At 39.4% G+C, this 107,265-nt stretch overlaps 3 protein-coding genes across 4 annotated transcripts; 2 read left to right on the top strand and 1 right to left on the bottom strand.

Annotated features, from left to right (window-relative positions):
• The first annotated feature begins 13,659 nt into the window (after window positions 1-13,659).
• opn7b (opsin 7, group member b) lies at window positions 13,660-68,141 on the top strand. Its single transcript, XM_028410996.1, has 6 exons — window positions 13,660-13,957; window positions 54,658-54,745; window positions 54,831-54,993; window positions 55,768-55,895; window positions 62,366-62,700; window positions 62,778-68,141. The coding sequence occupies exons 2-6, from the start codon at window positions 54,658-54,660 to the stop codon at window positions 63,276-63,278; spliced, it is 1,215 nt and encodes a 404-aa protein (XP_028266797.1). The 5' UTR covers window positions 13,660-13,957; the 3' UTR covers window positions 63,279-68,141.
• A 19,604-nt stretch (window positions 68,142-87,745) lies between these two features.
• On the bottom strand, window positions 87,746-93,235 carry spata2 (spermatogenesis associated 2). 2 transcript variants are annotated; one of them, XM_028410343.1, is made up of 3 exons: window positions 93,150-93,235; window positions 91,417-92,252; window positions 87,746-90,777 (listed from the first exon to the last, which is right to left on the bottom strand). In XM_028410343.1, exons 2-3 carry the CDS (start codon window positions 91,762-91,764, stop codon window positions 89,422-89,424), a joined length of 1,704 nt encoding a protein of 567 aa, XP_028266144.1. In that variant the 5' UTR covers window positions 91,765-92,252; window positions 93,150-93,235; the 3' UTR covers window positions 87,746-89,421. The 2 variants fall into 2 exon arrangements, with proteins under 2 accessions (XP_028266144.1, XP_028266145.1); XM_028410344.1 differs by having other exon boundaries at window positions 93,049-93,156.
• Window positions 93,236-93,729: 494 nt separating this feature from the next.
• Window positions 93,730-97,696, top strand: rnf114 (ring finger protein 114). Its single transcript, XM_028410684.1, has 6 exons — window positions 93,730-93,922; window positions 94,388-94,538; window positions 94,743-94,849; window positions 94,987-95,101; window positions 95,294-95,401; window positions 95,482-97,696. The coding sequence occupies exons 1-6, from the start codon at window positions 93,789-93,791 to the stop codon at window positions 95,545-95,547; spliced, it is 681 nt and encodes a 226-aa protein (XP_028266485.1). The 5' UTR covers window positions 93,730-93,788; the 3' UTR covers window positions 95,548-97,696.
• The last annotated feature ends 9,569 nt before the right edge of the window (window positions 97,697-107,265 follow it).

Raw genomic sequence — 107,265 nt, 5'->3', positions numbered from 1 at the left:
TCATATTCCAGGTCCACTTGTGCATCTATCTTTCATGAATACAAATGAATTTAAACCTAAAAAAATGCTCATGGCATCACTTGATCACTTGATGGTTGCATGTGAGGACGTGAGCAATACATTTCAGTCTTGGTGTGTAATAAGACTCCGTCTGAGGTTTGTGTGCTGGTGTGATTGTTGACCTGCCAACGAGAATGCAATAGCTCTGGCTATTTATGTTACTGGCGTGGACAGTTTTTATTAACTGCTAAATGAAAGGTCTTTTGTTAACGATAGCTGGAACCGAAGCAACCCCTCCTTCACACTTGCAGACGTTTACACACTCAAGTGTGTCAACCTGAAGAGGTTTGTATGATTTTTTTTTTTTCTTCAGCAATAGTAGAACCAATTTACAAGCTGACAAAAGTTATTTGAATATATCATTCAGTGAATGCAGCCATCAGTTGTGGTTATTTCATATTTATCCCACAGGCAGTTACAAAACCTGACCTAATCCAGGCACTGTGTAATACACTAATACACCAATTACACTACGGTGAATCACAACAAAATGCAGGTGCACACAAATACTACATGCACAACCACCTGAGTCATATAGTTGTTTAGCAGTATAACACCAGCTTGTTGTTATCAAAAAGGTACATGATTATGGTAGCTTAAATAGGGTTTATATCGCCTTATTTTCAAGGGCAGTTTAAACCTCTTACATGTCGGTTAAAGTCCCTCTATCCATCTGTGGGTTATAGTATGGCTGCTGTATTGGAATTAAAGGTCATCGCATTCTCCAAGTGGCCCGGTCACAGAATCCTCAGAGCCTCAATCAGCCATAAAAATAATGATGATCCAGAACATATACATAACTAATTTACAGTATGGAGAATGCCTAGGCATAGGCTAGGCAAGGCATCTACAGTGTAGCCTATAGGCAGGCTGTACTGTAGATGGCTTGATTATGATAGAAAATGCTCCATAGTTAAATTCTACATTAAATCTGAGCAGCTATTTTGTTGTAGTGCAATTTTGAGAATTCTATAACATACATTTTGCTTTTAACAGCTGCTGCCTTACTGCAATTAGCCTCCTGACCGCCTTTGCCCACAATTCATCTGTGGCTGCATGTTATAAATATCAGTTCTGTATCTGTGTGCATGTATTAGGGGAAGCGAAATAAGGGAAATTACCTTGTACACTGGCTGAGCTTCTCTTCTCAGGAAAGACTTTCAAAAGAGCGTCACACTTTTTAGTCCAATTCTAGCACAATGACACAGAGGTTGTTTCACCTAATTTTACCTCTGAAATTAAATCTGCACCTCATTATACTCAGGGAATACAGAGTAGAAGTGAATGACCTCAGGTTATGTTTTGAGTTACGGTTAAAAGTAATATGGTTGTGTTGGCTTTAATCAAATTATCCTATTTCATTAGCTGACCACTGCCAGACCCCGGGGCTAAATCATACACATATTTGTAATCGCACTGTAGTGAACAGCTCATTCAGCTGACGTTCAGTTTATCCTTTCCTCTACCTCACTTATATTCTCCACCCCAACGGAATAAAAATGGGTTCATCAGGAGTCTCACAGATTGTAAAATGGTTTTTGTCTTAATATTGAACTGTATTAATTCAAGTCACATTACACTCCACCCTGAGGCTGAGAGTAAAATGTAGGAGATTAGATAGTTATGATCCAAAGCTCATTTATATGTATAGATTTAACAGTAACAAAGATTTATGAATGTCATGAGACACAATCTACAGAACAGAAACTGAGAAGGGTGATAACAATGTTTACTTTTATTTTGTAAATCACACACACATCACCAAATGGTATCTGAATTTTTTTGATGAATTGTTAAATAAAACTTCAAAGGAGTGAACAACAAGCGTGTCCCAGCCGCGTTCCTCACTTTTTGGTATCCCCTGGAAAAAAGTCCCTTGTTGTGTGGCCCACTTGCTGTGTTTGTCTGTTTTAAATATTTTTTCTATTTGGTATCATCCATCCATCAATTTTTTTAACCTGCTTTCCTGCAGTGCATGGTCACTGAGGGCTGGAGCCTATCCCAGCTATCTACAGTGCTAACCCATCAACATGTTTATCAACACCACCATGTGTTAAGATCTCTAAACCATGAATATTCTTCTTCCAAATCACCCATATGACCTACTGTCATGCTCTACATGACTTGCAAACAAAGTGCGTGAAATTAATTTTAAGTGCGTGTATGTAAATGTGGACCATAACTGCTCATAGACACGAATTTTTCCTTGCACACTGCTTGCATGTACATGGGCCTATTGGACCGTGCAAACTACTAATACAGACATCTGTGCAGAGTCCTCCCCCTCTGATGATAAATTTACACATTATAACCTACATACTGATCCCCCACTTCATCTATTTTGCTATTTATTCATTTAAAGTCTATAAGTATTAAGACCTAAAATACTGATAGTAAATGCCAAGGTTAATCACAGTCGCACACTGTAATGTGATCAGATGTATGTTAAGTTCTTGTCAGTGTGGTTGTCATGTGGCATTGTATTATAAAATCTCTACGATTAACCTACTTTCATCTTAGTCATGCCACAAGCCTTCTCTCACCAATAAGCTGTAATAGTGAAAAATATATAATGTTATTTAAAGAACAGGGGGATGCATCTGTGCATGATACCTTCAATCTTAGCACTAGTTAGTATATTGATATTATACATCATTGTTTATCATACAGTCAGCACAGGCTCTGACTGCACACGCCCTGTGCAGTTTAGAAGTGGCAGGCTCAGATTAGGTGATAGAATATGTGCCACTGCCACAAGAGTCATGTTAATGACAGCATTAAACACAAGATTACAAACAGAATGAGGCAGGAATTAGGGGTGGTCTTTTCAAGTGTATGTGTGACTGACAAATAACATAATTAAAGTGATGGCAGATAATTAGGACTCTGCCTGCTGATTATTTCTCACACTGAAAGCTGTTAGCTCATTCGTTCACAGACTGCTGACATGACCAAGGAACAGGCGGCGCATAAAAAAAAAAATCACAGCTGATGTCAATAGGGGCTTTACATTTTATTTTGGCAAGCATCTTGGAGCAATATGACCATGAAGTGGACTCATGTGCTGGGTGCAGTTTCTGCAGTGATGCAGGCGTTGTATAGTGCTGTAGTGGTCTATCCCACCTATGGTCATGGGCAAATGCGTGTAATGACTGACAGAACAAAATTGGGATGGAGAGGGTCAGAGATGTGCCACTGATTAAGACTTTCTGGTGGATTGGGTACCTAATGATGATATCCCCTGGACATGAGGCCAGATGTGTAGTACCTAACATGTGCTGTATTACACGCAACATTACTTGACTGCTAGTCTTTGCAATTCAAAGGACTGACAACTTACTGGAAACCTGTGTGTCTAATTTGCCTTCAAGTCAACCAACAAATGTGGTGTCAGTCACAAGGGTAAGCAGAAGAAGAAAATGTCCCTTTGTCTGATACTTCTTGGAACAGCATGGCTGACATTGAGTCACACATTTTACCTGAAAGCAGTACAGTAAGTGGTCCTTTCCGATCGATAGGTGATTCTTGTAACCGCTGTGCGAGAGCAGTACAGTGCTGCTATGCAGCCAGCATTCTACAGAGGAGGTCAGACTTTTTTATTGAATGAACTGGCCAGAAAGTTTGAGGAACACATTCACCATCGCTCAGTGCATTGTTCATTTCTTCACATGCACTATATTAATTATTAATGTTAGGGTAACAGTGATGCAGGAGTAGAGAAAAAGGGCCTATGTATATTTTTAAAAAAACAAGAAAGTTAAATAAACGGCAGTTTAAAGTAGAAGATTTTATTTTCAAGAGCAAAAGTTGTGGGTGTAGGATCAACAGTGAGTTCACTTCTCCAGTGTCTGTGGTGTCATTTTGATTTCCCAGCACAGCAAATGTTTCTTTTTCTGACATAAGAAATTTCATGCCTGCCTGTTCCCATCCACGTCTGGATCCGGATCAGTGGTAAGGTGGAAACAGTATTTTTTACATTTATTTTTCTTTACAGTAATACCTCGTACCGTTCCTGTGCTAACTGCACAGGACGTCAGTATGTATCTGATTTTGTAATCCCAGATAATCTCCTTTTTTTTTTTTTTACACATTAAGCATGGGATCCAATTTCTACCCCCTGTGGAACTGAAGGGGCTTACACAACCTTTGCACTGCAGGGGTGGCAGTCAGATGTTTACTATATGCTGTATATCCATAGCAGAAAACAAACTGTCCTTAAACATCAGCTGGCGTATTCTAAAGAAACCAGCATCTAGAAAAATAAAATTATCACTTTGAAACTACTAACTGCTGAAAGCACACTGTAAGTGTGTCAGCGATGTCAGAAATGTATTTTCCTTCCAGTTAGTTGTTCAACAAGCACCCAAGAATGTAGGACAATGCAGTGTTCACACTGCAGATAAATGAAAACAGCAGGAGGCAGCTCAGTGGATGTCAGACGTACAGAGAGCATGTTTTTTTCACACCAAAGACTGGAATTTGTACCCTAAGTGGTGAAAGACAACAAAAACCCTCGGGTTAAAGTAAATGTGTGAAACTTTACGTGAGGAAAATTACATACAAGACAACAGTAATGGCTGTATTGTGTTGTGGATTGGAGAGTTGCTAATATTTTCTTATATTCTCTATCAGTTATTTCATTATGTATACTCTTCTCTTATTATGATGATAGAAAATGTGATCTGGATACCCTTCAAAATGCAGCCTGTCTTCTGATGTACATTGGTTTTATGTTGTGTACATCATTTATTTGAAACAGTGTGTCTACATTAGACATGTGTAAGGTACCCATAGCCAAGATAATGTAATTCCTTTTTATAATGTTCTCTCGTGTGTCTCCCAAAGTCACCACATATGTAATTTATATATTTAGCATGCAGTAGAGCCCGCTCTGTAGGACTGTGCGTGTCTTCCTGGGAATATGGATGTATAAAAAGATCAGAGGGATGACAAATACTGCTAAAAGAGGATTATTATTGCTCTTTTTCCCTCCTTCCTGGCCTTTCGCTTCACTTACTCTTGAATCTTGAACTTCACCAGTGTTATTCATTCCTCGTGTACTGCAGGGCAAAACAATATTTATCCCTGTCCTTGTTCATTTTCCCTTAATATTTAGGTTCAGAGTGAGAAACATGAGGTTGCAGGTAGAGAGAGAAAGGGTGAAAGCTTGAGTGGAAAGTTCACACCGTGCAACCAAAGTGATTTGAAAAATTGGTAACACAAAAGAAGCTGAGGAGCCAAAAAACAAGTCTCAGAGATGGGCAACTAACCATAACTGATGACATGAACCCTCAGTGTCCATTTCCTTTTCACTATGCTGTTATGGATGGAAACGGCAGGCTGTCACACTGAGTAATCACACGAGGATACGTCTTCAAAAAATGTTATGTTCTTTTCATCCACAGCCCACAGTAAATGTTGAACTACTGTCATCGGCTTTAGCTCATTCCTGTTAGAATAATGGTATCTCCAAACATGGTAATGGCAGGACTGACACTAGGGTTGGGCGATATTGGCAAAAAAATTAATCACGATTAATCCTGGCATTTAGCCGATAACGATTAATTTGACGATTATAATTGATGACAATTGCACTTACATGTTTTTGACTCTAAATTGCCACATTGTTCTAAAATGATACTGTCAAATCATCAGTCAAGTTAACTACTTCATTCTAACAGGTTAAGCTGGTAAGTAGTGATTAGGCACCAACCAGCCATGTTTGAAATATGTGTTGATAACAGATGCACAATGCACAACTGCTTCAAAATAATAATGAAGCAAACATTTAAAATAACTTTGTCCTTCAGATGTTCTTATCTTAAGGTCACAGAGCAGTGCATATCAACATTAAAATTAAACAGGACAAATAAGTTCAGAAAAGTCACATCAGTGATTATTTCAAGTTAAAAAAATGTGTCTGTGCAAATTAACCTGTGACTGGAATATGTCACACACTAGTGCATGTTTTCACTCATACTGTGGAACAGCAGCAGAAAAAAAATATCACAAACAAACCGGACAATTCCGCATTTAAATGTATGTGTGTGCAAATTAACCTGTTACGTTCTGTCCTATCTTGCTGTGGAGTCAATTAATAAAGATCAGGAGGCAGCTTCTCCAGCCGCTACAGCGGCAGCTACAGCTGTAGCCGGCGTTGTGGCCTCGTCGCGCTTTCTTCGGCTTTCTACTTACTCGTACTTATTTACTTATGGTGACAGATGTTGAACCTCTGTTAGGAACGTGCTGCTCCGCATCATTTAACTGAATACCACTGCCTTCCGCTATTATTGTTATTGTGGGCCCACATGTGATGCGACGCGTACGTCGCACACAAAATTGCGTCATCATGACGAGGCACTAATCGATAAGTGACAAGTATTAATCTGTGACATTTTTTCTGACGATTAATTGCACACGATACGATTTTGCACAAGCCTAACTGACTCTAAGGATCATCAATCATGTCAGACAAGTTATTTATCTAATTGTGCATAAAAATAGTTTATACAATAGTATTTAATAGATGCCCCTCCTGATATTTTATTATTTTGACTGACTAACATGATGTTAAGCACATGGTCAGCTTTATTTATGACACAGTGGACACTGACTTCACTCTCTTAGGAAGCTGCTGAGCTGAGATGACTCTGCAGGCTTTGCTGTACAAACTGTCAGCAGCAGCTTCTTAGACATTTAAGCCTGCTTACTGTCAAGGCTGGGAGCAGAGAGTCTGATTGGAAGCTGAGGAAAAATTCAATCCAATAAGACCAATAGCTGATCAACAGAGATGAATTATTAATTAGGACATGAAGTGTGCTGCGATGATTTGTGTATGTGGGCTTCATGTAAAGCTTGTTACATCCACGAGAACAGAGCAATTTGTTCTTATTCCCGGGCTCCGAGAAAATGACCTCATTGTCTTCTCGGAATTCTGGTTTAGGACTCGCAGCTTGTTCTCAACGCTTCCTCTGGGCAGAAGGTTTGTTCTTGGAGACTATTTCTAAATAGTCTCCAATGGGTTTTTGCCACTCCCAGAGTACCCAGAACTGTTTGTTTAGAAAGTGACAAGAATCAGGCAGGTGGACCAAAATACTGCAGGTGAGCAAGGGGATGAAAAATATCAGAAATAGTCAGACAGCTAGAGCAGACAGCTTTGGAGGAGTTGGCTGATTGGTGGCATGGTGAGAAATAGAAAAGCGAGGGAGAGGCCGGATGGGACACTGAGAGCTGACTGAGGTGCAGAACAAGGTTAGATAAGAAGAAAGCCATGTGAAATAAACAACACTGCTTTGTGGACTTCCAAGGCCTGTGCTGGATGACTGAATATGTGAGTGGATACTTGTGACTGTATTTTGGTAATATAACTGACAATAATTCATATCCAACAGGATTGATATTAAATTGTCAACAGTAAAGAAAATCCTCTTTGGTACAACTGCAATACAAACGTTGACTGGAAAAACATTAAAGATTGAGTGGTGCCTCTTCCTCTGCAGTGATTTAGTGGCTTTCTCCTCAGCAAGTAGCACCACAAATGATCTTCTACTATTTTTCACATACAATCAGGAGTCATTCTTTGGAAAATGGTTAAAGTGTGTGTTGTATTTAAATGGTGAGTCACTCATGATGATACACTACAATCCCCTCTACTTCTCTTTACTGTTCACTGTTAAGACTGTTCTGGTTCTGAGTGCCATTTCAAAGGAGGATCTACATGCAGACTCACAATACACGAAACATAAACAACACAACTGAAGGGGTAGTGAAAAATAAAACAGTCTATACAACGTGGGAGAAAATGAAAAATTAAAGGTGACCAACTACAAAACTGTGGCTGGTGGTTATAGTTCAACATAGGTGCCATGTAATAAAATTTGCAATACTGAACCATGCGAGTCTGTTTGTGGCCTAACTTCTCATGCTCGGCTCTTTTTACCCAAGCAGCAATCTCTAGGACCGAAGAATGAACTTAATGCCACAGTTTGTTTTCGTGAGGACGTTGCCTTCATGACAGCTACACTTGTTGGGTGTGGCCACTTTAGATGGCTTGTGGATGCTTTCAGTTCAGTTCAATTTTATTTGTAGGGCATTATTTCTGGGTACCTTAAGGAATCTGTCTCAGAGCCTCCAACCTCCAACATGTATGAATTACAGTGAACTAAGACAGGTTATAGTTATTGGCAGATGTTTGCTACAAAAATCACCCTCTCTATTCTTTGTTTTGGGGGATAAAATAGAAGTTTGCTAGTATCTTGCATCTTCATGTTTTTACACTTTTGCTCGAAGGTGATGGAAAAAGCAGTTATACTGAAACATTTCAAGTATGCAGATACTCTACACAAATGTTCACATACCTATAAAATTGTTTTCTTACTAAATACAAAGGCATCTGAGCTGTAAAATCAAAACTGGAGCTGGATTTGAGGAGCAGCTGTGTGAAGAAATCCATTGTACAATTTGTGTTTAAGCCAAACAATGAGGGAATCAAAGAACAAAAGAATGTGTAAGGTGTAAGTGTGGTGTAATAATTTCTCCATGCAGACTGCAGACAGACTTAAAAGAAATACTCTTCCATTTCTCCACTTTCTGTATGGCAATAATGAAGTGTAATTGGAAGAGTTATAATAATTCAAAGCACATAATTTGAAAAAAAAGTGATGCTGAGGTACCAGAATGCAACCTAATCACTTTCGACTGTTGAAAGCCAGTCGACAGTACAGGGAATATACTTAATGTGAACAAACTCAGAAAGGACCTGGGGCTTGGATGGATGGTGAAATTAATGGGTAAAAAGACAGCACATATTTGACGACTATACATCATAATAACGCGGTGTCCTGCCAAGTTATGGAAAAGGATTACAAGTTCATGAGTGTCCACGTGTGCATGCATTTGTACGTATTAGCTCTTAGTGAGTTGTTGAACCCAACAAGGGCCAAACTCACTGTACTGCTTGTTTACTCCAGCCCAAGGTCACTGTCATCGCTTTGTCAAGTTGTAGAACTCAATTAATCATTAATCAGTTTGTTTCAGTCGGCTGAGCAGATAAGCCGCTTCTGTGGGATTTGACTCAAACTGACACTCAAATTCATCACAGGCCATGAATACAATATGCGGCTCATAGAATGAATCCTGTCAATGTCAAAACAAGAAAAGTGCAAGAGAGAGTGATGCTTGTCTGTTATGTCAGTTAATTATATCTTTTCCTTTTGAAGAAGTCTGCCTTTTGCCTTTGTGCAATCTTTTAGATCTTAGAATTGAACTGTTACTGTCCACAGGGGCCTTTTTTGACATAAGAGAAGCAGCAAGTTGCAGTGAAGGGAGATTTTTTGCAAGTAGCTGACCCTTCAACTCTATGCAAATGAGCAGTGGCCAGCTTGATCCCCTGCCTGCCAACACTACAAAAATTGATCTGCATACATTAGATGACGAATGTGAAGTGTTAAAAGGATCCAGTGGACACCTTTTATTAATCTAATATAGCCTGTACCATCACACCTAATCCATATCGAACACTGCTGGTTATTACAAACACCTGCAAGATAAATGCAATATGTTAGCTTGTTATCACTGTCTCTGTGTATTCTAAGCATTGCTGTGCTTATCCTCACAGAGATAAATGTAACAGAGGACTCTTATCCATGTTTGCTGTAGCTAAACCTCCTGTTAAAGCCATCTCTTCACGATTTCACCTTATTACTTTGTGTTGTGGGAGAAATCTGTTTGCTTTCTTTTCTTTCATCTTACTGCCTACCGGTTTTCCCTGTCTCAGGCTTTTGGATTCGCTGCTCTGTCTGTTATCAGCTGTTCCTATTTTTGTGACAGTTGTTACAAGGGAACTGCCTTGTAGCCTTCATGCTGAGACCTGAGTCTGTATTGTAAGCTCAGACTCCTGCTGGGCAGTGACAGTTGCTGCTGTCTGTTTGATAAAAGTAAAGGAAAATCAAAACGGATCACAAGTGGATCAAAACGTACTTCAGCCACTCCTACTGTACAGCATTAACAAGAGCAAGAAGCAGCCCTAAAAAACTTTGTTCAACACAAACAAATATATTAAAGAAATACTTTGCAGAACACAATCAAAGATATGAACACTGGCATTGTCATCAATTAAGTTTGGCCACAGTGCAGGATCATCACAAAGAACTGGACAACTTGGAGTACCTCCCTTTGTTGTCAGATCAGGTGCTGGAGAAGTAGAGGTGGAGGGAATAAGTGGAGTGCTCTCATTTGTTTGACTGCTGGCTGGGACATCTTCTTGAGTTTCCTCACAGGGCTCCCCATGTGAGGCTTCCGATGTGATAAGACCATAATAATCAGCCTAATAATTACAAATTTAAATAATCCAGATTAGACATGATACATATAACTTCATCTCTGGAGGTTGTGGCATCTTCTGAGGAGACAGTGAGCAGACTGAGGCATCGCTGCAGTGTTCATATCTGCGCTCTGTCACAACTTAGTTTACAACAGGTCTGTTGTATGGTCTCAGTTGTATGTTTTTACACCCTCAATTCCTGATCCTGTGCATATTTATATTGTGTATGTGCTCTCGTGATTATGAGAGCTAAATGTGTTGTTCCATAGAAATGCAGTTATTAACACTTCCACGTGGGCTTCATTCTCAGCCCAGGGAGGTTGCCACTTGGTATAGATTACTTATATAAGATTTAAAGTACCAGAACACGCAGATGTGCTTTCAGTTCTCATAATGTCCCGAATATCAATGTAACAACCATCTGAAGTCACACGGGTCACTCACTAACTGCCTCCTGACATCACAGGAAGAGCAGGTGCGTGTCCTATTGAATTCCTGCTGGAGTGGCCATGAAAGAAATGGCAATTATTATTGATTAGTTACAGTCCAATGTGTACCGACATGCAACTGCACTCTCTCTTTTCCACCAGCAAAACCCTCTACTCTATTCCTGAAAGTTATTTCTTTATTTCGCTGGCTTTCATAAAGTAAAACACAGAGAGGGCTGACCCACATATTAAAAGTGTGGCTTGTGCTACTGAGGAAAGACAAAGAAAAAGAGAGAGAGAGGGATTGTCAGAGAGACAAAGTCAGAGACAGAGAACGCCAAAGATAACACAATGCACTCAACTTTTAGGCTGCCATTCCTGAAGTGGAACCTAATTCTAAAAATATAGCGACAGATGTGAGAAGTTTAACAGTAACAACCAGGCATATTTATATGCATAATTATGGCAGGATTCTCAGGATGACGCATTATAGCACCCTTGATGATGATAAATACACCTGGGAATTAAAAACAACGAAAAGATTAAATATATACATGGCAGAGTACACTGCTCTCCTAATATGTTCATAATAGTGGAGAAATTATGTTAATGTAATTATCTAAAATCAAACTGGATACAAATGTGAGTAGACTTTCAATGACAACAAATGAACCTGCACCCCGTTCGTGTACTTTCCCATGATGTCAAAGTCAAAACACATGATAGCTTGCTGTAATGGGTGGTGTAACCACAAGCCTACCCCCCCGAGGGGGGGGTTTCCTCTTATAATTTATGGTTTCGCTCAGGGCAGGTTGACCTGATGGTTGATGTGATGGTCTCATCTTCCATTCATTTTAGAGCAGCTCAATAGCAGCTTTGATATTCACTTCCTGCAGTATGTATAATGGAATCTCTTTATATCTTTATATCATCTCTATAATCTGATGATTTAAAAGACTGTCTAGTGTGTGTCTGTGTGTGTCACAGAGTACAGTTGCCTTTAGGAGTTGCTCTATTTTTTTTAAACATATGCATGCGTGCCTTTGTGTCTTCATCATCTGTGCAGTTGGTCTGTGTGAGCTCACATGTTCAAACTGACCATTGTATAAATCAGTGGCGTCATTACTGGCATGGTCACATGGGGCTGCAAGACACAGCAGAGCTGTCCAGAGGGGAATGAGAGGAGGGTCAGTTTAGGCTGAATTCCTCGTCACTGCGCTATAAGGGACATGACATTATCAGAAGCACTGTCAAAGAAGCTCCTCCTCCTCCTTTTTGAGATGTTCAGTGAAAAAAATGTGGCTGAGCACATTAAAATAAACATTCCTCTCCACACATTATGTAAGGCAAAATATTTTGGCCACACTGAAGACCACAATGTAGTGGAGATGCTGTGCAGTTTATTCTCAGCTTGTTTCATGTTCTCACACATAAATTATCCATTTCTAATGACTTATATGTAAGAATGTTTTTTTTTGATGTTGGACTTCGAGAAGACAGAGCTGTGTCGGAATCTGCCCACACAGGGAGTCTTTTCACTGTGAGTGAATTACAATAGACTAAATCAATAGATTCTACAAAATGCTTGGCTAAAGTTCAACAGCATCTATCTTGCCACTCATTACTTTATACAGTACATACAATCTGTTGCCAAGACGATGCCTCAATGTGTCACCTAACTTCTTCGAGTCAGTACAATTTAATGTTTTGTTGTTTTGTACCTGTTTGTGCTTTGTGCCTACCGTTTTATGAGAAGCCTAAACCAGGTGCTTGGCAGCCGTCTTTCTGTTCAGCAGGTGTGCTGTTACCGCCGTCCATGTTCACTGCTGATTCACATAAGCATCAAGGTATCGTGTCCAAGTCTAAACAGATGGTTCACAAAGGCAGTGCAATCTGACTGCAGAAAACAGGATGGTTGAAACTGTCAACAAACAAAAACACTCCTCCACAAATGTGACACAATATGAGAACATCCACAGTGCCAATGTGCTAAAGCATTAAAAATGTATATGCTACAGTTTTTATACAGTTACCAGTATAGATATATTGGGATTATGTAAATACTGATAGACTGCTGTTTTGCTCCCACCCCTGTTTTGTGTTTTTATTCCCCTCACACAGCTCTGCTATGAATGAAAGCACATCTCTACATTTACATGCTTTCATGAATGGGTGCTGATTACCATTTTCATTATACCACATTTATTGAACTGCATTCTTTAAGGTCACACACATACATTCATCCATTTCAATAATGTGTCACAAATCAATAAAGACTGATGTTTGGACTTTTGTTTCTGTTTTCTTCATGAACAATGGTCCCAGTGCATCCTCCAGTGCATTGTGAAATTGCATTGCAGACAAGCTAGGGAAGCAAGGGTATGCACACCACAGTGCCTTTGCTGGTGGCAACAAACTGCACCAGCTACAGTGGCAAAGATTAACCATGACGTTTTGCTTTCACTTGCACTTCAAAGCCAAAACATTGTGCCCCCATCTCAACACACCCTGCAGAGCTCTCCACATCCAGATATCCATTTTGTATCACGCTGTTTTGCCTTTGACTCTTCACTGTTATCTTTTTGTCTTTTATCCTTCTCTTATCTGTGCATCGATCTTCTTCATCCAAAATTAATGTGCAGGAGTATAGCGTGTGCTAATAAAATATGACAAATATTCTCCCTGCGCATGGGAACTACATAGAGAGCGTGGTGTGTGAAGAAAAAGAAGTGTGTGTATGTGTGAAAGAGACTTGCAGTGTGGAAAATGCATGTGTGTACAAGAAGGAGATTTAAGTGGAGAGGGAGAGCAGAGCAACAGAGAAGGGGGGAGGAGAGACCAGCAGCTCAAACCAGCCATACGTCTGTCTCTATCCTTCGCCTATCTTGGATCTCCCTGAGCACAGCTGCCGGGCTGCTGCCGAGTTGTTAGTGGATCCTCACGCGCTCTGTGACTGTGTGAAGGAGAGCCTGAGTAGAGAGAGCGTAGTACGCACCAGAGTTTCCTGCAGGCTATGCAAAGCAAAAGCCTGTGTTCAACTGTTCTTGTCACTGTGCTGCCACACATGAGTGAAGGTTTGCCAGCTTCGCTCTGGACTTGACTCAACACCCATGATCCCCAGCCAACTCTGGTATACCCTCTGCCAAAGGTAAGCTGATAGAATGTTGCTCTTTGAGTTAGTATGCATGTATTTTTGTTAAATTTAATTTAAAGAAAAAAACAAGTGTGAAACTGAACGTAGCACAGAAGATCACGTTGCTGTTGTCCCGGGCTCTAGTTTCACTGTTTATTGTGTCTGGTTTGACCTGCTTTATGTGTACAAACCTCTTGTACTTGCCTGTATCAAATGGTGACATATCTTACTGTATCTAGCTGTTGTGCTTGTGCAGTTTATTTTACATGACATTGTTTCATATTCTCTCTGCTTTAAAACGCTGAAAGACTGTTGGTGGATTGTTTTAGTAGCATCTGTTTGCCACAGATGTTTTACAGGTTAACTGAGTTTCTGTATGTTCAGCATAGCTGAGTTAGTTACTTAAAATCTGTCATGTGGATTGTGTTATCTACAGCATAATGCTTTACAAATGCTGTTTGGAAAGTGGTATTTCAAGCTATAGAAAGTTTGAAACTACAGGCAACATTCTGCTCTACCTACATCCGACTCCCGCCTAGAGGGTGGGCTGGGGTGGGGGGTGCTGTCTGTATAAAATATAAACCGCTTTCCTAAATATATACGTCTGCTTCTGTAATGCGAGCTGTCAGAAACCCCTCTCTGCTACTGCTTACCGCTGCTATGTCTCTGCACCTCATTATGTCTCCTAACTAAATTTGCTTTTACGGGTTCCTGTTTACAGCGATGCTTCACCAAAGAATAGAGCTACTTCATGAGCATTAATGTGCTAAGGATGATTATTTTATCCTAGAAATACACTCTAATTGATCAGATAAGTGAATTGCACTTAATTCGATTCATCTAATTGATTCTGGTGTTTCGATGCTGCTTTTTAAAAATGTTTAGTGAAAAAAGAAAGAAGCATAGACAAATTGGTAAATCAAATATGATTGCCTGAGCCTTTCTTATTCTTTAATTTGATCACAGCTGGAAGAAATCATAACAAAAAATATTGTGTGAGCTAACAAACCACTGTGTGATTGTGTTTTTGCCTGTCACAGCATGAGCGCCAGAAATGCCCGTCCTTTCTATGGCAACAGCCATTTTTTACAACTGAACCATTTAGGGAAGATGTACATATATATATATTATTTCCTGTTGAAACTGATGACTGCACATCCAATCTGTGCTGCTTGCCCTGCAAGCCTCGATAACAATTAAGCAGCCCACTATCCTATAGCTACCATTAGACAGCAGGATTTGTTCTGCCCTGATGCCAACATTGCTGGAGGAAATCGGTAATGCCCGCTGTTCTCTGCCAAATTTATTCTTGATTCACATGATGTTCAGGACCACAAAGGAGGTCTGTAATAAAATATCAGTGGGAGCAAAGGCTGCACTGAGTAGCAATATATCAAATCAAAGTTGTGCCTGTAACATCATACCGAACATGCTATGAATGAATGTGAATGTGTGTGTTAAACAAAATTTTGTTGAAAAATCAAAAAACAAGAAACCCCTCTTTGATTCTTACACAAGATGCTCTTCATCACTGCATAGTTTTAGTAGAAAAAACAGGAGTCAGGTGATAGGTAGATTTTTTATGTTTATCAGGGAAAAAACAAATACTGTTGTGTACTGCACATTAATCTGAATAATTAAACATGAATATGAGCTGGAATTGTTAATTCACAAATCAGTTGGCCAACAGAAAATTAGATTGCAGCTATATGATAAGCAAATTTAACAAGGAGTCATGTTAAATATCTGATGATGCAAACAGATGTTTGTGGACTCCTTATCAGGACAAAAGCCAAAGTGTCAAATTTGAGAGTAATATCCAAGTTAGAGTTTAGTGGCAGGTTATCTCTTTCTGTCTTTTGGCCCTATGTGTGACATGTTTGGTGTGTGTGTATATGAATGTATGCCCTTGAGTTTGTGTGCCATTTAACTTCTACAAAGAAGCATACGTAACACATGATGTACCCCAGCCAGGCAGTGTGAGAATACGGAGGTGTCAGTGCGAGCAGCGGTGTGGGAGGAAAGGTGTTTTGCTGTGACGTGCCAGTGTGGGTGAAAGTCTAATTAATCATTGTTTGTGAAGCAGATGAAGGAAAACTCCCATGTAGCTTTGAATTAGGTGGGAGATATTTTATTGACCACTGTCCACCTGTGTTCGTGCTCCACGGTTCATGCATCATGTTTGTATCCTGATGGTCCACATAAGAATGCTCCAGGCTATTGTTGTTTGTTGTTGTATTAACTTTAAAATGGGTAGTAATGTATGTGTGTACACACACACTACTACATGCTTAAAAAACATGCCTTATTATCTTTGCACCCAAACGTGAGTGGAAGAGGTCACTGACATTGTGTAGGAGAAGATAATAAATGAACATTCATTATAGTTCCAGTGTGGGTAGACGCTGCACGGAGATGGTCATCTATCTATTGACTTATGAATCCAGCCATCCCAGGAGTGTGGATGTGGGTCAATTTACTCCGTTTCATTCACTTTAACTGACACGCTGCCCATCATCTAAACTCCCGCTCCCTCACACTCATAACTGTGGCTAAAAATTTAGAAGAACGTTTCAGATTTTCCACTGTCAGCAGCACCATCATGCTGTGATAATGGGACCAGACTGTGTGGCAGTGAGTTAGCACATTTACAAAGTATGAAGACAGACTATAGCAATAAACAGTAGCATATTTCCATTGCTGCTGACGGATACATCCCCTAAAATAGGTTTACACAACATGGCTCTATAGATTACGACGATCATGTGTTGACATAAAAAATACCACAGTGGGAAAAGCACAATGTCACACAGTGGGTTTGTTTTAGGTATTTTCTTGAGAAACATAATACTATTGACAATACAAAACTAAACCGCAGCAGTCTAATATAACAATTCTACAATAAATCCTAATAGTATTAGGGCAATAACAGCCAAAAATGTTTAACTTATAAATGAAGCTCTGATTGACATTTCACAGGAATGCAAACACATTAACAGAATGCATATATTGTTAAGAGTTACGGTTACAGAATTCAGCCAAAGGGGTTAAAGAGCCACATACTTTTCTAAAAAAGGGCTTTTTATCAGTGGGATTGTGATCTTAGCAATGAATGAGAACCAGTGAGTTCTCTCACATTTAGTACAAACATTATTATTTCTTTTTTGTCAGATACTTTATTTATTTGTGAGGTTGTTGAGCAGGAGTCAGAAGACAGGCCTCAAGGATGAAGTACTGTGTATAGCAAGCATAAGCCAATTTTACCTTGATGTAGTCCTTTTGTCATGTGACATGTTTGATTGTTACTACTGCATAAAAAAACAGCCATTCTCTGCGAATGCTCTATTTGAATATGTTTGCAATAGAAAACATATTTGGTTTGAAGATGAAAATGAGTCGTTCTGTTCTGAAGGGTTGCAGGGCTTTCACTACCTATTCTGTCACTGCTCTGTAGTGTTAGTTAACCCTGTCCTGATTCATTTTGTGCAGCATGGGAAAACTCTGTTTGGTTCTTGCTGGAGGGGATGCGGGTGGGGGGTAGGGGTGAGGGGTGCTTTAGCCGCAAGGGAAGAACAACAAATAACACAATAAAGTAATATCAATTGTACTTAAGCATGCAGCGAATATTAATGACTTCAGCAGGAGGCGAGCACACTGGTGCAGCTTGTTGCAACAGGCTCTTGTCAATTTCAGTTGACTTCATTCAAGTTCAGTTTAATTTAATTAAGTTTTATTTAATTAATTGAAAGGGGCTTTGCTGCATAAGCATCATAGTTGCACTACCACAATAATACATTAAGCTGTGCAATATGTATGGAATCAGCTTCCCTAAGGGTTTATTGGTTTACCCATATACACACTAATTTCAGTGTAACAGGGGTATCAGTGATTAGCTCTTCCACTGTTGGATGCTATGCTTTTTATGACCTCACCTGTCAATCAGAGCCCATGTTCTGTTTTTTTTTGGTTGCCCTGGTTTTGTGGTCACTGAGCCTGTACACTTGGTTTATGATCTCTGTAAGGAAATGTTCTGCTGATTCATAGTCTCTCTTTTATAGTCAGGCATTTGAATCTGCTGAGTTTTTGTTTCTTCCTTTTGATGTTCTGAATAGGTTTCATTACATTTTTTTGTGATTAAGTTTTAAACTAGATGATGCTGTTGGTTTAAGTCTCTCTGAGAGGAGGCGATTGCTGTCAAAAGCTCTTGGATTTGGATAATTTTAGATTTGAATGTTATCTGGACATCTTGGGGCAATTACACATTTAAAAAATTGTGTCATTTGTCCCTTTCAAACTTGTGGATACATATTTAAACAAATGATTTTTTTGTAGAGAGACATGAGACAAACGCTGTGTGAGTTAAACAGGGACGCTTGCTAGCTGTGTTCTGAAAACAATGGAAAGCATGTTATTGTGATTAGGCTTGCTGATTTGGCCCGCCTACAAACCCTGTCAGCGCTTGGAGCTGCAGCTCTCGCTGCGACAAATGCATGGAGACAGCAATGGTTCAATTAGATCACGCTCATTTTCTGAGTCATAACTCAAGCATGCAGACATCATATACACATCTTCATTGAACTTGTGCTATGAGGATCAATCAATAGCTCTGATGTCCAGAATGAAATAAAGATATGAGGGGACACCGTGTGCATGATGTTGTGATTTATAATAGATCCTTCTGGAGACATTGGTTATGTATGATTAATAGCCAACAGATCTGGAACATTAATGTGTAATGTCAACAAGAACCAAACAAAGTAGAGCAGGATTCTTGAGATCTCACGCTACAGCTAATGCAGCGTTGATTAAAAGTTCATGACCAAATTTCACAGTACAACCGAGGGTGCAGTTTAAGGCATAGTAGAAAGAACTTTTTTTACATGTGGATTCCAAGTCCTCATTATTAAACCACAAAATGAAAATTCAACATAGTCAGCTTTTGCATTTACACATTTAGTCCAACAGTTGTGGTGCATACAGTACATATGCCTGTAGCCACAGAGTGTATCAAACCAGACCCCTCTATTACCAATGCGTGTTTCATTTTTTATTTATAAAGCTAAAAATAATGGTCGTTGTGATGCTATCAGAAACTGCTTGTTACCTTCCCTAAAGGTGACCTGTGATTCAGGGTTAATTTCTGTCCAACTGTCAGAGAGTGCAGTCACACTGTCAACAGCTTGAGGCCAAAACCAGAGCTCATAATAAATGGTGTATGAAAAAAAAAATACAAAAAAGGGACATCACATTAATTATACAGTCAACTTGTTTCTATGCTGCAACTTTGGGAGTTTCTGTTGAATTAACCACATTTAGCATACATTATGCTTTCATTAATTTCATGGTTTGGGCACACACAGCTTTAATTTGCATGTTTCTTCATTTTCCCACTCATCAAACAGGCACAGTGCATATGCCACAGGCATGGGTTTCACTAAGACCAAGGGATACTGGGGGTTATTCCAATTATGCCAATAATTAATAACTGTAATCACTCTCTGCTTCATAGGCCTCAATTACAGGCTTTTGACTCCCAGCCTAAATTCACAGCTGGCCCCAACTTTGTCTTAATTCTTAGGCTTCACCAGTTCAAGTTTCATTTCATTTTTGCGTTTGTGCCCAGTAAATAAATTTGTTCAACTGTATCGACAAACAATGAGTTTGTGAGAGTTCAGTCATACAAAAGCAAAGTGTGCTAGCAACAGAGACAATGTGCAAAAAGTGATCGTCTTTGCTGGAATCACTAATAGTCAATATATTCTCATATTCCACACTAATGTGTATTTATGTTTTATTTGTATAGAATGACTTAGGTGGGCTACCATGTTAGTTTGTTTAAAGTAACAGCAAAGGCTCTCAGTGGTATACCACTAATTTGAAGGCAACACATTCTTTAGGAAACCTCAAGAAATGATACATTTGGTAGATAATTACATCTACCAGATATAAAACATGGTTACTGTTATGCTTGATGGCCAGAATAGAACATTTGAGGTTTGAGGGTGGTTGGTGACACTAATCCTGCAGCTGACTTTCAACTGTAAAAATCACTGTTTACAGTTAGGTGCTAAAAAACACTGTTAAAGTTATGAGGTAAACCCTTCCCCTGCCCTTTTCAGCTACCATGGTGATCCCACCCCCCAAAAAAACACATATGACATGCGGGCAGCAGATATGTACACAGTGGTCAATTCCCAGGTCTGTAAATATTCAGCTCATATTACATTTTCCTGGTGAGGCGATAATATTCCAAATATAACACAGACTTAAATAAAGTTCTGCTGCTGACTCACAGGAGATCTATGACTGTGCACCTGTCTGCTTCATCTCAATCTAATGCAGGTAATAAACAAACTATAAATAAGTACCCATAAAACCCCATTCAAAAGAGATTAAACTATCGTTTTGGGCCCAGTTACATTTGTCAATAACTCACGTTTCTGTATAGTAGATGATAATTATAATTAAATACAGCAAACTATGTTATATTTGTTATTTAACATAGTTCAGAGAAATCCACTATCCTCACACACATACACACACAGTTGTCTCCGCTGTCAGCTTTTCCAGAACTAGAAAAGCAGCTTATGACAGCGTCATAGTTTCACAGATTCATAAGCAAAATGAATACAAATGAAGTGTTGAAGTCTGGGGTGTGCAGCACTGTTGGCACTGAGAATATTGGCATAATATTCACATACACTGTGAACATGGTTATAATTAGACAGAACGTATATCAGAGTTTGACGTCAATATGACATAAGAGGGCTAAGTTAGTCCCAGGCTCATTAAATATGCATTTATAAACTCAGGTTGAAGTAAGGTTGCAACAGGATCACAGTCTTTGCCAGAACAGATTTCACCCAGGAAAAATCTCCTCTTCTCTCTCCACTTTCAAAGCAAAAGTACACACACACATACTGAGTGCTGTAAAGTACTAAAAACAGAGGGTTAGAAGACTAAGCAAGAATGACACGAAGAAAATCCACAAGAGTTAAAAACACACACACACACACACACACACACACACAAAACAAACAAACTTTGTTCTCTTTAAATGTTTTGTTTTGACAAGTTCCCTTCATTTGGTCCGCTCTCACTGAACTGACACAAACAGCCAGTTTAAAAATAAAAGCGTGACTGCAGTAACAGTAAGCCTTGGCTGAGCAGCTGCATTCTCCATTTCTCCATGACTCTGTCAGAGTGTGTGTGTTTATGCTGCGATGTATGTATTTCAGTACACAACATGAGTCTGCACAACAGGCCTGGTTGTTTGTGCAGATCTGGCACAAACAAGTGTGAGTTAAGGATGTTTGTCTGTGAGTTAAAATTTAACTATGGGCCCATGCATACTGTATGTAGTAGAGGGAATTGTGTAACACATCAGAAGCTGAACTGCAGGCTTAATGAGGTTACACAGAAATGGACTGATTTGCAGTTGTAGCTGAATAGAGCCTTTGACTCTAACAGGGACATCTGCCATGTGCTCCCCGAAGAGAAATACGCTTTGCCTTTGGTACAGTGTGTTTGTGTGTGTATAATTACCCATGAGTGATTATCTGCTAGCATGGACATTCCCTTAGGAAGATATATCCTGAATGATCGGCTACCAAATGTCAGCTATCCTTATCCTCTTTTGACTGTAGGAGCAGCATGAAAATGATTTTACGCACAACAACAACAATTTGACACCAACACTATAACGAATGCACAGAAAAAAAACAAGTCATTTTTTCTGTTTTGTGCATCAAAACCCCTTACCCCTCAGGCAAACTTTTCCAAAAAGACTGTCAAAAACACACAACACTCTGAAGTTTTTACTTCAGCAGTCTGATTTACTGTGACTGTAACTGGTACATAAATAGAGAAGTTTAAACACACAAAAATCTTTTTTATTTTTTTTTTATCTATTAGTTGCATAAGTAGTCAAGGACTAAATAACATTATGAATCAAAAGTACAACATATATTCTACTTCCAGTTCAAATATTTGAACTGTTCTATAGCTAAAATGTTTTACAGACATTTTCTGGGTTTTATCCAGGCACACAGTGTAAAATAACTACATTTTATAACTGCAATTATGTCAATACAACACATGTAAGCATTTCAACAATTTTGTTGCGATGTCATGTATGAACTGCCATGATGACTAGAAATAATAATAAAAATACCTAGTGTAGACAATCCCAGGGTTTTGCCTTTCTGTGTGGTTGTGTCCTGAAAAGGTTAATATCAACAAAAAGATAAGAATATAAGCTTTCTAATGATGCCTTGGATGTGATCAGCAGAGTGTCTTCGGGGTTGAAATGGAAACTGGGGGGTCTGATAGAGCCAGAGAGCCTGTATACGGGCCGGGTATGTAACATCTTGTTACTGTGTGCGTGTATTCTCACGTACACATACTGTACATGTATATGTGCACCAGATGCGTTGTCATCATGCAATAACTCAAATCAATTTGCAATCATGAAGGATGACAAATTTGCTCCAACATTGCATCCATGGCAACAAGTGTTAAATATGCATGTTTCCTTTCCCCTGATTCATAAAAATAAAACATCACAGCGCTACCTTTACTCCCAACACATTTTAAAGATCAAGCACACAAAATTAAGAATTCCTTAAGAAATTCGCACACATTTAAATAAGCAGTACGCACTACAAACCCCCAAGTGTATATGCATGCAAGCCGTCTGATCTCATTAACTTCTAAATGACTCATTTAATCATCTCTGTGGATCTCAGTTTGAGGTTTGCAGAAAAGGCCACATCTCCTGCCGTCTCCTCTCACCATCTCCTACATGACTTTCTTTGTCTGCTAAAATATTACATCACATCTCAGTGCTACTCTCCCTCTGGCCCTCTGCCTCTCACGTCTGACACAGAACCTAAACTACAGTTACACTCTCTCCTTCTTTCAGCTTTTGTCATTGTATGTGGTCTGAAGATGACACAATCTGAAGTCATTAGGGAGGTGCAGTAAAATGCTCAGCACTTCCATTACATTCCATCCATTAGTACAAGACATTGGGCCTCATGCAAGAAACCATCCGTCCACCCATTATCTATTAACCCGCTTCATCCTGCAGTGCAGGGTCACGGGAGGGCTGGAGCCTATCCCAGCTAACTACAGATGAGAGGCAACATACACAGATAAACAACCATTCACACTCACATGCACACCTACAGGCAAACTAGAGTGACTAATGTGGGGGGAGGAAAGCCAGAGCACCCAGAGAAAACCCACACAGGCACAGGGAGAACGTGCAAGAAAGGCCCCAATCCAAGGGGGCAGATTTGCTTTTGACATTGGTGGGGACCTAAGTTTCGGAATGGAATTTAACCCTTCCTGCACCCAATGAGAATCTGTTTTTTAAGGAGGGGGTCAAATTTTTGGTGGGAACACATCCCCTCTGTCCATGCTAAAACTACTCCCTTGCCCCAATAAGAATCGAACCGGGAGAAACCGGTAAGCACAAATTTTCTCTTATTTTGTTCGTACCCATATAGAGTTGTGGGATTAAGAGAGAAAAAAATTGCGGCCCAGGAAGTATTTGTAAAATCATGGAAACACATGTTTTAAATACATAATACAATCTAATTCCATTCCAAACAAGAGATCAGCAGTCCCTAACATAACAACAAAATATTACAGCCATTGTGATCTTGTCGCTAGAACAATAAATTAAGAGGAATTTCACACCAAAGCCAGTTGCAGTGATTATTTAATTATGAGCTTTTGAGCAATACGCAATAAGAAACATCATGATGTATAGGCGTATTACTTTCCTTTAATAACACTTGCAGCTTATTTTTTTAAAACTTCCACACTATTGATATTTTTTGCCGTCTACTTTAGCATCTAGGTTTGGATTTCTTTTTGACAACATATTCATCCATACAATGTGTCTAGTCAATCTAGTCTCCCTCTCCTCTGTCACTGCTCCAGACCAAAAGTTGGCTGCTTGCACACAGTACAACACCTGCCCTTTAATGGTGTTTAGTGGGTGCTAATTACACTATACACGTCCTGTTAACGATCAAGGGAGATTCAACAATTAGCACCCCTGGATAAGAGCAGATTTGGACGGTGAGAACAGTTGATGCATCCAGCATTCCTCTTATTGGAAATAATATAGCCAGTGATCAGGAAAATACCACTGTGAGCACTGCTTCCACTGACTGATCCAACATTTAACCATCTCAACTAATAGCTAGCTCCCTGGGTGTGTCCATCTGGTGAACCATAGGTGGTGTGGAGTAATCAGCAGTGTAAGGAAGAGCCTGTCTTAGGCTCACACTGGGGAAAGTTAATCCAGCTAGAGTGGGATCGAATCCACTTTTTAAGCCGGATACATTCAGACCTATTTTCAAACCTGGCTATTGCACACACGCCTCCATGCTCCAAAAATGCCACAAACCGACTCCTGGCAAAGCTATTGTAGTTTGACGGATGTTTACACATGGCTTTTGTACGCGACCCGGATACTGTCCCTGTGAACAATTAAGACGTAGCTAGCTTGTTTCGCTAGTGTTCAGACCTTTGCCAGATTCCAACGAATCCGGCTCAACCCACCTTCAAGAGGTGGAACTAATCTGGCTTTAACTGAATTTGTGCTGCTCAGATTGAGAAAAAAACAATCCTGCTATAGTGGGATATGGCCCAAATCCCACTCTAGCTGGATAGATCTGGATAGAAGAAGTCTGAAAGGGGTCAATAGTGTGAAGATCTGACTGCTAAAAGTCATGGATAAGTGCCTCTTTTTACTATGCATTTCCGAATTGCTGATCTGATCTTAGTTTGAGATAGACAGAGACTTATGTTTCATTAAGATCACATCATTTTTAACAAGGTTACAATTTCCCTTGCACATTTTAGTTATATTCCTTTTAAGTCAAATTATCCAGATATGCGCAGCAACAGCTGAGTCAGAGTATTCCCACGCATGTGCTGCCGAAGTCTTCGCAGTGATGGATTTGTGGACAACAACAAACTGGTGAGCACGTTGACATCGGTGGAGCGGCTCATGTTCATCTTCAGATGAGGAAACATACATCACACTGGCCCTTGCAGACTTAGAGGCATGTACATTATAACACAAGTCTTGGTTTAAGCAATTACGCTGAGGTTTTCCTATGAGATATTCAAGACAGTGAACAGTGGAAATGAACAATAAAAGTCCTCAAGGCATTCTGTTGCATTAAGACATGCTAGTGTGACCAGTGCCTGCAGTAGGAAGTCATACATGCATCATCAACTGGGTTTTATGGTGAATTACTGACAGGTCTGGCAAAAATAAATTATTACTCTCTCAAAAATGTAATAAATGTAAGAGCTTACTGGAAACTATAAACTGTAGGTCGCACAACAAGTAGTAAAACATACTGTGAATCTGTCTGAGGTTCCAGGTTTATCAGTGGAAATCAATAGGGTGTAAATGTGTTTTATGATAAATAATCACAGTACAATACAGGCCAGAAACTGGCTGTTTGTGCAGTCTTCACATCTGACCCCACTTGTGATTATTTGGAAAGGTCTTAGTAGACGGATGACTCGCTCACTACTACTGTTTGTTTATGAGATCTCAAAATATCATATTGCCTGGGCCCCCTTCATTTCCGCTCTTAAACTTGATGTTGATAATGAAGCATATTGTATAGGAACAGTTAGGTCTGAAGCAGAGAAATGGGATACATATTTTTTTAACAACGTTGGCATAGATGTCAATCTGTTGATTAAAGATGTGAATTAGGCAGTTTAGAGAATTAATGGACGAATTGCTAGAACAAAGCATTAGCTGTAATCAACCAGAAGATTTTTTGGACAATGACAAGAGGTCCAGTTCATATCTAAGACTGTAAAGTTTGTGACAGACTTCAGGCAAGTAGTGGTGCCTGTTGGCTCATGGAGCTACAAAAGCATGGGCATGCATGAACTTAGAGCTGACTGCAACAAGAAGGATACTAGCATCCTATATCTTCTTAGCAAGTGTTTTAGCAATCCCACTGATTTTCAACACTGGTCCATAGGAGCCTAGCATAGGAGGGTCCAAGAAAAAGACAATCGATAATCCAAACTCAAACTATCTAAACAAAACAAGCTGTTTCAAATAGTAAATATTAAATAATTAGAAATAAGTAAGAGTATTAAAGTGCAATTTGCTGGAATGAGACTGATCTATGGCTGTGACTCTGGACTTCAAGACATGATGATCGTATTGCTATTAAAACACCATTAAAATGAATTAAGGATATTGATAATTGGCTGTCTAAGTAAATGGTGGCAAAATGGAAATTTTAGTAACAGAGGAAGTCTCTTAAATTGCCACAGCTGTCTTTGGAATCCATTAGACAGGCTACAAATAATGGTGTGATCATCTCTTTTCACATTAAAGGCATAAATAAAATAGATTTTATCATTTAACAAGCATTTAAAAGCAAAAAGGATGTATTCGCGATTACTCCAACAAGCAGTTCAATGAATATCCTTCTGTGCTGAGGTCGTTCTTCAAGTAAATAAAAAAAAAAATGAATGCTTGTTTTCAAGGCGCTTACATAATCTGACACCCTAACATCTGACATGCTTTGCAGCAGCTAAACCCCTCAGGTCATCTGCAACAGGCTGGTGAGTTATTCTCCAGGTCTCCATGAAAACTAATGAAATTGCCTTTAGCTTTTATGCTCCAAGAGGCTGGAACATGCTAACCATATCATATCAGGTGGCCTCCACTGCTATTAGAACCAAACTGACAACATTTCTTTTCCTATGCACCCCCAAGCGTTCTGGCTCACTTTTCTATTTTATTTGATTTTTACTCCTTACACCTTTGCATAATTGTATTTTTTGGTCTTAATAGTATTAATATTTTGACTTTAAACTGTCCACTGTTTATGTGGCTGCAACCTCCATCTAGCTTGTGCAGCACATTGTGCTTTGACCAATGAAACGAACAGTTCTGCTCCCCTATTAACCAAATAAAAAACATACAGACATGCAGCTCAAGGAGCAAAGATTATAATGACTGTGCAAATGATTTCTCAAGATGACAATGTGGCAATTACTGACAAAAGGTGGAGGTGAAAGCTGCCGGAAATGATGTAGGAGGAATCCGCTGATTAGATGCAGATGATGAATGGAGCGCTGACAAGGTGCAGAGGGCTTTGACAGCACAATAAGCAAACAGACAACGAACAGAGTGCCCTTCAGAAAATTGCCTTCTGAGTGAAGTGCAGCAACCTCACTGTGATAAAAAAATGCAGTCATAGTTACAAAACATAATTGCATTAATTGCATAACATTGAAACAGTGTAGAATTATCATGTGGTGTAGGACGTAGGTGTTTAAATGGAATTATGTCATTTCCTTTAGTAAATGGGCATAAATTGTTCAGGGAGGAGGCTGAAAACAGTTTTTATAAAAGAGAAGGGAGGGGAGACAGGCTGAGAGATTACTGAATGAAAAATACACTGCACTGAAATATGCTACTAGTTGTTATTGTTTACACTGGTGGAGTCCTTCTTCAGTAATCCACTCAAATGCAATAAAAAGTAGTTGTTTTTTTAACTGCATTTCAATCATGAGAGACTCACTGCACTGAATGAGAAAGAATTTATTAATACAATAATTGTAAATGTGCATTGGCATCCTAGATCCCATCATTAAACTATAGTTTTTGCAATGGGAGGGGGAATGAAGCATAATTTTAGAACTCCCACACTTCTCCTGTAGTGTAAATGCCTTGAAGCTGACTCAACAAACCAGTCAGGCATTGTTTTTGTCCAACACTGACGTTAATGGGCAATCTAATCATGTAGCTTTGATCCGGTGGCTGCGAGCTGGTATGTGGGCTGCATATTGCTGGCTGAATGGAAAGACTGTCTGCTAATGCAATTACTCCTCAAAGGCTGAAGCAACAATAAACAGGCTGCGTGAAATCTGGACTAAGTACATTTAGGAAGGATGCAAGTGTGATGTCTTCATTCAAGGTTAGGAAGGCCTGAGGATGCGGTTGTGTCACCAGTCCTTTGAGGTACTGTTGCGTTGTAAAGGCACCGTTGTTGCAATGATACCTTTAGAGTCTGATAAACAGTGACTTACAGTACCTGCGGAACAGTGGCTCACCTATTGAAACCTATTGAATCAGATGTAAAATTGAGTTTGCCATTCCGTTTCCAAGTAAAAAACTTTTCTTCTTCCATTTGCCTTTAGACAGTTACTGCATTAAAGAATATATTCAGGATACAGCTTTCAGCCAGAAACAACTCTTTTTATGTAGAACTGTGAAACTAATACCTTTAATGCAGCTTGACTTAATAATCTACACCTTGTTAAGAGAGACCCTTAAGAAAGCTAGTAAAGGCTGCAAATTGGGGCTGAAACATGCTGTTAAACATGTCCGACCTTCACTTTTGGTCAGATGCAGATTAAATTGTGTGTGATATATGAGTGACTCTACACTGGCATTGGCATTCTTAACAATGCTTTCTGGAATCCCTCTGTGAGTTTTTTTTTTAGCAGGCACATGTTTTTTTTCTGTGTATAATCCATCACACTGTAGCCCATCCAGCAGGCATTGCAAATAAATGAGGTGTAGCCCCTTGTGAAAATGGAGGGAAAAAAACAATCAGCACAATGTAATCCTTTGTCTTTTATCTCTCTTGGTGTGCACATCTGATTAACCAACATTAGATTTAGATTCTTCAGTGTAAGCCTTCCCCTGAGTCACTGAATAACATCACAAATGATTGTTTCACTCTGCAACACAAGAATGATGTAGCTGTTCCATTTCATTATACTACAGGTTCACTCATGCTGGAACTGCATGTACATAATGCTACATAAGGCTGTGGAAAAACCCAACATTTATACTGGATAAACCCCTGCCAATGGGTTTATTTTATTTATTTATTGCCTGCAATATTCACATTCACTGGATCAGGTAAAATTGAGCCTGTTTAAGTAACTTGGTTTATGGTCATATGTTATGGTTATGGTCAAATTCTGGCATATTTCAGTACTGTATGTATGTTTTCCTGTAGGCTTGAATTCTTTGGACATTTCTATGTAAGGTAACGTCAGGCCATGTATTGTTCTAGCACTAAAAACTGAACCGAGAGCTATGACTTCATAAATATGACTGATAGTGGGCTCTGGCATAGAGCATCAGTCATGTCTTGCAAATTACCCATCCACTTTATAAGGTCACTATCCGTCCCTGTTCCGTTCTCCTTCTGACAAAGAAATTGCATTTGGTTTTGTGACCACAGGCTCGGCCATCTGTTTAGAAAAATTCAACATGTGTCTTGACCTACACAATAAAACGTATTAGCTGGAGACAAAAATTTAACACATGTATTTTTATCCACACGTCAGATGCTTACCTTGCATGCTGGACACTCGTGACATCACACACTGTGTAGGTTTAAATCTTTGCAATTGTTGTGCAGACCAATCGGTGAGGAACTACTGTCAGCTGCCAATAGGTGCATGTGATGTGTGACGGTGACTTCTGGTAATGGCAGTGAGAAGCAATCATATTGACTTACACGGTTATATACAGATGATTCATCAAGTTATTTGCCAAGTGAAACTGCTGGCCCTCTTCCAGTTCCTGAGGATGTTTCAGTTGGCCCTGTGTAACAAACCAGCTATCACTGCCAGTGGCCTGACTAAAGCAAATGCTACCCTCTTGAACCATCAATTTGATAAATAATTTAAGTTGAACACATTGGATCTGATAGTGCTGCTCGTTTAACACAGTTCAGTGCTGCTGCCACATCTTCCTCTCACGAAGACGTCAAGAATTAATGCGGATTAAGATAATTAAGGGGTTTTGTGCAAATTTCAGTGTTCATACTTTAACACCATGTGACTCAATGCGAAGTTCAACAGACTTAGTAGTGCAGGCCTGAAATTAGTTGTAATATAAAGTCACAGAGGTTAGATCTGAGTAATTGGCAGTTTAGCACCAAACCAGTTCTTCACCACATGCCCACTTCAATAGCTGTGACATTCATTAAAAGACCCCGCCAACACAAACATAATGGAGTTATTTTTCCTCTGAAATGAATAGGAAATGTTTTTGACTAAAGCTAGAGCTCATTATTTTGCCCAAAACAAAAGGCACTGAGCATCTGAATATCAACAACAAAAAGCATGCTTGTGCAGTTTTAGATTATTCATTATTTTCTTCCGTTTGTACTGTTGTACAGTTGGTGCTTCAAAGGCACCCATTCAGGACAGAAATCTGAGGATAGCTCTCATAAAATTTAACTCAGTAAAAGTGAAGCTGACAATTACAGTTTAGATTTTTTTTATAGACTTTCAGAGACAATTCAACACAGCTCTGAAATACAGTTTTTTTCTGGACTCCCTTGTTGCAGTTTAAAGTGTGCAGTTTCAGCTTGGATTCGGAAACATGGCTAAAACAGAGTGAGAAAAACATCCACAGAATCATCTTGTATTATACCTGCAATATAATGTGCCCCTTGGCTGTCCTAAATGACCAACTTATACCACTTCTCATTATTCATAAAAAAAACTATTTAAAAACTCTGCATTGAGTTGAAATTACCTTCCTCAAAAGTTTGTTTTAATGTATTTTAAAAGGGATTACATCTCATGTGGTTTTAGGCCACTAGTAGCTGTAGGGATTGCAGATTGTTCTGAGAGTTGGTCAAGGCTGAAGTATTCTCGTCATTTATTTAGTAGATTATATGAGGAATGAGATGAGATCACTGACGGACTTTGGTGATCCTGTCACTCTTTCATTGGTGCCATGGCAGAGACGACCATTTTCATGGAACTGTGCCATGACTAATCAAGCCCCCTTAAGAATGAATAACCTCAATGATCCGTTCACCTCAGTCTGGAATCATCAAAAATCAACAGCGTGTGATGTCATGCTGGAATCATTACTGCACATTTTGTGGTTTTGGTGCATTATTATGCTGTACAGCACCACTAAAGAACTGCCTACCACTGTCCTTACCTCTAATAGTGTGTCTTGAAGCGGTAAAATGACACACAGACCTTAAAATGTGTATAAATGGGTACAAAGACCTTAATAGTGTATAAAACTTTCATTTATACCCAATTGCCTGCATAACTATTCACTCCATCAGCTTCAGCTTTTTGTGATAATTTGCAGGTATAGCATGCATAAAGATGCCTGCTAAAGTGTGCATATTTACACTGTATGTTGATAGTGCAAAAAAAAATCACATCAATGTCCCCACTCTGTCATGAGCTAAATAAATGACCCAGCAGGTGCTTTCTTTAGCTGTGCCACATTGCAGTCTATTGTTTGGTTCCCTCAGGTAAGTTAAAGAATAGGCCTTCAGCTTGTATTTTCCACTGTGGCTCTCCAGAGAGCACCTGAGGGTTTGTCTGACAGTCCCTCTAGGATTTCATGGGCCTTTTTTGAGATTGTTGCGGACTAAAATGTCTGATTTTGCATTAGTGTTTTCAAAAAGTTGAGATGAAAGTTGTGACAAGAGAATGTTGCAAGAAATAGTTGTGATTTTTTTACCTTCCAATTTATGAATTCTAAGGAATTTCATTTGCCGACTTGGGGCTGAATGACTTTTGGGAATTGACAGCGATTGGTCAAATTTGCAGAAAAGTTGCGGTGATTGGTTAAAATAGTAAAGCCGTGCGGAATTCATGGGCAAAATTGCAATGAAATTGCATTATTATTTGCACTATCAACATCACAAAATCCTGGAGGATCAGGTCTGTAACAGGTTCGCTCCTCTGTCTTGTTATTCAAGTTAATAATACTGAGCACTTTTGAGGTTTTTTTAGGCCTGATTTAATTTTCAAACAGAAATTTCAGCTTATGATGTCTTCCCTTTTTCCTAACCTCCTCTCGCTCCCATTTATATCCTTTGAAATCATCACAAAATTGTTGCATAATCAGGATCTGTGTTATTTTGAAAAGAAATCATTAACATTATCATGTAAGTTGGGGAGTTTTGTTCTCTGAGAAGCAGACTGTTATATGCTCAGGGGAGAGTTAGTCAAATATAATTTGCCAGATCAAATATTAAGCCTTTTGTCCTCATGTAAAGTTAAAAAATACAGCTCCAGTACTTACGGTAACACAAAATCTCAACTTTGAGGCTCTTGTCCAAGTCTGGAAGTGGCTTCTTATTGCCCCTTTGTGTGCTGGATTTGAGCCAGACTACAAGCAAATAATTGAACAAAAACACTTCCTCAACATGTTGAGAGTTGATTAGTTGTAACCAGTCCTGTTTAATAAATGTGATACTCAAACCGCAAGCTGGTTAGTTTATTATTAGGCTCATATGACTTTTCCAGTCAGTGACATCCCTGGTTGGAATCATCAAAGACTCTTGTATGAAAGCATTAACAGTATGGATTGATTTTTCCCCCCACTGGCCAGTTCAGCAGTTCATAGTTATTCAAGGAACAAAAACCTCCATTGTATGTATTGTTTTTATTCTCTCTCGATGATACCCTCGTGCAGAGCAGCAGGCCAAATGGTGAATTTGTTGTCCCTGCTATTGTTTGATGTTGTCATCCGACCAGATGACTCCTGGCCCTGCCGTGGGTTGTAATGTTTGTGTTCTTTGTAAGAAAATATGTGGTGGTGGGGGTTTTTGAGTTTTTTAATTTTTTGTTTATTTTTTTGTTCATTCCATTTAAACCACAATGGTCAAATTTGATTTTACTATTCCACTGAGATATAGTAATGAGAGTAATGTGAATAAACAATGATGTATAATTTCTGAACTCTAAAGGAAAATATTTTTTTTTCATTTGTAATTGTTGTCAATGATGAGGAAATGGTTTATCACAGGTAAATGTATGATTAGACACACGATGTGAAAAATAATATCTGGATGAATTGCAGTAGGTCCTTGACCACTGGTGGAATCTGGCTGTCTTCACGTGCCACCGAATGAGAGTAATGGTCAGTGTCCCTCCTGAGAATCGTGTGTCCTCCGAAAAGCCCACTTTAGGTGCAGAGTGACTGACAGTTTACTGAGAATTTATCAAATGGATGAACTGGAGCAGAGTCATTTGACTCTGCCTTGTTGCATTTGTTGGAAAACAGCTCTGTATCCTGCTGTATGTGTGACACACAGTGTTTGTCTTTATTTTAGGCCAGTCAAAAATAATTCTATGTAATATGGTGACAAGTAATTCTGCACTTCTCTCCTCACTGACATGACTCACAGGCATATGAGCATACAGTAGCAAGCTCCTCCCATGCAGATGTGTTAAAATAGATTTACCTCTTCTAGTCTCATAAGTGGCTTTTTTTCCCATGGTTTTTTTATTGAAATTTTTGAGAAGTACAAAACAGAACCCTTTCACAATTATCACACAGTCAAACATAGGATTTCAATAAGTGATTCTTACATTCTCACACCTTACCCATCCCATCCCATCCCACCCGGCCCAAGCTGTGTTAACTAACAGATTTATTTTTCACAAAACAACACAAAATAAATAAATAAATAAATAAATGAATAGTACTTAAAAAAAGGGGGGGGGGTGTCCCTCTCAAATCCCATACACAATCAGTGTGAGGAGGAATGTGTAATATTTTAGGTTAGTTTAATGATGGTTGTAAGATTAGTGAGTCAACATGCAAAAGAAAGGGCTGCCAAAGTGCATCAAATTTGGACACTGCACCCCGCTTGAGGTGTCTTATCCTTTCAAGCTTCGAGAACATTAGAACATCCCTAATCCAGAGAGTATAAGAAGGTGGGTGCTGAGATTTCCAGTGTCTTAAGATTAAATGCCGGGCAATAAGAAAAAGAAATGCAGCAAAGTCTGACTTAGAGTTAGAAAGTTTAATAGTGTCAGGTAGGACCCCAAATAAGGCGGCAACAGGGCATGGGTCTAGGTCTATCTGTAGCACATCTGAAATAGAAGAAAATATAAAATTCCAGTAGGTATGTAAAGAGGGACATGTCCAGAACATATGTAAGAGTGTACCACGGTAACGGCGACACCTGTCACAAAGTGGGTCAGTGTTGGGGTACACACGGGATAGCTTAGATTTTGTCCAATATATACGGTGTAGTAGCTTACACTGAATGACTCCGTGTCTAGCACATATTGACGATGAATGGACCCGACCGAGAATAGTCCCCCAGATAGGCGTCAGGTCTTTACCTAAATCCTGGGACCAAAGAGCTAAAAGAGTCTCATTAGAGGGGGAGCAAAGAGATAGTAAAACATTATAAAGTGTAGATACAACACCACTCATCATCAGGGGTAACTTAAAAATTCTATCAGTAGGAATATCTGCTGGGATATGTGGAAAATCTTTAAATGTCTTTCTATAAAAATGTCTCACTTGCAAATACCTGAAAAAGTGAGATTGGGGGAGGTCAAACTTGTCAGATAGCTGTTCAAAGGTAGCAAAGACACCCTCTACAAATAAGTCCCTGACAGTACATATGCCCCTCTCGCACCACAGCATAAAAGCACCATCTTGCAATGAAGGAGGAAACAAAGGATTATAACTACTTGGCACACAAAGCGATGGCGTCTTGACCCCTAAATGCTTGCAGAGTTGCTTTCAAATACGTAAAGTGGATGTTACAAGTGTGTTTTTCCCAAATTTAAAGTTAGTTAGAATAGGGGAGCATGTAACTAAGGCACATAAAGTGGTGGGTGCGCATGACAGGGCTTCCATCCGGCACCAGGCAGGTGACGTATCCGGATTTGCTCGCATCCAGTACATAACTATCTGCAAGTTGGCTGCCCAGTAATAGTAAGTAAAGTAAAGTAAAATTAGGCAAGGCCATCCCCCCCATCTCCCTTAGGCTTTTGCAAGACTGTCTTCCGTAGTCGTGGGACCTTTTTGTTCCAGATAAACTGTAAAATTACCGAGTCTAAGCTATGAAAGAAAGATTTTGGAATAAAAACTGAAATACACTGGAAAAAATAGAGGAATTTAGGGAGAACATTCATTTTGACTGAATTTATTCTACCTGCTAACGATAGAGGGAGGATCGACCATCGATTAAGATCTGTGCAAGTAGTGTATTAAAGTTCACATCAAAAAGATCTTTATACTTTGGAGTAACTGCGGCGCCAAGGTATCTAAAACCATCCTTTGCCACTCTGAATGGAAGCTGTGAAAGTAGATTCATACTGGCAGATTTGTTAACAGGAAAGATTTCACTCTTTTCTAAATTGAGTTTATATCCTGATATTGCACCAAAACAATCTAATGTCTTAAGGATGTTTGACATAGACTCAAGTGGCTTAGAGACAAATAGAAGAAGATCATCGGCGTACAGAGACACTTTTTGTTGTATACCATGGCGTGAGATTCCCTTGAAAGTCGGCAAAGCACGGAGCGCAATGGCCAGCGGTTCTATTGCCACTGCAAAAAGAAGAGGGGACAGGGGACAGCCCTGTCTGGTGCCCCTATGGAGAGAGAAGTAGTCAGAGAAATTGCCATTAGTGCGTACTGAGGACAGCGGAGAGGAGTAAAGGAGCCATATCCAGGCTATAAAGCCCTCACCTATACCAAATTCAGAAAGGCAATGATAGGGCCATTCGACTCTATCAAAAGCCTTCTCAGCATCCATGGACACAACCACCTCAGGACATTCAGATGAGCTATTATCATAAATAACATTGAAAAGACGCCGTATATTAAAAAAAGAGTGCCTGTTTTTTGGTCTGGGTGTATGATGAAGGGGAGGACAGAGTCCAATCTGAGAGAAAGAGCTTTAGCGAGAATCTTGATATCTGCATTAAGTAATGATATGGGGAGGTATGAGGAGCATAGATTTGGATCTTTGTTTTTCTTAAGTATCAATGAGATAGAAGCTTGCCGTAAAGAAGGGGGCAGAATACCAGATAGTAAAGATTCACGGAACATATTTAACAGCAGAGGCACAATTTTTGAAGAAAATTTCTTATAGAATTCTATAGGGAGTCCGTCGGGGCCTGGAGATTTCCCAGATTGCATGGCGCAAATAGCCTTTGTGAGTTCCTCTCCAGTGAGCGCTTGGTCAAGAGTCTCTTTTTGGCTGGGCAAGATGGTAGGCATATCTATTTGACTAAAAAAAGATACTAATGTCTGGGGATCTGCATTTTGTTCAGATTTATAGAGAGAGCTATAAAAATCTTTAAAGAGACTATTTATCTCTAAAGGATCAATTGTAAAGCCTGCAGGGGTAGACAATTTAGATATTAGATTAGAAGTTGTGGCCTGTCTCAGCTGATAGGCTAACAGCTTGGAGGGCTTTTCACCATATTCATAGACAGAGTGTCTAAGCTTTAGCAGTTTAGATTCTACTTGTTCTGTGGCTAAAATATCAAACTCAAAATGTGATTATTTTTTTATATCGCTCCTGGGTGGGGGAGGAGGCATACTCATCGTCAAGCCTAGCTATTTCAGTAAGAAGCTGACCTTGCCACTCCCTGCTTCTCGCTGCTTCTCTTGGGATCCAGAAAAACTTATAATTTGACCCGATGTAGGCTTTAAATGTCTCCCAAATCAATGAATGGGATACTCCTAGAGAAACATTGGTGCAAACAAAGAAATCAGTTTGGTCTGATATAAAATTAACAAATTTTTCATCTGAAAGCAAGAGCGAGTTAAAACGCCAGGGAGAACGCAAATTAGGCCTCTCTGGGAAAGAAAGCACAAGGGACACAGGGGCATGGTCAGAGATGACTATAGGATTATATGAGACCGAGCGTATATTGGAAAGCAATTTATCATCTAACAGAAAAAAATCAATACGTGAGAAAGAGTGATGTACTGGGGAGAAGAATGAAAATGTTTTGGTTTGAGGATATAGAAACCGCCATGGATCACTGACACCATATTCCTCCATCAAAGATCTGATCACATGAGCTGATTTAGAGCTGTGGCCGGGTCTAGTGGAGGATCGGTCTAAATCAGGGTTTAAACAACAATTAAAATCACCACCTAAAATGAGGTGATGGGATTGAAGGTCTGGGATTTCTGAAAAAAGTTTCTGAAAAAAGGAGTCATTATCCCAGTTTGGCGCATACACACTGCCCAAAACCACAGGCATATTGTATAACCTGCCTGACACAAAAATATAGCGCCCATTGGGGTCTGCTACAGTGTGGACTGCCTTGAATGAAACTGCCTTATGAATTATAATGGCTGCCCCCCTTGACCTGCCAGAAAAGTTAGAATGATATAGTTGCCCAACCCATTTTCGTCTAAGTTTTGCATGTTCCAAAACTCCCAAATGAGTTTCTTGTAAGAAAGCAATCATGGCATGTAGGCTATGTAAGTGGTTAAGCACCTTATTGCATTTGACAGGTGAGTTCAAGCCCTTAACATTCCAACTCACAAAAGGGAGGCTACCTCCTTGAGTCGAAGAGCCTGTGTCTATAGCCATAGAGAGTCTAACCTAATATAAGTAGTACCGCTTAATACAAACAGAGTTAAGGACTGGAAAGAACCCTAAAGCTGGATCCATACTCCGCGAGACAAAGAGCGGAGAACGCGCTCCACGGGTGGTAAGAGATAAAAAAAAAGGTCTTTTCCGCACTGAGGTACCATACTCCGCGAGACGCGTGTGTGCAGAACTCCTCATACGGCCCGCCCACTAAACTATAAGGAAAGACTTTACTGAGTTTTTAACACACCACAAGGACTTGTGCCATGGCAAGAGGGCATTATACAGAGAGGGTGCCTGCAACAGCGTGAGATGTCCGGCGATGAGTTGTGAAAATGCGACATTAAAAGTAACAATAGCAAAGATTCAGTGTTTGTGCCTTTATGACCACATTTGCACATCTACTGTGTTCCAATGTGCCTGCGATACTTCAAACTGTCCGGTGATGAGCTGTGAAGATGCGACATTAAAAGTAACAATAGCAAAGATATACAGACATTGTTAACGAGCCTATTATGCCCGGGTATGTAGGAGTATATAGAATGGTAATAACAGTCACCATCTGGTATGTGTGAACGGCTGTCTGGAGTTATTGGTGACAAATCACCCTGACTTGCCTTTCTTTCTTTCTTTTATTGCTCATCATGCAAACCAGTATAGTCTTATCTAAATCTGTTGAATCAGCGCTGTTTAAACACCTACCTATATACCTGGAGAGGCTCTTGCGCTTCTCCACTTTCATCACGCCCACAATAAATTCCGACCAATCACAGCATGGTTGCCGCACAGCCTTGAAAGACAAAGTTCGGCCCGGACCCTGTGCACAGGAGTGCGGATCAGCGGGCGGTCAGAGACAAAAAATGACGTCATTTTGTGGGCGTAACGTCTGCACGGGGGAAAAATGTCTTTGTCTCGCGGAGTATGGATCCAGCTTAAACCTGGTGATGAGACATGAGGGACCACACAGAGAGGGAGGAGAGGGGAGGGGGAGAGGAAATAAATACATAAATGAGTAAACAGAAAACAAAAACAAAAAATGCACAATAGTTATACAAAAAAAAAATGTTTTGAAAACGCAACAACCACAAGCCTGGTACTCCCCCCAAACAGTTCCCCAAACGAACTGCAGTTAAGAACATTGTGTTACCTTCCAGAACTTCAAGAAGCATCCAATGCTTCAACAAGAAAATGTGATATACATCTTCAATGAGACTACTAAAACACAAATAAAATTTAAGTATTGGCAGGACAACAGCTATAACCCACAGATAGCATAGTTTGTCAACGATAAAAAAAAATGCTAAAGGGAAAATATAAGAAAAATAAATAAAAAAGGGAAAACAACGGCCAATATCACCTGCATTTATGTCATTTACATACAGTAGTTAACTAACTAGAGGGTGATCCATCAAATTTCCGTAATAGCCTACTAGGCCCGTTACCTTACATCAGTCATGGCACTGAGTCCACATGAGCACTATCAGAAGCGCCGTCATTCATCTCTTCAGATGAGTTGAGGTGTGCCGGCGAACAAAGCGCTCCGCCGCAGCTGGGTCCTCGAATCTGTGCCGATCCCCGTTCTGTAAGGTAATTCTCAGATGGCCTGGGTGAAAGTATCCATAGTCCGCAAATGCAGAGTTCCCACGCAGCAGACGCTTCACACCAGCAAACCCCTCGCGCTTCTTAGACTGGGCAACCGTAAGGTCAGGAAAGATATGCACTCGTTTTCCATCATGTTTCAAAGCATCCCCAATTGCCCTGGCTTTGCGAAGAATAGCAATCCTGTCCCTCTGATATAGCAGTCTTATAATCACTGGGCGCGGTGCATCGCCACCCTTTGGCCTGGGACGTAGCGCTCTATAAGCGTGGTCGACCGCTGGCTCGTGGTCAAGTTCCAAAACATCACATAGCCATTTAGCCAGCCAGTTGCATGCATATGAGCCTTCCATACCTTCCGCTAAGTCAACCACCCTGATGTTGTGGCATCTAGATCTGTTGTCAAGCTCCTCACATTTGACTTTCAGTGACGATACCTCGCTGGTCAGAGTGGTAACAGTGGTCTGCAGGTCTTTCACAGAATCCCCGCAGAAAATAGCAGTGTTCTCGAGCTCGACCAGTCGGTTAGCATGAAAATCCAACATAGCTCGTAGAGTGCTAGTAGATGAGGCTAGCTCGTCTCTCACTGATGTTATTTCAGATCTAAGCGACTCCACCACAGAGTCAATCTTCCCAAATATATCCGTCTTCAAACCATTCATCAGGTCCGAGAAAGTTGTCACATTTAGAGAATCATTCGTCTGGCTACCGGCTTGGCCATGAGCAGGTTGTTCACCCTCCTTAGCATTGGCAGCCTGTCGTTGCTTCCGCATCATTGTAGCCAAAGAAAAATGTAATAGAACGTCACAAAGAAACAGTAGAAAGGGAACCCGATGTAAAGGAAATAACGTCCGTGCGTATATATCCAAAATGTGTTTTAGTAACCGTAGTAGTATAACAATAATTATCACATGCTTGCGGAGCTCACTTAGCCACGTCTGCCTTGCTCCATAACCCGGAAGTCGCCCCCGTCTCATAAGTGGCTTTTGTTGTCTGTTTTCTTGAAAGTAATTAGTTGGGACGATGATTAAGGTCAAATCCAGCACTTAGTTTGTTAATAGCAATCTGGATCTTTTCAAACCCCTTAATGAATTTTGTTATGGTTACTTTTTAGTATTTGCATGAAACATAACACTATAAGTCTATGCCATCTTAGCTGTTATCTACTTTTATTTTAAAATAAAGCATAAATAAAAATCAGGAAGTCACTGGCTTAAACACCTCTGTTTGCTGTGCAGCAGGTGAGACACACGCACAATAAAAACCAGACCATCACTCATGGTTAGAATCACACCTTAAACCCCTTTGTCATCCCCACTTTTTGTGCATGTGTGTGTGAGTGTTTGTGTGTGCTTTGATGTCCTCTCTTTCTTCACACACTCTCTTCCATCGCTCTGAATAAAACATCACCTGAGACCTACTCTTGTCTTGGCTCCAAATGCCACCACTTGTTTTCTTTCAATGCAACAGCTTCACTGCAGAAATCTGAAACCCTAAATCCCAAAACAGGAATGAAACATAGCACTAGAACCCTGATACATGCAGCGTAGCAGGCACGATAGACAGACAGACAGACATAAGGACGGATGGACGGATAGACAGAGACAGATTTCACTGATGCAGAAATATTTTAATTTCAATAGGTGCCCCCGACATGTCTCATTAATTTCAGTTGATTAATTAAACAGTTTTATTTGTAACTTTAAAATGAAATGCACTGTTGCATAGAAAGGTGCAATGGACAGTTAATAATTTGGGGAATCTATATTTTATTAACTACTTTCATTACTTAGGACTTTATATCTTTTTAAAATTACTCTGCATGGAAAGGAACACATTTAGAACAATTGTTGTTCAAAATGTATTATTGTGTAGTAGAAGCAAACTGCTGTTCTTCCTGCCTTCTTAACCTCAGTATCTGTGCAGCTGCCTTATGATTGTTTTGTGTTCTACAACACAGACTGAAGACATATCTTCGGGGTCATGCAAGGACTACGACTCCATTCACACTGGGGGAAATCAATCCAGCTAACAAACTGGTGTTAAATAACATGGTTCTTGGAATTTGTCCTTGCATTTAACAACCTCTGTTGAATATAACATTAAGTCTTGTGCACATGATAAGCTATATATACCACATGATAGTCTAGACAGTATTTCCACTGATGGCCATACATTTACTGCTGGAACTGAATGTTTCAAGGGCTGTAATTGCAGTGAATCCCCTGTAGCTATCATTTCAACACACAAGCAGGGGAAAAACTGAAAGCTGCTTCATAATTCATCTACTGTGTTTGTGTTGACAAGGCATCAGTTTGATATGAGCAGACAGTTGCCTAGAAGGAAAAGACTGAATAGAGCTGAATCCCACACTCTTCAGTTAACTTGGCTTTGGAAAATCTGTAATGTTATTGTAGCAAAATTACATTGAAGCTGTATTAGTCACAGATAATATCAAAGTTCGTTAGGACTAAAAACCTGTAGATGTAATCTTTATTTGCTAAAGAAAAGTTTTTTTCATTCCTATCTTTGCAATTTTTCAAAATGAATACTGTCACCAGGAAACAGGCATTATGCTCACAATTTCATCCAACACTGGTTAGAGACTTTATTTACTGGAATTAATGCAGATGTGTATGCTTTACCAAGAGTGGGCGTAATTAGAAAATCTTAACAGCTCCAGGCGGTAGAAAACAGAATTAACACTGTTATGTTGTATCCTGTGAGATACACATTAAAATCAAATTATATCAGGAGTTTGAAGCTAGTGTTCTGCTTCACCTTTTTCATTGCATTCTTAATTTTAACACTGTTTCTAAATGACATAAAAACTTTGGATGCATAAATTAATCCATGATCAGTTATCATATAATTAACATTTTTCACATTGTTTTATACTATGAATCATGTGGGGTCCAATACAGCTCCAGAAGAGAGTCTTGAAATGAACTGAAATTTAGATGATAATGCATGCGTTCTTATTTAGATTATTAAATTAGAACTGAATCTATCTGAATAATTTCCAACTCTGCTCAAGTATAGCTGTTTAGATTTTAGGAAAAAAAAAACAATAACCTAAAGATTTAAAAGGGGCAAACACTTCAGTGTATGGCTGACCTCCTCCTCTTTTATGCAGCCAGTCCCTGCTGTCCCTGGAACTCGCCATAAATCCAGAGGTAACCATGCCTTTGATGCTTTGGCACTTCATTTATGGATTGCCCTCACCTTATCAATGTGACCTAATGACTCCTGTGACACCTTTATGAAGCAACTTAAGATGTTTTTATTCGGGCAGCTTGTGCTTTTATTCGTTTGCTGTTATTTATTTCTGCCTTGATTTTTGTTTTTTTTGTTTTTTCAGATTCCTACAAGGTTATTTGCAACTTGAAATCTTTCAATGGTGCAATTCCAGTAAGCTTTAGTTACTGACCACTAGCACACTTCAGTCATGACTTGAAATTACAATGAAAGAGTTATAAATATAAATGTATAACACGAGATGCACCAAAGGCTGGAGAAGGATATTATTATATTATAACATGTATTAAATTTGGTAATCTACCTGAGTCTTGGTAGATCTGAGGAGGAAATGATCCCTTATTTACAGAATATTTTGATGAAGTCCTCAAATATAAATAAATAAATTAAAACTTCACATGCCAGGTTACAAGTACAGGTGGGATATTGGTCTGCAGGATTATCAGTGACATTTCTACTCTTATACTAAATACTTATAAATTGATCAATATGCTTCTCCTCCAGCTATATTAGTATTTGAATAAGAGACCTCTGACAGCAATTCATTTCTTCTTCTTCCTGCCAGCCTACAGACATATTTCACCAGGGAGTCTGTGTAAAGGTCTCAGCTATGATGACCTGCAGACATCTTTCTCTTGTCAAAGATGGTGCAGCATTATTTGTAGCAAGGCATTCATTTTTCTAGGATATCACTATCATAATCACGATAAGCCTCTTTAGAAGACATTTGATATCTTTATGCTTTCAGTGTGTATTGCATTAGTAATTCTGCCATGTCTTAAGCTAACAGCTAGTTTCCCCACTAAGGCTACAAGAAAGAACAAAGTAAAACAAAACAAAAAAGGAACAAACATGACTCATAGTAAAAATACATAACTAACAAAATACCAAGCTGGAGCATGACACGTGGTGAAGAGTCATGTTCGTATATCTGATTAGTGATGAGTCACGCTCTTGATTAGTAATAATTCGTTCTTTTCATGATTCTCAAAAGAGAGTGACAAAGTCTCTTATTATAAATCTCCTGACTGACTGTGTGTCTGCTCATGCCTTTGTCTGTTTTCCCTCACCTGGTCTTGCACATGTCTCTTGACTTGGCTGAAGCTTATTGAACTGTTGAACTAGCCAGGGGAATCTTGCCCGGGCAGGCTGTTATGTCAGTAATGTTTGTATTCTGTCAGCAGTGGAATGGCAGTTTTTTTTCTCACCAAAATCTCAGCACTCCATCTTAGAGGATAAACACCATGGCTGGCCTACTATTAGCCAAGAAACTGGTGCACAGACAGGCTGTCTTAGCTGCGTTGTCCCTCCTTTTTTTCTTATTTCCTGTATTTCATGTTGGCAACAGGCAGGCCTCATTTTCATTCTCTACACCCACCTTGTGAAGGGATTAAGCTACTGCTGACAGGTACTTTCTTTTACTGTACATGTGCTTGTATTTGTAATAACTACTCAGGTTTTGTATAAAAGCCCACAGACCTCCATTTTACAGGTACAGTGCCAGAGAAGTGGGTGCACAATTTATGTGAGATTTGATGTCCATGTTACTGCTGTATGATCTGAGGCCAGGAACAACATCAAAAACAAAGTCAAGGGGAAAAGAGCCAATTAAAATGAAATACTGGAGGCTTCTTTGCTTAAGCACCAGCTCACCTCACTCCAGAGGTTGCTGTAAGGATACTGATTGGTTTGACTCCAGTACCACCTGTAAGGCTAGATACATTTGTGATCCAATTAGCAAGAGTACAGCTGATCCTCCAAAATATTTGTGATGTTGGTTCTGCACAGATTTAAGATTTCAGCAAATTTAAAATGAGTCGTTCATTTCAAAATATTCATGAGTCAGACTCAGATTCATTCAGACAGTGATGTATAGCTGTTCAGTGAGTGACAGTTTCACTACATAATTAACTTCAGTTCTGTCATTGCACCATACTGATAGAGGATATAAAATAAGGCTTGTTGTGGGCCAGTGTATATTGATGTGCTTATTTGTCTCTGCCAGATATATTGCTCTCTGCAGTAGGTGGGTCCTGTAAAGATAAAGGTCTGTGTTAGCCAGTGGATCTCTCTCTTTTCCCACATCAAATCCTTGGTAAATCGCAGCTTTCAGGAAGTGTCCCAGGTGGGCTGTGCACACAGCTCAGAACTTAAATAATGACCTTAACGTTATTTACCAAGAGAAATCCACACAAAAGAGACAAACCAGGATCAACCACCAGCAGAAAGACAAGGAATATGTACACTCTAGTCTACATATTTGAACCTGTGAATGTTCATAAACCCAAGCATTACATTTCTATTAACTGTTTCACATGAAATGGATTTTTATGCAAATTTAAAATGTGCAGTTTTAATGTTTGGTGCCTATATAACTTCAGAGCCTACCAGCGTGCACTGAGGAAGTGGGCCTTTTTTAAAGTCTGACAACAGTGGCAGCAAGCATGAGCAGAGATTTCAGGTGAACAGGCATAGAGCACTGATGGTTTTAAGAATGCCACTATGATTAAAGAGGTGTGCTGGATCTGCGTTGCATTGACAGTGACGTGTGTCATGTTAATGTAGCCACGACCTTCAGGTGCTGAAACATGTTTGTGGAGTTAGTTTCATTTCAAGTAAGTACACTTACAGCATGTAACTATTATCAGAGTAAGTAAAGCTAAATTCATAGCTTTCTTGTTGGAGATTTTAGGACAAGCAACAAACTTAATTTACTAACATTAGTAGCATCATTAGTGTAAACATATTTGGAGGTATGAACAGGTTTCTCTTGAATTTCTTCCTCCTGTGCGAGACTACGTTCTCATCTGTATTCCCTGTGTGTTTGTAGCATGTAATAAAATTTAGATTTGAGGTTCTCTATACACAAACACCCGCTTGTTGTTTGTGACATTCTGTGATAGCTGGAGAATCGTCTATCAAAGTGATATTAATTCCCTTCACTCTTTGCAATTACCATATTCAGATTACTGTATATAAATGTAAATACAAGACATTATTCAAAGTATATCCCTTATCCTAGGCACCTTTCAAACCCCCCTATTAAAAGATATCCTGAAAAGAAGGGAGCCAGAGTAAAAGAGCAAATAGGAAGGATGAGTCTGTGGCATTAGCAATGGAGATGATAATATATGGAAGAGGGTTTGTCGTCTTTGCCCCACACTCTTTAGCACGTACATGCCGGAACCTGAATGGTGTTGCTTGAACCCTAGCTTTCTGGAAGCTTTTCAAAGTAAACAAATCAGAAAACTTCTTCCTGATTTGCATGAATCTAGATCTACATCAGTCAGTTTGTCATAAAGACAAAAATTCTGTAGCAGCAAGAGCAGCTTGACTTGAGGTGACCAGATGGGAGAGTAAAGGATGAATGACTGGAGTCACTTGTGACATGAAAGACAAACAAAGTGTGCCATGAAATAATATCAGTGTTTGAGTATTGTGCTGTTTGGGAAGCATTTGTCAGAGGCAGAGAGGTGAACAGATGGGTGCATAAATGATTGAGGGACAGGGCGCACGGGAAAAGACACAACGGAGACACATTCAATTCACATGAACTTGGATAAACTTGGATAAATGTTTGGAGATGTTGGCCGGAAGATGGATAGGAGCATTTGCCTGAGATATAAAGAGAGAAGACAACCTTCCATCTGGCTGTAAGGAAGTTAAGTCACAAAGAATCACATGGGGTGATGCACAACTGTACTGTGCACTGCAAATTGGTGGCATGCAATGCACAAATGCACTAAATGCCACTACATGTAATATGATTCTCATACCACAAAATATAAAACATCAGTTTGTAACAAATGTTATGTAGCATATTAGATTACGAAATGTAATGCACTACAGGAGCCAGCTACCACCCAGGCACACAGCTTTTAGCACATTGATCACCATCATTTCCACCTTTTTTTTAACGTCGTCTGTAAAGGAACCCCAGCGACACTCTGCTCCTGCCTTCAATAATTTAAGACCCATTTTGTCTTGTTATTTTGCTATGTTTAAAACCTCCATGACAAGTCTTGATATCCTTCACTGCATTGATTTTCATGAGATTGACAGGCAAAATAGTTACCCTCTTTTCTCTAGGTGAATTACAGAAGGTGTCAGTCACAGTGATTGTTCACTCTTGCAGGGAACAGCTGATTGTCAGGTCATCTTCCTGAAGTCGCCTCTGCCTTTTGATTCCAGAAACATGTGAATAGAAAGTCAGGCTACACGACCCTGGAAAATGTGATTTTGTTCTGAACAAACTTCAGCAAACAGAAATACAAAATAAATAAACATGTGCCTTTATGTTTATATACAGATATGGACACAATAGATAGACATTTGTAAAAGACTGTTTCAGATGGTGTGTCATGCCCTCTTTAAACTGCTACAATTCAATGAAGTAGCTCTTCACCAGGTCTATTAAAAAGCACTACTAATGTAGATAAATGCAGAATGATTTACCGATGTCCTTGCTCAAAAGGTTTGTTTAATCTAGTTTTTTCTTGCTGATAAAATCGCCAAAGTGGCAGAGAAGATTGGTCTTTGAGGGGAAAAAAAGCTGCAGAAAAGAGAAACCAGATTAAAATGGGCGGCTGGACGGATGAATACCCTTAGGGGGAGAGCATGCGGATGAAAGTTAAAGACATGATGGTACAAGGGAAGAGGAGAAGCACCATATAGCAAGAAGTAACAACAGGAAGTTGAATTGAGAAATGGAGGGAGAGAGCTGTAATGGAGCCTGTTTGGGTCAGTTTATACAGCACTTTAAATCAAAAATGGACACATTATTGATGAAATGACCCTGCCAGAGGTGATTTAGCTCAAGCCTGAAATTTAAATTGCAGCCAATGCTGAAAATACAACTGCTGATGTAAACTGGAAATGTTGCAAAGTTAGAAACAACACTGTGAGTTATGACATTCGTTACAGTGACAGTTTTGTGTTCCATAGCTCTTCTGTCATGTTTTTTAAGTTCTACCAGTAAAGTGTCTAGTGAGCTAAGGTCACCTTTTAAATGAAGAGTGCTATTGCAAAGGAGTCATCAGGATCAGGCTTGTATATATGGAACAGTAAAGCAGCAAGCACCCCTTTTTACATGTGAGTTATGGAGTAAGGAATGATTGATGAGCTTGGAGAAGGGTAAGAGACAAAACACTGAGGAAGAAAAATAGGAAAGCTGTGCTAAAAAAACAGGGAAAAGAGTCTTAGTCCTCTGTATCTTTCTCATCAGTTATATCTGGGGGGAAAAGATAATAACTCATGTCCTGTTTACATAACGATGCTTATTTGTTATAATTGGCTTCAAGTGATTCTGTGAGTCTTCAGTTCTTGGAGATGCACCCCTCTCTGGTTGTTCCTGTCCTCTTTTATTGTGTCTTTCTTGTGCTGTAAAAAAGAATCTGCATCGTAGTTCATGCACGGTTTAGGTCACTGTAGAAAGATTTGGATGGACTTGTTAGTCATGAGTCTAACGTGGTTTGAATACCTCAATAAGATCACAGCTGCTTCATTCAGACTGTAAGCAGATCAGATTTGTTTCTCTAAACTTCTGTGACGGACTGTCCACATGCAGAGCTGTTTGCAATTGATCAGGTCAGACTTGTGTGTCCTGCTATCAGAAAACCATTGGGTGCAGTAGCAATGGTAAGCATCAGTAACTACACACTGGTGACACAGCTGCCTTGTTTTCCTTCCAGCGTTGTATGTACAGAAGCCTTAGTCTTGGAGTAAGTAATAATTTGAGGTCACACTGCAAAGTTAGGGGTTGCAAAAATACTGTCATAGGAACTGTTGCTGAGGACATACACAGCCAACAAAAGTTCAGTCAAATAGAGAGACAAAGAGATTATTTTCTGAAAAGGGATGCAGTTTATCAGTGTTTAAAGGGAATAGCCTTACAATAAAAAGTATATATTGTTTTGTTCCTTTGTAAGAACTGAGAACCATCTACATCAGCATAATAGAATGTGAAGTCTATGATGATTTAATTAGTTTTTCTTTAATCTATCTAGAGTACAAAGGTTTATGTAGCCTCACAAAGGGGGAAACAGTTTTTCTGTGTGATTATGCTTTGTATACAAGTTTGCACTCGCTTAAAAGGGGCACCGCCAAGGGTTCAGCCTGGGGAATACTTCAAATTAATGAAATATTATTAAAAGAATCAGTTAAATCAACCTCCCATCAGAGGCTGTAAATCCTCAGCTTTAGTGATCTCAGTGCTCATATTTCAAAAGAACTGGGTAAAGAATAATATATTTATTAACTACAGAATAAAATATGAGATTAAATGCAGAGTAAATATGAACATATGCATAGAAAGAGGAAATAAGAATTAAGAAAATAAAAGAATAAGTGAAATGGAAGGTGTTGGAGTGATGGTAATAAAGTGAATGCAGTTCAGTTTTTAGAAAGCAGATAAACTAATCCTAAATTTGTGGTGTTCGAATGTAATAATTAGAATTTTGATATCAACTCTTATCAAGGTGCAGGTTGTGGAGCTGGATGCTCAAAGATCCGAACTTCGGTGCTGGTGCCATCCTCTCATGAAGGCTCGTGTGTTGCTAGGCAGCAGATGTCACCGGGCTCGGAGCCATGCAGCAGCATGAAGTGGAGCGGACATTATTTCATTATAACACCGGTTGGTGTGCTCAGGTCGCAGGCTGCTGGATCCTCAGTTGTGGGTTGATGTGAAAAACTAAGCTTCTCTAAAAGTCCAAAAACTATTTCTGATTCTGGTGATGTTAGGCTTGTAAAATAGTCAAAAAAAAAAGTGCAAGTGACATTAATAATGCATAAAATATAAAAAGATAAAAACATGGCTCGGTTTGTTAGGGTTTTCTGTAAAATTATGAGGAGTAAGAACAAAGTTACAACAATATGACTTAAATACATTCAAATAATATAAAACAAAAAAGCACATTAGAGTGTGAAGTGTCCCTATGGAATGCACCAGAAGGTTTTGTGAGGGGTCTGGCCCGTCTTTATCTTTATCAAGGCTGTGAGGATGGGGAGTTGTAATTCTGTAGTCTTTGTTTCCTGGTTGGTTCATTCAGAGGTAACTTGAGGCAAATCAATGATAGCTAGCTGTCCAAATTTATTGTGTGGAAGACTAAGTGTTTTCTTTAGCAGATTAGTCTTTCAAGTCTCAAATTCCAGAGCTCACCAATGTAAATCTTATTGTCAGTTAGATGATGGTCTCTTCCTTGAGGAATGCTCATTTCTAACACAGTGGAGCATCAGAATTGACAGCTTTTTAAAATTTCTCAAAACACAGTTGTCTCTTTAGAAGAAGCTGTGCAGCCATGGCGATATCGCTACTTCTACATCCTTATTATTATTATTATTATTATAAAGCACATTAATGCAGTTTTAGGCACTTCTATTCTAAAACGCAGATACTGCAAATGTCAACAGAGACTTTAAGCAGAAGATGGAATGTCTTGTATTTACTTTGTTTATTAATATTTAACCAAATAACCAGTAAGTGCTTCTGTGGCCTAAACCCAGTTCTATGCTGGTTGTGAAAAATGCTTACATGGGCTTCATCAATCAGTAGTTTTCAATAGGGCTTCTCTCTAATGTAAGAAAATAAGCTGTGTTGCAGGCATTAGCCTAATATGTATTTATTGTTGGTAAAGATTTTAAACACTTTGCTGCCTTGCTGAACTTAACAAAAATGTATTTTTGTGAGTCTGCAACTACTGAATTCCTAACTGTAAATTAAAATGCAGATGCTCATTCTATTGCTGCTGTCTGTAATATCAGGTTTCATAACCCTGGATAGGAAAAACAGGCGCAAACTGCTTTTGGTGTGATTGAAGAAGCTGGAATCTTTAGTGGAAACATTTGCTCTATATAGTGTGGAGACTCAGTTTATGAGAAATATAATAATGCCAAATTTATTCAGCTGAAATTAGCTGTGTTGTATCTCTGGCATTCCACAAGGGTATTCAATGGTATGTGCTGTGCTGTGAACGTTTTCAGTGTTACTAAGTCGTCCCTTTGTCCCATTTTTTATGGGTAATCGTCCTCATTCTGCTTTCAATCCCATGCTTCTTACAACTCTCCTCCTTCCTCACTCTCCTTGACAATTTCTTTTTGCACCACCATTGTGTGTCTGTATATGTGTGTGTGTGTGTTTGCAGACTGTAAATTCCACTTGTGTGACAGCAGGGCTTAAGTTGTCACTGACGTCCTCTACAATGATTAGCCCCATTTTCCACCATTCATTCTACAGACTGACAGTCACTTTATGACTTCCTGTCACTTTTTCTCACACTTTTTTTCTCCTCTCAAACTAATTGGGGTGAGCGTCGGTTCCTCACTTCTTATTTCAAGTGTCTCCCTCTTGATTTCATCCTCTCAGGCTATTAACCTTGTACCTCTGACATGCGTGGATTTAGACGAAAGCATTATCACTAGACCTTTATAACCTGCACTTCATCTCTGCCTAAGACCAGAGTCTCGATTAGCTGCAAGCATTCAAATGTCTGACTGAACTATTGGAAAGAAGCATGGAATGAACATAGAAGCAGTTTCCATGCAACTTCTCTCAGGCTAGAATTTCATATACGACCACCATTTATCATCTGTCATCATCATCATCAGTATGTACTCACTGCTCAGATGAGTCTTCTGTGTTAGTCTTTCTCCAACTCTGACTAGATTAAAAGTTAAATTACAGGAAAACAACATAAAAAAGACCAGACACTATTTTCACAGTGCTGTTTAAGCACAGATATTATTTTAGGAATCTTGATATCACTTAAAACGTAGCTGTGTCCCTATCCTAAATCCATGATAAACTGATCATATACTGTTTAAAATTAACACCATGGTTTAGCATGAATGCAACATGTAATGTTTTATATAGAGTATAATGTATCATCAAGTAGCCTCAGTAACAGACAAAGATAAAAACTCCATGTTACATGTGCATCATCAGCTCCCTCAATAGCAGAATCTAAAGCTCAGCACTACATCATCATGTAGTGTCTGTGCAGGCTGAGCTTTCCTTAGGTGTACTGAAAAAAAAAATATTTTTTAACAAGACCACTGCTTGTCTGACCATGGTGTGAAGTTTGAACAAAAACATTCAGATACTAAATATTCAGCATTTATTCATCAAGACATATAAATCTCTAATGGAAATTCTGCTTGGCTCTCAACTGCACTTCACTCTCTCTGCAAAGAAAGTGGAATCTAAAAGTTTTAGTGCACTTCTAAGAATTAATGTCTTTCATCATGTATGGAAAAATACTACATTTTTATATTTGGCATATTTTAGATTTACGTTAGGCCACCAAAAGGCAAAAATGTGCAGTGGGAAGCAGCTTAAGAACAACAAACTCGAGATTTATGCAAGCTGAGGAACAGAAGAAGATTTCAGCATCCTGTTATCATAGTGAACATGAAATTGAAGGTCAAGAAGCTGGATGAACTTACAACCTAAACAAGACATCGGGATTATATTTTCATCTCAGGAATATGTCAGAATGCTGTATGAGTGGGTAAAGGGTGTAGACTTAGAGCAGATAGATCAGTGTTGACATTTATAAAACATATCTAATACAGCTGTTCTGTATGTGTTGATGTGATACTCAGCAGAAGGATTTAAAAATCAGATATAGATGTATGCTAGGTTTAAGAAGAGGTTAGTTTGTTAGTTAACTAAAAAGATACTTTTGTTTATGCTGTTTCTAGTTTGGAAGACTCAGTGGCAACATTAGGTGAGAGGCTTTGTCTTACACCATGAGCAAGAAGAGGGCTAATAGAGCTTGAGTTATGACTCTTGTCATGTGACAGTTTCAGTCCCAATCACTGGTCAGGAGACATTTGATAAAATTCATTACATGATCATGACAGATTACCTGATAACAGAATGACACTTGGAATTTCAGATGAATGTGTTCATGCATTTATTCACAACAAACTCCAAAGGACCAAGATGCCAGCTCACTGCTCCATGAAACAACACGACAGGCAGATTTTGCACAATATGTAAAAGAGATGGTCTCCCATTGTTAGCTAACAATGATACTTCTACAACTTCTGTACAGAGGCCAAAAAAAGATCAGCAATCAAAAGCCAAGAAAGTTAATTAGCGAGTCTGCAGGCAAGATCTCTGCTTTTCAGGCTGTGAAGTGAGTTTTGTTCATAGGTCAGGGTCCCACTGTGCTGAACTGTGACAGAAAGTCAACAGATTTGATATGTGAAGCAGACAAGAGGAATATTCATCAAAAAAAAAAAGACATCTCATCCCAAGTCTACAACAGTGATGGCTGCCATCCCATGATGTGGATTTATATCCAGATCTATTCACCTGATTTGTCACCCTCAGACAAAGCCCTCCTCCCCAAGATTAAGAAAGTGCTCAGAGGTCATAATTTGTCCACATAATTTGTCAGTAACTGTCCAAAAACCCCTTTGCTTCCTCCATGAAGTATAGTTAAGATATATGGTGTGACAGATTAATACTTTTATGGCCAAAAGATTAATACCTTTGGTCCCAAATGTATTAATCTCCTCTTAAAGTTACAGCTTACTTACACTTTAGCAATACTACATAACATGTGTTCTGTATAATGGGTATTTATAACTTACATTGAGCTAACATTACTTGTTTTTTAATGTGTGTAAATATTGTGAATCTGTATTCCTTCAGTGGGACCAGTGAGTGGACATATTAACATGCCCACTCTCATAGTATCACTGAGGATTGTTGTGTCAGTCTCCTTTCATCTAAATTAGCATATGCAAGAAAATGGCTTTTGAATAGCCGTCCACTGTAGTGACCTCTGTGTATGAAAGGGTTAAGTTATTATAGATAATACACAGCAAGGGCAAAGAGAAACTTTTAATGCCAAAGCTCAGGTAAATTCTGTAACCCTGCTCAATGCTTCTGTGCTGTTTCATTAACTGATCAACCATTTGTGCATATGATGTCTCCTTTCTTCATAAAGGTTTGTTATTACAACACTGGCTATTTTATATAAAACAAGTAGATCCTTCATCCAATTCCAGAACATATCTCTGACATCTTAAGCTTCCTTGAGGGCTTAATAAAGCACCGTCACCCCTCCGTTCTCTGAAGTCACCAGACCCCAGCCCTTCAATAATATTGACAGGAACAAAGAAGAGAAATCATGGTATAGGGACACAAGACAAGACCATTTTGGAGATGATGCTCATTCTCAAGCTACTCACTGATGCAGCACAACCTATAAAATGATACAAGGGGGTATTTATAAGAATATTTTATTCATGTACTACTGCAACAGTGAAATACTGACTGGTGCTGTTTGAGTTAAAAAAATGTTGGTTCTGATAAATGATGCAACAAAGTACTTCTTTGTAGGTTATGAAACCCATCAAAAGCAGCACACACACATCTAAATATACATTATCTTTCAGTACTTTAACTTACACAAACCTTGTGACTGGTCACATGAATGCTAAAAGAAAGTCACCACTAAATAACCTAAAAAATCCCCACCTCTTTGAAGATGATTTCCCCTTGTGTGTAATGGGAATGTATCCATGTGCAGCTCCGCTCTTAACCTCGGGTGATTTAGCTTGTCTCTTCCCTTTACAGGTAGAGTCAATGAGTAAATAGAAAAGGCTATGAATATATTTTCATGTTATCTCCACCTATAAATTTCTTCAGAAAGATTGCCTCAGCAATTTGACTTGGCCGGAATGAATAGTATATTGGCAGCAAGCCATGCTGTGTATGCAAATGGCTGCCTGCTCTACAAGATGAGACTGGTTTTGAAGTGAATTTCTACGCCTTCTTCTCTTTGGTGTGATTCTGTGTAGGCTCCAAGTGATTAAAAAAGAAAGAGGGTGAAAATGTAAGAGCTCTTCTATTGTTATGTCACCACTTTCAGAAAGCCCATTCATGTCTTTCTGCATTTTCTGTAGATTTAATTAGATATATTTCCATTATGATATGTGAAACTGACAGATTTTATATGGAAAGAAATTAGTATCAAAAGGTCACGTGTATTAGGTGCAAAATAAGATTTACACATGACTGCAGCAATTTCTACACAATGTTAGGGTAGTCACAAAGGCAGAATCTAACCAAAAATACTAAGCAGTCTGAACATGTGCAAAATAATTGTACTGTAATAACAGATATAATAGCAGATAGGATAAATTCACCTGCACAAATCTGATTGAGTTGCTTGTGTGTGCATGAGTGTTTATGCCGCTTTATGTTGTTAAAAATTTGACTGTGTTGTTCTGATAAGAATAATTGATGAAAGAATTTAGAAATCTAGTTTGGCTGTTTATTGAAACAACACAGAGAAGACCGAAGTGTTTTGTTGCTGTACATTGTCCTGATATGGTAGATTGGTTCCTTTGTGAGGAATCTTGCTTTTTAAATTGCCTGAAGGTGCAAACACATTTAAAGATGTTTCTTCTTCTCTCTTTTCTCTCATCTGTCTTTTCTCTTTTCTCTTTTTTATTTTGCTTCAGATGGGAAATGCCTCCGAAACATTTCTGCTCGTGTCCAGAATATCGAAAGACAATGACTTCCTCATGGGAACTATCTACACCATTTTTGGTAGGTGATCTATTTCCCCCTCTTAGTTTTTTTTGGACTCCAGTCCTACAGCTGTTACTCTATGATCCACCTCTGTGTCTGCCAGGTGTGCTGTCAGTGCTGGGGAATGGGATCCTGCTGTTGGTGGTCTATAGAAAGAAGTCCTCCCTGAAACCAGCAGAGTTCTTTGTTGTCAACCTGGCCATCAGTGACCTGGGCATGACCATTACCCTGTTTCCACTCGCAATTCCTTCAGCCTACACTCACATGTAAGTGAGCACTTCTACCTTTCAACTTTCATCCCCACATCTACCAAATCCATATAAAAGAATTCCTTGTTGACAAAAATGTAGTAATCTCTATCAGATGCCTTTGATGGTATCTTGGTTCTTGGAGCGTTAAGGTTATCCAGCAGCAGTGAGTGAATTTGGTCTGGGGTTTGCCTCTGAGGCTTCATAAGCTGTGCCCCACCTTTTGTAGGAAGAAGGTTTTTGCCAGTCTGCAGCCTATGACTCAGGGCTGAAAAAGAGTTATATGTATATATCTAAATATATCCATACATCTTTTCAGTAAGTTGTTCTGCTAATAATACAGGTGCATGGCAACAATTCTCTATTCGGGTGTTTTAAAATGAAATATAAAATCTACAAAGAAGTAAGGATAAAGAATATACTAAGGTCTGGACTGAACAATTAGATAGGAAATAAGACAAGTAATAAGGCATTAAATTAACTATAAAGTGATATCCTTTACTGCCTTTTTGTCTCTTACACGCTTCCTACATCATCCCCTGACCTTCACTGGTTGCTTGTCAGATCCCCTGAGCCGAGTGTAGCTGAATGCTGTCATATTCTTGGTAAAGGATCAAAGTACATCAGTGTTCACCATGGTAATGTGTCCCAGGGGAGACCAGGAAATGTATTACTTGCTCCAGATCATGTGTATTGTCTAATTCAGCAGAAGGACTTTACAAGGAAATGCTCTGTTGATATCAGGATGTCAATCGATAGTAATGTCCATGTTTTCCTTCTCTCTCCATTCAGGTGGTTGTTTAATCACACAGCCTGTATTGTCTATGCCTTTTGTGGTGTTTTGTTTGGACTGTGCAGCCTAACCAACCTCACGGTGCTCTCCTGTGTCTGCTGGCTCAAGGTCTGCTGGCCAAATTACGGTAACACAATCAGTTTTATTCTTTTATTATTCATAGTAACACAATAATCTACAAACTACCATACACCTCCTGTTAGTCCTCTTCTGTTAGGTCAGACAAATTTACTGATAACATTGATACAGTTCACAATCAGTCTTTTGTCTTTTTTAAAATAACACTATACAAAGCAAACAAGCTATATAAAGCAAAAGCAATGGACCAGTCTTGACAGTGGTCCAACATGGAACACAATACACATACTTTGTTGGTCTAGCTTGGTCAAACGATTGTGAGCATGTATCTCATAAAGTGGGTGAAAATGACTTGTGAGTCACAAACCTGGGAGTTCATAGTTCAGTGAGGACAACTTCACAATTTGCCATTAAAGTGTTGCATTTTATAGGCTTTTGAAAAAATTATTGAAAAAAATATTTACACTTTTTTTATTTAGTGATTAGCTAAGATGCTTGTCTTTTTAATATTGATCTACATTTCTGATGCCCTCCGCCTGAAGGCAAAATCCTTGAATCCAAAAAGTAACACAATAAAATTGTGAGACCAACAACTCAAGGACTCATTACAAAGAAAAAAAAGGCCACGCTGCAGTTATGTTAATGTTCAAGGGTACACTTTAACCTCTTAAACAAGCAGCATATGTAAATAAGGAAATGTTTACACGGACTGTGAGCTCCCGACCCATTTTGATGTATTCCTGACAAGGTCTTAAATTTATTTCTAATTATTGAAACTGCATGATTTTTGCATGCTGTACTAAAGCAACATTCATGCTTTTAAAGTTTACTCATGAATTTTGATGTGTGTTTCTGTTGAGAACTACTACAAACACCTTTGTAAGTGTAGACAAATTCAGAAGCAGTAAACCCATATAAGATAAAACTTTATTATCTTCTTGCAGGATTTACAATATAAACAATGTAGGCTATAACACTGGAGGCTATGCAGGTAAAGTGCCTTGCCCAAGGACACGCAGTGACTAGGGAGGAGCTGGGATCAAAACACCAACTTTCTGGTTATTGGACAGCCCTGCTATACCACTGAGCCACTGCTGCCCAAATGTATGTAGTTTAGATTGCAGTATATGAGTCATGTCAATACCATAAAACTAGGAGAATGTCTCCACTCTGGGTTAAAAACTGATGCCACATTTTTCTCTTGTCGGTGTTTTCTCAAAGACAGTGAGTAGTGCTCTCAGTGGGATTTTTTTCTGTGTGATTTAGCCCTGAGTGAACCTTATATGTCCTCACACAAATGTCCTCACACACTACATTGATAATGGGGTGAGTTCATTCGAGGTCTGTGATTGTCCTTTAAACGTCAAGTGCCCTTACACTAAAGGAACCAATCAAAATGTTTCAATGCATATAGTAAAGTGTTTGCCCACACAGATACATTGTATTTTGCCTCTTTTAAGGTTCAGTAGAGATGGCTTTTAGTTAACAAAGAAAACAGAGAAGTTTGAAAGGCAAGGCTGTCCTGTACACTTATTGTTTGAAGCATTTAGCATAAAATCCAAAAATCTAATTTACACTTAAACATATCGATTTATTCTTTTGATGAGATGGCAAATCAGATTTCAGGTCTCACTACTCAAGTCCATGTCATAATATTTTCTAATAATGCCATAAGAGCAGAAGATGAAAACCTTTGTGTTCCTTCTGTATGGCTAAGGAAAGAACACTGAGAAGAAACGTTTCCATAGAGGCGACCTCCACAGACTACCTAGTCCTTCAGATACACTTTCTATACAGCTTGACAGACAGGTGCATTTAAACCCTTTTAACATCTGGCTGTAATAATTGAGACAATTTCAATCTATGTCGAATGTTTCTCAGATCCATTTGCGCCCAGAAATGCATGTAAATTATGTCTCTGTGACCCGCCATGTCCAAATAAAACGCCCAAAAAAAGCCCAATTATTAGTTTCAGCTGTGTATGGTCCTCCATGGACATATGTTGGCATGAAACCCCAAATTGATCATGTATAATCACATCACATCAAAGACGTCTATGTAATTGTGTTGCACAGATTGTCCCTAATATTAGTATGCTAACCAGATACGCACTGCGCTGTAAAATCAAAAGTCTTTCCTCAGCAGAAAAAAACACACAGGGGGTTGATTTTTTTCACCCTTCAAAATGGAAACTTGAATGCAATTATTCACTTTTTTAATCATTCACAAAATGACGAAAGTTCTAATTGTCATTTAAAGGAACAGGTGGAAAGACCTTTGTCTGAACCCAGGTCTGAAAGGGTTTCCATGTCCTTTCTGTTTGCGTGGGATTGTCCTGGATGTTCCAAAGATCTGCAAGTTAGGTGGCTTTGATGAAATTCCCACTGAGGAAACAGAAAATAAGACAATCAAATCCTCTTAGTCACAGTTAAAACCAAAGCTCGACAACTGCAGTTGAAATCAGTTGATTTTGCTAATTAGCAGCAGTAAATAGGCCTGGCAGCAAGGGCTGTGATTTTGTTGAAGCAACACAAGACAACTAACAAATGAAAATGAACACATTCAAACATATAAAGAGGAACAGTCCAATAAACTGAATCTACACAGAAAACCATCTAAAACCAACCATCTAGATTAAAGAGTTCATTGAAATTAGCTGTCACAGCCTGTTATTTTTGGTATGCAAATGTTACTCAGGGGGATTCATTAAAGATAGTCAGCTAACTGTTGACTAACTGTTTTTTATTTCAGATAAATATTTTGTGATGTTCACTTTCATGCTGATATTCAGCTCTCTTTTTTCTTCTTTTTTTTAAAAATTAGATGGCACTCTTGCTTTTTGAAACACAGTAACCAGGGTTTTTAGGGCACTACAAGAAGCTATGATGTAGCTCTTTGTAATGAAGATCAGAGACATGCACACAAGTGAAATACTGCTCCTGCACTGACCTAAAATGCACTCGCTGAGAAGAGCTCAAAATGTCAAACGTTATAAAAAACCTGATGTTTGTGTGTATTGGACACATGTAGCATTTACACCGACTTACTATGCAGTGATTAAGCAGGCTTAGGGTTTTGCTCATGGACACTTAGGACCACAGAGTTCCAGTCCAGCACAACTTTAAAGCAGTTTCACTCAACATTAACAACCCAGTTTCACAGTGTTTGTGCAGATGACTGCTAACTGTTGAAGCAGCACATATTTAAAGAGCATAATTCATGTTTTGGCCGCTGTCAGCTATTCAGGATTTACTTACATGGTTGTGCCTGTGCTAAATCTCAGCAGCACATTAATGTATGTTTCTGCATCAATGTTTGCAGTAGCTTAATTAAATTTCAGCTTCTTTTTTCCCCACAGAACTCATCATTCACCTCTAATTTGTTCATTAAGCCCTCAAGTTTCAGTTTTGTCTCACTGCAAGAGTGTGATAATTACTGCCTAGCCATAATTCATAAATCATAATTAATTTAGATCATTGACTATGTATTATGTAAAATTGGTATCATTTGAAAGAAAGTGTATCTAATTTAATTTAATTCAGAAAATGTCATCATCACACCCTATTATGTGAATGAGTGTACAGTTGTACCGTGCAGTATGGATTCCTCACTCCCTCATCCTGGAAGGCAGAATCCAGGGATGTTCCCATTTATATGCCCCGCACACTCACACACAGCAGGGGTACACAGAACAGCAGCAGTCTGGCACACACTGTATTAATCAGACTTCTAGGCTTTGATACACAAGGTACAATAAAATATGCCCTAACCGAGTGTATTTTAACACAGTAAAGCAAAGAAAAAGTACATGTTAAACACAGCTGGAGATCTGATGAACACCCCTCATACGTCACAACTGAACTATACCAAGCTTTGTCTATATTTAAATACACAGGGCTAGAATATAATTTAGTTGTTTTCCACACTCTAGTAGGTTTAACGATTGCATGCATATTAGCCACACTCTAATTGAAGGCTGTGTTTTGGAAAGAGCTTTTCTTGCCTTTTTTTCGAAGTAACCCAGTCTGCAATGCAGTGTGTAAAACCCAAGAGACTACAAGGTTAACAAATAATAGTGTTTGAAATGCTAATGAACGCAAATAATTACACTTTTATGAGACTTCCCTACAAGGATCCCTGTACAAATATGGCATCCTCTCGCCTAAACTAGTTTATACATTGTAACAGACAGCCCCCCTAGTCAAACAAGCACACAGCTCAGGGGTGCAGCATCATTTATATGACAACTGAAAAAATCATTGCAGACGTGCAGCAACAGCAGTTTCACTCTATGAGCAATAAGGACCATATTAAAAAAAACAAATATTTTATACTTTACTTTAGTCATTTCAGATGGTAAGCTTACAGTTGAGTAATTGAAGAATATGAGCATTAAAAAGCTTTTTTAAAAAGGTAAGATCACCACACATTACCTACACATTTCAACCTAGATTGACAATATGTCTTCAGTTTTTTCTTATAAAATACTAAATCTAAGCAAGAAAGACAGCAACAACATGGACATTTCACAAGGTGACATCTCATTCATTGGATTAAATAGGAGAAGGACAGATAAAGCCAAATAGCACCTTGGAAGTGTGTTGCTGCTGCACTAAGTGCAGAGAGGCACAAAGACAGAACTGATTTAAAATCAAAGAACCTGACCTTACAGGGACAAACAAAATAGCCAGAAGGCGCCTTGACGTTCAAGGCCCAGCTGTTGATCCTTTATTGCACCTTGCTGTTGTCACTGTTGTTGAGTGCTGAGAGACACTTACATATGTAATGCTGCACATATGAAGACTGAATTTGAAGACAGAATGCCAACATGATTTGAAAATGGGTGGGATTTTACCATCTATGTGTGGTCTTTAAAAGTTAGCACTAAGGAGGGCCTGTGATGCATATAAAAGGCTGAAATACCACCACATATCCAGGAGGGCTAGGCTAAGCATAGCTAATTTTGCTGTTTCCAGAAGCAAATCACCAAAAGACCCAAAAATGATGCTTTAAGTAAGGTTAAGAAAAAGTATTTTGGAATTTTGGAACAATAAGAAATGTCTGAATTAATCTGCTCCAGGGTGTTTTTTTCTATTCCACCAATGAGCCAACCACCATGTAGTTTAAATGTATGGTTATCAGATCTGTTGTGGGTGTAGGCAGACAGTCACACTCATTTGATAAACACTTAGATCAATATCAGGATAAAGAAAGAGTTCGATTCATCCATATTTAAAGAGTACCACTGGAGGGCTTTTCTCAGAAATTGAGTTCAGCTCTCTGGATAAAAAGAGCTCAGGTTCAGGAGCCCCACATCAGATAGAAGCCATCTGTAATGGCTAACGAGGATTCTTGCCTTAGCACCATCACAGTTCAGCAAGTGCCACAGGGTGTAATCACTTCCCTCCACCCTCAGCTTAAACAGTAAGAAGGGCTGACATCCTGCTGGAGAGGCTGTGTGCTGCCATAGATAAGGCTGCTCGTGGTCTCCTCCTCACTGATTGCACACTGAAGAAGCCATTGCCTACATCAATTATCGTAGACTGTGGCTGTTGCAGAGTTTCCCTCTCTTCACACACTGGCATGAGTGCCATAACAAGCGGATGCTGCCTGAAACATGTAACAACACATTTTTGTTGTTTACAAAGCTTTACATGGCAAAGAGAGTAAAAATACAGCAAAAAAGAAAATGTTCTTAATGTTTTAGTTCAGTTGTTCACATCAATTGTCTTTTTGTACAAATACGCATTTATATGCCAAATTAGACTTTATTGTGTTTAATAAATATAAATTAAAATCAGCTGAAGCTGGTTATTGTTTTATGTGTACTGCTTTTTTTCAAATCTTTTATTTAATACTTTTCAATGAAAATAAACCATTAAGAAAGCTAAATTATCAAAAGGAAAAAATGATAATTACCTCTGATTCATCCATTGAATTAAATTACTTTTGACCTTTTGACGCTGCAGATCAGCAGTGCAGAAAAAAAGAACAGATTGTGTTTGCTAAGTTTCTTCGGATCTCACGATAAAATGTAATTTTCACTTGCACTTGGGATTAGCATTAAAAACTACTGGTTAAGATTAAGCATTAAAAACAGGTTTAACAAGTGGTTAGGCAAAAATCATGTCCCAGAGTCTAAATCGAGGCAACTGTACTCAGGGAGTGGCAAAACGTCGTCCAAAAAATCCAGTCCAATCCAATCCAGAGTCCAGTTGCCTCGATTTAAACTCTTGGACATGACAATGACCTGGATGAATGAGAGCATCCACAGACATATAGGCAAAAATCATGCATATATAACAAACATATTTTAGAAAAAATAAATACAATTTCACCACACAATCACCATTTTTCGGCTATCATGCATTCCTCCATGTGATTTTTTTTAAATCAGAAATACCTGAGGTAAAATGTTAGATAACAGAGTAATTTATCTTGATTCCTATTTATGCAGTGTTTTATTCTCCTTATTAAATCTACGTGTCTATTAAAGTCTCTCCCTTCATTCTCTCTCAGGCAACAAGTTCTCGTACTGCCATGCTGGCCTGCTAGTTGCTGGCGTCTGGTGCTATGCCGGAGTGTTTGCCGTGGGTCCCCTGTCTGGCTGGGGAGAGTACGGGCCCGAGCCTTATGGCACAGCGTGCTGCATCAAATGGGATACACCCAGCCAAAGCTCTGCCGCCATGAGCTACATCATCTGCCTCTTCTTCTTCTGCTACATCATACCCTGCACTGTCATCTTTATGTCCTACACATTTATCCTGCTGACTGTTCGGGGCTCTCGCCAAGCTGTCCAGCAGCATATGTCCCCACAGAACAAAATCACCAATGCACATGCACTGATTGTTAAGGTAAATGTCCATGCTTATCCTTTAGGATAACACACATTCTACATTGCTTACATGACCAATATTTTTATTTTTTCCAGCTTTCCGTGGCAGTTTGCATCGGTTTCCTGACAGCATGGAGTCCATATGCTATTGTGGCCATGTGGGCAGCTTTTGGTGATTCAGCAACTGTACCACCCATGGCTTTTGCCCTGGCAGCTGTTTTTGCCAAGTCCTCCACCCTTTACAATCCTATCATCTATCTGTTCTTCAAGCCCAATTTCCGCAAGTCCCTGTGTCGGGATGTGGCCCAGTGCAGGAGGACACTCTGCGGATGCCTGTGTCAGCACAGCCCGACACAGAAAGGAACTTGCGGGCAATCTCATGAAAAGGAGGAATGCAACTCTACAAGGTTGTCTAATGGGCTGCCGGAGAACCACAGGACCTGCAGACACTGTCCTTGCCCTGAAGGAGTAGCTGGCACCAGAGAAAACGTTACAGGCTACAGTCCCAGGCAGACTGCCAGGATACTTCAAGGATCTCAACACAGCGAGGTGGCTGTCAGTCAGCTCTCCAACGAGCTGCAGAGCGACTTCCTCTAGTAAAGCCAGACAATGTGAAGGTGAACAAAAGCTGGAGAACAGGGATGAGGTGGCAAGAAGGAATGTTGAGAAAATTGCAAGTTAAGGAAAAGTGAAAATGTAATTCAAAACAAAGACTGATATAAGAAAAAATATAACTTGTCTTATGCCTCAAATATGTGATACTGCCAAAAAAAAGGAATACAACCAATACAGGAGGAAAAGCGAGCCAAACAGTCCACAGATGTGTACATCAATATTCCGTCAGGTCAAAACTTAACAAGCGTCAACAACTATCTGTTCATTTTGAGTGATCAACATCACGCAAACAAGACTGAGCGGGGTCACGATGCAACTCAATTAACGCTGGAGGGAGGAACTGATGCCAAACTGTTGTACTCCCTAAACTATCCTCTGTTTGTTTTAAAATTTGCTGTATTTGTATTTAGATGTTTATTATGCATGCCTCAAAATCAAGGACCACAGGGTTGATGTTAATATCTCAAAGGTATTTAGAGATGTCTCAACATTGCTGAGGCTAAATATAGGTGTAACTATAGCATGTCAACATCCACATTCATCCATTTAAACCAGGCCCCGTGAAGAAATAAGAGGAGGTGTCATGTTTCTCAATGTCTATTTTGTCAAATCACTTCTGTCCATGACAAAATTCAAACGTGAAGGCAGGACTGCATATAGCTCTCTGCAGCTACACTTTTTACATTTACACTCGAAAAGCTCTACCTATCAGTCCATGGAGACTTTCTGATTGGATATTTTGTGTGGAATAAGCTACAAAATTTAAATACTACATATCATTCATTAATTAGTTTTTCAAAAATTATTTAATTTACTCTTCTGGTATAAAATCCAAACAAAAATACACAATATTTTAATTACTTACAGAATTTCAATTAAATTTTATTTATATAGCACCTTTTACAATCATCATTGTCTCTAGGGGCTTTACATAAACCCAGAGCCTGAACAGAGCATTACCCGGCTCACAGGGAAGAACCTTCCTGCTGACAGGAGTACATGCTTCAGCAGTAACTCCTTATTGTTAGTTTTGCCAATGTATTACTTCCTACCTTGATGGCACCATAATTTTTAACCACAAAAGCAAACTACAGACGAGTCATTTTAAAATGGGGGTGGACACATCAGATATGATGGTAGTGACGCCTGTGTGTAGCACATGTCAATGTGTGTTCAGGGAGGGACTCATCACCATGGCACCCCAACAAAAAAATAGAAAATATTTTCAATATAGTGAAAGTGAATGATTTTTATAACAAAAACATTATCAAGCAATGTCTAATTGGAACCATGAGAAAAAAAAAGTTGCATGAAGCATTAGAGTGCACATGGAGCCATAACAGCCCCACAAGGAACAAGATTTACAAGCCTCCTGCAAGAAAGTCTAGAGGCTCATTATAGTCACCATCCACCCCTCCACATTTGCAGACATTTAGCAGGAGGAGAGCCCCATGGATGGATTTTGTCAGGACAGAGTGGTTGCTTTGACAATCTGGCCGAACATGACCATATGTCATTGTTGGACTAGGTAAAAAAAAAAATCAAACCATTATGGCATTCATGTGTGGGGATGTGTTGGACACTTTAGCTAGGTTGAAAAATGTTAATTTGCTTTGAATAAATCGCCTGCCCTGAGGCTTTGTAATAGGGTAAAACCTTTATCTTTCATTACACTCTCTTTAGGAAATGTTGCCACATTTCCAGGTATCAGCTATTAACTTGGTTAGCACCTTATTATTTTTAACAGCTAGACTATAAATATAAGACCCCAAATTGTAAGAAACCCGAGTGATCTTCAGATAAGCCTGTTTGCTTGTGTATGAGAAAGGAGCGAAGTGACACAGTGTGGTTTATTTATACTGTATGTGAGTGTGTTTTTCTACCGTGCCTCTGTGAGGGTGCTTTCATGAGCAGAAGCACAAGTGTGCAGGTTCTAATAGAAGCAAATGGTGAACCAGCAAATTCTTTTGGCTGTGGTGCACAAAGAGGTAAAGAGAAACTAAAATGGGCACATTTACCATGTTCCTCAAGCCATTACAACAAACTAAGAGAGATTCACTTTATGTCTATGCATGACTATAGACCACATGCCTTTAGTGCTCCTCTAGCCTGCTGTTCAATAAAAGAGTTTGTAACATGAGACACAAAAGATTTCGCCTCAGCACCCTTCCAACATTATTCCAATAAAAAGTGCCCAGCAAGCACAGTTGAGCTTAACCACTGTGTTTGTTAAACAAGCAGTTTTGTATTTTTCTCCTGGCAGCATAGGTCATCAAATGAAGATACAAAAAAGACCTGTCATGGACAAGATTAATTAGATGTGCTTGAGTGCGTGTTGCGGCTGACTTGCATGTCATGATTCCTTTCTTTACTATGCTGAGAGAGAAGATTGCAGTTCTGTGCAGTTTTCACAAAATACCTGACTATATAGCCGTTCCCATTTTGTGTTCTCACTTTCAGTTTGTCATAAAATAATTTGCCTGAAGTCATGCAAAACAACCAGGTCAGCATATGTGTTGCATTCTGCTGCTTGTTACGCTCTTCTTATTACTGCTCCAGCCTTGGTAGTGCCTGCTTCTTCAGGAAATTGATACTAAGTCAGCATCACCACCTGAACTAATACCCCACTTGGGCTTTTCACACGACACTTAGCCCCTGGGGTTAGAAGCTTCTTAGCTCATGGCTTACTCTATGTTAGCTATGGGCTTAAGCTGTGTTCAGACTGACGGTTTGACTACATGAAAAAACAAAGTCCTTTTTAGTTTTAGTACATTACTGGCAACCCTGAAGGGGTAATTCATAGTACCTCCTTAATTTTAAGACAGAGGATAAAAACTATTCAACTACTCAACAACTTTCCACAGTCATCAAGGCAGTAATAAAATCTAAAGCCAAGGTTTTATTATAATTGTCAAGAATAAAGTCAGTCTAACTTTTGGAGGCTTAGTGGGGTGCTAACTGTGAGACGTGGTGAAGGTTTCTGAATTGTGAGATGATTCCAGAAATACAGTAAATTATTCTTATCTCACTCAAAGATGGAAACTGATGAGCAGCCTACCAGCTGTGTAATGTGGCGATCTCCCAGGAAAAACAAAATGATTGTACTGACTGCTCTGTGGGGTTTATGTTAACTGAAGAGAAAGTAAGGAAGGTCTGAAGATCTGTGAAATCTGCTCGTCATGTTACAACCAAAGTTTTCCAGTCACCTTTATTCCTGCTGTCGAAGTCAAAATGCTGTTTTGGACACACATATTTTTCTACCAATATGCAGGTTAGCGTGAAAACAAATATACATATCAAAAGACTTGGCTTCATGTCCTGTGCTGGACCGACGGACATACAAACCAGGCAACACAACTGTGAAAATCTGATTCTGATGTCTCATTTTTCTATTCTGTTCTGCTTTGAGAACAAATACTGCAAGTACCGAGGTGTGTATTCTGTATCTCTAGCCATTCCCACCTGGGTCACCTACTTTTATATATATATATATATATAGCATGTGTGTAGATAATATATGTCTGTACAGATACCAACTTAATTAATATATTGTAACAAATATCAGCCAAAATGTGTAAATAGGGGATGGAGAAGCCCCTTACAGTGTCTTGAAATGGGGATGCTGGGTTGTAGTTTTATGTTGTTTTAGCTTGTGGCGGCTTTTAAAAGTGTTTCCATAAATGTTTATTATTATAAGATAAAATAGCTGCCAGGTCTATGGCTTCCCTCACTCCAGCTGGGATCCATTTTCCTTCAGCTTTTCTAAAAGCTGTGTGAGAGAAGGTTACGCTGAACTTATAACATACTAATTTTAGTATCACCTTTATTACATAGCCATAATATAAAAAAAAAATACCTTTTTTTCCACCACAATGTTGTTGGCTTACAACAATCCAAGTGGGAAATTGAATCTATTGCAATGTATAATTTAGCTTCTATGAAGGTGACTGTCTCTACCTCCCAGTTAATCACAGAATGTACTTGTTGCTGAATTTGAATTAGAAGATTTAAACATTTAATATGAAGAAATCCAAGTAGTAGAAGTGTTTGATGACACCCGCATGGATGTATAGATGTCTTTATTGTGGTGAAATTAAAGCTCTCATAGGTCAGAAGTCACTTGCCCTTGCATTGACACATCCTCACCTGGATCGCATTCAGGCATCGTATTTACACTTTTGTGAAAATATACTTATTAACTTTACTTCTGGATTTTGCCTGTCAAGATGCAGCCTGGGAATACTTTGTTAATCCCATTTCAGACATAGGAATCAGCAAGAAACTTCTTATGCCTCCTGGATGCATTGAGCCTATACAAGGTCTGAATAATGTGATAAATCCTAAACGCACAGCTGTCTATATATATATATATATACACACACATATATACATATATGGTCTAATCCACTGTAAAGAAAGTTAAATGTGATCAGGACAATGCAAAACCCTTGAATCTGAATTGTCTGACAACAGCAGCAAAGTCATTGTAGGAGTCCCTATATTTTCCAGTTTTATACTGTGTTAACACACACATACACACACTCACAAGATTTTTTCCCATCCCCTCCCAGTTTCATAGACACAAACAAGGCTGAATGTGATGTGTTGTAAATATATGTGTTTGTACATGAAAAAAATCTATAAAACATTTGAAATATAATTTAAATAATTTAGAATTACTGAAATTATTATAGTGTTGTCAGTGAAGTTTCAGATGCACTGTGAAATGTTTACATTTACTTAATATTGAGGATTGTATGAAAAGTGTTAAGAACATCTATCTAAGGGCATATCATTTGTTCTGAAGTAAAATGGAATGATTAATAAATATCATTTAGGACTAAATCAATGAGTATTTAAATGCTTTTTTGATAATACAGCCTGGTAACCCATCTTCATTCTAGGACCAATGAGGAGTTTGAACATGTACAGTTCAGCATGTGGTTCCACTAACACTATATTTTAGTGTCACCATTCAAATTGAACAAAGAAAATCAGACAGGACTTCCATCTGATGTTTCTGAATATTTAACATTGTGCTGTTTAGCTCCAGGATGCTGTGTGTAATCAGCATTGTGTAAATGAATATTCCTGTGGTATGCTAAGTGCTAAGTGCTATGCAATAGCCTCTGGTAGGAGTGGGTTGCCTTTCCATCCCTGTCTTTCCTGCGTGGACATTGTTGAGCAGATGACAATATTTACATCGCCTCAGTGGTCACATGCACCTTGGGCTTTGAAAGGATAAAGTCGGAGGATCAACAAAATGAAGACAGATTATAGTCAGTGGGAGCCCAGCTGTACTGACTGCATGGGCATTGATTTATATTTCAGCTTTGGATTCCATCCACTGATTCACAGAATTAGTCACATCCCCTGCAGTAACTATATGTGCAGTGTTTCACTGATAGAAATGGATTTACAATTAGGTAACTTTTGTTGCTGTATATTATAATAATATGGTGCAGACAAGTTGGCAGGGGCGAGATGTGTCTATAAACCCTGGTATAAACCATGTACTTTTTTTTCTTGCCTTTGACTACCGTATTTTCACGACTATAAAAGTCTAAAATTTTGTCAAAAGTCGGCCCTGCGCCTTGTAATGCGGTGCGCCTTGTGTGTACACTGTGGTTACCACAGCATTCACCCTACCCCTAGCCCTGTGGTTTGTAAAGTGATACTCAATAATGGTTCCCTACAGCTCTTTGTAGCTTGAATGTTAATTTGATTAATTGCTTTAAGATAAATGCATCTGCTAAATTAGAATAAATGTATATTTTATAAATGTGTTGCAGCTGAGTCCCTGAGAAAAGGGACAGTACAACATTTAATGTGAAACTTTGTGCTTGTAAAATACAAATTATCAAACTTTTTTTATATTTGTTTGCACATATGTTGCTTGGGCTGAACTGTTCTTTTTCAGGATCATTTTTCACAAAGAGTGGATTAGTATTGAGAGCCCGATATACAGAACATCTTGAGCAACCCCCATGCCTGTGTTTTCCTGCATAATGTATTGCATATGTACACGCACAACCCACACATACAGCATCTTCCTGGGATTTCTTAGCAGGCAGGCATGGATTTTCAGCTCTAATTGGTTTTGTCACAGTGTTCTGCACCTCCAAAACAAGACTATTGATTGAGATTCATGAGTGTTTCCTGATGCTTTAGAAGGCCAAGTCTTTTCAACATCCATCATTTTATATAGCTGCTGTTTTTTTCATATATGTGTGCATGTTGTGTGAAGCATAACCAAAATGGAAATGGGAAATTCTCCTCTTTTTACATCATGGTGGGTGAAATCAATAATCTTGAAAAACCCAACCATTAGTATTATTTAATAGACTTTTGTTCCAATGTGAACTTAAGAGAAACACTGTAATCTCTATCTTTAATCACAGTTTTAGCCACATCTCTGACCTTGAACCAACTCTGCAGAAAAACTAATTTTCTCACCTCATTCTGTCTGAGACAGAGTGGGTAAAAAGTATCTGCTGATGCTGTATCTCACTTCATCCTTGTACACCTGGTGTATTGCATTAACCCTGCAGATTTAGCTGTAGCTGGGAGCAGATGTCCTGTGTGCAAACAGATGGACATGATCTGGCTGCTTCACCTTAACAACATGTCCCCGCTGAACACCATCTGCCAAAGTATCAATATTCTGCCAGCTCTGCATTAAAGCCGGATGGAGAGGTGTGTGTGTGTGTGTGTGTGAATGTGAACTTACTACATCCCTAAAGTTCTGTTTAGGTTTATGTCAATCATGATGATGACACTAAAACTTTACTGGTCTTCCAGCATAGAGTGACAGATGGTGAAAGGAGCAGGCCTCATTTATCAAGTGTGCCATTTTTAGAAACAAAAAAGATTAGAAAGTGATCGATTAGCTGCTAAATGGAAATGTATGTTTACACAGTTTATATACCACAAGAAAATACACCAATTCTACCATGTATTATTTTGCATTTTAACAACTCTTGAATTAACTGAAGCATGAATCTAATCATGCCAGTTCGATTCTGGCTAAGGCCTTTCTGTGTGGAGTTAGCACGTTCTCCCTGTGCCCGCGTGGGTTTTCTCCGGGTGTTCCGGCTTCCTCCCACATTCTAAAGACCTGCTTGTCAGGTCAATTGGTCACTCTAAATTGCCTGTAGTTGTGAGTGTACATGGTTGTCTGTCTGTGTGTTGCATTGCGATCGACTGGTGACCTGTCCAGTGTGCCTCTCACCCGTAGTTAGCTGGGATAGGCTCCAGCCCCCCTGTGACCCTGCACTGCAGGACGAAGCGGGTTATTGGATGATGGATAGATGAATCTAATCATTTTCCTGAGAAATTGTTTCTGGGAAATATCTGACCCTGTTTTTTCTTCTCATAATTGTGACCTCAGTGATTTTCCTGCACTCTTGGTCACACTGCTGAACTAATGATTGGCGTGTTGGTGTTTCATTATGTGTTTCTACCACCATGAAATTATGACCAATGTTGCAAGAGTGTGGAACCCAGAATTGGCCATAGAGAGAAAATGTTGTTGTAACTGACAGATTTTACACAAGGTTTAATTTTCAGATTCCACATGTTTGTTTTGTACTTATATTTTATATCATATAAAAATGATATATATAATACCTATACTGTTTATTATTCTATTCGATTCTATTCTAAAGGAGCTCATTTTACAATATAAAACACAATTCATTCCCACATAGTGGTTGTTTTGTGCACAGGAAATACATGTAAATGTTTAAAGAACTGGGACGCTGGACTGGCCTTTCTCTCTGAAGCATGAAGTCCACCCTGCCCTTTATAAAGTCATCCATTGCTGAGTTTTCATTTATTTGTATTAAATCTATTTTTTCGAAACATTACTGAAAAAGTGAATGTGTGTCTCTTTGAGTAACTAATCTGTGCCTTAAAAGTAAGATTAAAGTTGAATTGTCAGTTAAAAGGTACACTCAACAAAAATATAAACGCAACACTTTTGTTTTTGCTCCCATGTTTCATGAGATGGACTTGAAGATCTAAACTTCATTCCAGATACACAATAAATACACACAATATTACCATTCCTCTCAAACATTGTTCACAAATCTGTCTAAATATGTGATAGTGAGCACTTCTGCTTTGCTGAGATAATCCATCCCACCTCACAGGTGTGCCACATCAAGATGCTGATCTGACATCATGATTAGTGCACAGGTGTACCTCAAACTGCCCACAATAAAAGGCCACCCTGAAGTGTGCATTTTGTTTCTGCTTTATTGGCGGTCTGGGGACTCAGAACCAGTCAGTATCTGGTGTGACCACCATTTGCCTCATGCAGTGCAACACATCTTCTTCGCATAGAGTTTATCAGATTGTCTATTGTGGCCTGTGGAATGTTGGTCCACTCCTCTTCAATGGCTGTGCGAAGTTGCTGGATATTAGTGGAAACTGGTGCACGCTGTCGTATACGCCGGTCAAGCACATCCCAAACATGTTCAATGGGTGACATGTCCGGTGAGTATGCTGGCCATGCAAGAACTGGGACATTTTCAGCTTCCAAGAATTGTGTACAGATCCTTGCAACATGGGGCCGTGCATTATCTTGCTGAAACATGAGGTGATGTTCATGGATGTATGGCACAACAATGGGCCTCAGGATCTCATCACGGTATCTCTGTGCATTCAAAATGCCATCAATAAAATACACCTGTGTTCTTCGTCCATAACAGATGCCTGCCCATACCATGACCCCACCACCACCATGGGCCACTCGATCCACAACATTGACATCAGCAAAGCGCTCACCCACACGACGCCACACACGCTGTCTGCCATCTGCCCTGAACAATGTAAACCGAGATTCATCCGTGAAGAGAACACCTCTCCAACGTGCTAGACGCCATCGAATGTGAGCATTTGCCCACTCAAGTCTGTTACGGCGACGATCTGGAGTCAGGTTAAGACCCCGATGAGGACGACGAGCATGCAGTTGAGCTTCCCTGAGACGGTTTCTGACAGTTTGTGCAGAAATTGTTTGGTTATGCAAACCAATTGTTTCAGCAGCTGTCTGAGTGGCTGGTCTCAGACGATCTCGGAGGTGAACCTGCTGGATGTGGAGGTCCTGGGCTGGTGTGGTTACTCGTGGTCTGCGGTTGTGAGGCCGGTTGGATGTACTGCCATATTCTCTGAAACGCCTTTGGAGACGGCTTATGGTGGAGAAATGAACATTCAATGCACGAGCAACAGATCTGGTTGACATTCCTGCTGTCAGCATGCCAATTGCACGCTCCCTCAATGCTTGTGGCATCTGTGGCATTTTGCTGTGAGACAAAACTGCACATTTCAGGGTGGCCTTTTATTGTGGGCAGTTTGAGGTACACCTGTGCACTAATCATGATGTCAGATCAGCATCTTGATGTGGCACACCTGTGAGGTGGGATGGATTATCTCAGCAAAGCAGAAGTGCTCACTATCACACATTTAGACAGATTTGTGAACAATGTTTGAGAGGAATGGTAATATTGTGTATCTGGAATGAAGTTTAGATCTTCAAGTCCATCTCATGAAACATGGGAGCAAAAACAAAAGTGTTGCGTTTATATTTTTGTTGAGTGTAGATTCTTATAGAGATAGGTAGATTCTTCTTTTGATAAGCACAGAGATTTAATGGAGAGGGATAATAATCCCATTGTGGGGTGTATGAATTGTCAGTACAATAGACCCTCTATGTGAAGATGTTCTCTGAAGAGGCAGCCAATGGCTGAACTGTCTGTGAGTCTGAGTATGTGTACATTGTGTCATATTAAACTAAGCTGAACTAAAAACTAAATCAAAATCAAGTTAAAATGTATTAAATTTATAGCTACATTATTGCATTTCCTCAAATTAAGTTAAAATGTTTAATCTCAATCTTTAACCCTTATAATAATCCTTCTATGCTGTTTTTATTTTTTTAATTTTCTTGTTGCATGTGGTGCAATATTTTGCTTACTTGTTTATGATGTCCCCTGGATTCTGTTTTTCCTTCCTGGTCCCACGTCCACATCTCATTTTCATAGGCCAGGCCAGGCATTCATCGCCTATGGGCAGACTCCCTGCAACAAACCATTCACATGCCTCCCTGTCTTCACTCCCACACTCTGTAACATATATTGAACCCAACTGCAATACACTGTCAGTAAAAATAATAACATCATGAACCAATAATATCCAATCTCCCATACATGAGTATATCATCCAATAACACAGGATGTTAGTCGTTCTCATTGCCTGCCGCCCAGAGTATTGACTAAATCCAAAAATACGTTCACACCAGGCTATTTCCATATTTACAGTGTTCACGTAGGGGTCTTGTCTCGTGCTTTACCTCCTGTGGTTTCCCTCCATGTGTGATTACCTGCCCTGTCCTAATGTCTCGTTGTCTTCTCTGGTCCCATGCATTTAGTCTGTGTCTTCCTTGTACCGGCTAGTTCGTCTCGTCACTTTGGGGATTTGTGTCTGCCTTGCCAAGCCTCGACTCTGCGCGTTCTCCAGGTAGTCATGCCTTGCCTTGTACTTTGTTCATGTTTTACCCTAGCTCTGGAGACGTCTCACTTTTGCCACATCACATGTGATTTTTAGTTTTGTATTTTTGGTTTTCTTTCTTATAAAACCAAAACAACAAAAAAGGTTATTACATGTACATTCTGATATTCTCTGCCAACACTGAGAAATGTTGAATAGGATTAGTTGAATTTTGAATTAAACCTTTACAAAGATAACTGTATATTTCAATAAACTGTTAACGCCTTGAGGGCATGTGTAGATAATAACCGCCATTCAAAACGCTCTGAGCTCACTTATCTCTGGCTCTGAGCGTTTCTTATGGATTCTTGTGCCTTCACGAGATAGTGAGATACAGGCAGTGTGCTTTGAAGCAACAATTTGATAAATTTCCAGCAGACCTTTTAAATCTTAAATCTTAAATCTGCACGTTCACATGCACAAAATATGATAAAAGAAGACAAAGTGTCTGATTATAAATGTGAGGGATTAACTGACAGCTATCAAAGTACACACATTTTAAAACTATAGAACACATAATGCACATTGTAGTGGTGTAAAGTAAATCAGCTAAAATGTGCAGAAACCAGCAACATGATTCTCTGAGATTAAGAATGTAAAAGGATATTACAGTGATACTTGTTATTAATATAATTTCAGATAAGTGCACCAATCTGGAGCTACAGCTGTGATAACAACCCGGTGCTTGAGGCAGTTAAACAAAATTGTACAGAGAGCTGTGTGAGAGGCTGAGAACTGTGGTCCCCTGCACCAACTATTAAAAAGAACATCAACCAAATATAGGCAGTACATTTACTACTCAGTGACTTCCAACTCGTTTTTTAAGAGTTTATTAACTAAACCATGTTGGAAAAGTTATATAAGCTATGAAGATGTTAATTAGAAATGTTTTTCCTTTTTTTTAAGAATCTAAAAATATAGCTAAATGCACCCAAAGCAGTTCCAGACTCCTTTAGCAAGTCTTTGATTAAAACTAGTGCAACTAGTTAATTAAGAAATCATGGGTATTGCACATTTTTCTGCAGATAACTGTACTGAATTTGTGGATGCAGTGTCAACTGTATGATAGGGCCCACTATATTTCCATAAATAAATTAATTAATTAACTTGCATCATTATTATTCATACGATCCAGAAACAATGGAATGATATTATTCTGTATGTATCTGTGACAGATTAAAAAAATAAGGCATTTAACCCTCATGTGTTGTTCGGGACATTTTTGTCCTCTGAGAGAAATTTTTCTGTTTATTTTGGCCATAACTTTGTCAATATGTGGATTTTTACAGTTAACAACTTAATGACCATATGGTCATTAAGTTGTTAACTGTAAAAATTAACTGTAAAAATTAACAACTTAATGACCATAAGTTAAACCATAAGTTAAGTTGTTAACTGTAAAAATCACAAATTTTACCTCCTACCAACAGGGTAAACCACCAACAATCAAGAATGCATGATTATGTAGTGCCATGGCTGTGCAGTCAAAAAAAGTGTGTTTATAATGTAAGTCTATGGGACAAAATGGGAGAAAAAAAGAAAATCCAGTGCTGTGCAAAAACTAATAATGCAATAAAGTCAATTTTTTTACTGATGTTTGACATGACCAAGACTGTAATAAAGGTTAAAAAGAATCCAGTCCACATTCACCTTTTCTATTAAAAATGAGCCATTTTGTATGGTTTTTTTTTTCAATTTTCAGCACCACCCCTTATAAAATTGGTGATTAAAGGGTTAAAATCCTGGGGGAAAATGATTTTTTCACTACTGTTGATTAGAACTGAAGTTAATTAAAAGGTCTATGCAAAAAAATTTCAAAAAATATTTATCTAATATATTTTTAAAACCGTTAAAGTTAGGGGACGTTTTTGTCCCCGAACAACACATTAGGGTAGTGTTTGCGAACAATCCATGAGGGTTAAGTCAATGTAGTGATGCAGCTCTGGGGGCGGGGGGGGGGGGGGGGAACTTTACTCTTTACTTTACTCAGGCTCAATCTATCAAATCTTAGTTTGCCCTTTACAGCAGCATCGTGTGGCTCTCTCTCTTTCCGCTGGCGGGCGTCACAGCCTTATAGTGGAGCAGATGCTAGCTGCTCAGTTTGGTGTAGCGGTCAGGGTCACTGCCGCACAGAAGTTACACTACACCTACCATTGGAATCAATCTTTTTTGAGACAGTTCTGCAGGGCTGTTTTAAGTTGTAAGTTTCCTGATTTGTTTTATGAAGGATACAAGTGGTTGTAACTTCAATAAGCACAGGACAAGGCAAATCATGTTGCTTGTACTAAAGTAATTGACTTGGCCTAACTAGAGAGGTTTTGTAACATATACGGTACTCAATATTAGCTAGGTTGTAATAACTTAAAAAATATCCATGCAAATTGTTACATGCCCCTACCCCTGAAATATAGAAATAAGTTTAAAATAAATATGTTTGCTTGTGTCTTCTCCAAGCATCCATAATTGTAAATCTCTCACAAGCCATGAGTGGGGATGTTGTGGTCCATGTGTGGGCATTACACCGTGTGTGGCCTCTTGGCTTTGCAGTGTGGTCAGTTGTTAGTGGCATTTGGACCAGACTTGACCACATGTGGAACTGTTACTCTCTGAATGGTGGTCGAGTCATTTAGCAGTGTTGCATGTAACACCTATGGTCTCTTCAGCAGTAATTCGTTTTGGCTGATTGGCTGCTATTCCCTTTTCAATGGGAAAGCTGTGCCTCTTGTTATAGGTACTGATAGTGTGTATTTAAATGCTGAATGGTGGTACTTAGTTTTGTCAGGGTTTGTGTGTTGTTGGGTTTTCTTTTCTTTTCGGCACACCAAGGCTCTCAGTGGCAGCTGTGGGGGGCAGAGTTACCAGACCATGTACCTCCAACTGCCTTAAATTCAGTGATTATCTACCTGCATCTTACTGTTCTTGTTTTTCTGTGGTAGTATGGAACCCACTCTTTTATCTTTCTACAGAAGACCTTTTGTACTTCCCCTTTCTCTTCTTCAGCTCTCTGCTTCGGATTCCCACGTGGCTGCTGCTTTTCCTGTGATACCTTTTTTGAGAAACTGAGGCTTTGTAATAAGTTCCCTTACATTTGAGTCTGCTTTTGGGTCCTTCTTTAACCAGCTTTCAGCCGGTTAAATTACTGTCAGACCCTATGTGCTATGCTTCACATGCTAAACATTAGCTGTAAAATATTGACATGTCTGTTCTGTTGGTAAAGTAAACAAGTGTTTCATAAAATAACATCACGAGTTGTTAAGCTGAGTCTATTAAAGATGGAGCAACAAAGGAGTCAACTGGCTTCAGATTTCTCTTTTGCTCTAATGCATTTTTAACAGGCCCCATGTTGGCCAATCACATAAAAACAAGCACACATTCCCGATAGATTCCTTTGTCACATAAACACCTTATTTCCACCATTTACTTCATATTTTGCTGTAAAACCTGTTTGAGTACCCACGCATGTGCAGCACATTGGTGCCTTTAAATCAATATCTTTATTAATCTGCTTCTCCAACTGAACTGTTACCCTGTTTACCCTCACCAAGGCAAACAGCTTTTTTCTGTGTGCACTTATCATTATAGTCTTGTAGCTGCATTTGCAAGCCAAGATTGCACAGTATTGCTTTTGTTGAAACCAGAAGCAAACAGGGACAGTAAAAGAAACTCAATACAAAAGGTAGTTCTTTGCTTGCTTTGGCTGAGGCAGAAGTAAGGAAAGAAACATGTTACCGTTATTGCATAATTACTTTTTACATTTTGCTGACCTTGTATACTCAGCTGACATTCTACACGGTGGATTTAATAATCTGAAAAGTACAAATTTAAATGGATTAAACCTTTAAGCTTTACGAACATCTCAAAATAGAGGCTCTTGAACTCTTGAACAGATGTGTACATCTACTCCGCTTGTTTTACTTATTTTGTGGGGACATAAATCTGCAGTCCATCCTCACCAGAAAAACATCATATAACATAATTTCTTCCGCCCTTCAAAACAGATCCAGTGAGCGTATTTATGTGTTCAATTTGTTCTGTTGGCACTGTTCCTCTCTTTCTTTTCTCTTTGAGATTCCAACACTTGATCTGACACTTCTGTCTGTATTCACCAACTTGTAAACATGTTAGGTGCTTTAACATAATAATATTTAGTTAAAATTGGATTACCTAATATAGTTAGAAGGCCCCAAACTGCAGCAGAATTAAACCCTCTCTAACTGATCTCTTTAAAATGGACACTCGAAAATTCATGTAGGGTTTGTATCAGCCTTAGTTACACCCTGGAATTTATGGTAACTCTTTACTAAAGTTGTATATACACTCACAGTTAATACAATATGAATATTCAATTAAAACAATGATCAGTAGCTGCAGCAATCTCATCCTGACTGTAATCTACAGTATTACAAAGATGTTTTGATTATTTATTGTTTGCCATTGGTGTCTGTTACTTTGTACTTTTATATTATTATTCTTGTATATGCACTGAAAGTTGAATGATTTTATCTTTCTAGTGTGTCTATCCAGTGTCCAGTGTAAGGAACATGCTTAGGTTTGTTACAGTCTGCTAACCTTGGCTCAGGATTAGGGTTAGGGTCAAAACTAGGGTTAGGGTTAGGCCTCTAAGCCTCACAACAGCCGAGAACCTAACCCTAGCTCTGCATTAGGTGCTCTGGGACCTTCCTAACTGTAACCCTAACCCTAACCCTAACCCTAGTTGTAGGGTCTACACATGGATTCCACCAATTCATAGCTGACAATCCTAAACAATACAACTGCCAAGGAAAGTCAAGGGAAATTAGGCATTACAAATTAGGACAAGATGTTATTTGGTATTTGTAAGAAGCTATTTGGCATTTGCTGGTGATTGTAGCATGTATGCAAGTCTTACATATTTAAATGTTTAATGTAACTTACTTTATCATTAGAAAAGTTTTAGAAAAATATCAAGTTCTTGATCCGAGATAGTGTCACCTGCTAACCTCAGCTCCTCACCCACCACCTCTCCACATAGTGCTGTATGTCATTTGCCTGCCTTCATACATTCTTGTGAGGCCATCCCCTTATTATTATGCAATAGTGAACCGATAAGACTTCCAGCTGTCAAATGGACTGCAGATTATCTCCCATATAGGGATATGCTTTCCACCCAAAGCTGCTGTACATTCTCCTTCATAGCAGAGCGAACCCTGGTCCTAATCTCTGTACTCAGTCATCAACCTAGAGCTTATCTTCCTTACTTTTTACTGAACTCATCTATCCTCATATTTGTCTGAGCTCCTCGACCTCACAGGAAACATGAATAGCATGTGAAGGACACAGAAGGGCATAGATGAGAGAAACCTCTGGAAAGAGACAATTTAATAGAATCAGCACAGGGGATAAAGGACTACATAAAGATAATTAACATTATTCAGAATTTAATCAGATAACCTTTTGCATCATTTGAGACATTGCATGTTGATGTCAATCAACTCTTGATTTTATGCACAAAATGGATTGTTTGTTGTAGAGATTTCTCAAACTGTGTTTTTGTTTGTATTTGTGTTCCTGGGGACTCATTAGTCACAGCCAAATTGCCAGTGGCTAGAGCAATGTTTTTGCTAAAGGGTCCCATTTGGTTTGCATTGGACACATGCATAAAAACACCTTCAGGCATTCCAGCTTTTGAACGATCACAATAAATACACTGGATTGACAGAAGAAATGGTAACATAAAAATAAGTGCAGCAATGAAAATTGAAGCACAGAAGTACACCGTAAATCAGTGCACTTATATGAGCAGAACAATGAGACCATTTATCATGGTCACCTACACCGGACCAGCTTATTTTTTAATTTAAACCAAAATAGATAATACTTATTTTTACCAACTTAAAATTCCAAAAAGTTCACTAAACTTGCAAAAACTAAAATTTTAGGACACATTAGTGCACCTGAACGTTTCTGAGGGAAACATCATGAGGCAAACTTAATGGTGTGGAAAGATGCAGGTTATTTGTATTGGTGGTGCTTCGTGACTCAGCTCTAAGCACATAGTATATTTATCTTCCACCTTCCTCCTCTGCTTCTGCCACCTAGCCACTTTACTTCCTGCTTCCCCTCAATCCTTCAGTCATACTCCCTATCTCCTCTTCCTTTCCCTGTCTCAGGCCTCTTCCGCTGTCACTCCTCGTCTCAGTCTCTGTCCTTCAGTAACTCCATTTCAACAGATCGCTCAACCCTTTTAGCTCTTCTGCTGACTGCTTCCATTGATCTTCATCTTCTCGCTGATCCCCGTCTCTCAATTCTGTCTGATTTTCCATCATATTCCTCAAATTCTATTTCCTGTCTGTTGCATCACTGCACTCCATCCATTTTACTTTTTCTCATCACTTCATTTTAATGGCAGGTCTCTCCCAGTGGATCCACACAGAAAGGGGTGGGGGGGCAATTACATAATGCTTATATGACAAACTATGAACCCACTTTATTGCCATTGCAACTGTGAGAAAGCAAAAGAAAGAAACCCCAGAAATATGTGTAGGTGTCAATGCCACAGTAGACTGTACAAGCTCAGTCATATCCTGTTAAAGGTCATGGCAGTCAACATGGGATGCCATTCTATGTATGCTCCGTGACTTCTTTATTATGTATGGTTGTACATGCATTCCCTCAACCAGGCTTGAGGCACTGCTGAAGATAGAGGGCTGCTGTCTAAGCATCAGTCCTTTAATGTTAAATAAATAGATACATGGATAAACAGTCTGTCTGCCAGTAAGTTACAAATATACATAATGCATTTTGCTAAAACAAAAAGTTTAAAAATGTTTTATAAGCCTCCAAAAGAAAAAATACACCACATAAGCTGCACATTACCTCATGCATTTTCTGCAAACACTGGATACAATATTTTATATTTTGTTGATTTTTTATAAAATAAATACCTCACCATTGAAATCTCTTATGCTGATTGAGGCCAGCCCATGTCATTGTTAACTGAATTTGACTGTCTGTAATGTGTTGAATTCATGAGGCTATGTCCCAGTCAATAATATATTAAAGCACACGTCTGTTTTTTCTCATTCTGTTGTACATTTTGTTTTTCACGTGTGAAATAGACTTTCACTTCATTTAACACAGTGGCAGGATTTTAATAAGGTTAATTAGGATGTCAATGCTACCTTGTTTCACATTCACAGTCATGTGCCTGTTGGGGATGCTCACTCACTTTTGGATATATATGATGTGAATAATGATGAATGCAGCTTGTTAGGAAAGTGTCTGTGTCTTCTTATGACCCCCTATAATATTTCAATATATTGTTATTTTTGTGGCTCTTTCCAAACAGACAAAACATTCTGGCAACATCGCTTCATCCATTTTCATTCCGCTCGAAGGAGCACTAGCATAAGCAGAGACTCCAGCTAAATTAGAAATTAGGCCAACTGGGGTTGAAGACCCAGGAGGATTATTCTGTCTTTCTGCAGTTCATGGGTTAGTGTGTATTTGAGAATTTGTCCAAGAAGGAGGCTGACAGAGTATTTAAGTAAGTCTAAGTATGAACTTTGCTATTATGTATTTCCTTTCGAGGACTTTTTAGTGCACACACTGCTTCATCTTTACCCTAAACAAGCACTTTGGTGACTTGCCTTGAACCTGAATAAATGGGAGGAGAAGTGAAGATATTACTTAATTTTGGTGTCATGGTTTAGTTGATGGCAAAAGGCATTTCAATCTCTGGCCTTTTCTTGGGATACCTACATGGAGAGCAGTAATTATTTAATACAATCCTGCTGTATCTACTGCTGCCCAATGCACAAGTATAAAACAAAACACCTTCAAGCATCACTAGTCTCCAGTCTCCTGATGTGTTACTTTATTGACTGTGATCAGGAAGTTGATTTCTTGTTCATGCGAAACCATATTTGTCTACTAGAAAGTCACAATGTGTGACTTTCAGGTCAACTGGACAGGGCAAAGAACATGTCAAAGAAATGCATGGCTGTGCATGTCACAATCATTATGGAATCCTCTGGCAAACGCTTCTAGCTCAAAATGTTTAGGACAAAGCATTCAAGTTCACAAAAACCAAATCAGCAAACAGAGTATGCATGGCAACATTTTAACTTATAAAATAAGAAGGAAATGGTTGACCTTGGTGTTACACTGTAGGTAAATACCTCAATTTACTGTGCACCTTTTTAATGAAAAGTATTAAAATAACTGTACAATTTAAACTTGGTTGATATTTGAAATTATAACAGAACTGTTAGTTTACATGCGATGAAGAATTTCTCACCACTGACAGGAAGTCAGCCATTTGATTTACTGGGTTAGTAAAGACAGAGGGAAAAAACAAGGTTGCTTGAAGTGATGATTCAGTTGTCCTTGGGAAGCCAGGAACAGAAAATGCAGCCATTTACACTGGCCAGGTTTTGAATGCAGTCCATGTAGTCAGTGGCTGCCAATGTGTAAGTTCCATGGAGGAAAATAGTGACAAGGGAAATATACTGAATAGATTGAGCACATGCCTTATTTGCAGTTTCTATTGAAAAACTGATCATGGTACTAAGTAATCATTTTTAGACTAACAAAGGCCAGGAGCTGTTTTATGGCTGTATAATGAGAAAGTAAACAAAAACATCAATGGCTGACGCAGTCGGACCTCACTCCAGTTTACTGAGGGCCCAAGAGAACGAAAGAAAGAATTGACAAAAGGCCAGGTCTGGATGAGAATCTTAGAATGGCTCAAAGCAATTCAAACTGACACTTGAATATACACCGTATATACAGCCATACTCTGCAGTGTCTGCCAAAAAACCCCTGGCGCATTAAGGCATGAACTCCACTCACCCTCCGAGGTTATAAGTCAACACCTTGAACTGCCGCTGCTATGAGGAAATATGTGGGTGGACATGGTCAGCAACGATGCTTAGTCAGGTGTTACGTGTCAAAATAACATCCACATAAACAGTAAGAGTAGCTCCTTCAAGTAGCTCCTAACAAAAGAAGCTGTACATGGTGCTGAGCATGTTGGCTGTGGCTGCCATTTGTATCAGTGTCATTTACTTTACCTCTCAGTGACCATAATGTTATTAATGTGATGTTATGTTATGCTTTTATATTGAGAACTGAACATAATGCCCTAGTGCTGGCTACAGATAAAAGAAAGGCCTGTGCACCTGTCTCCAAATCATTTCTTTGAGCATAGATTAGTTCTGACTTATTTTGCTTGTTTATAAAGCTGACTGGCCTCTCTCACCTGCTTCATGACAGAAATGCTTAAAAACAGTGAACCAGACAAACCTCTGAGATCATCTGGCACTGGTCTGTTTGTTGTACCGAGGGGTCAATTCAAAGCACAATGAACCTGCTTCTAGTTTCTGAACTGGCCTGTTGGGGACCTAAGATCTGCTCTCACACACTTCTTTTAAAAGCAGATCTGACTTCAGTTTATATGTGCATATTTTGTGAACAACATACACTCCTTTAACTTCGTCTGGGAGTTTACTGTTATCATTTTTATCCTGGATATACTGTAAATATATAAATGGATGGTGGATGTTACAAATTGTGTGTGGATAGATTTCTTTGTGTTCCTTATAAATAAGACAAGATAAATAAAAATGACAAGAATGTAAATGCAAATTAGACCACAATGGATTGAAAATTCATAATATACCTTGATGGTCTGTGAATTTAGGCTTGTAGAGTGGCAAACAGTCATGCTCGTCACTACACAATAGACACCTGCCTAAATTCCATTGCTTGTAACCAGTGTTTTAAAGGCTATAATTAGATGTTAGTTTAACATTACAGCCAGATTAAATCAAGTTAAGGCTTGGTAAACTGGTAGTGAATTTATTAAAAGGCTAAACCATTCTGATTTTTCTGTCCCGCTGAACAGTAGTATTCTTTACTCTGTATGTCGTAGGCAGGTAAAGAGGTAAAGGTATTAGTCAGCACAGTTTTGATATGTCCCAGTGGAGAGGATGATGCAGGGTGCAGGGACTAACACTCACTCAGCACTTAAGTCACTGCAGATGCTGTGCTGATGTCCATCCGCTGATGTACCCTGTTGTGGATAATCTCAGCTATTCTGTAGCCGAACATTAGTTTGCTGTAGGCAGGCACTGGTCTGTATCCAGTTATGATACCCAGTATGGAAGATTATTTAGACTGCAGTGGGCGCTGGGCTCCAGCTCTCATTTGTTAAAGCACTGTGAGCCAAGACTAACATCTGTAAGATTATCCTAAGCAGGTGTCCATTCCTATGTGATCCTCTTATAGTCGACGAGACATAGCACGTGGATCTGGCCTAAATTAGGTTTGTTATGTAGAACTGGAATTTCATCTGATCTTCTTTTGGAACGAATGATAAATCCTATTCTAGACTTGTTACTGGCTGTCACTCTTACTGAGGACTGAAAAAAGAACTTATAGCAACATAACAGCACATAATGAAAACTCAGACGTCTTCTAAAGTTTGTGAGGTTGTAAAATACTTTTTTTACTTTCACATTTTCAGTAACTTTTTACAGATGTTGTTTAGATAGCTGTCAGGGCCGCCTGACAGATTTACTTTCATATTTGGCTTCTTCTGTCTGCACAGTTGTCCACAAAAGTTGTTTTAGTGGAGAAATATATATATATATATATATATATATATATATATATATATATACAGCTCTGTATATATATTATATATCTGTATATATATTATATACACAGATATATTATATATCTGTGTATATATCATATATATAGTTTAATATATTAGTTTAATTAAGTTGCATGTCATGTAACACATTTTCACCCTAATGATTTAAAAGCACCGAAATATTTGCTTAAAAAAGATACTGTCATCGTGTCCCAATCAGATACAAATATATACATATACATCTCTTCATTTGTGGCCCAGCATGAGACTTCCTACAACCCCACCTGAGACTGACTTGAAACCATCTGATTGGGGCACAACGACAGTATCCTTTTTAAACCGATCCACAAATATTTCGGTGCTTTTAAATCATTAGGGTGAAAATGTGTTACATGACACGCAACTTAATTCAAAACTAACTAAAAACAACTCATACTGCTTATTATAATAGTCTAGTGAGTCATATAAAATATGTTTAAAGCACTTTCAAGGTCTACAGATGGACATTGATCACCATCTACTGGTCACAATGGGAAGTCAGCCCATGTAGAACTGTGCAGCCTAAAAGCTTGTGTTAGCTTTTAATTATAACACAAAACCAGCCAGAGGTGAATGGTTAATAGTTTTCACTATATAAACAGTTACTTTCAGCACCGAAAGAGCTGGAAACCAAACAGAGAAGTTAAGGTGGACATCAGTCAAAAAACTGTGATAGTGGTGCTTATGTTTGTTGATAAGTAAATCAACTCCATCCATCCTCCTCTATTAGGCTGCTTCCATTACAGAACAGATACACAGGATCCGACAGCATAACCCAAGATGACTCAATAACTGGTAAATTCTGTGTCTTTGTTCGTCATGCAAAAAAAAAATAAATACATAAAAAAATAAATCAAGAGAGAAAATTTTTTTTTTTTTAGAATTTTATTCTTGAAATTATTTTATAAAATCTCATTTATGTTTTGTTCCATGTCTCTTCATATATAGATATATATATATAATATTTATATATATATTCACCAATTAACAATTTTGGCTATTTTCCCTTTCCACCCCCATGTTTTCCCACATATTGATCATAAAGTTCATACCCCTTCACATACACATTGTGCGATGATCCTCAGTGCCAAGGTGGTCGGGGGGGGGGGGTGGGAGGGAGGTTGGGGTACATGGGTATGGGCCTTGTACAGAGCATGCCAAGAAAGGGTTAGGGGAACAAGGAATGGTAAACAGGCTGCCTAACTACACCACCACTGTTAATATCAGTAAGATAACCACACAAAGAGGTAAAGGGAGTATTGACTTTCACAATGACCTCACTGTGTGGGTTTAAACCAATCAAATGTTCAAATGGCTCGATGTATTCCATGACTTTTGTTTTTCCAAACATCAGTAGTTCCTATCCAGCAACAGATGTAGAGTAAGCTCCACATTAGATATTATACCTATGACAAGTTCTCACTAAACCCACAAACTTAGCAGCAGCCCTGAAGACTGTTTAGCCCTTTGTAGTGACGTACACAAGTTATCAGTCGACTTGTTTGAAGTCAAATCCACATCCCATGGTGTGTGAGTAGGTATCTATGTTGATGGTTTTCTTTCTTGGCTCCTTAAAAAGGCCATTGTCTATAGACACAAGGCTAAACTTTAGCAAAAAAATCACAGATTTGTTACATTAACTGTACATCCAGGCAAGCCACAGGATTTAGTTTTCTATTTGTTCTTCATTTGGCAATATGACCACTCTTTCAACATGGCTCAATACTTCTGAAAATCGTCTTTGTTGCTGGTATGATTTGCGAACAGAGCTGAGTAAATGAATCATTTTTTCTCTATGATAAATATTCAAATTATTTAGAAAAGACTTAAGTAGATGGAAACATAACAATTGCACACCTCCCCTAAGGTCACTCACAACTTTTTGATACCAAGGTTAGGTAATGTTGAACCAAAAACATTTGACTGGTGTCAAAAGATCCCTTCTTTCCTATGTTCTCATTACTGAGATAACATAAAACACAAATTTCAGATTTTAAGAAAAGGAATGAAAAGAAGTATGAGAGTAGGCATCATCTCTAAAAAAACAAAGTGAGTTTACATCTGTATGTAAACAAAAACAATATAAACCAAATTTGACTTTCAAGAAACTTCCCAGAAAAAACACCCTTTATTTCTGCATTTCCTTATATATATATATATATACACACATGTGTAAATTGCTGCATAATTCTATAATCCTGTCTGTAATTTTTACCATCTCTGAAGTGGTTTTTGTGGAGCCCAGTAAAGATGTTAATGTTTAAACAACAGACTGGTAAAACAGTTAAATAACAATATCAAGAACTTAAATACTCGAGGATAAGTCAGCTGAATGAGCTTAAGGCATTTAGAGGTTATTCCTGACAGAACATAAGGGCTTTAGTAGCACAGGTAGTCTGTCAAAATAACCCAGACTCTTGTCTAATGAAATGTGATTTTAAATTAGCCCTTGGTGACCACTCCAATATACATTAATTCTCCCTTTACAAGGAGAATTAGCGTGTAATCACTGAAGGTACCTGCTAAATTTATGACCGCCAGTTTCCAATGTTTACCCAGGATGGATGCCACACTCCCCTGTCCCTTCCACGTACAATAGATAGTCGAGGTTTTAGTGTCATTATAACAAAACTTGCTGATGAATCAATCGCTTCAATCATGCAATTTCTGTGCTTTACATGCAGATGAATATAAATTAAGCCCCAGTGAAATGTAGTTTAATAGCAATACATTGAGTCTATTCATAACTGTGGCTAGTGGCTAGTGGCCTCTGGAACAAACAGAACTGAGAACAATTTAATCTAGTACCAAATAAGCTGGTCGGGTCGATTTATAGGTTTGTGGCTTATGGAAGATGGAGATTAAATCCATTTTTGTGGCATAATTTCTAGTATGTTGTGTCTTGAAATCATAAAAATGTTTTAGCCCATCCAACACTGGTCATACTCATGTGATTTGGCACCTTCAAGCAACTACTTCATCTCAAAAGGTGCCAACATTTCACTATGCATTGTACTATGTACAGCTGTGTGTGACAAAGTTGATTTGATTTGATGGTAAAACTTCAGTGGTTGCTATTTTGACAGTGATGAAATCATTGTTGCGCCAACAGTTACATTCTGGGCATGCAGGGAAATAAGCAAAAATCGCAATCAAAAACTCAACTAAACTGCTGGTTGCAAGTGAGTCAATCGTGGCTTTCTTGTGCTCAGGAGTGCAGATATTGTATTTCAAAGAATTTAATTGAAACTTGTAGAATAAACATTTTTGGTAAAATATCACAATTTTAAAGTGAGATTTGATAACATTTTTTGTATGTTACACATGATGCAATAAGGACCACTGAGTGATACTTCCTGTCCAAAGTTCAGATGGATAAAAAAAAAAACTTCACTCTGACTCCTTCTCCCTTAGACCACAAACTTACGTGTAAAACTTTTTTTTCTTCCAGAGTTTAAACAACTGTTTCACAGTTTAAGCTTGAGGGGTGAGGGGCATTAGAACTGACAGGTGACAGCCACGCATACCAAAATTTAAATCAAGACAGAATACATTGTGACTTATCATTCAGATGATTAAGCCTATGATTATCGAACAAAATATAATGTGTTGACCTCATACTCAGCTGAATGCTTTCTAAAGTTGGAAAATCAGAGCACATTGCATTAAATACAATATTGTACATTTTAAGGGCTAGTTTGAAACCACAATGTCACACTGGGTGTTATGAGCTGAAGCCATTTGAGGTAGACTGAAACCATGTTAGAGTATATACTTTCATACTGCCTACAACCAATTAACAGGCTTACACATTATCAAAGAATCACTTCATTTGTGGCCCAGCATGAGACTTCCTACAACCCCACCTGAGACTGACTTGAAACCATCTGATTGGGGCACGACGACATCATGAACCATGAAGGGCGTTGGGAGTGTAATGAAGGGGGGTGGAGGGGGATTGGAACTGACACAGCTACCCAAAAGAAAGTCAACGCCACACATCTTTAACATCTCAAGTCAACAGCAGCATTTAAACCTCAGTCATATAACCACAAACAATTGAGGGTTAATTTACAAGGCATAATCTTTTAAATAGAATATATGGCATCTGACCATGGTCTCAATGAGTCCCTTTGAGATATCCCCCACCCCACACCCATGTATGTAAGCTTACACCCCACAAAAAAGTCCCACTGCCAGACCTCATGCCCATTTAACAGTCTCACATTGTTCTAGAGAATAGAGATTAAAAATATATACTATTGACTTATTGAGTTCCAGTGTATCTTTTCTCTTTTTCCCTACATTTTTTCAAGTTTAAAAAGATCCCCTTTATCACAATGCAAGCTTAGAGGTCTTTTCTACATACACACGCACGCACACACACGCACACACACACACACATATACTGTATATATATATATATATATATTTATACGTTAGAGGAATTTTTAGCTGAGAAGTTAGGCAAAGTATATATGCTCATTTGGACGGACTTCATTCAAAATGAGAGAAAATTAAACCTCTCTTTTCTCCAGTTTCCCTTTGAGGAGGGCAAAATTTGAGGAATTTGGGAAGCGCTACAACATCACATGACTACTCAAGAGCAGGTAGCAAGGTAAAAGGAAGAAGAAATAGATAAAAGGCCTGAAGTTGTACAAGGCAGAGAGATGGGCAGACGATATGGCTCTCTGTGGCATGTGCGTTTAACGGCCCTACTGTCAGTTAGAGAAAATGTACAAAGTTCAGGAGCGGGTGAGAGAAAAGACCATCAGATAAAAGGGACAACAGTGAATGAATCGTTTAAGCAGGTAGAGAGCTAAAGCAATAGTGCAAGACTACATTGCAGGTAAAGAGGGTGGAATAAAAAGTATGAGGGGGGTGAATTGTCTGCCTGATTCATCGGTACACCAGATGAGATATGGTGCCAGATTTGAAGTTGAGTTGATGGTTGGGCACAAAGCTGTGCTGAGGATTCTTTCGTGTGCACATATCCTTTGCATACAAGCCCATGCATGAGTCACATGACACCTTAGAGCAGTTCACGCAGGTGTGTGATGCACCTGGCTTGTTGCAAAACCCGCATCGTGATCCCCCCATGCTTATTCGCTCACTGCTGCCTCCCTTTGGTGTTGTCAAGGCAACTGACTTGCTTGCAAACAGCTTTGAAGACATAAGGGGTTTCTCCACCATTTGAGGATGAGGGTGGGGATGAGAATGTGAGTGGGTCAGTGTGAGGGGGTGTGGATGGAGATGGGAGTGGGAATGAGTATTAGAATAAACAGAGAGCTTTTCCTTGACAGGAATGTACCCATCAAGGGGTCGTGGAGATTTTGGATGGTAGTCCTGGAGGCCACAGCATGGGGAGGGATCCACATCATGACAGGCAGCACAGAGGATCATGTCACATCTCTGGCAAGAGGCCATGCTGGAGCACCCCAGCCCACAACCCTGACACTTCACACTGCCATGAGCTTTTAGCAACCACCCATCCCTTGCATCCCGAGGCTCCCTGGATGGAGGTCGAGAAGGGGTTTGCCTTCCTCCTGTCCCAGCACCACCCCTCTCTGTGTACAAGTCAATCTCATCCAAAGAGGAAAGATGGTAGGATGTGTATGGATCAGCCGGGGGAGGTGACTGAATTGGGAAGAAATCTGCAACAGGGCTATAACAGGGTGGAGCCACCACAGAGGAAAGAGATACTGAGGTGCTGGGCCTAATGATCTCATCCTTCATATCCTCCTCTGCATCCACAAACAGGGGCTCCTTCCTCAAACTCAATGAAGCCTTCAAGACAGGTTTGCTAACTGCTGCATGCCAGTGACCAGCACCATCTGTAACATCCACAGACTTAGATGGCCGGCTCCCTCGCCTCAGGTGGTGGGCATGAGGCTTCTCTATATCCAGCGGCCGCACAGACAACCGTGCCATATCTGCCCCAAGGCTGTCACGTCTGCGGAGTGCCTCAGCACAGCCAGCTGCATCATCTCTGCAACCTCTGCGAAGTTCCAGCGCCTCCAGCTCTGAAGCTGAACCACGGGCCAGAGCCACTACCTCTCCCAGAAGACGACACTCTGCCTGGGCCAGGAAAAGCTCAAATGCCAACTGGCGGAGATGATTCGTCCCTCCTGGATGCTCCTGCAAATGGAACTGCGAATCATGGTCACAGGCGTAGCCAATGGTGCGCATCAGCGTTCGAAGTTCAGCATCAGAAATGGCAGACTGCAGATTGTACACGTATGGGCCAGTGAAGGTCTGAAAAAGAAATAATAAATAGGTTGTTATTTTAAATGGGTTGATAGGACATATAGAAAAGGTTACATAAAATGAGGATATGTGATCTTCAGATTAACAGCACAAAAAAATCAGCAATTTGAATGACCATCTTCCCTAAAAGTTTAATATCAAGTATTAATATTAACTAGGTGACTGGCTTGTAACCAGAAGTAAAAAGATCCTCCTATGCTCGTTTAATATATTACTTGTGTGTGTTTATTAAAATTACAGCTGTAAACTACTACATCTCATTTCAGATAATAAGATAAAGACATAAAACAGAGGGCTAACAATTTAAGAGACAGCAGTTTCCAATTTTGCATTTCAACCTATGGTGAAGGAAAACTGTGAGACAATAAATACCAAAACATCTATATAAATTAAGATGTTACTGCATTCTCTGCAGCATATGTTATGGGATCACAAAGCACACAAATAACCTGCATTATTAAATTGCAGCTCACACATCATCATCACAAAGTTATTAAGTATGTGCAATGCCTTTATAAAGATCACTGCTCTCTTGTACCAGCTAATACAATAGAGTATGTGAACTTAATGTTTGTAGTGAACCAGCTTTAAACTATTTTTGAATTAAACAATATAATTTAAGCTCACCTTTATACATCTGAACTCCTTCTTCCAGGGGAAGAGTAAGAGGTTGGTGCAGATGGTTTCCAGGGTGTGAAAGGCTCTCTCCAGGCTCTTCAGGTTACCCCCCCTTTGACAGCGGAGAGAAGTCTCCACCACCTCATAGAAACGCACCATGCGGAAACGCTGTGCTGGATCCGGCTGGTAGGCTCCTAGCAGTGCTGTGGCTGTAGAAAGTAGGGCCTCACTGTCCTTGTGTCTGCTTCTGTCCCCTTCTGAAGTTCCAGTCCCTGTGTAGTACCCTGCCTCCTCCAGACACCTCTCCAGTGCAGTCACATACCTCCGAAACAGGTCCTCTTTTAACTTGGCATCCATTACTGGCAGCGGACTAACGGTCAGCTGTTATACTTTTCTGTGAGAGCCTCACCCCTTTTAGTGCAGCCTGCACCAGGATGCCACATTCAAGCACCATCTTTGGTCACCATAATGAAGTGTACACAGTGACAGAGACTAAAAGTTATGTTTTGGAGAGATGGACGGGAAGTGTGACTTTGCATCCACTCAGCAGCACATCCTTTAAACAACAGATGTAGTTGTCTGGCGTTTTCAGTTGGCGTAGCTAGGCTGCTGCCTGTAGGGATGCCTTTGTACGGGCATCTCTGGGTTTGGCTTAAAGCCCAACTTGTTTTCAGACAAACAGTCCTATGTCATGCAAGATGAAGTCAAAGGGAATCTATACTTTATGCATTTAGTAGAGAGTTTTATTTAATCCAGTCCTTGGTTTCACATGTGTAGAGCCAGTCAAGGTCACTCATCTAGAAGACATCTTCATGACTGTGTGATTCTTTCCAGACATCTCTGAGCTGTAATGACACAGAGGAGGGTTATAAAAAGGACTATCACAGATTCTGACACACAAAGAAATAAATGTATTTGTTTCTAGTGACTAATTCTGTGTGTTTAGCATAGAACAAAATGCATTTTGAACTATCACTGCAATAAATATACAGATTTAAGAGGATATAAAGGTATCGGAAAGTCTATTTTCAGACAGCATCTATACTCTAAGTGTCTATAGTCTAATCATTGTGTATGCAACCAAGTTATGTAGCTACTAAGGGAATTACATAGTAGATAGTAAAGATTGCTACTAACAAATAAGTCTAATATATCTTGCACTTGTGTGTTCGCCATTGAGGTATCAATAAATACATCTAAAACCACAGTAGCGTACACCTAGCTTTGGTTAAATACCACCAAGGACGCAGTAATAGAGTTAATATCCCCTGCAAGTCGTTTCAATGGAAGCTGGCTGGTTATGCCAGTTCCCTCCCAACCTGAACGATCATCCGTACAGCCAGCTAGCAAACCATAGCTATCAACATTACCATGCAACACTATTGCGCATTAACAACAACAACAGACAGTTCACTGCTACCACTTGTGATAAAGAAGAACACTCTGACAGCTTATACAATTATGCTGCATGACTTCAAAAAAACGATGCTGTCACTGGCATGGCCCCCCAGCTGAGTATTAGTTAAGCAGTGAACGCCCATTTCAGCGAGGCTGGCTAGCTAACAATTGCTTTATGCTAGCAGGGCGTTACATCGCTACATGGCGATCTGTCGCATATTTTGGTCAATTATCTATACATACAGTCATTTCGGCAAGGCCCATGGAAAACCAACTGTTAGCATATTTCCACAAAGTGCCCACGCCGTTTTCTAACCACAAACACAACCATCCGCACATCTTACCTTTAACAAGTGCTAGCCATGGCTAGCTACGCCTCCTCAGCTGTTGGAAATTCCCATCATCGCAATACGCATGCGCACATCCTGACAGTTCATCAGCTTCAGGGACCCACGTGTTAAGGAAGAAGAGATGCAGAGCCCCTTAAACCCAACAAATGTTTCTGTTCTACAAGTAGGGGGGGGGCTGTGTATCAATAATAATAATAATAATAATAATAATAATAATAAATATTACAAAACTGATGTGTGGATTAAATTAGCTGAATTCCATCTAAATGCGACATGTATAGGATGTGAAGGAACTTGATTTAAAGTGAGTTTGTATTATCATTAATATTATTATAATTATGATCGTTGTTGTTATTATCATTATTATGTAATGGTTAGTATTTTGAGGAAGTAAATCAATAATGTCAAACAATTACCCATGACTACATTGTGCTTTGTTGCTTTTGTGTGTTGTGATGACCAGTCACTGTAGCTCTGGAACTTTCTATCCAGTTTTTATTCAGATAATTATTTACTAGATTATACTTTCGCTTATGACTCCGCCCCCCGCGCTTAAAAAAAGAACCCAAACCCGGTGACGTTGTAACGGGAACGCTCGGTGCTGGTGGGGGACTGACTCGGTGAAGAAAAGAAATGGCGATGCTCGGAGGGTTTAGCGCAGCACAGCAGAAAAACGTCTCTGACGGGAGCGGAGATGTGTCAGAATTCGTATGTCCAGTTTGTCTGGAAATTTTCGACAGTCCTGTAACAACACAGTGCGGCCATACGTGAGTATTTTGCCTTATTTTCGATCGCCCTCCCCTTATAACCACCAACGATGCAGCGATACGTGGTGAAAACAATGGAGGAAACGGCTTGATTTCTACACGTGACGTTGCACAAGCGTAGCGAAACACCTGCCGTTTGTGTTTCTGCTTGTGTCGTGATTGTTGAATTTTATTTTGCTTGCATTTATATCTGGAAAACCTGATTTCGGCTTGGTAAATCAGTTTCAGTTTTGTTTACATCAAAGAGAAGGCCTCACTTGGGAGTTGTAGTTTGGATCTGTATTGCGTTGACTCCTGAAGCCACTGTAAAGGACTACAAGTCCCTGCGCCCTCTTGAGGTGTGGGGCTTTCCGTCATATTTACAGGAAGCTCAAGTCTGGAACATAAGACACCTTTACATGCATGTGTAGAAAACATTACAGTTAATTCAGTGGATTATCTGTTATATATCACTTTACTTTATAGGTTCTGCCAGAGCTGTTTGCAGGAATGTTTGCGTCCACAGAAACCTGTTTGTGCTGTATGTCGGAGCACTCTGGGACCCTGTACTAAAGCTGTTGAACTAGAGGCTATCATACAGTCGTCTGTGGCAGCTTGCAAGGGATGTGGAGTCCAGGTATGCTTTTATTTATGGCATAAAGATAAAATATTAAAACATGTTTAGGCAGATCATTCACATAACGTTGCTGTAAAGGCTTAAGATGCATTAAGAACACAAGTAAGAATTTATATTATATTCAAGTAGTAGAGAGGCAGTTCTGTTATGCAGATGTCAAATGTAGTAGTAGTATGTAGTGACTAACATTTGTTTCTGCACAAGGTTGGCCTTTCTCAGATGCGAAGCCACACAGCTGCCTGTTCAAAATACCAGGAGTACATTGAGGAGGGGGTGAGGACCACTGCCCAGAGACAGCCTGCCATCAACAGGTGAGCCTTTAAACTGGGTTTATTATGATTTTGCTGACCAGAGTCCTAGATGCCAAACAACTACACACTTTGAAACGCATGTATATGCAGGTATAGGAAGTAATATTATATTTTGGGATTCTTTGTCTTTCTCATAGTTCAGTGCCAAATCGCTATACCTTCACTTGCCCCTACTGCAACTGCCAGAACCTCGATCAGGATGGCCTAATTGAACATTGCACTAGCAAACATGCTCGAGATGCACGCCAAGTGGTAAGAAATCCACATTATTGGTTCATATAGCCACACCTTTTTATTTAGCCACTAGTATATTGTATTTGGTGTAGAGTCTTCAAGAAAACTCTACAAGTCCAGACGCCTTGCTTCAATCTTCTCTACGTATGATGACCTGGATGACTGAGAATCTTCATAAACATTTGGTGTGTTAATTTCACTTTCATTTAGGTGTGTCCCATCTGTGCCTCAATGCCTTGGGGGGACCCTAACTACAGGAGTGCTGACTTTTTCCAGCACCTGAAGATCAGACACACTTTCTCTTATGATACATTTGTTGTAAGTGAAGCGCTCATATTTGTTGATTCTTTTATGTTCAACATTTCAGTTAGCTCACTTTTCTGCTTGCTTCTTGGCAGGATTACTCAACAGATGAGCACACGATGATTCAGGAGGCTTTACAGCGCTCCCTTTTGGACAACTGAAGTGTGAAGAACAATCCACTAGGAGGAATCCAGTGAAGGGAAGAGGTTCTTGAAAAGACACAACACACTGTATCATCATTCATTTAGCATGAGGATGGTGCTGCTGTACTATAATGGGTAATTATTATCATTGGGAACTGGTATAGTAACTACAGCCCAGATCCCAATGGACTTGTATAAAATGTAAATAAATACATAAGGTCCTAAACTGATTATCATTTAAAACTCATAGCTAATTGAAAATAGTACAAAGACAATATGTCATGGATCTAAAAAAAATCAATAAATATGTGCTTGTTTTGTATTTAATGCCAAAAATCCTCACATTGTTACCCTTAAATTGATGGTGAATGGTGAATTTGTCACTTAACCCTATTTAGTTAAGATAAGATTGTCCACAAGATGTAATTTAGCATAATAAAACTTCCAAACTTTGGAAATGTGTTGAGGGCATTAAATTAAAAATGAAATGAAAATTTGTACTAATATCAATTAACAATAAGGTTTAAATGATTTACAAGCATTCAGTTTGTATTTACATTTTATACAACACCCCCACTTGTTTTGTAAACAGGGTTGTGTGATCTATAGGCTTAAATTTCAGAAATAAAAAAAAAAACACAATATGGTTAAGAAAAGCATATAGTACTGTTTGACTTAGGAGTGATATTGTGTTGTGAAAATCACTTATCCCCCCCCCCCTAAAAGCTGAGACAGTAGACTTAATAGTCTGTTGAGTATCTGCTAAAATGATGTTTAAGACGTTCGTACATTATCGACTTTGTGTCATATAACCAAAAACTTCCAAAGTTGTGATGAAATTTCCCTGTTGTCAATACTTGATATGATAAGAGGGTTTGACCACTAGGTGGCTAATTATTGCCAGCACACGAGAAAATACTTCACTCAGTGAAGTCGTCAAGTAATGTTAACAATAACATAATATTCTACGAGTGACTGCACATAAAGAGAGGGAGAAGGGGGATTTTGTTTGTTTCTGAGGGAGATTAAAGCTCTGTCTTTTTTTTAAATCCTGTTTCTGGGTGAAGTGTATGTGAGACGGTGTGTACGTGTGTGTGTGTGTGTGTGTGTGTTCTTTCTGTTTTTGGAGATCTACTGGAAAGAATAAATAATATGAGGGTCGAACAGAGCCAGAAATGGCAGTTTGCTCTTTTGTAATGTTTCTCCCTTATGTCTTTGTGCCTGCTGGTAGATCTTGCTTTTGACTTCCAAAACTCACAGGGCTAATAGTTCATCCAGTAAAATCAAAACATGCACGTAGGGGAATGTTGGTGTGTTATAAACAGTGAGTTTTTTTTTTTCTTCTTGTTTATTTTTTTCATTGTGGTGAAAATTTATTTGCATGTTTATTACCACAGGAGGGCAGTAGAGTTCTACTTTTGTCTGACCATTTTTGACAAATGCTGGCCCTCGACAGCCTCGTGGTTCTTCTTGCAAGACATAATTCAACACCGATTTCGTTCTATAAGCGTGACTTACTCACTGTGTTTAGTTCCTGGTGTTGTTCAAATGCTGCGTACAAAATGTCTCCTGTATTTAGAAACAGATTTTAATGGGGTTATTTGTCATAGTTTAAGTATAACTTCACTTCGATGCTGTTGATGACAGCATCCTGGATGTTTCGGTCTTTACAAGGAGCACTTTTTCACTTCAACAGTTCTGGAAAAAAATGTATGCTTCCACAAAAACTAATATCATCTGAAGTTGCAAGAAAAATTCTGTTTGCCTGTTTTTGTTTGAGTTTCTCAATGTGAATTGTGTCTATCATTTGACAGTTTTCCATTCACTTGTAAATCAATTCACTTGTAATTGTCTGCAATCAGCCATATACAGTTCCCTGTAATGCAAATCTTTGCATTTGTCTTCTACCAACAGGTAAAAAAAAAAAAAACTCACATGCAGATTAAGTAGCTCTAAAGCAGAACCTTGATGTCTCTTCACTTGGTTCCACTTAGGCAGATGTTCATTTTTCTCTCTCCAGTAAATGTGTAATAATTTCAGAAGTGTTTCTAATGTATAATGACCATTTTTTTCTTTCTCAATATATCTCTCATTCTCTTTTGTCAGCCCTACTGTCAGAGGGTGCTAAATCCTGATAAATTAAAGCTCTTTAATTATTTAAACCCTGGCCTCAGAAATCAGCCGTAGTGATTTATACCTGTGTGTATGAGACGTGTGGGGGAAGAAACAACACTCACTGCTGATGGATGACCACAGTGTTGGTGTGTGTGTGTATGAATGTGAAAGAGCAGTTAAAAGGAAAAACAAGAAGCAGGGTGCATTGAAAAGTCTTTGCTCTGTTGTAATGAAAGGTGTGAGTAAAAATTGTGGACTATATTGAATAAGGCAGGATTTCCACAAAGCTTTGTTCATGTATTAAAAACCAGGGCAGTGTCATGTCATACCTACAATGATCTTACAGTGTGTTTTTGCATGTATTTGCTAACTTTATGATGAAACTTGGGCCCTTCGGTGTACATTGTCCACAGGGAAAGAAAACCCTCTCATCTCTGTTCTTTCCTCCTCTCCCTTCTGTAATTACAGTAACTAAATGATATTACAGTTTTTACACCTAGCTCAACAGAGAATCTCACCCACCAAACTTCTTGATGTCACCCCCCCTTTTTCTTATCTTTTCTTCTCTTTATCCCCCCCACCACCCCATTCAGGTTTTTGCTCCTGGCAGATAAAGGAGTGATGTTAGCTGTGAGAGAACTAACGAGATACTCAAGCGCTTCTGGGCAGGAAGGAAGTCGAGCCGAAAAACATGGCAGAGAGAAGTCTTTCTTGTCTGTTTGGTGGCGCAGCTTAAAAGCGAGTAGGGGGCCAAGGTGGGGAATAGGCATAGGAAGAAAGAGAGGGGGGAAAAGGGAAGAGAAGTGAACACATTGAATAAAAATTTCATAAAGTTCAGAGCGTGGTTTTCTTTGATGCGAGCAGTGGATCGCGTGTGCAGTCTGCAGGCTCTGTAGAGGCAGCAATTAATGCTACATGCACCCTAAAGGCACACTGTGAGAGAGAGAGACGGTGGGGACGGTGGCTTGTTTTAGAAGTGTGTCGTACCATCATTCTACCCGAGACACCACTCTCCCAGTTTTTGTTGTCTTTCAGTGTATTCTAAGCCTCTTCTTCCACCTGTACACTAACCATAATAAAATCACAGCAGGTTGAAATTCAACAACCAGGTTCATGTCTCTCAATAGTGGTCTAAACTGGCTGTTCCCTATGATGTTTGAATAAAAGTGGGTACAGCAGCTTTTATATCAAAGCTTGGCACAGACGACTCTTTTACTGTCTGCTTGATTTTTGGCAAGATTCTCAACAGTTATTTCCTTAGCTTCATAGGCTCCATCCATCCCTCTATCCATTCTACCCAAATAAGTCAATAGTCTACATCCATCAGTGCTTTCAGGGATTAGATTTACAATCTGTGAATAAGATCTAACATACATGGGTGAAGCGCTTGGCCTCAGGTAGAGGGAGTAGAGTCGTGCAGCTTCTTGCATGTGTCCACAATAATGATGTTGAAGGTTTGAGGTCAATAACTTTTGTGGCAATTCTGTTGCAGATGATTAAATATATTAGCTCAGCAGAGTATGGCAACAATAGGGCATCATTCATGCTTTCTCAACTGCACCATTGCATCCCTGCTGTAGACCACCAGGTCTGGAGGTCCATAATGACAAACAAAGAAAGAAGCAAAAAAGAAGCAATCCATATACTCTATGACTACAGAACTAAGTGTGTAAACACAGGAGAGGACAATGGTTAAAAATAAATCTGCTTACATTAAATTATAAATCCTGCCTCATGGCATTGCAATGTGTATCCGATCTTAAAAAATATAGTTTTGTGACATTAAGGCTTTTGTTGGTAACAAGAGTCAGGAACTCCTGAAAATGCCTGGACAGTTCTCTCTCTTATTTTCTTCTGTTTTTTTTGCTGAGGCAGGTATCTGCGATAAGGTGTGGGGCATGTGAGGAGAGCACTGGGAGTTTCTTCACCGAAAAATTCCTCAAAGTCAGGAGAAACAGGAAGAGCGGGATTCCTGCCACCCGGGTGCTGCCGCTCGGCAGGTCGGTCCTTACAAAATGTTTGAACAGAAAGTGCCAATGGGCTTCCCTGACATCAATACTAGTTCTACACCAACTCCTCTTCCGCTTTTAAACTCTTTAACTACCGACCCCCTACCCCAGCCACAGACACACACACACATTTCTGGTGTTGGTAGCCTGGGAGCACTGAGTCTTAACTTTGATTTAATAACGCCTGCAACCAAACCTGGCCCTGTATCAGCTGAAGTGGGTGTGTATGTGTGTGTGTGCGCACATCCATCTATTTTTGCACTATGACTCCTGCATATAACAAATGTACTCTGAACTGGAAGGACAACTCTTATCTTTAAAGAGTACTCTGTTCTTCTGTCACTGTGTTAAATTCAAGTCTTCTAAAAGGCAAGAACAATTATTTGACAAGCATTTTATGAATCTAAACAGGGAACTTGTGTCCCTTCACAGCTCCCTGCACTGGTTTTAAAAGCCCTCCTAAAAACTTAGAAAGTTCTCAAAATCACTGTTTCTGCAGAAATATTCTCCTGGAAGTGAAAATGAATATGAAACACACCGATAGAACTACCAGGAGAATTGCTAATCATTGCTTCCTCATTTATTTATTTATTTGAAATCCGCAGCAGCCGCTGTACTAATATTTGAAAGTTAAGCCCTCTAAGGTGTAAAAGAAGCCGAGGTGGGCATAGTCCCTGGTGTATCTGTGAATGTCACAATGGAATATCGGGCCAAGTGAGGCGAATTGATCTAAATCTTACTCTCCTCTCTCTGTACCCCTGAAGACCAACTAAGATGTGTGTGGAGGAGAACAAAGCCCAAGGCTATTATTCTCCCATTAATTTTTCCATTTGAAATCAAACCTCATGAGGGAATCAGAGGAGGAGGAGGAGGAGGAGGAGAAGGAAAGGACTGAAGTGGGGATAGCCTTATCAGGGTAGTGTTGGATGGGGGCATAAATGTTGGTTGTAGCAGCATTAGTGTCCAATAGGGGAGGCAATTTCACTTTCAAAGGAACCCTCAATGTTTGTCATACTGTCTAATCCTTGCTACTTCTTCTTGGGTCCCCAGTACCTTCAGGGAAAACTGCCTGATATTAAGACACACAAGAAGTCAAGTCTTGTTCTGAGAGAAAAGTGATCTGTCTACAGTACAGTAAACATTTAGTCTTTTCCACTTTCCACAAAAAAACAAGCACATTTTTTACTTCATGCAGCACCTGGTATATTCATCACTATACACAATCGACAAAGATCTGTTAATTTTCATTCTCCTACCCAACTACACACACACACACACACACCTTGTGGACCTCACACTTCCTCTTTGAGTCTACTTCAATTCCAATCACCAGTCTCCACTCCAGCCACCCCCATGTCTTTCTTTGAAAAACGCCAGCGCTTGCTAATCTGTCAATCAGATGTTGTCCTGTTGTGGCAATGATGGGGGCCTGTGATGGTGGGCCATACACCTCCGAGGAGCCTGGAGCTCAGAGTGGCTCGATTATTAACCAGGCAGGTATAGTGAAGTCAAAGTGCTGACAGCAGAAACACACTGACAGCTGATTTGAAAGACAATGGTCCCGTTCCCTCTACTTAACTTGTCAGAGCAGTCACAGTACCTTCTCACTTAACTTATGACGTATCTGGAAAAATGGAGGGAAACACACCCTGATTAAAAGCATTCCATTTTTTATATTTGAACAAAAAATTTGTTAGTAAATGGATGTACTTTACAGATATCAATGTGAAGAATTGTTGATAAAAAGTACATCAATTCTCCACACCTAAAAAATACAATTCAAAAACTCATTATCTTATTATATTGGGGAGAAGACACATTCACACCTAATCAATCAGACTTTCAGATGAACAGTCTCTTCTAAATGACAAAATGCAGAATAGTAGCATTCAATTTCTGGGTGCTTCTAGGATCCACATGTGATCCTTTAACTGTACCCTCTGAAGTGAAAGCAGCACACCAAACCCAACGTTGGCTTTCCTCTCAGATTAATAGTGGAACACTTCCCAATTATTAACCGCCCCTGTAGTGTACCATTCATATTCAAAGGTATTTTCCTCCCTTCACTTCCTATGCTTTGTATCTTGTGTCTTTATAGGAGCAAATGGACGATGCTGGCAGATCTGTCAATCAAGAAGCAGCCCCCCCCCCCCAACCACCAGTGGCTGCTGCTCATAGACAGCCATCCATACACCTCCACCAGTCCCTCCTCGGCTCAATGAGTAACTAACCTGCAGGTACTGAATCAAACTGCTGACAAGCACATGGAGGGAGGAGTGGAGGGGTTGGGGGAGTGGGGGGTCTCTGTGTAGGTGGATGGGAAGAAAACATGGAAAAGGAGGGGAGGACAGAGATGACAATAGCATCATTTTATAGCCCACCTTGGTGACGTAACCTTTAACTTTGCAAAGAAAGATGCGTTCCTTTCCTGAGTCCAGCCTCACTTCCCCCTCCACCACCCTCCACCCCCCTCTATCTCTAAGTGGCACCCTTTGATGGGCTGTCCCTGTCTCTCATCTTGTCTTCTTAGACAGATGAGTGCTGTCAGCGCTGTCATCACTGCCCAGCTAAACATTAATGACTCTCTTGCCTGACAAGTGTTGGCGGGGCAGAGGAGAGGTGAAAGGGGGACGCCTCTGGACAAAACCAAGGATGAAAAGGAGAAGTGATGGCTTTATCTGCTTGACAGATTCTCTTTTGTCTGCCTGAACTTGCGTATATGTATGTGTGCCATCAGCAGATTCTTGGCTTGACATGATGGTTTTATTGCCTTGTTTTTCTTCCCCTCTGAGGAGTTGAACCTCTTTGTATTCCCATTGCCCCTCATCCTTCCTACTGGCATTGCTGACATTCCTTCAAGTATCTGTGCATGTGCGAGAGTGTGTATATATATATATATGTGTGTCTCTGCAGCTATTTATGTGCAGGTTTGTGTGTGTTTCCTTCATATCCTCATGTGCTTTCTTGGAGAGAGCATCCTGGACTTTGATGTTGGCAACCGTGATGGCGGTGACGCCAGGTCACAGTGAAGAATCATCCCAGAGGGACGGGTAGTGAGAGGAGAAGAGGATGGACAGAGTAGAGGAGGGGAAGCTAAATGGAATGAAAGGTCTCTGCTGGTGGAGGGGTCACTGTAGTTTATATGAATACACAGCTTCATGCCATGTCATGCTTTCATCAGTATTTTCAAGGTTCTGCTCTTTTTCTTACTGTGTCTCCCTGTTTCTGTTGTCACTCAGGCCTATGGCCTGTTTTCCTCACTGTTTTTTGAATTATTAACTCCCCAGCTCAGTGAAGTGAATGTGTACTGCTGACTAGCAGCACAGACCCAGCTTCTCATTGCCCAAATTTCGGATGCTGAGGGGATTACATTGCAGCTCCTGTCAGTCACCTCACTCTCACATCGTTTCAACTGCAACATCTTTTTATTAGTATAGTCAGTATACTGAAGTTAATGTCCTACCAGAATACCTTTACTGTAGAGCTGCAGGCCTCCTGCGGAGCAGCCGCCCACTCGCCCTGCTTACTTCTCCCCGGGCAGCCTCTATCTCCTCTGGGTTCCCGAAGCAATGATTAACCCTGTTTCTGATCAATGCTTCTGCTGACTCTGATACATCACTGAAGCCTCGCAGCTGCCATGTAAAGGAAGCGTCAACTTTGAGCTCCTCATGACAGAGTATGTCCACTCCATCACTTACATCAGTGCAAATATGGGGGTGGCCAAAATAACAGACACCTGACAATACTGCAGTGCAATATAATAGCTCTGCTTTAGTATTGGTTCAAAGCTTTTAATTGTTTATTGCTGTTGTTTATTGTTGAGATTTTTTTAGTTAAAACAAGTGTTCATGTGTATTTTTATGTGATAGATGAATTAGTGAGTTGAATTACACTCATATCCCGGTGTTGCTCTTATTTTAGAAGTACCGGTAGATATTTTATAGCTTGATGCTATGTATGAGGGACAATTATTTCACTTCAAAAACTTTCATATTTAGACCTAACTCTAATTGGTTTCTAAATGTGCAATTAAATTAGCCACCCTGCTGAACCTGAGACTTTTGTGTGCATCAGCAACTAATGAGGAGGGACCTACAGTGAAGAAGGGTGACGAGAATGAGATAAACATAGAAAAAAAATAATAAAATAAAAAGATTAGCGAAGAGAGGGATTGTCGCTTATCATTCAGTGGTCCTTTACCTCGACAGCAGGGGAAGCCCTGATTTCCTGAAAATGACAGGAAACACAATAGCAGAGTGTTCTGTCAGCACATCCTACTCACAGAGCCAGGTTAATGATTCTGTAACCACAGCTGAGCTGCAGAGAGGGATGTGCGGAGGGAGGAACTGGGAGGAAGAAGAGGTGGAGGGAACTGGCATTCAGCTACACTAAGGCCATCATTACAGCTGCATTAGGAATGATGGTGTGTTTTTGTCATTTTAATTACCTTTAATCTGATCTCTTCATACTTGGGCCGTTTGTTAATGAGGCAGAACAAAAACTACATGTCAAACATGTTTAGCATGCATTTCCACTATCAGTCATACAGCTAACATGGCAAGGTGTTCACAGACTTTAGAAAGAGCCTCACATAAATTAAATAACACCATCGTAATTAGTTAATGTGCCAATCACACACTTTCTTGTTCAGATACTTATACAAAACAGCAGTCCCACTGGCTTATAACACTATAAACCTCTCCCTCTATATCTCTTGCTTTATTATATATGAAATAAAACTTCTGGAGCTTTGTTCTAAACCTCTGTACGCAAATACTTTTTCACTTCCTGCCTTTGAATTCATAAAACATAATCTTCAGGTCCAAACATTACTGAGAAAAATATAAGCATCATTAACTTTTATTTGTCTCAGAGTTTATTTTCTGCAAGAATCAACAAGCAAATAGAAAAATCTTATTTGTATTTTTGTCTAGAAACCATGGCTGACAGCAGGTTGGCCTGCAAAAATATGCCATCCCTGAAGCAGTGATAATAAAAGCTTTCTGTGCATCTTTTTTAGACTGCATGTGATAAAAATATGAAATGATCACATCCTGATTACAGTAGAGTTTTGATACAGGTATGTTTAGGTGTCCCACTAGGATACCTATGTGATTGACTATCTCTCTTTCTTTACTTTTCTAATATGGTGCCTTCCCTTTTATTATTGTGTTTACCTAAACATGTGTATCCTACAATAACAGTTTAGTTAGAGGTACAGTATATACAGATGTATGGGAAACCCACAGTTACAGGAGAGAGGGGGGCTGGGAGCACATCCATGCTTCGTCTCCATAGCAGGACTCAGTTAAAGTATTAAACAACTGCTGCTTAACAATATTGCTGACTGGTGTGTGGAAACAGGAGGGATCAAAGTTATCATGTAGAAGAGAAAGGCTCCATTCACTAGGTCCATAGAGCCTGTCCACTCCATCTTACCAGGCCATTCAAAGCAGCTATCCAGAGCAGCATGTGAGACACTCCCATCCTCCCACGTCTCACCCTCTCATCCTACTCTCATTTTTTATTCCCTCATCCTTTATTTTCACACTTCCACTTCCTACTTTCATACACTCATCATTCCTTTATGGACATAATATTAAATAATTATTTATTTCCACCAGAAAAGTACCTACATTTCTCCTCCTTTGCACTCCCTATCTTCCTTCACCACTGTCCATCCATCTCTCCATCTGTCACCTGGCAGAGTAATCACATCCACATTTGATAAGGCTGGTTAGGTGGGTCATAAAAAGTTTATGCTTGTGATGCTGGAGTCTCATTTATTATCCCTGCTAATGTAGCAGTTGGGAGTGGGAGGACGAGGAGGTGCGGGGTCGGGGAAAGGGGGCGGGTGGGGATGGACAGAAAAGAGTGCGAGTGGTTGAGAGAGTCACCACATTAAGTGATCATTACTCCTCTATAGGCTCTGTCCTTAGCTTTCAACACTGGAGATGCTTTATGGCCTTGATGAAGCCAGTACTCTCTGTATTTAAGTGTTCCATAGCCACTAAGAGTTCACGATGCTTATGGCACAGGAGTTAGTTACCATTCTGTAACCACAGGACTATTGGCTTAAGTTCTAATGCTTGTATCCTGCCAGCTACATTTTACTTCAACAGTAAATGAGCCAGCATGTAATTCACATACATTGACTAAGGAAATGCACTAATCTAAAAACACATCTACACAGTGAACAGCTGTAATCATGGCTAATAGGCAATTAACCTATACTCTGTTGCTGCAGCACAAATGCATGTTGACCAATAAAAGTGAAGCACCTTAAAAAAGCACATTTTTTTTACTTAGAAGTCCGTCTTAGTAAAAATGACACAGCAAAAATGTATTCTACAAATACAGGATATATTCTGTGCATCCACACTGATGAAATAAATCCTCAATAAACACAATATTCTCCTGTTCATAATCTAACAGATTGTAAAGAAAATATTTGCCTGTTTTTATTTCCATCCTGGGGCCACAGAGCAGAATGATGAATTCTGACAGGTCAAAAGATGAACTACCAGACTTTATTAGATTTGTTTAAAACTACAGAATATTTACACATTTAGACTTACTGTAATGTTAAGAGGCTTTTTGCTTTTTGAAGATCCCATTCAAACACAGGGCATAAAATTGTATGGTTATGGGACTGTGCAGATGGGACAGCGAGTGAGTGTGTATGAGTATGAGTGTGTTAGCGTTGAGGGGGAGGCTACCCAGAGGCATAGATAGTGATAGATTGGGCTGGGAGAGCTGTGATGCAGATCCACTCATCAAGATTGATGTTCTGCCATTCTGCTTTAAGTGCAATTAAATTGGCCCCTGTGTTAAAAAGCCCAGCCGATAACGTGGCTGAGGCTGAGATTACGCTACATTTCCCTTGCGCTTTCCTCCACCTGCATTCCTGCCATAGCCACTCAGAGATTTACTTTACATTCCCGGATTCTGTTGAACAGAAACTTTCATCAGTGAGCATCCTGACCCGTTCATCAGGCCCGTTTTACAACTTTATGTGCAGCATGTGTTTTTTTTTTCCACATAGCCCGCAAAGTAGTTTTTAAATCAATGCTCCCTAAAAGTTTTAATTACTTTCTGGTTGTTGTCTTACCACAGAATTGATCATTTGTACATTAGTGCATGTTTAATGTGTAATAATGCACAATGATTACCACTGAGAGGAAGGAACTTTAATGTCTTCATGAACAATTCTAACATAACTCTTGTCTGGCAGCCAGTTTGACAAGCTTTAGTCAATTCTCTGAACTAAGGACAAGGTCACAAGGAGATACATCAGTACTTTTTTGCCACATTGAACAGAATACAGTTTGAATGCAGACAGTTTTGATCAACACACACTTCCTGTGCACGCTGGAAAATCACTCTGACTTGTCCAGCAGCACGTATACTTGATAATGTACTCATATTTCTGCTAAATGGAACAATTTGCAATAATTCAAATTGAATGTCGATCACGGTCCAATCCATCTCTCTTTCTGTCTCAGCCTCCATTCTGCCACAGGCCTCACCCACCTCTGTCAGTGTCAAGTTGTTAACCCCATGTCAACAGTGGCGCAGGGCGTATTTGGACCCAGTTGATGGATGGGTCTTG

The sequence above is a fragment of the Parambassis ranga genome, chromosome 7 (genome assembly GCF_900634625.1).
Source record: "Parambassis ranga chromosome 7, fParRan2.1, whole genome shotgun sequence".
NCBI lineage: Eukaryota > Metazoa > Chordata > Actinopteri > Ambassidae > Parambassis > Parambassis ranga.
Note: the sequence above shows the minus strand (reverse complement) of the source record. Positions and strands in the feature narration are given on the sequence as shown.

Coding starts and splice junctions, on each gene's coding strand:
- opn7b (XM_028410996.1), top strand. CDS start 54,658: ATGGGAAATGCCTCCGAAACATTTCTGCTCGTGTCCAGAATATCGAAA. Junction 54,746..54,830: donor AACTATCTACACCATTTTTG/GTAGGTGATCTA, acceptor TGTGTCTGCCAG/GTGTGCTGTCAGTGCTGGGG. Junction 55,896..62,365: donor GGTCTGCTGGCCAAATTACG/GTAACACAATCA, acceptor ATTCTCTCTCAG/GCAACAAGTTCTCGTACTGC.
- spata2 (XM_028410343.1), bottom strand. CDS start 91,764: ATGGATGCCAAGTTAAAAGAGGACCTGTTTCGGAGGTATGTGACTGCA. Junction 90,778..91,416: donor AGGAGTTCAGATGTATAAAG/GTGAGCTTAAAT, acceptor TTTCTTTTTCAG/ACCTTCACTGGCCCATACGT.
- rnf114 (XM_028410684.1), top strand. CDS start 93,789: ATGGCGATGCTCGGAGGGTTTAGCGCAGCACAGCAGAAAAACGTCTCT. Junction 95,102..95,293: donor CTCGAGATGCACGCCAAGTG/GTAAGAAATCCA, acceptor ACTTTCATTTAG/GTGTGTCCCATCTGTGCCTC. Junction 95,402..95,481: donor TCTCTTATGATACATTTGTT/GTAAGTGAAGCG, acceptor GCTTCTTGGCAG/GATTACTCAACAGATGAGCA.